This window comes from Callorhinus ursinus, unplaced genomic scaffold (assembly GCF_003265705.2).
Source record: "Callorhinus ursinus isolate GAN/ISIS: 27379988/994484 unplaced genomic scaffold, GSC_fseal_2.0 scaffold5, whole genome shotgun sequence".
In the NCBI taxonomy this organism is placed as follows: Eukaryota; Metazoa; Chordata; class Mammalia; order Carnivora; family Otariidae; genus Callorhinus; species Callorhinus ursinus.
The window spans coordinates 2,822,266-2,966,444 of NW_027397067.1; the positions used below are offsets into that span (position 1 = coordinate 2,822,266).

The following is a 144,179-nucleotide window of genomic DNA, read 5'->3' on the forward strand; positions in this document are numbered from 1 at the left end:
TATACATTTTGCTAAGTTCACTACAAATGTAGCTTCCATCTGTCCTGAAACATTGGAATTAAAATACCACTGGCAATATTCTTTGTGTTGTGCCCTTTATTCCCATGACTTAGTTATTCCATAATGGGAAGCCTGTATCTCCCACTCCCCTTCACCCATTTTGCCCAGTTCCACTAAAATTTGTATGGAACCACAAAAGATCCTGAATAGCCAAAGCAATCTTGAGAAGGAAGAAAGCTAGAGGCATCACAATTCTGGATTTCAAGATATACTACAAAGCCATAATAAAACAATATGGTACGGGCACAAAAATAAATACATAGATCAATGGAACAGAATAGAGAGCCCAGAAATAAACACACAATTATACAGGCAATTGATCTATGACAGAGTAGGTAATAATATACAATGGAGAAAAGACAATATTTTCAATAAATGATGTTGGGAAAACTGGACAGCCTCATGAGAAAAAAAAGAAACTGGACCACCTTTTATTTATTTTTATTTTATTTATTTATTTATTGGAGGGGAGGCACAGAGGGAGAGGGAAAGAGAATCTTAAGCAGTCTCCACGCCCAGCACAGAGCCCAACACCGGGCTTGATCTCACAACCCTGAGAACATGACCTGACCCGAAATGAAGAGTTGGATGCTTAAATGATTGAGCCACCCAGGCACCCCAAAACTGGTTCACATTTTAACACCATGCACAAAAATAAACTCAAAATGAATTAAAGGCTTAAATGTGAAATCTGACACCTATCTTTTTATAACAAAACTTAACCTGACTCATACGCACAAAGAACTAAAAAACAATTTATCTTTTGTTTTTATAATATGAATATTACAAATTAATTATAATTTAAAATTAATATATGAACATGCTGTATTAAAAAAAAAATACAGGGCACCTGGGTGGATCAGTCAGTTAAGCAGCCGACTCTTGATTTCAGCTCAAGTCATGATCTCAGGTCATGGGATCGAGCCCTGTGTCAGGCTCCACACTCAGTGGGGAGTCTACTTGATTTTCTTTCCCTCTCCCTCTGTCCCTCCCCTCACTTTCTCTCTTTCTCTCTCTCAAATAAATAAATAAATCTTTAAAAAATTACAGCATGACAGATAAATCTGATGTCCCTTGGATGATCAACTCCTAGTCTAGAAAACATAACTTTCTAGAGGAAGTAACTGTTATATAGAATTTATTGTATATTATATAGAGCTAATTGTATTTTACAAAATTCATTGTATGTTGGATATTCCTCTAACAAACTTATGAGATAGTTGCTCTTATTATTTCCATTTTACAGATGAGAAAACTTATGCAGAGACAGTCTTTAACAGTATAATCAATAGCTAGTATGAGTGCTGGGATTCAAATTCAAGGAAAAAAATGTACATTAGAAGTTCCACACTGCCTTCTTATATAATATCGCTCCCTAAGGGCAATCACCATCCTGTTTTCTAGGAGTATAGATTCATTTTGACTGTTTCTATCTATATTTTATATAATTCCTTAGTAAAAACTTATTTATACCTGGCATATTTTGCTCAGTAGTACACTTTGAAATTCATTCATGTTTGTTGCCTGTAGTTGTAGATCATTCTTCTTATTACTGTATGCCATTGTGTGAGCACACCTCAACTCTATTCATCATTTAACTGGTGATGGGCATTTGGATACTTTAAAGTTTGGGGCAATTATAAATAGCACCACTATGAACATTCTCACATGCATTTTGGTAAACATATGTATCAGTTTCTGTTGGGTATTTACTTAGGAATGGAATTACTATATTAAATTATAGAGTATATTCAGCTTTAGTAGATATGCTAACTCGTTTTCTAAAGCATGCTATCAATTTACACTCCCACCAGTGGTAAATGAGAGTTCAATCCAGTATACACGTTGCAGAACTGGGAAAGTTTACAGTATGCAGACTTAAGAGAAAGAAATGAACATTTTCCAGAGAATTCAGTTTCTAGTTCTATGCATTATCTGAACATGACTTTATGTTAATTCCTGAGGGAGAAGAATGTGTCTCTGATTTTTGCATGAGACAGATCCTCTGTAATACCCCTTCCATATATTTTCAAGGATTGTGCTGTCTGAAATAGCATTTGCACTTACAAAAATTGCATTTAATTTCTACACTTTCAAGAACACATTGATATGCATTATAGTAGGTGATTTTCAAAACAGGTTTTGATGTGCCAAAGCCGTACAATAAATCATGTGAAAGACTGCTGGAATAGAAACACATAAGTCACTATCTGAGACAAGTTCAGTAGATACAGACACATTGCCAGAGCAATCCCTTGACACTCCATCTAGTACATGAACGTCTTACAATAATGTGAGAAGGCAATAATTCCAATAATTAAGAAGTAGAAAATACCTTGAAAAAAAAGGCAGTGACTAAAAGAATAATCAAATAGGTTTATAAAAAATTAAAAAGCACAAAGAACAATGACATGGATTATCCTGGTAATTAAACATTACACATACTTTTGAGCAAGAAAAATAATTTTTAAAGAATTTATTTAGATTTCTGAAAAAAAGTTATTTTTTACCTGGTAGAAGTAAAAGTATAGTATAGATACTGATATATTTTTAGTTGTGAAGGCTTTTGTAAAGTGAAATCAATTTACTTTTTTTCTAATTAAAATCTGGCTCCACAAGGAAGTGTGAATTATTTAATCATTTAGCAATCATTAACTGTTGGAGTACCCTTGAGAACTGTTTCTTAAAGACTAAATTACCTTAAATACAGATATTCCTCTGCTTATCATTTATCTTAAAAGGAAAAATTTATTTATTGAGGAACAATTGACAATTGTCTATAAGAATCCCAAGTCTAATATCTAAATCAAAATGGTAGCTGAAAGGATGCTGCATGAGATCCTTTGGTGATTTGGAATATTAACACCAATGATCTAAGGTTTTAAAAATCTAAAATAAATTGGAATATTTGAGCACCAAATAGTTTATGATTGTTTAGAAGTCACAAAGTTACCGCTGGATATTTAATGACTGACAATTCAGAAAACAGAACCTATAGAAAGAAAAGTCTTAAAGAATATGTATTTTTTTTATCATTCATTAATAAAGAAGCACTGAAAAGTACTGTGCTGGTTCATCTCTTAAATTGTTTTTTAAAAGTTACTAAACTTTGGGGTGTCTGGTTGGCTCAGTCCAGTAAGCATCTGACTCTTGATTTCAGCTCAGGTCATGATCTCTGGGTTGTGTGTTTGAGCCCTACCTCAGGCGCTGTGCTGTGGAGCCTGTTTGGGATTCTCTCTCTCTCTCTCTCTTTCTCCCTTTGCCCCTTCTCCCCCTGGCCCCCACTCACTCTCTCTTTCTCTTAAATAGTTTACTGAACATCTGCCATGATGTTCAGTGAAAGGAACCCCCAGCCTGGGTTCTCTGAGGAGGGGTTCTCCACCAGGTACTGGATGTTTCTAGTCAGAACAGTGTCCTGGACCTTTAAATAATCATGAAAGCCTAGACCAGCCCAGGGGTCTTAAATGACTGTGGTCCCTTTTGTGAACCCAAAACACCAAATGATGCTAGCAATGAATCAGGACTGGCAAAGTCTGAAACAAGGTTATAGGATCTCCACATCTAACATCACAGCCTTCACCCCAGATCTGCTTCAGACCAGTTAATGCTGTTAGTGTTTCTGAAATGTTTTCTAAAGCAATTGGTCTCACAATATTCAATATTTTTCCAGACCTAAAAACAGGCATTAAATTTATTATTTTTTTATTTTGATAGAACACATATATTGATTGATGAATTTATAAACACTTCATGGAAACACACCTAAAAGATTCTTGAAAAAAGACACCCCAGGGGATGCATACAAGTGACATTTTAGATACTACTCTAAAGTTGTTAAGCACATGCCTTCAGAATCCTCTCTCTGCACTGTTTCTTCTTTAAGATAACACTTTGTATTCTCATTTGTTAGCATGTCTTTAAATAAATACACTATGGTGTTAGACCACTGATCAGCACTGAATCATGCTGAGTGTAGAATAATATCCTCACTCCGTAAATGGGAAATAGTGGGACAGAAAAGCATGGGATGGCACACAATTAGTGAGATAGAGCTTTTAGGCAATCTATAGAAATGACAATAGACTCTTAGGAACTGAGGTTTTACTAGTTTTATTAATGGTTGTTTATTTTATAAAATTCTAAATGTTTACATCTGGCAAGGACCTTCATGCTTACTTAGCCTTGTCTCTATATAGGAATGCAATGTCCTGGATATTCAAGGCCTTGTCCAAAGTCACAAGACTTTGCTATTAGGAGAGAGCAAAACCTGCTGCCTTGACTCTTGTTCAAGGGTCAGGTAAGACCAAACTTCTTTTTTTAAAATATTTTATTTATTTATTTCACAGAAAGAGATAGCAAGAGCAGGAACACAAGCAGGGGGAGTGGGAGAGGGAGAAGCAGGCTTCCCCCTGAGCAGAGAGCCTGATGTGGGGCTTGATCCCAGGACCCTGGGATCATGACCTGAGCCGCAGGCAGACGCTTAATGACTGAGCCACCCAGGCGCCCCAAGACCTAACTTCTTAACAATGTACTTATTCAACTGAACAGTGGGAAAATGACTTATTACATCTGACCTTGTATCATAGGCATCCTGCTATGAGAAATGAAAGTTGAAAGAAACCACACTGGTCATAATAATGATAAAAAATGTTTATGTCCAGATCATGTTTCATACTCTAATTATGATCTTAGTTGACCCTTATGCCCACTATTAAGAAGGTCCATTTTTATGACAGTTTTACAGATGAGGAAGTTGAGGGGCAAAGGCATTAAGCAAGGCTTAATTGCACAGCTATCAAGAGGCAGAGCTAGGAACTGAACTGAAACAGTATGACTCCAATTCCTTTGTTCTAACTCACTGCACTATATATTACTGTTTTTTGGTTATATCTGTTAAAAATAAATAAAACATTCAAAGGGCTATGTTAGGATTAAAGAACCATCAGAAATAGAACGATATAATTTTAGCATTATATGCAAAATTACTGTTTTACATTCTGAACATTTAAGACAATTTTTTGCATTAAACATATGTACAGAAATATGATTCCATTGAATTACTGTCACAAATGTTGCACTTCAAATCCTTGTAGATTTTCCCTACCTAAATATTTCTAGAAACAAACTCAAGTTAGAAATTATATTTTTTGTATAATAGATAATTTTTTAAACCAACTTTATTGAGATATAATTGAAATGTAATATCGTATAAGTTTAAGGTGTACAGTGGGATGATTAGATGAATATATATATAGTAAAATAATTATGACTATAAAGTTAGTTAATACATTCATCCCCACACATAATTAATTACTTTTGTATATTTGTGTGGTAAGAACATTTAAGATCTACTCTCTTAGCAACTTTCAAGTATATAATACAGTATTGTTAACTATAGCATTAACTATGTAATGCTGTACATTAGACCCCCAGAATTTATCCATCTTCTCACTGGAAGTTTGTACCCTTTGACCAACATTTCCCCATTTGCTCATCCCTTACCTCCTGGCAGCCATCTTTCAACATTTTGCTTCTTTGAGTGGCTGTTTTTAGATTCCATACATAAGCAAGATCATACAGTATTTGTCATTCTCTACCTGACTTATTTTACATAATGCCCTTGAGGTCCATCCATGTCACAAATGGCAATATTTCCTTCTTTTATATAGCTGAATAATATTCCAGTATATAGGTATTAATATATATCTATTGATAGACATATTGTTTCAATGTCTTGGCTATAATGTCTATACTACAATGGACATGGGAAAACAGATATCTCTTCAATATCATGATTTCATTTCTTTTGTACATATACCTAGAAATGGGAATGCTAGATCACATGATATTTCTAGTATAAATTTTTTGAGGAAATTCAATCCTGTTTTCTATAGTGGCTGCACCAATTTATATTCCCATCAACTGTCCCCTTTTCTCCCTTATTCTCACCAACACTTGTTATCTCTTGTCTTCTTCATGATAGCCATTCTAACAATGTGAGGTGATATTTCGTGAGGGTTGTGATTTGTACTCCCCGATGATTTGTGATGTTGAGAATCCTTTCACGTACCTGTAGTTCACTTGTATATTTTCTTTGGAAAAATGTCTATTCAGGTACTCTGTCCATTTTTTAATCACATTATTTGATTTTATGCTATTGAGTTGTAAGATTGCCTATATATTTTGGATATTAACTCCTGATTTCATATCTGGTTTGCAAATATTTTTCCCCACTCTGTATGTTGCCTCATTGTTTCTTTAGCTATGCAGAAACTTTTTAGTTTGATATGGTACTACTCGTTTATTTTTACTTTGGTTGCTTTTACTTTTGGTGTCATATGCAAAAAATTGTAGCCAAGACCAATATCAAGGAGCTTTTTCCCTGTTGTTTTCTAGGAATTTTGCAGTTGCAGGTCTTATGTTTAAGTCTTGTATCCATTTCAAGTTAATTTTTGTGAGTGCTGTAAGATAGTGGTCCAATTTTGGTCTCCTGGGTGGCTCAATATGTTAAGCGTTTAACTCTTGATTTTGGCTCAGGTCATGATCTCCACTTAGCATGGAGTCTGCTTGATTTCTCTCTCTCCACCTCTCTCTCTGTCCCTCCTCCTGCTCTGTCTCTCTCTCTAAAATAAAGAAATAAATAAAATATTTTTTAAAAAAGATAGAGGTCTAGTTTCATTCTTTTGCATGTGGTTGTCTAGTTTTCACAACACCATTCACTGAAGAGACTATCTTTTCCCAATTGAGTGTTCTTGGCTCCCACATCAAATACTTGTTGACTGTATATAACTGGCTTTATTTCAGGGTTATCAATTCTGTAGCATTGGTCTATATGTCAGTTTTTATGCTAGCACTATATTATCCTGATTACTATAGTTTTGTAATATAGTTTGAACAGGAAGTGTGATGCCTCCGGCTTTGTTCTTTCTCAAGATTGCTTTGGCTATTTCGGGTCTTTAATGTTTCCATACAAATTTTAGGAGAGTTTTTTTCTATTTGTATAAGAAATACCATTGCAATTTTAATAAGAATTCCACTGAATCTGTAAATTGATTAGTAACATTAATTCTTCCAGTCTATGGATATGGGCATTTTTCCATCTGTTTGTGCTTTTTTCAATTTCTTTCATTAATGTCTTATAGCTCCCAGGGTACAGATCTTTCCCCTCTTGGTTAAATTTATTCCTAAGTACTTTACTCTTTTTGATACTATTGTAAATGAAATTGTTTCCCTTATTTTTCTTTCAGATATTTCATTGTTAATGTTTAGAAATGCAACCAATTTTATATGTTGGTCTTATATCCTGTCACATTACTGAATTCATTATTTCTAACAGCTTTGTTGTAGTCTTTAAGATTTTCCTTTTATAAAATCATGTCATCTGAAAACAGACAATTTTAACTTTTCCTTTCTGACTTGTATGGTTTTTATTTCCTTTTCTTACCTAATTGCTCTGTATAGGACTTCTATTGCTATGTTGAATAGGAATAAAGAGAATAAGCACCCATGTCTTCTTCCTGAATTTAGAGGAAAAACTTTCTAATTTTGTGGAATATGATTTCAGCTGTGGATTTGTCACATATGGCCCTTATTATGTTGAGATACACTGCTACTATACTCAACATATTGAGAATTTTTATCATAAAAGGATGTTGAATTTTGTCAAAAATTCTACATCTATTGAGAGGATTATGATTTTTATAATTTATTCTATTAATGTGGTGTATCATATACATTGATTTGCATATTTGAACCATCTTTGCATCCTGGCAGAGATAAATTCCATTGATTATGGCATATGATTCTTTTAATGTGCTGTTGAATTTGGTTTGCTGAGAGTTTGTTGAGATTTTTGTACCTATATTAATCAGGGATTCTGGTCTGTAGTTTTGTTTTCTTGTATTGTCCTTATCTGGCTTGGTATTATGGTATGCTGGCCTCATAAAATGATTCCGAGGGTGTTCCCTTCTGTTTTTGGAAGAGTTTGAGAAAGATTGATTCTTCTTTAAACATTTGGTAGATTTCACTAGTGAAACCATCTGGTCCTCGGCTTTTCTGTGTTGGGAATTTTCTGATTGCTGGTTCTATCTCCATAGTCATTATTATTCTGTTCAGACTTTCTGTTCTTTCATGATTCAGTCTTTGTAGGTTGTACTAGTAATGTATCCATTTCATCTAGGTTGTCCAATTTATTTGCATATAATTATTCATAAGAATAATAAACTCTTATGGTCCTTTGTATTTCTGTGGTGTCCTTTGTAATGCCTCCTCTTCAATTTTTAGATTCTGTTTGAGTCCTCTCTGATTTTTTTCTTGGTTAATCTCTATAATGACTTGTCAATTTTGTATATCTTTTTGAAAAACTAATTCTTACTTTCATTAGTTTTTTTCTATTGTTTTTCTGGATTCTATTTCATTTATTTCTTCTCCAATCTTTATTATTTTCTTCTTTCTACTAACTTGGGCTTAGTTTGTTTTTTTTCTATTTCCTTGAGATATAAAATTGGGTTGTTTATGTAAGATCTTTCTTTTTTCTTAATGTAGGCATTTATTGCTATAAACTTCCCTCAGAACTATTTTTGTTGTATCCCATAAATTTTGGTATGTTGTGTTCTCATTTTTATTTGTCTCAAAACTCTTTGTTGTTGTTTTTGTTTTGTTTTGTTTTTTAGATTTCTTCTTTGGCCCATTGGCTATGTGTGATTTTTTTCAGTTTTATTCCTATTATTGATTTTTAGTTTCATACCACTATGATCAGAAAAGTTATTAGATAAGATTTTAATCTTTAATTTTTTAAGGCTTGCTTTGTGACTCCACATATTATCTATCCTTGAGGATGTCCCATGTGAACTTGTGGAGAACGTATATTCTGGTGCTGTCAGATGGAATGTTCTATTTATGACTCTAAGGTCCATTTGTTCTACAGTGTTATTTGGGTCTGCTGTTTTCTTACTGTTTTTTTTTTTATTTGGGTGATTTATCCAATGTTGAAAGTGGGATATTGAATCTTTGTATTATTGTATTACTATTTATTGCTTCCTTCAGTTCTCTTAATATTTGCTTTAAACATGTAGGTACCCTAAAGTTGGGTGCATATATATTTATAATTGTTGTTTCCTCAGGGTGCCTGGTGGCTCAGTTGGTTAAGCGACTGCCTTCAGCTCAGGTCATGATCCTGGAGTCCCAGGATCAAGTCCCACATCGGGCTCCCTGTTCAACAGGGAATCTGCTTCTCCCTCTGACTCTCTTCCCTCTCGTGCTCTCTCTCTCTCATTCTCTCTCTCTCAAATAAATAAATAAAATCTTAAAAAAAATAATTGCTGTATCCTCTTGATGAATTGACCCCTTTGTCACTAAATAATGATCATCTTTGTCTCTTGTCACTGATTTTTACTAAAATTCTATTTTATTGGATATAAATAAAACCACTTCTGCTTTTTTTGTTTACCATTTATGTGGGATATCTTTTTCCATCCTTCACTTCCAACATATGTGTGGTTTTAAAGCTAAAGTTAAGTCTGTTATAGACAGCATATTATTGAATATTGTTCTTTTATCTATACAAGCATTTTGTCTTTTTATGGAGAATGTTATCCATTTACTTTTAAAATGATTATTGATAGGTAAGGACTTATTATTTTCATTTTTTAATTGTTTTCTGACAGTTTTCCTTTAATCTTTCTTAGTGTGTTCCTTTCTGATTAATTGATCTCTCTTTATCTTTTGTGTAATTACTAGGTTTTTTTCTTTCTGGTTACAAGTAGACTTACACAAAATATCTTACAGAGATAATGATTTGTATTAAGCTGATATTAACTTACCTTCAATTGCATATAAAAACTACACTTTGACTTTTCCTCCCTCCGTATTTTGTACTGGTGATGTTATACTTTACATCTTTTCATATAGTGCATCTGTTAACAAATTATTGTAGCTATAATTATTCTTAATATTAGTGTTTCTTAACTTTCATGTTGATTTATACACAACCATTACAGCATTATGGTATTCTGAATTTGACTATATATTTGCCTTTACCAGTGAGTTTTATCCTTTTATATGTTTTCATGTAGTTACTTAGCATCATTTCAACTTGCAGAAATCTCTTTAGCATTTATTATAATGCTGGTTTGTGACTAATTTTTTTAGCTTTTGTTTGTATAGAAATGTCTTTGTCTCTCATTTCTGAAGGTGAGCTTGTTGGGTGTAGTACTCTTGGCTAGCAGGTTTTTTTGGGGTTTTTTGTTTGTTTTTAATTTTTCTTTCAGTATTTTGCAGATATCATCCCACTCCCTTCTGGCCCACAAGGTTTCTGCAGAGAAATTCACTGATAGCTTTATGGAAGTTCCCTTGATGAGTTGTTTTTCTATTGCTGCTTTAAATTTTTTCTCCTCCTTTGACACTTTGACAATTTGATTACATATATCTCAGAGCAATTTTCTTTGGGTTGATCTTGCTAAGGGTCATATGGTCTTCCTGTCCCTGGATGTTCATATTGCTTCATGATTTATGAAGTATTGATATCTTATTTCTTTATATAGTCTTTCTGCCCCTTTTCTCTCTTTTCATTTGGTACTCCCATGACTTGGATGTTCACTTGCATGATGTTGTCCCATAATTCACATAACTGATAATTTTTTTCCACTCTTTTTCATTTGTTTTTCTTTTGTTTTCCTAATTGGCTAATTTCAAATTACTTTTCTTGAAGTTTGCCTGTTTTTTTCTTCTGAATGATGAAGTCTTTTGTTGAAGTTCTCTTTTGAATTTTTCAGATCTGTCACTGTATTCTTTAGTTTCAGGATTTCTGTTTGGTTCTTTTTTAAAGTCTCTAATTTTTTATTAAACTTCTCATTTTGTTTATGCATTGTTTTCCTGATTTTATTTAGTTGCCTGGAATACTTTTGATGAATAAATGAAGAGTATACAGAAACAGAAACTAAAATCACTTTTTCTTCTTTTTTATTTCATCTGTTTCTGGTCTAGAAAAGGCATTAAAATGACATCTTAAAAATCTAGTCAGTTGAAAATATTGGTGGTACAGCCATCATATATTTTCATACAAGAAAATATTTTTGAAGATAAAGGGAGGCATCATTGACAATTACATCAAGATATTGGTTATAAACTGCAGCTGACCAGGATCAGATTACTAATTGTAGGCTAAATGTATGTTTCATAAGTAGATGATAAGTAAAAGCAGGCCAGGAGACAAAGCACGGTTCTTAAAGCTTGGGCTTTTTCTGCATTGGATTGATTTTTTTTTCTTTCTTTCTTTCTTTCTTTTTCTTTTTCTTTTTCTTTCTTTTTTCTTTTATTTTTCTTTTTTTTCTTTTTTTCCTGACAGGTTACATCAGGATAGAAATCTTTCAGATTGTTGATAACCATTATCCAGGAATGATTGACTTTCCTGGATCTTGGTTCTTTAGACTAGAAAAGGACATGTACTTTTGAGACCAGCTCATAGTCCTTTTTATTGTCAGTTACAGTCAGGAGCCAAAGGAACTGCATCTGAAGATGTATTACTTCAGTTTCGTTCAGCTCACCATGCACGAGGTACTGCTGCTCACAGCAGCCCCAATTTTATCATCTGTATCCGATCAGCAACATACCCACGAGTGTCCTCAAACCAAAGCAGCATAACATCATCCCTGAGCATTAGCTACAGAGCAATTGTGGAAGTAAGACCCCTTCCTTAGTTAACTCTTCCAAAGACTTATAATTGGTAAAGCCGTTATCTCTAAAACTCCTGAAAAACATAAATCTCAAGCTCCATTTCCCTTAAATGCCTCATAGTAGCAGCACCAATAGAAAATCTCATGTAAATACTAGTCACTGAAGAACACTTTTTATCTTCATTTCCTAACAAATTTTATTCTCTTTTTAACATTCTTACTGCAACTTACTGAGTGATGTTTTGTAATTTCAAAGATCTTATTTGAAGCAGTCATTGTTCAACATATTCTTTCTCTAAAATAAAAGAAACTGTTTCCTAGTTTTGTTTCTTAACTACTGTGTAGCTTAATGCATAGCATGGTCTTAAGAAATAACTTGTATTTATTTCAAATGTCAGTTTTTAGTGAGAAATATAATGTAGAAACTCATACTCTGTATATTGAATTATAGTGCATGATGATGCAGTTTGCTGGTTTTGAACTAAAGAAAAGTATTTCTCTATCTCTTTATTTCTCACACAAACAAGTATATAAACACCTATGTAAAAAAATTAATGCATTAGTGAAAGAATAGATACAATGGTTGATAAAATAGAAGACTCAGAAATAACCCAAAACATATATAGTCAACTAATTTTTGACCAAACACAAAAGTAATTCAATGAAGAAAAGATAATCTTTTCAACAATGTTGAACAATTGTACATCCATATGCACAAAAATAAAACTAGATCCAGACTTTATATCTTATGAAAAAATTAACTCAAAATGGATTTTAGATTTAAATGTAAAATGCAAAACCATGTAACTCAGAATAAAACAAACTCAAGACAATTTTGGATCTGGTGATGAGTTTCTAACTATAACACTAAAAGCACAGTCCATAAAAGAAAAAAACTGTAAAATTTTTATCAGTTAAAACTTTTGCACTGTAAAGTCACTGTTACTAGACAGAAAAGTCACTTACTGAGAGGAAATATTAGCAGATGACATATCAAGCAAAGGACATGCATCCAAAATATAATAAAAACAGTTAAAATATAACAGTAAGAATATTAAAAATTCAATTAACAAAATAAGCTAAAGATCTGAATACCTACCAATGAAGATAAATAAATTAGATGGTAGATAGCAAATAAGCATAGAGAAAAATGTTTCAAATAATTTATCATTAGGAAAATGCAGATCCCAAGGTCCTGGGCTCAGGCCCTGCATCGGGCTCCCTGCTCAGCCGGGAGCCTGCTTCTCCCTCTCCCAATCCCCCTGCTTGTGTTCCCTCTCTAGCCGTCTCTCTCTCTGTCAAATAAATAAATAAAAAATCTAAAAAAAAAAGAGTGAGAAGTCATATCAATAGCATCTGTCTTGCATTTAATGTGATGAAAATGATACTTTACTTTTGTGGCCTCCATCCAAAAGTCCATAAGCTTCATCTAAACTTGAGAAAAACATCAGACAAACCCAAACTGGGAAATAGTCTACAAGATATCTGACCTGTATTCCTCAAACCTATCAAGGTCATAAAAAACAAGAAAAGTCTGAGTAACTGTCACTGCCAAAAGGAACCTAAGAAGACCTGGTGAATAAATGTAATATGGTATCTTAGATGCGTGGCTGGAATATAAAAAAAGACTAGATAAAAACAAGGATGTTTGAATAAGGCATAGACTTTAACTGTAGTAATCTAGTTCCTTTTTTTGAGACAAATATACCATTAGTAATACAAATATTAACAATTGAAGGGTGCCTGGATGGTTCCATTGGTTAAGCATCCAACTCTTGATTTTAGCTCAGGTCATGACCTTAGGGTTGAGTCCCATGTCAGACTCCATGCTTAGCACGGAGTCTGCTTGAGATTCTCTGCCCTCTCCCTCTGCCTATCCCCCTGCTCATGTCTAAATAAATAAATAAATAAATAAATAAAATCTTTAAAAAATTATATTAACAACTAAGGAAACTGGGTGTAGGATACATGAGAGCACTCTGTACTATCCTTGCTACTTCCTGTAAGTCTAAAATTACTTTCAAATGAAAAGAATTTTTTTATGAAAGCAGTTTTTTTTTAAAGATTTTATTTATTTATTTGACAGAGAGATAGAGAGCGAGTACAAGTAGGCAGAGCAGCAGGCAGAGGGAGAGAGAGAAACAGGCTCTCCACTGAGCAGGGAGGCCAATGTGGGGCTTGATCCCAGGACCCTGGTATCATGACCTGAGCCAAAGGCAGCTGCTTAACCAACTGAGCCACCCAGGTGTACCAAGAATTATTTTTAAAATGTATGCACTTATCTTGGAAAAATGTTATGAATAAATTCAAAAGGAAACTGATGATTTGGAAAAGTAGTTGGTTTCCTGTGCAAAAAGTTAAAGAACTAAAACAGTAATAAATTGATGTGTTTTTATTGTGATAATAGGAAGATTAGGGCAAATGTTAGTACGTTCAAGTCCTTATAGAAAGTAATTGAATGATTTTAGTGAGGAGCCCAGATATACCTGAGGAACTCTATTCTTTGAGTGATTTTAATGTCTAGAAAAAAAGGCCAATTTTATTTTTGTTATCTTAAGAAAAATATTTTTAATTTTTCTAAGGCAATATCTCAAAATAATTTTCCTATCCCTATACACTTAATCTTTCCCCAATATTTTTCATGTATCTTCCTTAATAGAAGGCCTCAGAAGTTTTTTTGTTTTTTTTTGTTTTGTTTTGTTTTTTTTTTTAGAAGTTTTTTTAATGATAGATTTATTCTAGAATGTTTGGGGGGTCACTACAAAGTGATGGGGATTGGTTTAGACTTTAATATGGTTGCATGATTGCATCTCAGCAAGGAAAATTCTGTACAAAAGTACAATATTTCCTTTTCCCATAGCTTCTACACAAGTGACCTCAACCTAGAATTCTCCAGTTGACCTATAACTGAAGGTTAGTCAGAGGTTTTCTTTGTTTTCAGTATATAACCAGGCTTCTGTAATTTCTCAGACAGGACAGTAAACCTTGATGGAAGAGAAACCCAGGCTCAGGCTGAGCTGGAAATACTGAGGACTGGATAGCTTTTAAAATTATTGATGCTAAAATTCTTTCTTTTTTATAATCATTTTTTAATTAGACATTACTGACATATAACAGTACATTAGCTCTAGGCATATAACATAGTGATTTGATATATGTATACATTGCAAAATGATTACCACAACACATTTAGTTAACATCCATCACACAAAGTTACAGTTTTTATTTTGTAATGAGAACTTAAGATCTACTCTCTTAGCAACCAATTTTAAATGATTAAGAATATCCTTAATTCATTGTCCTATCTCATATGACTATTTCATGGTTAGTTCAGGTATTTGCTTACAATGTAAATTAGTTCCATGACTTCTTGTTAGTTACATTTGAAGGGACATTGAGAACCACTTTGAAATCCCAAGCCTAGAGATTATTAATCAATGGTGACAAAGCCTCCATTTAATCATTGTTTTAACATATTTATTGGGCAAATTCAGGAATCAAATTGAGGACCCAAAATAAGGACTCAAAAATAAACAGTGCAAAATTAACTAAATCCAGAAAAGGATAGACATGTGCAAACATGATAAGGTTCATAAAATAGAGTCATAAGAGGCTATGCAAATGTTTGCCTAAAAATAAATATTGCTTCGGGAATACTTCAAAAAAATAAAATGGCAATGCCTAATCTGAATTAAAAAAAAAAACAAAGGAAATTCATACATTGAAAGTGGAGAAATTTTAAAAAAAGAGAAAGAAAAATAGTGTAATAGAGCAGATAAATGTGATGAATAGCAAGGATAAGGCTGAGATACCTGACATAAAGAATGCACAAGCCATGTCCAGGAGTTTGGAATTAGCCTGCATATCCATGTGCCAGGGCTGCCACAACAATGTGCCACAGACTGGGACTGCGTGACTTAAACAACAGAAATACTATTTTTCTCAGTTCTGGAGATTAAAAGTCTGAGATCAAGGTGTCAGGGGATTTGGTTTCCTCTGAAGCCTCGCTCCTTGGCTTATACAGGCAATTTTCTCACTGTGGCTGCACATGGTCTTCCCCCTAGATATGTCTGTGTCCTAATCTCCCTATAAGGACAATTGTATTGGATTAGGGCATACCTTAATGACCTCATTTTAACTTTTTAACATCCCTACCTCCAAATACAGTCACATTCTGAAGTACTTGGGGCTGCTATTCAACATGACTTATCTTTTTTAAGATTTTATTTATTTGCTTGAGAGAGAGTGAGAGAGAGAAATAGAGGGGGAAGTAGGCTCCCCACTGAGCAGAGAGTCCAATGTGGGCTCAATTCCAGGACCCCAAGATCATGACCTGAGCTGAAGGCAGACACTTAACCAACTGAGCCACCCAAGCTCCCCTATTCAACATATGAACTTTGGGGTGGAGTCACAGTTCAGCCCCAAACAGCCTGAGAATAGAATTAGGGAGGAAATGAAAGTCCCATGAAGGGATTTGCAACTCACAACATACAGCCCCATCATGGTAGGGAGGATGAAACTGAGATTAAGAGATGTGATGTGCTAGCATGGTGATTGAGGCAAAAACAAAATAAATAACCAGGAATTAAAACAGTTAGGCAGGGATAATTTGAGACTCATTTTAACAGTTAATTATTTTGTCATGATAATTCATTAGATGTGGAGAGGGTCTTAAAGCAGTAGCCTTTAAATGAATCCCCCTAAGGCTACTGCATACAAAAAAAAAATGATCAGGATGTGGGAAGATGCAAGAATACTAGAAGAAATTGTGTTAAGAAACACTGGATCTGAATTCATTAAACATTGACCCTGCACTACCTAATTTTCAGTTTAATGAGAACTCTCAGGTATTATATACCTTTATTTGTGTGTTGAGCATTCCTCTGTGTGGTAGTCTGACACCTAACCGAAGATAAAGCTTATCATGATTTAAGACTTTTGTTTTGGCCAGGAAGATTATTGTGATAATTTGCCTGACATCTTATGAATATTTCAGTTGAATAAAAATCAATAAAACAGCAGCTATATGATCATCTCAAAGATATCTGGTTATTGTGTCTTAAGTAATTCAGTTTCCCAGAGGAATACGGAACTATCATCCAAATGCAAACTGTTACTTTTGTTATTTCCACTACTACAGGGGATATGCTTCCTCTAATTATCCACAACTGGTTACATTTTTATGAGGAAAAAAAACAGGATGACCGTGTTGTGGAAATCACTTTACACTAAGCCTTTAGCGTAGTATAATGTACAATTTATATACCGCAAACATAGTCTAGAGATGTATGCCAGAGAATGGAATTATGAATGTTTAGTTCACAATACAGTCCCTGCTTATTAATTTTCTCCTGCAGTAAGTGGTTATTGCATTTCTAGTAATTATGCTTTGAAAAGGAATTTCTCTCTTCTCCAATCTTGAAAATAAGAGTTTACACTCTCATTGTGTCATGACTGACATATTGATAAAATATCATGAAAATTTAGGTCCTGGGTCTGTTAGAATTAACTACAATGACAATGAAGCAAAATAATTTTTCCCTCCCCAAAAGATTGTAATGTACTAATCCAAGAATATATCATTTTCTATAGATAATTTTGACCCCATTTTGGTCACATTTGGACAAGATGCCTAGAGCATCCTATCAGGCTAGAAAGCAAAGAAGTGCTTGAAAAAGACGATGGGAATATGTCAAACACAGTAGGACACAGTAACCAACTGAAGGAGCTCCCAATGGCAAAAAATGGGGAAAATTTTTTTTAGCATTCTCTTCAGTGCATTGTGGGGTTTTTGTTTGTTCTCATTAAGTTTCTTATTTTAATTCCAGTATAGTTAACATACAGTGTTATATTACTTTCAGGTGTACAATACAACATTCAACAATTCTATACCTAACTCAGTGCTCATCCTGACAAGTGTACTCTTTAATCCCCATCACCTATTTCACCCATCTCCCCACCCACCTCCTCTCTGGTAGCCATCAGTTTGTTCTCTATAGACAAGAGTCTGTTTCTTGCTTGTCTCTCTGTCTCTTTTTTTCCTTTGTTCATTTGTTTTGTTTCTTAAATTCCATATATGAGTGAAATCATATAGTATTTGTCTTTCTCTGGCTGACTTATTTCACTTAGTATTATACTCTCTAGCTCAATCCATGCTATTGCAAATGGCAAGATTTATATATATATACCACATCTTCTTTAACCATTCATCTATTGATAGATACTTGGGTTGCTTCCATAATTTGGTTATTGTAAATAATGCTTCAATAAACATAGGAATGCATGTATCCCTTTGAATTAGTGTTTTTCTATTTTGGAGTTAAATACCTAGTAGTACAACTGCTGGGTCATAAGGTAGTTCTATTTTTAACTTTTTGAGGAAACCCCACACTGTTTTCCATAGTGGCTACACAAGTTTGCATTCCCAACAACAGTGAACAGGGATTCCTTTTTCTCCACATCCTCACCAATATTTGTTGTTTCTTGTGTTTTTTATTTTAGCCATATACAATGGGAAAAAAATAATCAACAAAATAATATAGTATGACCAAAGTATAAAATAAGTATCCATTTATATATATTTATATAAACAAATGACTGAATAAATAAATAAATGAAAGAGGCAAATCTCCTATGCAGAATTCCAAATAATTAGTATAGATGTTCCATTTTCAAGGAAGTAGGGTATAATGCTTTATCCCTTAAATGTTGGGGGGGTCATAATGACTTCATTCAATAAGAAATGGTGTGGAAAAGAAGGGAGTGAGGAAGGGTGACTTTACAGTGAAGAAAGCTGAAAAAAACTATCTCAGGTGAGCAAAATCAAAATCAAGAAGTCATAAGTCATGTTGATAATTGGTACCTTTTATAGAATATAATTATATTGACATTTTACCTCTGTGATCTTCCTCTGAAGAATCTCTTAACTTTAGTCTAATCATGAGGGAAAAAAATCAGACAAATCTCAACTGAAGAATAGTCTACAAAATACCTATCCCATACTCCTATAAACTGTCAATGTCATCAAAAACAAGGATAGTCTGAAAAAAGTGTCACAGTTTAGGGAAGCTGAAGGAGACATGGAGAAATATATCAGATGAGATCTTGGAGCAAAAAAATGTTTTTTTATCCTCTGTTGTTTGCTTCCTATAATTAAAGAACAAAAAAAGCAAACAACCAGATTTAAAAATAGACAAAGATCTTGAATAGACATTTCTCCAAAGAATACATACATAATGTCAACAAGCATATGAAAATGTGCTCATCATCACTAATCATCAGGGATATGAAAATCAAAATCACAATTAACTATCTCATCTGTCAAAATAACCACTAACACCACCACCACCACTAACACCACCAACAGAAAATAACAAGTGTTGGTAAGAGTATGGAGAAATTGGAACCCTGTGCACCATTGGTGGGAATGTAAAATTGTGCAACTGCTATAGAAAAGTATGGAGTTCCTCAAACAATTAAAAACAGAATTACCATATGATCAAGCAATACCACTTCTGGGTGTATATCCAAAGTAATTAAAAAGAGAATCTGGACACCTGACTGGCTCAGTCAGTAGAGCATGTGGCTCTTGATCTCAGGGTCATGAGTTCAAGCCCCACATTGCATGTAGAGATTGCTTAACTAAATAAACTTCAGAAAACAGAATCTCACAGAGATATTTGCACACTTATGTTTATTGCAGTACTATTCATAATAGCTAAGAGGTAGAAGTGACTGAAATGTCCACCGACAAACAAATGGATGAAGAAAATATGGTATATACATACAATGGAATACTATGCTGCCTTGGGCGCCTGGGTGGCTCAGTTGGTTGAGCGACTGCCTTCAGCTCAGGTCATGATCCTGGAGCCTCAGGATCGAGTCCCACATAGGGCTCCCTGCTCGGTGGGGAGTCTGCGTCTCCCTCTGACCTTCCCCCCCTCTCATGTGTTCTCTCTCTCTCTCATTCTCTCTCTCAAATAAATAAATAAAATCTTAAAAAAAAAGGAATACTATGCTGCCTTTAAAAAGAAAAAAATGCCATCATATGTTACAATATAGATGACCCTTGAGGATATTGTTAAGTGAAATAAGCCAGACACAAAAAGACAAATACTTCATAATTCCACTTATGTGACGTACCTAATCCAGCCAAATCCTTAGAAACTTTACAGAAAGTGTATAGGGAGATTAAAAAAACCTAATGAGAGGTTGTTCAATGGATAGAGAGTTTCAATTTTGCAAAATGAAAGATCAAAAGCTTTTTTTCTACAACAATGTGAATATACTTATGCACCATCTCATTAAGGGAGTGGGCTTTTTAGGGTCCCCCCAAAACCTGAGAAATCTATTTTGATGTCCTACCTTACATAGCCTAAAGACTTGTCTCTTGTCTCAATCATAGTGTTTGAATCAGGAAGCTCTACTTTGTCTGATACCAACAGCTACCATTAGAACATACCCAGATGCATTGCACATCATTCTGATCACATTTCTATTTTTAATATCTGAGCATATTCCTCCCTATCTTTACAACTCAGCTGTGATGAATATTTTATTTATACTTGATCTATAAGTTTTAGTTACTTCTGCTGTGAGAGTTCTCTACCTATCCAGAGGAACTCACATTGCTGGAAATATACCTCCTTTGAAGTCCTAGTCTTCACCAAATTATTTGCAACCACTTTTGTCACACTCTTAATTTTTTCCCCTTCTTGTAGCATTTGACTGAAACCTAGGATGTGTAACTTCTAGCATGTGTAGGGATTTTTCTTTTCTCATTGTGTTTGGATTATAAGAACTACTATATTCATTACAGCAATCACTATTTTTATTTTTAATTATATATTTATAAACAATACAAATTTGTTTTGTACATCTAAAAACACAGACAATCCTATATTTGAAAATGTCAGGGCTTCCAAAATAGAACTGTTGAAAGTTGGAGTCAGACTGAACTTCCATTGAATTATATAAAGTGAGCCAAAATTAATCTAATGATAATTCTTTAAAAAGCAAATCTAATAGAGCAAAACTATTGAACCCAGGTGAAGAAAAAATGAATAATGGGTATATATGACTTTTTGTTTACTTCATTTAACCAAAGCTAACACAATTATGCAGGAAATTTTCAATATAATTTCTAAATATTAACTGAATGATTCATTTAACAACCCAACGATAAAACTGAGTCTCGGAGAAGTTCTATAACTTGCCCAAAATCCAGGAGTTCAGGCAATATATTCAGGATTTCAGCCTGTCTAATGTAGCTCTAGAATCTATATTCTTGAGCCCTACAGGATGTGGCCTCTTACATATAAAAGTTTTATCTAATCTAATTCTTGAATTTTTATCTTTCCCTTATGAAAGCACTTTTACCATTTAAAACAAAATACATTTTGATTCCATTCATTTTATATTTAAGAAGGTTTGTCTTTAGGCTTTGTAACCATATTTTGGTTTAGTTGTAAACAGGAAATGACTAACAGTGAATTTGATATCTTACAACATTCAAACATTCAAAAAGGCTTGAAAAGAACAGCTTATAAAACAGCTGTTAGATTGCCTAAGGTAAAGCTCATGGAAGTATATGATTCTCTCCTATAAGATTACTTATAAATGAAATAGTGCTAGGGAAAACAAGTGGATGCAATAAAACATAAATTAAAAATCAAAGTGAAAAGTATAATAATTTAAACAGCTTGCTATATTTGAATTCCTATATAACAGGAAGGTTTCATTGACTACGGTGTGTGTGTTTGGTGTATTATAAACAGTACTGCTGTCTCTGCCAGTTGGGTGATAGTGGTCCACCAGTGTAGAGAGAATTGATTCTGATAAAGCATCAAACTGAAGCCTTTCTCAAGACATGTTCATTTGGTCCTTCCCTAAGGTTACAAATTAATTGGCAATCATGACACATGGGAGATGACAAACTGTTGTTAAAATGTCAAATATCCTCCTAAAGCAGAAATTTCTTTCACATAAGAATGGAAACCACATTTAAATGAGATTTCCTTTAATGAAAGATATTTTGTGGCTTAATGAATAAAAACATTTCACTTCAGTACGAGAAATCTGGAACACAATGACAGAAAATAATTATTCAGTCACTGAGAGACAAAAGAATACTTTTTTATAAAAATGTTGAGAGGTGTGAAAATAAAAACTATTCCTCTGGAAATTACACAAAAAAACATTGAGCTTTATATAAACAAAATGTATTATCACTCTTACAATTACTTTGATGTTTGACATCGTTCCTGAAAAGTCCTGCTTTGTATTTTTAAAAGTGATTGAGTTCTGTTTTCTTTAAAAATTACCCTTCTGAAATTTATACTTTCTGTGATTTCTGCAATTTTCTATGTATTTATATAGAAGGATAGTCTTATCATCAAACCCTAATAACTTAGAATGGGAAGACTTCCCTCTTACAATATAATTCTCCCCCCCCTTAGTCCAGAGATTGATATTTTATTCCTGAAATTGTTTATTATAGAATACAAATTGTTTGCCAATTGCTTATAATAAAAAAATTGTGTTTCAATTATGGTTTCTTTGTGTCTGGGTGTTTAAAGTAACCCAAATTGGCATTAACTTTCTAAAAATTTTTGACTAGATGAGACATTGTTTAATTAACTCTTAATATTCTACCATTGCTATAATTTATACAATGTCTCAGGCTTAAGGAAAAACCCAGTGTTTAGACATAAATAATATGGGAGGGCAGAGCAAGATGGCAAAAGTGTAGGAGACCTGGATTTTGTCTTGTCCCAGGAATTCAGCTGGATAGGGATCAAACCATTCTGAACACCTATGAACTCAACAGGAGATCGAAGAAAAGAATAGCAACAACTCTCTGAACAGAAAAGTGACCACTTTCTGGAAGGTAGGACATGCGGAGAAGTGAATCTGAGGTGATATTCAGGAGAATAGATGGTGGGAGAGGAGGCCTACATCAGTTGCTTCTGGCAAGTGATAGAGCAACAGAGCACAAAATTGGAGTTTTTAGAAGTCGGCTCCACTGAGGGACATCGCTCCAGTGGCTAAGCCGGGGATGGGGGAGGGTGGAACCCTCACTGGGACAGTGTGGTCTCAGGACACTCGGGGTCACAGGAAGACCGGGGGTGCCTGAGAGCGGCAGGGCTCCCAGGTATCGGAGCAAGGAAGTCAGATGCAGAGATGCAGCCGAGGAGTGGGCTTTCAGCTCAGGGTTGCCATAAACTGTGATCCGTGGCACAGTCGGGCCACTGCTCCTCCAGCAGGGACACAAAAGGCAGCAGATCTGGGGAGACTCCCCTTCCTCCCCAGAGAGGAGTGGTGTGGGAGTGCACTGCAAGAATCTGCTGGGTTTGGAGACTCCACATGAGGTTGGGTGCAAGAGATAGAAACACTCGATCCTAGGCCAGGTGAGCATGCAGTGCGGCTGGAGACCAGGGAGATGGGAGTGATTGACTGCTTTTCTCTGAGGGTGCACTGAGGAGTGGGGCCTCAAGCTCTCAGCTCCTCCAGGGTAGAGATTGGGAGGCTGCCATTTTCACTCTCTTCCTCCAAAGCTGTATGGAAAGCTTGCAGGGAACAAAAGCTCCCAAGAGCAAACCCGAGCAGATTATTTGCCCGGACTCAGCAAGGGTGGGGCAATCCTGCCTCTGGCAAAGACATTTGGGAACCATGGCAACAGGCCGCTCCCCGAGAAGATCAGCAAGAACAGCCAGCCAACAACAAGTTTACCGATCAATGAGAATGGCAGAACTCCAGTGCTAGGGGAATACTGCACATAGAATTAATAGCTTTTTTACCATGAGTCTTTAGTCTTTCAAAGTTAATTCTTTTTAAAGGTCTTTTCTTTTTCTTTGAATTTTTCTTCTTCCCTTTTTCAACGAACATCTTATCAAACCCTTTTTAAAAAAATATTTTTTATTTTTCATTTTTAGAGTCATATTCTGTCCCTTCATTGTAGTTAACCTTATTATTTGTATATATATATAAGTTGTTCTCTCTTTAAAATTTTGTGATACAGTTTCTTCTAACAGATCAAAATATACCCTAAATCTCTAGTGTATGGCTTTGTTTTAGTCTCCTGCCTGATCACATTCTCTCCCTTTTTTTTTTAAATCCTCTTCTTTCTTTTTTCAACCAACTTCTTATCAATTCCTTTTATAAAATCTTTTATAATTTTAATCTTCACAGTCATATTCCATGCCTTTGTCGTATCAACCCTTATTTCTGTACATATGTGTTTTTCTTTCTTAAAATTTTGGGAGGCACTTTCTTCCAACAGACCAAAATATGCCCCAAATCTAATGTGTGGCACTGATTTATGCACCAGCCTGATCATATTTGATCATATTCTGTTTTATTTTTGTTTTGTTTTGTTTTTATCTTTTTCTTTTCTTTTTTCTTTCTTTGCCTTTCTTTTCCCTTGGTTTCAGATCTTTTCTGATTTGTTTAGACTATATTTTCTGGGGACGTTGTTAGACTGTTAGCATTTTGTTCTCTCATTCATCTATTCTCTGGACAAAATGACAAGATGGAAAAAATTCACCTCAACAAAAAGAACAAGAGGCAGTACCAACTACCAGGGACCTAATCAATAGGGACATTAGTAGGATGTTGGAACTAGAGTTCAGAATGATGATTTTAAAGATAATAGCTGGGCTTGAAAAAAGCATGGAAGATATTAGAGAAACCCTTTCTGGAGAAATAAAAGAACTAAAATCTAACCAAGTCAAAATCAAAAAGGCTATTAATGAGGTGTAATCAAAAATGGAGGCTCTAACTGCTAGGATATGAGGCAGAAGAGAGAATTAGTGATATAGAAGACCAAATGATGGAAAATAAAGAAGCTGAGAAAGAGATAAACAACTACTGGATCATGAGGGCAGAATTCGAAAGATAAGTGAAACCATAAGATGAAACAATATTAGAATAATTGGAATCTCAGAAAAAGAAGTAAGAGAGAAACAGGGGTAGAAGGCATATCGGAGCAAATTATAGCAGAGAACTTCCCTAATTTGGGGAAGGAAACAGGCATCAAAATCCAGGAGGCACCAAAATACTAGCCAATAGGATCCAACAGTACATTGGAAGGATTATTCACCACGAGCAAGTGGGATTTATCCCCGGGCTGCAAGGTTGGTTCAACATCCACAAATCAATCAATGTGATAGAATACATTAATAAAAGAAAGAACAAGAACCATATGATCCTCTCAATAGATGCAGAAAAAACATTTGACAAAGTACAGCATTCTTTCTTGATCAAAACTCTTCAGACGATAGGCATAGAGGGTACATATCTCAATATCATAAAAGCCATCTATGAAAAACACACAGCAAATATAATTCTCAATGGGGAAAAACTGAGAGTTTTCCCTCTAAGGCCAGGAACACAGCAGGGATGTCCACTATCACCACTGCTATTCAACATAGTATTAGAAGTCCTAGCCACAGCAATCAGACAACAACAACAACAAAAAAAAAATCAAAGGCATCCAAATATTCAAAGAAGAAATCAAACTCACACTCTTTGCAGATGATATGATACTTTATGTGGAAAACCCAAAAGACTCCACCCCAAAACTGCTAGAATTCATACAGGAATTCAGTAAAGTGTCAAGCTATAAAATCAATGCACAGAAATCGGTGGCATTCCTATAGGCCAACAACAAGAGAGAAGAAAGAGAAATTAAGGAGTCAATCCCATTTACAATTGCACCCAAAACCATTAGATACCTAGGAATAAATCTAACCAAAGAGGCAAAGGATCTGTACTCAGAAAACTCTAAAATACTCATGAAAGAAATTGAAGAAGACACAAAGAAATGGAAAAACGTTTCATGCTCATGGATTGAAAGAATAAATATTATGAAGATGTCAATGCTACCTAGAGCAATCTACACATTTAATGCAATCCTCATCACAATACCATCCACTTTTTTCTAAGAAATGGAACCAAGAATCCTAAAATTTGTATGGAGCCAGAAAAGACTCCGAATAGCCAGAGGAATGTTGAAAAAGAAAAGCAAAGCTGGCGGCATCACAATTCCGGTCTTCCAGCTCTATTACAAAGCTGTCATCATCAAGACAGTATGGTACTGGCACAAAAACAGACAGATAGATCAATGGAACAGAATCGAGAGCCCAGAAATGGACCCTCAACTCTATGGTCAACTAATCTTCGACAAAGCAGAAAAGAAAGTCCAGTGGAAAAAAGACAGTCTCTTCAACAAGTGGCCTTGGGAAAATTGGACAGCCACATGCAGAAGAGTGAAACTGGACCATTTCCTTACACCACACACAAAAATAGACTCAAAATGGATGAAAGACCTAAATGTGAGACAGGAGTCCATCAAAATCCTAAAGGAGAACACAGACAGCAACCTCTTTGACCTCAGCCACAGCAACTTCTTCCTAGAAACATCGCCAAAGGCAAGGGAAGCAAGGGCAAAAATGAACTATTGGGACCTCATCAAGATAAAAAGCTTTTGCCCAGCAAAAGAAACAGTCAACAAAACCAAAAGACAACTGACAGAATGGGAGAATATATTTGAAAATGACATATCTGATAAAGGGCTAGTATCCAAAATCTATAAAGAACTTATCAAACTCAACACCCAAAGAACAAATGATCCAATCAAGAAATGGGCAGAAGACATGAACAGACATTTTTCCAAAGAAGACATCCAAATGGCCAACAGGCACATGAAACAGTGCTCAACATCGCTGGGCATCAGGGAAATCCAAATCAAAACCTCAGTGAGATACCACCTCACACCAGTCAGAATGGCTAAAATTAACAAGTCAGGAAATGACAGATGTTGACGGGAATGTGGAGAAAGGGGAAGCCTCCTACACTGTTGGTGGGAATGCAAGCTGGTGCAGCCACTCTGGAAAACAGTATGGAGGTTCTTCAAAGAGTTGAAAATAGAGGTACCATATGATCCAGCAATTGCACTACTGGGTATTTACCCCAAAGATACAAATGTAGGGATCCGAAGGTGTACGTGCACCCCGATGTTTATAGCAGCAATGTCCACAATAGCCAAACTGTGGAAAGAGCCAAGATGTCCATCAACAGATTAATGGATAAAGAAAATGTGGTGTATATACACAATGAAATATTATGCAGCCATCAAAAGGAATCATATCTTGCCATTTGCAATGATGTCGATAGTACTGGAGGGTGTTATGCTGAGTGAAATAAGTCAGAGAAAAACATGTATCATATGACCTCACTGATATGAGGAATTCTTAATCTCAGAGAACAAACTGATGGTTGCTGGAGTGGTGGGGGTTGGGAGGGATGGGGCAGCTGGGTGATAGACATTGGGGAGGGTATGTTCAATGTTGAGTGCTGTGAATTGTGCAAGACTGTTGAATCACAGATCTGTATCTCTGAAACAAAAAATACATTATATGTTAAAAAAAGAAGATGAAGAAGATAGCAGGAGGGGAAGAATGAAGGGGGAGAATCGGAGGGGGAGAAAAAGCATGAGAGACGACAGACTCTGAAAAATAAACTGAGGGTTCCGGGGGGGGGTGGGAGGATGGTTTAGCCTGGTGATGGGTATTAAAGAGGGCATGTTCTGCATGGGAGCACTGGGTGTTATATGCAAATAATGAATTATGGAACACTACATCAAAAACTAATTATGTAATGTATGGTGATTAACATAACATATTAATAAAATAAATAAATAAATAATAAATAAATAAATAAATAAATAATATATATGTACTGTCTAAAGCAAACCAAAAATTTTCATGTGTATCCACATAGGGCAATAAGTTGAACTTTATTGTACATTCCATATTGCTTTATGTGTTTTTAAAACAAGATCCATGAGAGACACCTGGGTGATCCAGTCAGTTAAGTGGTTTCGGCTCAGGTCATGATCTCAGGATGGTGAAATCAAGCCCCAAGTTGTGCTCTGCACTCAGTGTGGATTCTGCTTAAGACTCTCTCTCCCTCTCCCTCTCCCTCCGCGCCTCCCCCTGCACTCACCTCTCTAAAATAAATAAATCTTAAAAAATAATAAATAAAATAAAACAAGACCCATGAGTGCATATGGCTGGAGTGTATAATCTCCATACCCTTGGAGGTAGTCTGTGTAAGAAAACTTGTTTTGGTCATTTAGAGGACACAATATGGTAATTTAAATGATAAAGGATTTGAAGAAAGTCCACTTTCTTCAAGAGACTTTAACACTCCTTACCAATTTTCTTCTCCCCTTCTTATACATTCTTCCAGAAAATGTCATAGAACACAGCCATTTTTTCTGCTCTTCCTATATGCTTTATTTTCACCAGATCTTGTAGTAGATTCAAGTAAAAATCAATTAATTAGTTTAACAATATGTATTGTACTAAAAAATGTGCCAAGACCTCTGTTGTCTGCGGGGACTACAATATATATGCAGGGAATGATGATGAACAAAATTTGTTTAGTAAGCAGTATTTCCATTTCGAATATCACAGTCTAGTCACTTTTTCTTATAGGAACAGGGACTTTCAAGCTTCAAATCATTGCTCAGCATTATTATATGACAAAGAAATCCATTTCTTCTACATTCTGCCACTCCTTTTTGCTTGTCCAGAGAGTATTTGTCTTACAAGACAACTCTTCTGGGAGTTTCCTGATTTCTGTTCCCCATTTCCAATAAAATGGACTAGTCGTATTGTACACATGTGTAGGTATATCATTTCACATATTATATCTTACATTTGCTCAAAATGTATTTACTTACAACCACTTTTTTCCCAAAAATGCTATGTTGAAAAGTTCAAATCTAACCTGAGAAAAGTTACAAGGATTGTACAATGAAAACCCATATAGACCACCTAGGTACACCAGTTATAAACATAGCAAATATTTGTTTTATCTCTTCATATTTGTTCCTTAATATTGTTATAATTATAACTATAATAATAATATAATAATAATAACAATGATTATTATTACTATTATAACATCAGCTCCCTTAAAGCACATCTCAATTTTTCTGATTATCTCTGTGATGGTTAATTTTATATGTCATCTTGGCTAGGCTATGATGCCTAGGTGTTTGGTCAAAAACCAGTCTGGATTTTGTTTGAAGGTATATTTTTAGATGTGATTAACATTTCCATCAGTAGACTTTGAGTAAGGCAGATTACCCTCCATAATATGGATGGACCTCATCCAATCACCTGAAGAGCTTAAGAGCAAAGACTGATGTTCCCTACCAAAGAAGGACTCAAGACTGCAAGATGGAAAACCTGCTTGAGTTTCCATCGGTCATTCTGTGGAATTTAGACTTGGAACTGTGACATCAACCCTTACAAGTCCAGCTTGTCAGCTTGCTCTACAGATTTTAGACATGCCAGCCCCCACATTCATGTGAAATATATATATGTATAAAATATATAGATAGATAGTTATATAAGTATAAACATTTATGTGAATGTACATATATGATCATTTATGTATATTATGCTATATATTACTTTACATATATTGTATTATATATATATGCACATTGTACTATATATATATTGCATTAGCAAGGGTTCTAATCCACACCCACACATACATATCATATAGTCCTTTTTTTTTTCTGAAGAGTCCCAGTTAATACAATCTATAAGCCATTATTATATTCCCAGCAGACAGTCGATATCTTGGCACATATTAGGAATGCAATAAATACTGTTGAATTAATAACCTGCTTTTTACTTGAATCTTCTACAAGACTTATTAAATATAGAACAAGGAGGAAGAGTATAACTAATATCTGTGTTCTATGATACTTTCTGGAAGATGTATAGAAAAAAGGATAAGAGAAATGGTAAGAGATGTTAAAAGAAAGTGTCTTGAAGATACTAGACTTAATTTCTTCAAAGTTCCCTATAATTTATGTTTATTCTCTGCTTATATTTTTATTTGTTTCACTGTTACATTTGTTCCCCATTTTTTCAAATCTGTTTGTTTGAAGGCTAGATTTAAGGAATAACTCCTCAAGCTTTCTTTTATATGCTTCATAAAAATCATACCAGAAATCTGTATACAGAAAAACTAAAGTGCAACCATAATAAGGCACTGGGAAAGATAATACATTTTCATCATCTATGTGACAGAAAGTATTTATTTCCCTTCAGTGATTCACTATGGTGAGATAATCAGAATCAGCACCTAGACCAAAACATAGTCACCAAGCAAATGGAGCATGCAATCTAGACATGATTACTAGACTGGGGTTTGAAAACCAAAGATAAAGATGCCTCAGAAAGCAAGTATTTAAGGGTTCTGGGGAGATGGAGAAGTAGGAGGTAAAAGGATTCCGTCTCCTCACCTAGACAAAAATTGCACTAGTAAAATCCATGAGTTTTAACTATTTTGGCATACTGGAGTCTGTTAGAAGGCTTGCAACTTCCAGGAAAAGGATTGAGCAATAAATGGGAGTTAATTTCAGTCAATTTCAGACTTAGTTCAGCCGTGGCTACCCATTCCCCACTCCCCTACCCCCCTTGGCAAGCATCTATTCATGTTCTCAGAGCAACTTTCATGTAGCTTGCAGTATTCAAGGTGGGCAATGGAGACCCTCTTCCCTAAAACATTAAGGATCTGTGTTCTCATTGCTGATTGTTGCTTCTGAACACAGAGCCCTCTTACTGCTGTTGGAAATCTCCCAGTTGGACTGAAGTGACTTTCAGGGGATTTAAAAAGTCAGCTTCTCCTTCTTCTTCTCTTTTCCATTTTATTTCTTCCTTTTCCATTTATTTTTTTAAATTTTATTTTATTATGTTAATCACCATACATCACATCATTAGTTTTTGATGTAGTGTCCATGATTCATCATTTGCATATAACACTCAGTGCTCCATTCCATACATGCCCTCTTTAATACCCATCACCAGGCTAACCCATCCCCCTAACCCCTCCCCTCTAGAACCCTCAGTTTTTTTCTCAGAGTCCATAGTCTCTCATGGTTCATCTTCCCCTCTGATTCCCCCCCTTCATTTTCCCTTCCTACTATCTTCTTTTTTTTTTAAACATATAATGTATTATTTGTTTCAGAGGTACAGGTCTGTGATTCATCTTTTCCCTTTTCAGGGACAGGTATTTAAAGGGTAGGACCTTTAAAAGTAACCATATATACAGGGAAATTTAGAAAGTCACTACATATGCCCAGAGAAAGGCACAGGCTCATAAGCCCAACATCTTAAGTGTACACCTCAGACTGATTCCCAACACAGAGATACTCTGCAATAATCCAAAAACAAAAACAAACTCTAATCAACACAGGAAGGGGGATGATCTGATTTCCAGAGTTACCAAATTATTTAATTCAAATATACGGTTTTCAAAAAGAAATAAATCACAAGGCATACACAGAAACAGGAAAGTATGGTCAATGCAAGGGGAAAAAATAAGAAAGCAGAAACTATCTGTGAGAAAGACCAGATGGCAAACTTAATAGACACAGACTTTAAAACAACTCTCTTAAAGATGGTCAAAAATCTAAAGGAGGATGTGGAGAATGTCAAGAAAATTATGTATGAACAAAATGGAAATACCAATAAAGAGATAGAAAATCCTAAAAACAATTCTAGAGCTGAAAATATAATAACTGAAATGAAATTTTATGATAGGGACTCAAAGGCAGATGTGACCAGCAGGAGAATCAGTGAACTGGGACACCTGGGTGGCTGTCAGTTAAACGTCTGCCTTTGGCTCAGGTTATAATCCCAGAGTTCTCGGATCCAGCCCTGCATCAGGCTTCCTGCTCAGCAGGAAGTCTATCTCTCCTTCTCCCTCTCTGCCCCTCCCTAAGATTGTGTGCTCACTCTCTCAAATAAATAAATAAAATCTTTAAAAAAAAGAAAAGAAAGTGAACAGAATCTAAGGGAAATGGGTGGCACCATTAAGAAGACCATCATACACATTGTGGGAGTTCCAGTGGAAGAAGAGAGACAGAAAAGGGCAGAGAGGTTATTTGAAGAAATAATGGCTGAAAACTTCCCAAATTTGATGAAAGACATAAAAATAAACTTCTAAGAAGCTCAACAAACTGTAGCCTGAATGGTTATATTCAAACTGTCAAAAGACAAAGACAAAGAGAGAATCTTGAAAGCAGCAAGAAAGAATTTACTCTTCATGTATAAGGAACCCTCAATAAGATAATCAGCCAATTTCTCACCAGAAACCTCAAAGACCAGAAGATAGTGGGTCTATATATTCATAGTGATGAAAGAAAAACACTGTCAACCAAGAATCCTATATCTGGCAGAACTGTTCTTCAAAAGTGAGAGAGAAATTAAGATATTCCCAGATAAACAAAAGCTGAAAGAGTTCATCACCACTAGACTTGCCCTGAAAGAAATGCTAAAGGGTCTTCTGTATATTGAAGTGAAAAGACACTGGCAGGTTACTCAAAGCCATACATAGGAAAAAAGATCTCAGTTAAGGTAAATACATGGTCGAGACACCCAAGTGGCTCAGTCGGTTGTGTCTGCCTTCGGCTCAGGTCATGATCCCAAGGCCCTGGGATCGAGCCCCACACTGGGCTCAGCGGGAAGCCTGCTTCTCCCTCTCCCACTCCCCCTGCTTGTGTTCCCTCTCTCGCTATATATCTCTCTCTCTGATAAATAAATAAAATCTTTTAAAAAAAGGTAAATACATGGACAATTGTAAAAGCTAATATTTTAACTTCAGTTTATACCTCAACGTTTTTCTTCTTCATGATTTAAGAAACATACATCTTTTACATATGTTCTTTTTTCCTAACTTTATTGAGGTATAATCAACAATTAAATTTGTATATATTTAAGGTGTACAACTTGATGATTTGGTACACACTGTGAATTACCACAATCAAGAAAAATTAAATACTACCTCATATAGTTATTATCATTTTAATATATTTTTCAGCTCTGTTGAGATATAATTGTCATACAACATTGTGTAAGTTTAAGGTGTACGATATGAGGATTTGATACTCATATATATTGCAAAATGTTTATCAAAATATGGTTATTTAACACACCTTTCACCTCACATAATTGCCATTTCCTTGTTGTTGCTATGCTGAGACATTAAAATTTTACTATCATATCAACTTTTGAGTATATACTACACTACTGTTAACTATAGTCACCATGCTGTACCTTAGATCCCCAGAACTTATTATTTTATAACTGAAAGTTTGTATCACTTGATCAACACCTCCCCATTTCTGCCACCCCTCAATCCCTAGCAACCACCATTCTACAGTGTTCCTAATTCCAGCTTTTAAGATTCCACATATAAGTGAACTCTATCTGATTAATTTCACTTAAACTAATGCCCACAAGGTCCATCCATGTTTTTGAAAATAGCAGAATTCCCTTCATTATTGTATATAATAATACTCTATTTTATATATTTACCATATATTTCTTACCCACTCATCCCTCTATGGACACTTATCTTGTTGCCATGTCTTGACTATTGCAATTAATACTGCAATAAACATGCGAGTACAGATACCTCTTTAAAATTCATTTAAAATTTAATTTCCTTTAGATATATACCTAGAAGTGGGGTTGCTGGATCATATGGTACTTCTGTTTTTAATTTTTTTGAGGAAACTTTATATTATTTTCCTTAACAGCTATAACAGAAAAGCTTTCAACTGTTCACTATTGAGTTTGATGTTAGCTGAACATTTTTTATTCAGGTATTTCCCTCCAAATCCAATTTCTTGAAAGTTTTTACCAGAAAGCCATATTGAATTTTGCCAAATGCTTTTTTTACATCTATTGAGATGATCATATGTTTATTTTATTTTATTTCATAAATTTGTTGTATCATTTTTATTGACTTGAGCATGTTGAACCATGAATAATATGTTCTAAAAAATAATTCCTATTTTAAAAGCTGTAACTTTGGTTTACAACTCTGTATTTCATTTTGTACATAATTTAAGAGACAATGCATAAAAATTAGTTTCTCTTTTTAGACACACCACATATAAAAATGTAATTTTTGTGACATCAATAACTAAAATGGGGTGTGGATTGAGCTCTAAAAGAGCAGAGAATTTTTATGTTATTGAAGTTAAACTGGTAAAAATTCAAATTAGAATGTTATAACTTTAGAATAGTATATATAATCCCCTATGGTAACCACAAAGAAAAAAGCTACAGAATTTATCAAAAAGGAAATGAGAAGGTAACCAAAACATTTCACTACAAAATATAAACTAAATACAAAAGAAGGTAGTAATGCAGGAAATGAAAGACAAAAACATATAAGGCATAGAGAAAATAGAAAAATGACAGAAGTTCCTCTTCATTAGTAATTACTTTAAATGTAAATGGATTAAACTTTCTAATCAAAAGACAGAGAATGTCAGCTTGTATGGGTTGGGGAGAAAAACACTATCCAACTATATTACCACAGGCATGAGACCCACCTTAGATCCAAAACCACAAATAGACTTAAAATGAAGAGATGGATAAAGATATTTCATGCAAATAGTTACCAGAAGAAAGCAGAGTGGTTATACTAATATAAGACAAAATAGACTTTATTTTAAAAGGTTTACAAGAGGGGTGCCTAGGTGGCTTAGTCAGTTAAGCATCTAACTCTCATTTCAGCTCAGGTCATGGTATCAGGGTCATGAGATCGAGCCCTGCATCAGGCTCCACACTGGGCAGAGTCTGCTTAAGATTCTCTCTCTCCCTCTTCCTCTGCCTCTCCCTTCCTATTTACAATAGATAAATAAATATTGTATATTTATAAAAGTTTTAATACAAGAGTATATAAGAATTATTAACAATTAGACCCATAATATCAGGACATCAAAACATATCAGGCAAAAATTTATAGAATTAAAGGGAAATAGACATTTATACAATAATTGAAGACTTTAATACCCCACACTCAATAATAGAGAAACACACAATAAAACAACTATATATACCAGATTTATAGGATACTCTACCCAACAACAATGGTATACACATAAGTCTCAAGTGCACATGAGACATTCTCCAGTTCCACAGACTCTATGTTAGGCTAAAATTTAAGCCTCAGTAGATTTAAAAAGATAAAGTATTCTGGGGCACCTGAGTGGCTCAGTCAGTTAAACTTCTCACTCTTGATCTCAGCTCAGGACTTGATCTTGGAGTGGTGAGCTCAGGCTTCACATTGGTCTCCACACTGGGTGTGGAGCCTACCTTAAAAAAAAAAAAGTAAAGTATCTTTTATGATCACAACAGGATTGAAGTAAACATCAATAACAGAAGGAAAACTAGAAAATTCACACATTTGCAGATATTAAACCACACACTCTTAATCAATTAATAAATCAAAGAAAAAAATCACAAATGAAATTTAGAATATAATTAGAGATGAATTAAAATGAAAACACGAAAACATACCCAAATTTACACATTAAAACAGTGCTAAGGGGGAAATGTATAGCTATATACATTTCAGCATTATTCACAATATCCAAAAGGTGGAAGAAACTCAAGTGTCCATCAACAAATGAAAGAAGAAGGAAAATATGGTATATACATACAATGGAATATTATTCAGCCTTAAAAATGAAGGAAATTCTGACCTATATTGCAACATGGGTAAACAAAGACACTAAGCTAGGTGAAATAATCCAGTTACAAAAAGACAAATGCTGTATGATTCTACCATGCAGTACCTAGAATAGTCAAACTCATAGAAACAGAAAGTGGAATGGTGGTTACCAAAGGCTGGAGGGAGGGGTGAATGGGAAACTATTGTTGATGTGTATAGAGTTTCAGTTTTGCAAAATGGACAGTTCTGGAGATGGATGGTGGTGATGGTCACAACAATATGAATGTATTGAATACCACTGAACTAAACACTTAAAAATGGTTAAGGCAATTATCATATGATCTCATTGATATGTGGAATTTAAGAAACAAGGCAGAGGATCATAGGGAAAGAGAGGAAAAAAATGAAACAAGAAGAAACCAGAGAGGAAGACAAACATAAGAGACTCTTAATCTCGGGAAATAAACTAAGGGTTGCTGGAGGGGAAGGGGGCGGGGGCTGGGGGGGCTGGGTGATGGACATTGGGGAGGGTATACATTGTGGTGAGCACTGTGTGTTGTGTAAGACTGATGAATCACAGACCTGTACCCCTGAAACAAATACTATATTATATGTTAATAATAAAGAAATGGTTAAGATGATAAATTTTATACTATATATTTTACCACAATAAAAATTTTTATTTAAAAAAGAAAGAATAAAAAGTAATTGATTTTCTAAAATTAAAGTACTCAGGCAAATAATGCCTGAGATCAAAGTTAGAAAAATAAGGGAATTACCTACTGAACTGGACAAGATATTTGCAAATGACATATCCAATAAAGGGTTAATATCCAAAATATATAAAGAATTTATAAAACTCAGCACTCAAAAATCAAATAATCCAGGGCGCCTGGGTGGCTCAGTCATTAAGCGTCTGCCTTGGGCTCAGGTCATGATCCCAGGGTCCTGGGATCGAGCCCCGCATTGAGCTCCCTGCTCTGCAGGGAGCCTGCTTCTCCCTCTCGCACTCTCCCTCCTTGTGTTCCCTCTCTCTGTGTGTCTCTCTCTGTCAAATAAATAAATAAAATCTTTAAAAAAATCAAATAATCCAATTAAAAATGGGCAGAAAACATGAACAGATATTTTTTTCCAAAGAAGACATACAGATGACCAACAGACAACATGAAGAGATGCTCAGCATCACTCATCATCAAAACCACAATGAGATATCACCTCACACCTGTCAGAATGACTAAAATAAAAAAACACAAGAAACAACAAGTGTTGACAAGGAAGTGGAGAAAAAAGTAACCCTTGTGTACTGTTGATGGCAATGCAAACTGGTGCAGTCACTGTGAAAAACAATATGGAGTTTCGTCACACTACTGGGTATTTACCCAAAGGATGTGAAAACACTAATTTGAAAGGATATATGCACTCTTGTGTTTACTGCAGCACTATTTACAATAGCCAAAGTATGGAAGCAGCCCAAGTGTCCATCTACTGGTGAATGGATAAAGAAGCCTTAAAAAAGAATGGAATCTTGCCATTTGTAATAACATGGATGGAGCTAGAAAGTATAAAGCTAAGTGAGATAAATCACTCAGGGATAGACAAATGCCATATGATTTCATTCATATGTGGAATTTAAGAAACAAAACAAATGAACAAAGAAAAAAAAGAGACAAACCCAAAAACAGACTGGTAACTATAGAGAACACACAGATGGTTACCAGAGGGAAGGTGCGTGGGAGGATGGGAGAAATAGGTGGTGGGGATTAAGAGTACACTTATCTTGACGAGCACTGAATAATGTGTAGAATTGTTGAATCATTAAATTGTACACCTGAAGCTAATATAATGTTGTATGTTAATTATATTGATGGGAAGGGGAGGGAAGGGAAAGGGTGGGGTGGAGAGGGGAGGGCCAGGGAGGGAAGGGAACAGAATTATCACCTGACCCTTCAAGTGGATTTTATAAATATGTGTCAATATCATTTTTATTCCTAGTACCATTTATTAGAGCAGGTTCCTTTAGTAGGCTTTGGTAACAACACAGTGCTCAGGACCATAACTTTTTTAAGTTTCTGGGGGAAAAATCAGGTTCCAAAACACAAATTGAAAACTGCAAAAATTTAGTACATAATGAAATGTCTTTATTATATCTCATTATATCAACTAGTCACTACAACTCAATTCAACTCTTAAATAGCAGCATATACAGTATAGTTGAATGTGGGATGGCATGAATTTAAACAATTTGATATCATGGGGATGAGATTTCCAGGAATAAGTGTACCAAAGTTCTACAAAGTTCTGAGCTTGTCCCAACTCAGAGAATAATTTTCTCATGTTTGGTCCTGCTGCTTTTTCTATAGGCTCTTACAATTGTAACTCTTTGTAAATAATAAGACAAAAAAAGAGATGAAGTAGAAGAAAAAAGAGAGAAAATAATGCTTATTCTTACTTTACATAGGTCAAGTCAAAGCATTTGTGCAACACAGTGTTTCCAGATCCATCAGTGCTCCTTCCAACTATGCAAAATAACTTAAAATTAGAATTTTGCATTTCTTAACATTAACTTTTAAACTTTTAAAGTGTGCTTTGTGAGGAAAGGCCCACATTGAATTAGAAAGACAAGCCCATTTTCCTTATTTCCTGACTGACTGTCCAGATGAAAACCAAAGAAAGGAAGCACTGAAGACGTGACCACAATTGTGCATGCATAGGTGAAAATGAACTAAGGGAGGTGGTTGATGAATACGGTGCTGATTGTCCAGCAGGACAAGCAATTTTGTTTATTTGATAGTTTGTATAGATTGTGTTTGGCTTAGAAATGTTTTTAATTTTTTGGCAGCTGAAGCCTCTGTTTCTTGCCTCTAATCTCAAGCATTTCAATATGATGTCATTTAAAGATGGGAGCCAAGATAAAACAGGCATCTTTGGGATAAAAATTAGCCAGCTGCCAGGAAGTAGAAGGTTTTGCAATAAACAAATGAGAGTGCTGTCACTTGCACAGCCGGGAGACTGCTCAACGAGTCTGTTATCATTTTCCCTGCCTCGACTGAGATAATCTCCTCTATCCAGGGTGGCCATCTATGACTCCCCTGTGAAAAAGGGGAAAGCCAATATGCAGTGCCAATGTCTGACATTGTTCAGCGTCTTTGCAATGAAAATGTTAGAGTTTCTGTCAAATTATATTACTTAAAGGCATAGCACTTAGTATCACTACTACACTTTGTTGGGAAATGAACCCTTTGATATAATCAAGTGAATAAAGTGGCACTGAGTGTCAGTGAAATTATGTGATAGCTATGAAAATACTTCAAAAACTATAAACTATTCTTTAAAAGTTCCTAAACACACATTCTACATATAAAAGTATTTTTTGTCATATTAATAGGATCAAAAACTGTAAGTGGCACAAGCCTGGAATTTTGGTTTCAGTTTTATTATTTTATATTGCATCTACATCCATAATAGATTATGCTTAACACCACTTAAAGCCATAGGTAAAAAAAAAAACATTACAATAGAAGACTGTGATAATAGAATATAAAGATACTTCTATGAGAAGGAGCAATAAATATTCCTAAAATGAAATCATTAAGAGCTATTGGATATAACCATAAATTACCTTCCAAATAACCAGGAAGTTCCTTAATTTATTGACACATTTCCAACATAAAAATATTTTATCATGTAACCCAGAAATTTCACTCAGAGATATTAACTCAAAAGAATTAAAACACACAGGGCGCCTGGGTGGCTCAGTTGGTTAAGCAACTGCCTTTGGCTCAGGTCATGATCCTGGAGTCCCGGGATCGAATCCCGCATCGGGCTCCCTGCTGGGCAGGGAGTCTGCTTCTCCCTCTGACCCTCCCCCCTCTCATGTGCTTTCTCTCTCTCATTCTCTCTCTCTCTCTCTCTCTCTCAAATAAATAAATAAAATCTTTAAAAAAATTTAAAAAAAAGAATTAAAACACACAGGTGGATATGTTCATGCTTGAAGATCACAGGTGCACACACACACACACACACACAACTTGTAAATGAATACTTATAGAAGTGCTTTGCATAATAATCCAGCACTGGAAACAAGACAAATGTTCACCAATAGATGAACAAATAAAGAAATTTGGTATAGTCATAAAATAGAGTATTATTCAATTCATCACTGAATTGTGGTGTCCAAGGTCAATTTCAGGGTAATGATATTCTAGATTGCTAATTTTATCCTTTTCATAGATCTAGGTACTCTAGGTATAATTCTAGCTATAATTTCATAGAAAGCAAATCTCTTATTGCAGATATTTTAAGGCCTTAACCTTTTATTATCTAAATTTAGTGTATCACCAGTTCTCTCTAATGGTACATTTATTAGTGCTAAGTGATGTGGTTCCCTCATGTCTGTGCAACAATAAGAGTCTTACACAGAGGTGATTCCCTCTTTCTCCAGTATCAATTGGTGAATAAGGGCTGGTGTACAGCACTGAATCCACTGTAGTTTCCCTCCAAGTTTATAATAATCCCACAGAGTCTTTGGGATTTTTAGGAGCTAGGCAGAACATGCCAATTATATCAACCACAGTGGATGAAATAGAATAGGAAATAAATTTTTATTGAAGGAATGAATGAATGAACGATCAATTTCTATTGTGTTGATTAAGACTGTCCAATACACATGATAAAGATTTCCAAATATGTTTTTGATGAAATGTTCATTAAAATCTTTTTAACTAAAGAGTGGAAACTTTTCCAAGATTATCAGTTTGTACATGTACACGCACACACACACACACACACACACACACACAAAGCTATATGGTACTTATATTAAAGTTATTATTACAGAAGTTATGAAACTATGCAAACTTCTACAAGTTAGGAGGAAAATATTAAACTACCATTAGGCTTTTCTCAGGAAAATTCCTGTCCCTGATTTGAAACTGACTCCCCAGTCAACATTTAAGAATGTATAGCATTAACAATTGAAATGAACATGACTTCTCACTTTTACAATTGTATAACAATGATAAAATCCAATCTTTAAAAAACAACATTGAGTTTTAAAAGGCACATTTCCACTTAAGTAACATGTTCCCAACTTCATCATTCAACTTATCACATACAATGTATTTGCCTCCTGGTGGCTTTGACAGTTTGTCAGACAATGGAGTAATTTATATGTTTTATTAATGTGTAAATTAATCCTGATGTGCTCCAAATTAGGAAACTTGGTAGTACAATACTTAAAAAGAAAACTTGACATTTTCAGGTTGGACTCGCACTATTTTTAAATGTTACCTAAAACTCAATTACACAGATCAAAGCAAAGATAACTCCACATATACTTGAAATGTTTACCATATCAGAAATTGTATTTCTGGGCTGATAAACCCATGGTTCTTATAATTTACTTTTTTAAATATTATAATGTTTAGAAATATAAGTTAATTTAATTATTTTAATAACTCCATATTTTTATCACTAAAGGTTTACAAGGTATAATTAATCACTTAATAACTCAATCCAACAAGTTTTTAGTGAGTACCTATTTATAGCATAGTGTTATCCTAGGCCTTAAGGAGGGGGCCCAATAAATAAAAGATACAAATCCTTTCTGGAGAATCTTATGTTCCATTAGGCAAGAATTGGAGGTAGTTTTTGACCCAGGTGACTAAGGATAGCTTATGATATATTTTCACCAATATATCATGTATTTCATAAATAAGATGTATGTTCAGTTTTTCCACAGAATAATCAAAAAGAAAATCAAAGACATTGCTGGGTTTTCTTTTATTAAAAGGAGTAAATCTCTAAACAATTCTCTAGGAAATTCAAATCTTATTAGAATAGTATTTGCTGGACTTAACTGAGTTTTGGATGAGCCTATTCCTGTAGTGATAAGATCAGGAAAGAGAAGAATTCATCCATGCATCTCTTCCCTCTCCGCAAGATGTCAAACATCATCAACATTCATAACCTCAGAAAATGCCTCTTGGTTTCTCTTCACTGGCATGGGCTTGCCCTGCTACCATGACCACATGGGGAGTTGGATGAAATAAAATGTTATTCAGTAAATATTGTGCTTCTGAATATTTTAAGGATAAGTTCTGTGTGACCTGATAAGAACAAAACAACCATAAAGAATTTCATTTTTATCTTAGGTATGGTGCAAACTTAATATTGAATCTATGATCACTACTATTTCAGTAACCCAAGATTCTTACCACCCCTGGGCATGCAGTCCCTTCACATCTAGATTATATTCTTCTGCTGATGGCTGATGAAATTGAACTGTAACCATAACACAACATTTATTATTATCTAAAAGGGGATTTCGAGAGACAGATTGACCTTTGGAAATACCACTGGCTTAGTAACTTTTAAGATAATTTGATCCTGCAGGTTTGTTCACAATATATAAGGGCCAAAATATTGAAAACTGTCACCAGTCTGCCTCTGTCACCAGCATACCCAGAGTTGAGGTGTTTGAGCCATTGCCAATGAGATTGCCAGTCTAAATAACAAGATTTCAAAACTTATAATTGAGAGTAAGACTTAATTACTAAAAGCTGTTTTCCAAGTTTCTTACTGTCAGATACAGTCATTGCCTATTTATTAAATTCAGTAATATATGAAAGCTTTTTAAGAATATTCTGCCAGTAACAATGCAAAAATTCCAAAGTCTTGTCTAGACTCCATGTATGCAGTAAAAATCAGTAAAAATAAAACAATGTACACTGCAGAACCACTATCACTAAAGTTTTTTCACTGCTGTCATCGCCATTTCATTCAATAGTATATGCTAGCTTGTACTTTTAACTCTTTAAAGACAAGGTTCATGTTTCAAATCATTAACTCTGCCAAACTGAGTGTTACATGATAGAGTAGAATTTCTCAAAGTCTGTCTCTTGTCCAGGAACATCAGCATCATCCAGGACTCAGGCGAGGCACATTTTCACGTTCCACTATCGACCTACTTAATCAAAAAAAGGTCGACACAGGACGACCAAATGTGCAGGTGATTCTGATACATACTCGGGTTTGAGAATCACTAGGCTAGAGCATCATAAGAGCCTCACATCTTGGGACCCATCCAATGCTGGAGTATGTTTAGGACAATTCCTCTTTCTTTGCTATTGTTAGACATCTCCAGGAATGTGGAAGACACTGTGTCCAAAATAACTCATTGAATCCTTGAAGAACTATTAAAAACATAAAAAAGCTTCTTCTTTCCATGAGCCAAAAAATCTTTAAAACCCAAGTGAGGACCTAGTCATTACAGTTCCATTCTTAGGTGCTTAATTTTAAGCAATGTATTCTTTTTTTTAAAGATTTTGTTTATTTATTTGACAGAGAGAGACACAGCGAGAGAGGGAACACAAGCAGGGGGAGTGAGAGAGGGAGAAGCAGGCTTCCCGTGGAGCAGGGAGCCCGATGTGGGGCTTGATCCCAGGAGCCTGGGACCATGACCTGAGCCAAAGGCAGACGCTTAACGACTGAGCCACCCAGGTACCCCTAAACAATGTATTCTTAATTCTAGTTGAAAATGATTATCAAACTCACCATTTTTTGCTAATTACACTTCTCCTTTTAGAAAATATTTCTCCTGTTTTCTTTTTTAAAAATATGTCAGAAATTCACTCCATTTGCAAATGATTCTTGGTTCTCGACTTGACCCCTGGGTGACCTTAAGTAATAATAACTTTGGTGCTACCATGGGCAGGATGGAAGAGGCACAACTTTCAAGGTCATTCTGAGGGCTAAATGAGGTGCCACCAGAGGCAAGTGGTTTAATTCTTGACAATAACACAGTGCTATTTCCCAGCATGTTCACTTTCCCTGGCTTCCCTCAATTACTTTTCCCTTTAACATTCCCACCAGTTCCAAGAAAACCTGTATTTTTTTCACCTTCTTGATGTTAATTTGAATTTCAAAATCTTTCCTTGGTATTTTTGGGAAGTATAAACTCATTTTTTATTTCATTATTTCTACATTTCCTCACAGTGTTATACCACAACCTGCATTTATTATAGATTAGGTATGCTTATTTTCATAATATATATATGTCCTTTAAAAACTAATGCAAAATTCTGATAAATGCTGTAATGTAGCTGAAACTTGAAGACATTATGCTAAGTAAAACAAGGCAGTCACAAAAAAGACAAATGTATGACCACATATATGAGGTATCTACAGTAGTCAAATTTATAAAGACAGAAAGTAGAATGATGGTTACCAGAGGCTGAGGGCTAATGGGTAGTTAGTGTATTTATGGTTACAGAGCTTCAATGTATAAAGATAAAAAAAAGTTTTGCAGGTGGATGGTGGTGATAGTTACACAACAATGTGAATATACTTAATGCCGTGGAACTGAACACTTAAAAATGGTAAAGTTTTGTTATGTTTTGTTAATAAAAAATTTAAAAATTAAATTATGATTCATGTATGTCATGTAAATATATGTGAATTATGCTCACCTGTAGGAAATACCACTTAAAGGAAAATCTGTTTTTTGTGGAGAAAATAGTATTGAATATTTTGTAAAATCACCCCAAAGCAACTGAGATGAATAAAAAACAGGTCATTATAGCTTTTTCCAACTGTTTGCACACAAGGAATTTTTTAATATGCCTGTACTATCCACAAGTTTATTAACTTTGAAAGGAGAAAATATTTGCAGGTATTTATTGTAGTTCGTAGCTTTCCTTTCATAAATTTAAATATCAGTTTAAAAGAAATGTTAGGCTTAGACCAAGGGCCCTCATGTGTTCAATTAATTGGCACACCTTCTGTTAGAGGGGGAGAAGCTGTCTCACAAACAAGCTAGCTTGAATTGGCTATGCTAACTAACCAGACCAGCCAAGCTCCTGCCAAATATTCACCCTCTGTCACCAGCATTAGCCATTGTTTTGATGCATTTCAATCAGCTTTCCTTTACATTATTAAAAGATTTTTAAATTGAAATAACAAATTTTAAAGCATGTACTTGGCAAGTATACTCAGAGGCCAATACTTGGGCTATTGTCACTCCTTCTGTATGAGTTTGTTTTCTTCACCAAGAATTTATTCTCTGTTTTATGAATATAAATTTGATATATAAAAATAGAAGGAACTACAAATATAAACATATTTCTGTGAGCACAATAGATGGAAGTAACTTAAATGTTTAAATTTCAGATAAAATATTATACTATAATTAAAAAGATAACTAAGAATGCCTTTTTATTTGTATGTTTGTGTCACATTAATATAATTATTCATTGAAAAAATAGAGTAAAACTCTATTTTTGTAAATTAGCTCTGATTATAACACTTTATGTAAATGGATTCGTGTATAAAGATTTTAAAATATCAAGAATTAATTAGAAATCAATTATTGGGATAGCAAAACTGGGATTGAATTTCTTTTTGAGAAAATGAAAAAGCACCGTCCCTGAACCTATATTATTTTCTTAGAACTGTAGATGCCCTACATTCAACTTTCCAGGCTTTTGTGGGCTGTTTCACATCACTGGTAGGAGACTTCCTGTGAGTTCTGGAGCCCCTGTGCTGTGTTTCTACAGCACTTCCATAGCCAGAGGCCTCCTAATGCGGACAATGCCGCCTGCTCAAAGCAGATGTGAATGTAAAAGGTGAGCAGACACTGAGAATCTGCACTTGCTGAGGATCATTCGATGGCCCACCACAAACTAACAGAAGCCATGAGAGCTCTCCTCTGTGGACAGGAGATCCACTTTGCAGTAGTATGTCACCATTTCCATTCACACAATGGGCTTTTGTGCATTTCTGTGTTACCACACTTTACCCATTTTTCCAAATCTAAATCTTGTTAAATGTCTTTTTTTCAGAAGCAATTTATACGAAGTAGGATTTGTGTGAGTACAGTACTGCATAACCTCATAGAGTTTTCTATTTACTATTACTAATTACTATTATTTTATTCTGTTCTTCCTGTACTGCTCTTGAATACCTAAATTGTCAGTAAACTTATTGGGTAAAACAGCCATCTCTTCCTAGAACAATATTCTCTTTCCAATTCTGTGACTTTATTTTCTATTTTGGGTGACTCTCATCTGCACTGTGAAACTTGCCTGGCAGACAGCCATCCAAACATACATTCTTATCCACAGCTTCAAATTAATTTGCTAAAAATGATGTCCTTTCTGTTCTGCATACCCTCCCCTGCCCAGCCCAGTCCTCTGGCATTTTCCATCTTTGTAGGTAACCCAACTATTTACACTGCTGCCCAAAGCAAATTCCTGAGTCATCTTTGATTCCTCTCCCTTAAAACTGACACTGAATCACTAATGTAGTGCAGTAAATTGTTTCTCCTTCGCTGATTAAATGTGTTCTGTTCTTTCCACTTTTACAACACTTTCTTAGTTCAGACTATAATTACCTTTCCTGCACTGTCTAATACCCACAAAAGGGAAAATGATGGTCTTTCCTATGAAAGTTTTCCATATGAAAGAACACAAAACATAATTTATATTTCACACTATGCACAATTATTAACTAATTAATTGACAATTCAATATGGACAATAAACTTAAACATAAAAGATAAAACTATAGTGCTTCCAGAAGAACACATAAGAGAATATTACTATGATTTTCCTGGTCTTAAAACCAAAAAAAAAGACTCATTACAATGGATTCCATTAAAAATAGAAAATTCTGCTCCTAAAAAGATAACGTTAAAAGAGTAAAAAAAAGTCAAGCCTCATTCTGAGAAAACATATTTGCAATATCTACCCATGCAGTTGTGTCCAGTCTATTTATCTCCAAATCAATAAGAAAAAACAAACAACCTAATTTTACATTTTTATTGGGGAAATGTTTGAATAAGCATTTTATAAAAAGTGATATCAAATGGCAATAAGCATAAGGAAAGGTGTTCAACATAATAACTCATTGGGGAAATGCAAACAAAAACCTTAATGAGAGACAAGATATCACTACACACCAATTAGGATTCACAAGACTGTCAATAGCAAGTGTTGACAAGAATGCAGAGTTTTCATTCATGGCTGGTAGTGTATAAAGTGATTGAACCGTTTTAGACAACTCTTTATGTTTATTAAAGCTAAACAATTGCTTATTTTATAATCTGGCAATTTTATCCCTAACCCAAGAAAAATAAGCATATATGTCTATCAAAAGATATGTACAAAAATGTTTGTCACAGCTTTACTAATAGTAGGGCCCAAGTGGAAATAACCAAAATGTCTATCAGACAGAATAATGGATTTAAAACCCATGATATACAATAAAATGAATCAGGGATAATGAAATACTGCCTCATGCAACAACACAGTTGAATTCCCAGACATAATATGGAGCAAAAGAAGCCAGACATAAAGTCATGTGTCCTCTATCATTACATTTACATGACATTCAAGATCAGGTATAATGAACAGAAGTCAGAAAAGCAGTTTTCTTTTTTAGGGGGAAAGGTGTTGACTGAAAAGGCAGAACTCACAGTTCTGAATCCTGGAGACATTCTTCACTCAGTCTGGTTGATGGAAACACTGCTGTCACATGTAAAAAAAGTCAACACATTGCACATTAAGATTATGCACTCAATTTTATGATAGTAAAAATTATGTATACACACACACACACACACACACACATAATTGTCTTTTTAAAGAAAAAAAAAAAAACCCTGCTGCCTAATTACCCATCCCTCCCTTCTGTCACCACAGAAATTTTTCTAAAATTCAAATCCCACAATGCATCCCCCATGGTCGTCTTCATCTGGTACTTCTCCATTGCCTTCAAGCAGAACCTGTTCATGGATTGGCCTCTGACTCTCTCTCCACACTTCTCTCTCCCTCATTCCCCTTTGAACGCACTACAATTCCATCCCACTCCATTAAAGCAACTGCAGGTCTTCCCCTTTCTCCTGAATCCTTCTGTCCCAATAGCATTTAATAGATTACATCTAAGTGGTTACTAATGTGATTGCTGCATTATAAATAATTACATGCTTTATTTTTCATACTAGATTGCAAACTACTTAAAGATAGGGCCTCTAAACATTTTGCCTTATATGATGTTGTGTTATCTCCTGGATTTCATGCAATTCAGCACACAGACTCCAGCACATGAAGCACAAAGTGTAACATAAAGTGTAGCACCCAACAGGACTTTGGCACATGTTTTCAAGTAATACATTAGTGGCTACAGAATGACTGTTTTTTGGAGAGGATAAAAGCTGTGAGTGCTGAATCTTCACGGGTGAGCCTTGATTCAAAGAAGTGATCTATAACTGCTTATGGCTATTAGACAATAGCACCTCCATCCAATAACTACCCAATACACAAATTAGTTCATTTGGGGAGTGATAATGATGTACATATGTCTAATGCTCTTTTAAATCTTCAAAACATTTCACAAGCACTAACTAATTTTCCCAGAAACCCCACCAGATAGGTGTTAGCATTGAGTGTCACTTCATGCAGTGAACTCTGATGAGTCCATAATTAACCTAAGTTTGCAAAGCAAAGATGCAAGAAGATTGCAGTGAGTGAGGGGCACTGAGGATACTGGTAGCAAGCAGAGGAAGAATGATTTGTTTTTAAAGATTATTTTTAGCTAATGGTCTTGTAATTTTTATTATGAACTTAGAAAGCAATTTGATAAGTGTAAGCAATAGCAATTATGGTAAGATAAGTAAGTTTTCTATTAAATTGAATTATTAATAAGGATGTTTTGCACATTATTATACTTTTTATTTTATCTTATCTTTTTCCTTTGGTCCTTTGCAATAAGGCTAATTTAGACTATTATCTATCATAAGAGTATGGAAGTTTAGATGGGACTGACCCAAATGCTGATAGAATCTAGATAGTTTTTATATGGATCAAAACCTATCATTTTGGGGGCACCTAGGTGGCTTGGTCAGTTGAGTGTCCAACTCTTGATCTCAGCTCAGTCTTGAACTCATCAACGTGAGTTCAAGCCCCACATTGGGTTCCACACTGGGCATGGATCCTACTTAAAAAAAAAAAACCTATTATTTTCATTTTTCACCTAAAATATCTTGCTACTAACAGGATAGTTTATGGGCTTTTTTAAAAAATGTTTTTCTAGGGGAGAGTTAAGATGGTGGGATAGTAGAAGGACCCTATCCTTGTCTCATCCCAAAAACATGACTAAATAGCTATCAAATCATTCAGAATACCATAAAATCTATCAGAGGGCTGACAGAACAAACTGCACAACTAGAGGGAGAGAAAGGGCCACAATGAGGAAGGTAGGAAGTGTGGAACATGGTTTGGAGGAGAAACAAATCACAAGTGCTATGGAGAGGAGAAAGCCCTGGTCAAGGAGAAAGGCAAGAGAGAGTAGAGTGCACAAATATACACACAGGAGAACAATTCCCCCAAAGCCATTGGCTGGGAAAATGAGAGGGGCTGATTTTCATGAGTTTTTGCAACAAGTGGGGCTTGAAGACTGGAGTTTTAAAGGTCAGTGACTTGGCTGGCATAGAGCCCTGAGGTCACTGCCCTAATCCTGGAGAGAAACAGGTAACCTGGGGGCAAATGGTGTGATTTCATGAACCCCTAAGTCACATGGGGAGAGAATGTTCACTCTTCTTGGAGAGGCATTCATAAAGACACTTCTCAAGGGACAAAAGAGCCAGGAGGCACCATTTCCCTCCCCTCCCCCCTCAGCATTGACACAGAGACACCTGCTGAGGGCAGCTCACCCTGACAATGGCTGTTTGCTCCAAGTCCAACACCCTAATGCTCTGGCAAAATTGCCCTTCTCAGTTAAACCTGTATGGATCCCAGCACTGCTAAACCCCCAGAAGACCAGTGCAGTCCCCACCACAGCATGTCCCTAAAGTTTGGAGTTTTAAAAGTCAGCAGGTTTGATTGGGATAGAGCCCAATGTGCACTGTGCTGCTCCAGGTAGGCAAGGAACCTGGAGAGGGACAGCATGAAAATGGTGATCTGAGAAATGCCTGGGATGCAAGGGAGGAAATTATTCACTCTTCTGGGAGTGCTTCCCTGAGACCAACAAGCATGGAGATGTCTCTCTGGGGACAAAGGAGCTGGCTGGTGCCACTTCCCTCCCCCACCCATGAACATAAACATAGAGCCACCTGTGGAATGCAGCTGAGCCCCAACACTGGTTGCCTAACCTGTTTGCACAAAGTACTACCCTCCTGCACTTTGCTGGTACTGTCCTTCTTGGGCTAGTAAGCCTAAGTCCCAGTGCAGTAGGCCCCTTACCCAGAAGACCAGCAGAAACCCCTGCAAGCACCACATTTCCTGAACAGAGATCTGCAGGGCCTCAGTTCTAGTAGAAGTAACATCTGATCTCCTTTAACAGACAGACCAGAGCACACCTAAATAAAACTCACCAGAAACTGATCAAGGTCCAAACACTGCCCACTGCAGGCAAAGAGGGCCTCTACAGATGACTGATCTGAAGGATAAAGCAGCCAAAACACAGCAACAGAGTCCACACAGCATACCCCAGAAATATTCCCTGAAATGCCAGGTCCTGGAAACAATATTATCTCTTCTTCATAAAGCCATTATTCTCAGGAACAAGAAACATAAGAGGTTTTTCTAACACAGAGAAGAAGACAAAGACTTAGACAAAATGCATAAATGGAGGAATTCAATCCCAAAAAAAAAAAAAAGAACAAGATAAGGTCATGACCAGAGAACTAAACAAAACAAATATAAGTAATATGCCTGATTGAGAATTTAAAGCACAATCACAAAGATACTCACTGGGTTTGAGAAAAGAATGGAAGACTTCAGGGAGACCCTTATCACAGAGATAAAAGAGATAAGAAAATAACAAGTCAGAAATGAAAAATACAGTAACTGAGATTCAAAACAGACTGAATGCAATGACTACAAGGATGGAAGAATCAGAGGAATGAATAAGTGATATAGAAGATAAAATAATGAACTTGAACAAAAGAGAAAAAGAAGAATTAGGGATCATGAGAATAGACTTAGAGAACTCAGTGACTCCATCAAACATAATAACATTTATATTATAGGAGTCCCAGAAGAAGAGAGGGGAAAGGGAGCAGAAAATTTATTTGAGGGAATAATAGCAGAAAACGTCCCTAATCTGAGAAAGGAAATAGACATCCAAATCCAGGAGGCTCAGAGACTTCCCAACAAAATCAACAAAAGCAGGCCAACACAAAGACATATTGTAATTAAAATTTCAGAATACAGTGATCAACAAAAATTCCTAAAAGCAGCAAGACAAAAGAATTCCCTAACTTACAAGGGAAGACCCATTAGGCTAGCTGGAGATTTCTCAACAGAAACTTGGCAAGCCAGAAGAGAGTGGCATGATATATTCAAAGTGCTGAATAGGAAAAGTCTGCAGCCAAGAATGCTCTATCCAGCAAGGCTGTCATTCAGATTAGACAGAGAGATAAAGAGTTTTTCAGACAAACAAAAACTCAAGGAGTATGTGACCACTAAACCAGCCCTCCAAGAAATATTAAAGGGGACTCTTTGAGTGGGAAAGTAAGACCAAAAGTGACAAAGACTAGAAAGGAACAGAGAAAAATTCCAGAAACAACAAAAGAAATTAAAAAATGGCACTAAATACATATTATCTATCAATAATTACTCTGAATGTAAATGGACTAAACATTCTAATCAAAAGACATAGGGTGTCAGAATAGATAAAGAAACAAGACCCATGTATACGCTGCCTTCAAGGTAACTTTTAGACCTAAAGATACCTGCAGATTGAAAATGAGGGGATGAAGAAACATTTATCATGCAAATGGAAGTCAAAAGAAAGCCAGGGTAGCAATACTTATATCAGATAAACTAGATTTTAAGCATGCACCCTGATGTTTATAGCAGCATTATCTACAATAACCAAATTATGGAAACAGCCCAGGTGTCCATCAACTGACGAATGAACAAAGCAGTGGTATATAAATACATATATGCTGGGATATTACTCAGCCATAAAAAAGAATGAAATCTTGCTATTTGCAATGACATGGATGGTACAAGAAAGTATTATGCTAAGCAAAATAAGACAGTCAGAAAAAGATAAATAGCATATGATTTCATTCATATGTGGAATTTAAAAAAACAAAACAAATGAACATAAGCAGTATGGGGCAGAGGGGGGTGGAAGAGGCAAACTAAAAACAGACTATTAACTAAAAAGAATAAACTGATGGTTACTGGAGGGGAGGTGGGGGGGATGAGTTAAACAGATGAGGGGGTTAAGGAGTGCACTTGTGATGAGCACTGCATGTTGTAGTGATGAATCACTAACTTCTACACCTGAAACTAATATAGCACTGTATGTTAACTAGCTGGAATTTAAATAAAAACTTGGGAAAACATAAATAAAATATAAAAATAAAAAATAAAGTATTTTTCTTCCCAATAAACCTAACTTGGGGGCAGGGAGATTTTCTTCACCTATGAGAAACTGACTAGTTTCTGCTTACATCAAATGTCTTGCTCATTCTCTCTATCATTCACAGCATAAGACGCTCAAATTTGTTTCTAGTTGGAATAACATAGTAAGGACTAGATTGCCTGCCTTCATTGCTGTCATATCCCTCGGGCTAGGGATCATTGGGGTCTCTTGGCCTAGTAGGAGTCCTGTGCTTCACCTTGTTTAAGCAACAGGAAAGGCCTGCTCTGGCATGCCCTCATTATCCCACCACTTATCTATCTGGACATCCAGTCATGGCCCCTAGTTTTAAATCAGACCTAGACACTGTTTGTTGATAAACAAGGTCAAATTATTGATTTCACTCAACTTTTTTGAAAGCAACAGAAAGCACAGTTGAATAGCATGCTGTGGCCAAGAGAGGTTTCTTATGGAACAATTGGCTTTAGTTCAAGCCTCAATTCCAAAAAGCATTGATCAATTGACTAACATAATTTGGGGGGGAATTCAGTAGATGTGAAGAATGTAGTGAGGTTGCTTTATATTTTTGAAAAGGGGCTGTGATACTGGGAATCACACCAGTCTATCTGTCATTGCAAAGCAGGAAAAGTCATTATTTATTCTGCTTGTGGTCTTATCTCTCTAACAGGAAACAGATTGTAAGATGAAACACTTTCAAATCCGATTTTACACTGTCCCTGATTATTAAAGCGCCTGTAGCAACACAGCAAATTTCTCAAATTTAGTTTAATCTATCAAAATTAATGATTTAAGTAGCAAACATGTGATAGCTATTTACTCTCAAGCACCGAACCCATTTTCCTGAGGCTTCTGCTTCTGACCTTATTTGTATCTAAATAGACTTTATGAGTTGATTAAAGTTCTGTAGATCTGAAAATGTCATTTTGGAAATATTTCTTGGCACACAACTTTATGCTGACTCCTAAGATGAGGATACAAATTTAAGAATCACACAAAGAGATGTAGAAGAAAGAGAGAATAAGAGAATAAAATTAATTAGTGAGTAATTACGAGCAGATTTACATGCCTGTAAGGTAGAAGGAAAGTGCAAATTTGGGACAAAACCTCACATGTTTGATACAGGAAAACAGAACAAAGAATGACTTTGGTTGTCTCCTCCGGTATGTCTCTTGTGCATCTCCTGAGAGACCCTAGGCTAATTACTGAATTGCACTTTTTACCTATGTATACATTATTTGGCCTGTGCCCTTAGAGATACTCTAAATTATAAAAACTGGAAATTAGGCTTAATTCTGGAGATACATCTCTATTCCAAAGGTTAGTGTAAGGACTCCAATTCACTGTTTCTCTACCACTTTAATAAAGAGAAGGGGAAATCATCTCTTTGCCCTTTTAAGGGGGAGAAAATAATTTTCATTTATCATTAATCCTCCTTAGTAGTTTATTTTCTCTAAAATGTTGCAGTACTATTTTCCTATTATATGCCAATATTCTGCTTCTATAATTTGTTTTTTGCAAATAGAACTTAAGTTATATACAACTTAGCTCAGTTATATTTGGAAGATAACTAATACGAAGAGCTGTGTTTTCAAATATATAAAAGTGAGTTTATTTCTCAATTAAGAAAAAGTCAATATTCTATTGGAACTGACGATTAGCTCAGCGAAGAGTATAGATTTTTTTCCACATTATTTTTCTGTAAATGGATACTCAGTTTCAAGGAAATCACAATATTGAGTCCCTCATTTGCTCTCAGTCACAGTGCTTTAGATTTGGGGACACATTCTGGTGATTAGCAAAAAAAGTTCAATTCTAGGCCAGAATTAATCTCACAAACTGTAGAGAAAAGATTTATCTCTAGGTTAGCTGAAAGATTTTAATTTATTCTTTTAATCAAGCCTCTAGTTTAAAGCATTTTTTAGAACAGGTCTTATTTCTCTTGTCCTTTCATACTGAGAGACAGAACAGTAAAAACAAGAGATGAAAATTTCTCTCATTTCTTTTACTTTTTCACATAATTCACATATATCAAAGCAATAATTTAATAAATTATTGATCTTGAGGTAGAAGTATGAGATATGTAATGAAACTTTGTCCTGCTATTTTCCTCTTTATTCATGTATTCACCACAATGCAGTTTTAAGAAGAACAAATACTTTCTCTCATTCTCTCTCTCTCTCTCTCTCTCTCACACACACACACACACACACTTGCACTACTCTAATTCTATCTGCAGTAATAACCAGGATGATTCTGTTATCAGAATATTCTTAGTAAAGTGATGTCAGAAAGGGGGATCTCAAGAACTAGAAAATTAGGGAATTTCTAGAATCTGCCTGGATGGGTAAATTTATATTGAATAGTATTATATGTGAGCAAATATTAAAATATTGTGGAACACATGCTCCCAGTGGAAAGTTTTATCCAAGTGTAGGACTGAGTTATTAGGTGCCTACAGGTTTGTGTGTGTGTGCAGTTGGGTTGTGGAAGTGTTTTTTTTTTTTTTTATTTGACAGAGAGAGACACAGCGAGAGAAGGAACACAAGCAGGGGGAGTGGGGAAGGGAGAAGCAGGCTTCCCGCTGAGCAGGGAGCCTGATGTGGGGCTCTATCCCAGGACCCTGGGATCATGACCTGAGCCGAAGGCAGACGCTTAACGACTGAGCCACCCAGGCACCCTGGTTGTGGAAGTGTTTTTAAGTAGATCCATTTATGTGCTGACAGACATAAAACATCAATGTTTTAATTAAGAACATGACATGAATCTTTTCAATATGTGTCAGAAAGGAAGTTTTATTTATGTTAATTCTATCTAGATTTCAAATTAAAACTTCTTTACTTTAATTAATGATCATTATTTAATGTAAGATACCTGATGAATTATTAGCTATGGTGACTGTATTACCTTCTTTATTTTTTCTTTTCATTATGTCCATAATATGCTCAAACTTGATCTGCAAAAATTTTTTCTTGATTGTAAAATTTTATCTGCATTAAAAATGAAAGCCAAGGAGATTTCCAATTTTTACTTCACTAGTTAGGAAATTAATGACTTTTTATTTACTAACTGAAGTATCAGACATTCATATTTAACCAAATTTAGTTTGATTCATATCATATTTTATACAGCAAAATAGTCACAGCTATATTAAGGCCACAATACAAAAGAGTTAAAAAGAAAAGGACACTGTCAAAAAATAAAGAAAGATGACCAGTATTTTATTGTTTTTAACTCATGCAGAAAAATATAGACTGAATTCAAAGCAAAGATGACTATGTAGAAGAAATTTAAAAAGACTATACAGCTCTACCTAATAATACCCTATGGAATACAATGGTGGAATCAACCTTTAAGTGCAAGGATCCTTTTTTCCCCCCAGGAAAATGTTTATAAATATAAAGATAGATGATAGATTGATGATTGATTGATAGGTGATAAATAGATGATAGATAGATGATAGATGATAGATGATGAGAGAGAGAGAGAGAGAGAGAGATGATAGAGAGAGATATATATGCTCACCCTCTAGGAAAGAGAATTTATTCAATTGTTATTGCAGTAAGAAGAAACCTCAGGTCTATATGAATAGAGGACCTGAATGCCAAAACAATTGGATTGGCCCACAGTTAAAGTACACTTACTGACCAGTAGTTCTACAGCAATGAGGAGGGAGGTTTCTTTCTAGTAATGGAATGTAAGTGCCATTCTTGGCCATATCCCAGTCAATATTTCTGTGAGTGAACTATATGAAGATATATTCCTCAAATTTATGGAAATAAAATAATAAATAAGTTGTATAGCTAAATCAGAATACAAACATTTTTAAAGTTAGAGATGTAGACAAAAAGATAGCATTTAATCAATATTTTGTATATACTAAGGCACCAAAAACTAACTTTGTAAATCCAAATCCAAGTGGTAGGAGAATATCATTGGTGAAAACACTTTGAGATTTTCGTATATAGCAAGCTCAAGATAAAACAATAATGTGATTTAGCTGCCAAAAACTAACATGACTAGGGGTGCCTGGGTGGCTCAGTCAGTTAAGCGTCTGCCTTCAGCTCGGGTCATGATCCCAGGGTCCTGGGATCGAGCCCCATGTCGGGCTCCCTGCTCAGTGGGGAGTCTGCTTCTCCCTCTCCCACTCCCTCTGCTGTGTTCCCTCTCTCTCTCTCTCTCTCTCTGTTAAATAAATAAATAAAATCTTAAAAAAAAAAACCTAGTAGATGTACAGTCAGTTCCTATTATTCAAAATAGTTAAATTCTATGAAGTCACCATGAACACTGAAATAGTGAACACTGAAACCATTGTTCTCAGGAGAAATACAGAATTAGGTTCTTGTGAGACTCTAGTCCCAATATTTTTGTCAATCAATAAACATATAGCCTTGCTTTATGTATTTGTTTTCTTTAAAGACAGCTTATTTAATTTTTATATTGTTGAATCATTAACATTGAACTTATGGACAACAGCACCATAACTCATTCCTGAACAAAGCTTTCTAAAATACACATTTTCTCCGTAAGTCACATCACAGTCTTTCTGTGCTTATGAACACTAGACAGCACTTCAGCACCATGCTTAAGGGCCATTTTAAATAGAGAAATTGACAACAAAAAGTACAAAATCATGGCATTAAAAAGGACATTTGTTATAGCTGGAGTAAGAAGGCAGAGCATTGTCTTGTTCTCTACCTTAAGTGGAAACATACATAAGGGGTAACTCAAATTGTTTGCCACTCTGCACACATCAACAAATGACCATGAAAGTGCTATGAGTATTGATTTGGGGATTACAAATAAGTTTTGGCTACTAGGAGAATTCATAAATACAGAATCTTTGAATAATGAAGAATGACTATATGCAAAATACACCTACTTTTACTTTCTCTTGATACCACTTTAAAAAAGATGCAAATAAAATACAGAGAAGTATGGTGAAGATGGGCAAAATTCTGTAAAACATGCTCAATGTACAAAACCCAAAGGAAATAAGAATGTTCAATCTAGAGAAAAGATCCAATAGGAGAAAAAAGGAATGAAACATAGATCTTTCTCCACATGTTAAAATCATGTTGAGTGCTTCCTTATTGTTCTCTTGTGCCCAAACTCAGCCATAGTCTCCTGGCAACTGTCCCACCCCACTCCCATCTACTAAAAAGTGTCTTCACATCAGGCTGCCAATCTTTCCACCTGGCCTTTCCACTCTGTCCCCAGAGGTGAGCAGGACCTGTGACCCAGCAGGTGACTCGGACATATCCCTTCTCTAACAATTCATTACAAAGTTTATGGGACTAATCCTACATGGAAAACCTGCTTCTTGATGATATTACAGTAATCACTTGCATCCTATTGAATAAATGCCTTCTGAATACATTAAAAATTACATACTACAAATTATAATAATAAAATTATTTAATTTTTCTTTTCTTTTTTTAATTTTTATTTTCTAACCATAAAAACTAATATATTCATTATAGAAAACTTGGGAAAGAGAAAATCTAAAGAACAAAAATATTTCCTCCTGATCTCACCACCTACAGGTAACATTTTTCTAAATTGTGGCAAAAAACACAACAAAATTTACTATCTTAACCGTTGTTGTGGCATTTAATACATTCACTTTGTTGTGCAACCATTGCCTCCATCCATCTCCCGCATTCTTTCCATCTGCAAAACTGAAAGTTTTTACCTTTTCTCCCCTCCCCCCAGGCCCTGGCAACCATGATTCTGAAAAGTAGCAAATTTTAACATGTAGCCCCTTACCATGTGATGATTGCCATTTGATGATTTTTTTTAAAAAAAGATTTTATTTATCTATTTGTCAAGAAGAGAGAGAGAGTGCACAGCAGGGGGAGTGGCAGGCAGAGGGAGAAGCAGACTCCCTGCTTAGCAAGGAGCTCGATGTGGGACTCAATCCCAGGACTCTGGGATTATGACCTGAGCCTAAGGCAGATGTTTAACCACCTGAGCCACCCAAGCATCTGATGCTTCCTAAGAGCTGAAAAAAGACTCCTCGGAGTACAGAAAGATCTAAAGGAATAGATTACATTGTTGACTGTGATTACTAGATCATGATGCCCATGGTTAAATTCTGTCAATTATGCAAAAGTTATTTTTGACACTCAGCTTGTGAATTTTCATAATACCTGATGTCACTTAGTTGTTTTTGAAAACTAATAGGAAAATGTTACATATTTATATGTTTTAAAAATATGCTCAAATTTTCTGAAACTCTTCATTTAGGAGAATTTTAAATAAGTTAAGTTTCCATTTCCAAATTTTGACATTTTGGAAATATAAAATATTGGTGTGTCTGTGTGTGCATGTGTGTGTGTAACACATTGTTTAAGGCAACAAAATCACATAATGATAGAAATATTTCTAAAGGGGCGCCTGGGTGGCTCAGTCTGTTAAGGGTCCAACCTTTGGTTTTGGCTCAGATCATGATCTCAGGGTCCTAAGATCAAGCCCTGAGTCATGTTCCCTGTTCATCAGGGAGTCTGCTTCCCCCCCCCTCCCTCTGCCCCTCGCCTTTCTCATGCACATGTGCACAATCTCTCTCTCTTTCTAAAAATAAATGAATAAATCTTTTTTTAAACATTTCTAAACCTCTATAATTAAAAGATTTCTCCATATCCTGACTTTTTTTCAAAAGCAGCGATTTTCTCAGTGTTAACATGTCACGCTTGCCTTGAAGTAAGGTGATAGATGGTATACTTTTAAATTCCGTTTTTTTAATCACAGAAAAGTTCAGCTAATTTAGATCACTTATTTTCTCTTTGTTTAAAATAATCATAAAATTTTTATGTTTAGTGACATGTTTTATAAAAAGTCAGTGAAAAGTTGTTTGGTCTAAATGATTTCCATAACCAATCCTAAAAATATTGAAAACTAAGACAAAAAATGATATAATCCAAACTCTAACTTAATTGGTGGGAAGTAAACTTCAATAGACCATATACTAATGAAAGACTGAGCCAACCATTATGGGATCTCCACTTTTCCTTGCATTACTCTTATAAATTATGAGATACGAGAACTTCTGACATGTAGACCATTATTCGTAAAATTTGTTTTTAATTTAAAAATAAATCCATAGGTTTTAATAATTTCTTTAACTCCAACTGATTCTCTTTAGTACTCAAGGAGCTTCTGAACAACTGATTTTCAAATCAAAGTGCTATAATTTCTATCTCTTTTTTATTATGCATTAGGTTTATATTCTATTATTCTTTTAAAGTGGTGTCAATTCTGCTGTCTTTACTCTTTCCTTCAAATTAGCTAAAACATTATTAATTTGAGTTATTAGCATGAGGATTTGAATATGTTATAGTTTCACCATCAATAAATATTAGAAAAATGATAGAAATGATAAATATAAAAAATTATCTAGCTGTGCTCCACTTAAAAGTGACAAAGTAAACTTTAGGAGAATGAAGACTATAAGGATTACTTTCAAAATGAAAGCAAGGGTTTTGTATTTAAGAAGCAAACCAGCTCAGGAAACCCACAGGGGCAGATGACTAAGAAGGAAAGAAGCTATACTAAGTACCCGAGCTAGAGCCAGTGAGAAACAAGACAGGTAAGGCCCAGTGAAACCTACTATGTCTTATTCTTCAACATGTATCATCAAAAATAGACTTACTCCTGGAGAGAAAAAAATCATTGTGAAGAATACTGTATAACTGAAAAGAGAAAAATGTGTATGAAAAAGGAAACAATTTCATCTTAGAATTTATATATATTGATAAAACCAAAACCTCAGTATTGGAGTACAAACAGCTGAATAGCAAATTAGTAAATTGAAATATCTAAACAAAGAATTTTTCTATTATGTAAGAGGAATTAAAACACGGAAATGATACCTAACTTTTAAGGAACATTGAACATAAGCTTTAAGGTTCAAAATCTACAACACAATTTCCAGAATAAAAGAAAAACAGCATGGAATAAAATGCAATATTAAAAATCAAAAGACCAAATATAATTTATCAGAACTGAAGAACAACAAAAGACCTAAGAAACACACATTCAAAAATTTAAAATTTTAAAATGTTTTAAAAATCCAAGGAAAAATACTATAATGAAGGTTTATTTTCCTTTTTATATAATAAATTTTACAAGTTTATAGAACTTAATTTTTATTACTACTTTATTGAGACACAACTTATATACCATGCAATTAATTTAAAGTATATTTTTCATTGTTCTTTAATATATTCACAGAGCTGTGCAACCACTACCACCATCTATTTTAGAAATTTCATCACCCTAAAAAATAACCCCTAACCCACTAGCAGTCAGTCTCTATTTGATGCCAATCTCTTCAGCCCTAGATGAGCATCAATCTACTTTCTGTTGGTATTGATTTACTGGAGATTTTATATAAATATAATCACACAGTATTTCTGTCCTTTCTGACTGGGTCCTTGTACTTAGCATAATGTTCATCCATACTGTAGCATATATCAGTACTACATTCCTTTTTTTTTCTGCCTGAATAATATTCCATATTATGGATGTATGACTTTATAACTGACAGAATAACCACACTATTCTACATTCCCACCAGTAGTGTATGAGGGCTTAAATTTTACTACATTCTTTTCAATATTTGTTATTATCTGACTTTTTTTTTTAATCATAGTCATTCTACTGAATGTGTAGTGATAGCTCACTGTGGTTTTGATTTGCATTTTCCCAACAATTAAACATTTTGAACACCTATTCATGTGCTTATTGGCCATTTATATATCTTCTTTGGAGCAACCTCTATTCAGAACCTTTGTCTATTTTGAATTGGGTTGTCTTTGTGTTATTGAGTTATAAATATCATAATGAGGTTTGATTACATATAAGGAAATAGAAGGAATACTGACTGCAAGAAGACACTACAGAGTATCTTCAAAGTTAGAAGCAAAATAAAAAACAAAACTAAGGAATTTAATCTTAGACTTGTCACATATGGCAATGCTGAGCTTCACCTGAGCTCTCTATTCCTGAACAACAGCAATGGTTAAGAAATTCACCCAGAAATTTTTGTTCCAAGAAATGGCTAACCACAAAGGACCATCTTACCTACACTTATTCCTAGGTAAGACTTTTCTCCATACTTCCTCATGACTGATTTCCTTGTGCATCTGCCTCTATAAAACGTGAGGACTCCCCTTCCTTTTCTTCGAGATTTTCCTCACTAGTGAATGATAGTCTGATTTTGTTAAGCTTGAATAGGTATTGATTTAACAATGAATAATGATCTACAACTAATAAATATCTACAAAATAATAACATTGAATGCCAAGGTCATTAGAGCAGATGGAAATAAACGTGTAGATTCTGCTCAAGTTTAATCTAGATATTAGAAAAAAATCAAGTTATAGTATTTATGTAAAATTTAAAAGGTAATCCCTAGGGGAGGAAGCATAATGTATAACTTTCAGATTAGTAGGATTAAAACAATTAAAACAAACATTAGACCAACATCAAATTCAAAATGAAATATTGATCATAAATTGACTTTAAGATTTCCCAGAGGGTCCCTGGAAAATGCCAAGGGTTTGTTTTTTCACCTTGTAAAATAGGAATGTTAAAATAATTAAGCTTATTTGATATGTTGAATTGCATGAAAATCATTGTCAAGTAAAAGATGATTATCTGTCCCTAAATTTCATATGAACAAATGTTATTAATATAAATATTTCAGGAATTATATGAAACTCCTAGAAACTTGTAAGTGTCCTCTATGTCCATATGTCTTGATACTTGCTTGTCTAATATGAGACAACAGTAATGTTATTAGTCATAATTGCAGTGATTATATAAAATATTGTACATTACAAAAGCTACCTAATTTCATTGTCAAATTTCATTATTTTAAAAGTGAACTCTCATCAGATCTTTAACCATAGCAAAAAAAGATTAAACCTGACTGCCCAGATCCTTACTGACACTCTATAATGCAGCCACCCTTTTCCTGAAGACCTGTGAGCTGAAACTGGATGAGTTGATACACTACAAAGGACTCATCACCACCATGTACTGGCCTCTCAAGAAGTTCTCCAGAACATCTGTATCTTCTATTCCCTGAGAAATAACCATGATTGTAACATTGATGCCTATCTCATTACCAAATACACTCAAACTGCAAACCAGGAAATCCTGTAAACTGCAAACCACTGCCATCTTCACTCCAATAATCTAAAAACACCTTGAATCCAACCTTTAAAAATCATTTTGACTAAGCTGAATTCTGGATCCCAAAACTGGATTTGTAGTCTGCTCTGACTATTCTTTCTTTTTCTTTCTTTTTCCATCAAAATGTCCCTCATTAAATTCCTCATTACTCTTACCATCCAATAAACACCCTCTACTCACAGGACTTGAAGACTGATTCAACAGAATATGGGATAATGCATAGCTCTGGTCTTTTCTGCTTACTCACCTTTGTTCTAATTTATCTTCTTATTTCCCTTTGCAGGTGTCTTACTTCTGAACTGAATCTTCACAAAAATCAACCCGGACCCTTCCTTGTAAAACTTTTTGGGAAGTCTTAAATGGGGGAAATGAAGGGATTAACAGCCCACAAGAGTGGTATGAAAATTACTTTAAACTGAAAGTGTTTCAACAATCAGCAGCCAAAAAGAATCATTACTTAATCTTGAGCAGAGCCTCTCAAAAATATAGCTGCCATTGATCCCTCTCTGAGGAAGTCTCCTGTTTAGAAGATTGACCCTTGGGACCAGGAAGTGTAAATTCAACTACTTATCAGTATCAAAAAACCAAATAGAACCTTTCATACTTTCCCACTGAAGCCATAAACCTCTCTTCTACTTTTCTTTTTGTTAAGTTTATATATAGATCTTTACTTCTGGCTATTCAGGGAGTTAGTCATTACTGAATACTCTCACATGCATTTGTAAATAAACCTTGGCTTTTCTCCTATTAATCTATTTTCAGCTAACTCACAGGTCCCCAGCCCCCTAGCCAATCAGACCTAAGTTGCTAGGCTTTTCTTCCAACTCATAGCTCAGGACCAGGTGGAACAGATGGGGTATGGGAAAGAGGCGGGAGTTCTGAGTCAGGACTTGGCTCTAAAGTCACGTCAGACACAATCTCTTTCAGCCTTGTCCCATAACAACTGTGTTTTCAAATCCTCCTCCATATCCCTTACCCTTTATCTAAGAACTTTCTGATAAGGTATTTAATCTGCTGCCTTCAGTCATTGGTCTTCCCCAGTTCATCTATCTGTCTTTGCTGTGTGCTCTCCCACAACTAAAATCAATTAATTCTGAAGGGAAATGTTAAATCCCATGTCTGCATGGGGCGGGCTTTATTCATAACAGATTGACAGTCTAAAGGAAATCCTCAGACTCCCTCGTTGTTGGTCTTCTTGAAGTACTTAGTATCTGCATCATATATTTTTACCCTTAATTATTTTTTTTTCCTTTATTCTTCTCCATTTCTTTAAGACAGTCCAATTTCCTTTTTAGTTTGTTTTTCTTAAAAACATCATCCTCAATCACAGTGATTTCTTTCTCCTACTCTTTTGCTACCTCTTCCTTCCCCTTCCCCTCCCCCCTTTCTCAGGTTTCCGTCCATCACAACATAACAAATGAATTCCTGAAACCATACAGGTAAACTCACAACACCTCTTAAAGGGAAGTATTATTATGGCATATGAAGAAATGTACCCTCAAAGTTGAAGTCACTTACAACACAAGTCATGAAACATAGAGTCAAGCTGACCTGATACAAATCTTTCTCAAAGGCCACTCTTCTTGACTAATACCTATTAATGGATTGAAAATGTTCAAATGTCAAATAAATTAAAACTTTCCATGGTAAACTGCTGACTTTACATTCATATTTCAATATGCACAAAATTCCCGCAGTCAACCTTCTCATTTTAGACAAGAAGGATATGTTCAGTTTAAAGTTTGTTTATATAATCATGTAGAGAAAAATTGTGCTTCATTGTTTAGAGCATACTCTATGGGGTTATTTGATTTTGAATCTGATTCTAGGGGGCCTCTGTGTCTTTCATTGCCTTGGAGCTATTTTGCAACTCTGTAAATTATAGACAAGTGAAGGAAATGCAAATGAGGCTTGTCTATTCACATGCAAATAATTTCTGTCTGGATGAGGTTCATTGACTATCCTCCCCCACCCCACCTCTGGAAAAGCCAATTGTGTATCCATTTACAAATCCATTCAGAATTTGTGATCTATAAATATGCTTCTTTTTGGGTTTCTCCTTTGAACTAGTTGTCACATATAATAGATTCTCTCATTAATAGCAAATTAAAAGAAATCTTAAACATGTGTTAGTTTCATATCTATATAAGAATCATATTTTATCCTTTAAAAATTATGCCTTAACAATAAAATTATAGAGTAATAATCCTACTTTAAAACACTCTTGTAATGATAAAATCAGAAGAAATTTGAAAGATTTATTTAATCCCCCTTCAGATTACTAAACTAAAACATACTGAAATTGATTTGTCCATCTTCCCTTAACCAGTTAATACCATAAATGCAACTAAATATAGATCTTCTGACTGGACACCCAATTCCAATGTTTTTCCCACAATTATAACAAACTGTTTTATTATGAAATAATTTCTGGGGTGCCTGAATGGCTCAGTCATTTAGCATCTGCCTTTGGCTCAGGTCATGATCCCAGAGTCCTGGGATCAAGTCCTGCACTGAGCTCCCTGCTCAGCAGGAAGCCTGCTTCTCCCTCTCCCACTACCCCTGCTTGAGTTCCTGCTCTCGTTATCTCTCTCTGTCAAAAAAGTTAAAAAATCTTTAAAAAAAAGAAAAAAGTTTAAAAAAATAAAGAATTCCTGTAATGAGCCTATTTTGAGAAAAAAAGATAGTAGTAATAATAAACTGTCAAATCATGAAATAAAGACATTAATAGAAAGTAGAAAGTAATCTATTTTTGAGTAATTATTCTTCAGTTAACTTTTAATACACATTCCATAAAAAAGAGCAAGAGTTGCAAAATTAATTCCAATTCTGATTGCAGCTACATAAATAATATAGTTATATATAAGAAAATAGACTTTATAAATTCTATCAAAAAACAATATTGTCACAAGAGCAAACTAACAAAAACTGATGTGATAACATTTTTGTATTACTTGAAGCATCCACTTATAATTTTTGTAATCATGGTGATGAATAATTGGGGTAAGAGGGAAGCTCATCTGGGTTTATCCCTTTTTATCCCTTTCCTCTAGGTACTAGCTGTGTAATCAGAATTAGTTATGTAGGGATGCCTGGATGGCTCAGTTGGTTAGGCGACTGCCTTCAGCTTGGGTCATGATCCCAGGGTCCTGGGATCGAGTCCTGCATTGGGCTCCTTGTTCAGTGGGAAGCCTGCTTCTCCCTCTCCCACTCTCCCTGATTGTGCTTTCTCTCTCTCTCTCTCTCTCTCTCTCTCTCTGATAAATAAACACTTTAAAAAAATAAAACAAAAAATAAACAAACACTTCTTTTTAAAAAAAGAAATTAGTTATGTAGAAAAAAACCTTGCTTTTTAAAAACCATCTACTGTCTATAGTATACCATTCAAAGTTATTAGATTCTGCAGGCTCTGTCCTGTCTTGTAATGATTTTAATTGACTCCCCACTTGAGAAAACCAATTTTGTCCCATTTGTAATTTGTCTCAACATTACTTTACTCCATATATATTTGTGTTAATTTTTAGTTTTCCTTTGAACAAGCTATATCAACTGACTGGCTCCCTCAAATCATAAGAATAAATAATTTTTTTAATTTGCTCATTTTTATTTCTCTATGAGAATCATGATTTTATCTTTTCCTGAAATTTTTCTCTAACAATTTCATACTCTACATCTGAAACTAATGATGTACTCTATGTTGGCTAATTGAATTTAAATAAAAAAAAAACAGATTAGTATAGAAGATGGCAGAGGAGTAGGGGACACTATTTCAACTGGTCCCTGGAATTGAGCGGGATATCTACCAGACCACTCTGAGCACCCACGAAATCAGCCTGAGATGTAAGAAGATCTGGATCTCTACAAACAGAATATCGCAGGTGGTTGGTTTTGAGGTATGAAGTGTGCAGCTGTGATTCTACAGGCAGGTATTGGAGGATAAAGGGCAGCAGGAGGGAGCCTGGCTGTGGGGATCCTACACCACCAGTGAGAGACAGCCTCACGCACTGGGGACGGGGCACAGACTCACAGACCAGTAGCGGCAGGGAAAGGACTTTAAGGCAGCCTCCAGAGCAGAAACCCAGAGCGGCAGGTCACGCTTGTGAACTGGGAGCGGCTGGCTGTTTTAGAAGCGCAAAGGGCAGAGATGTGCCCTGACCTGGAGGCAGGACTGGGAGCACTGCAGAGGGGCGCACAACCCAGGACGCTGCAGTTTATAGCAGCACGGACAGAAATGGAGACAGTGTGTCCTGGAGAGCTCACTGAAGAACAGACTGTGATCTCTCTGCTCTGAGGCAGAGGGTTGGAAACAGTCTCTTCTGCTTTGACTCGTGGAAGAGATGCGGAAAGCCACCAGGGAAAGCCGCCAGAGAACAAAAGCCCCCAAAACTGATTCCCACTGAGCCCATACCCCACCACAGGGGCAGGGCAACTCTGCCCAAACAGGGTTGCCTGAGTAACAGTGCAGCAGACCCTTCCCCCAGAAGACAGGTTGGGAAAACAAGAGGCCAGCAACCCTAAGGTCCCTAGAAAACAGGTGCATCTTGCTTGGGTTCTGGTCAATAATTTGGACTGTATACATTCCCTCAACCACCCATCAACAGAATGACTAGGAGGAGGAACCCCCAAAATAGAAAAGACTCAGAGGTTATGACTTATGCTGTAGATTTACAAATGTATGCAGATATAACCAAGATGTCAGAGATGGAATTTAGGCTAGCAATTATGAAGACAATAGCTAGAATGGAGAAATCAATTAACAGCAACATAGAGTCTCTAAGGGCAGAAATGAAAGTTGAATTGGCAGAACTTAAAAATGCTATCAATGAGATCCAATCCAATCTAGATAATCTAACACCTAGGGTAAGTGAGGCAGAAGAACGAATAAGCGACCTGGAAGACAATATAATAGATAAAAAGGGAAAAGAGGAGGCCAGGAAAAAACAACTCAGAATCCATGAAAATAGATTCAGAGAAATAAGTGATACCATGAAGTGTTCCAATGTCAGAATAATTGGAATCCCAGAGGGAGTGGAGAGAGAGAGAGGACTAGAATATGTATTTGAGCAAAACGTAGCTGAGAACTTCCCTAATTTGGGGAATGAAACAGACATTCACAACCTGGAGGCAGAGAGGACCCCTCCCAAGATCAAGGAAAACAGTCCAACACCCCGGCATGTTATAGTAAAACTTGCAAATCTTAGAACCAAGGAAACCATCTTAAGGGCAGTTAGAGGGAAGAGATTCCTTACGTACAGAGGGAAGAACATCAGAATAACACCAGACCTACTCACAGAGACCTGGCAAGCCAGAAAGGCCTGGCAAGACATATTCAGGGTACTAAAGGAAAAGAACATGCAGCCAAGAATACTTTATCTGGCAAAGCTGTCATTTAGAATGGATGGAGAGGTGCAGAGCTTCCATGGTCGGCAGAAACTGAAAGAATATGTGACCACTAAGCCAGCCCTGCAAGAAATATTAAGGGGGGTTCTATAAAAGGAGAAAGACCCCAAGGGTCATATACAACAAAAATTTACAGGGACAATCTATAAAAACAACGTCTTCACAGGCAACATGATGACAATAAATTCATATCTTTCAATAATCACTCTCAACGTGAATGGCATAAATGTTCCCATAAAATGGTACAGGGTTACAGATTGGATAAAAAGACAGCACCCATCCATATGCTGCCTACAAGAGACTCATTTTGAACCTAAAGATACATCCAAACTGAAAGTGAAGGGATGGAGATCCATTTTCCATGCCAGTGGACCTCAAAAGAAAGCTGGGGTAGCAATTCTTCTATCAGACAAATTAGATTTTAAACTAAAGTCTGTAATTAGAGACACAGAAGGACACTATCATTCTTAAAGGGTCTATCCAACAAGAAGATCTAACAATTGTAGGTATCTATGCCCCCAACATGGGAGCGGCCATCTACATAAGCCAACTGTTAACCAAAATAGAGTCATATTGATAACAATACATTAATTGTGGGAGACATCAATACTCCACTCTCAGCAATAGACAGATCATCTAAGCAGAAAATCAACAAGGAAACAAGGGCTTTTAATGATACACTGGATCAGATGGACCTCATAGATATATACAGAACATTCCACCCTAACACAACAGAATACTGATTCTTCTCGAGCGCACATAGAACTTTCTGCAGAATAGGCCACATACTGGGTCACAAATCAGGTCTCAACCGATACCAAAAGATTGAGATTATTTCCTGCATATTCTCAGACCACAATGCTTTAAAACTGGAACTCAATCACAAGAAAAAATTTGGCAGAAATTCAACACTTGGAAGCTAAAGACCACTCTGCTCAAAAATGTTTGGGTCAACCAGGAAATCAAAGAAGAACTTAAACAATTCATGGAACTCAGAATGAAAACACATTGGTCCAAAACCTATAGGATACTGGAAAGGCAGTCCTAAGGGGGAAATACAGAGCCATCCAAGCCTCACTCAAAAAAAAAAAAAAAACAGAAAAGTCCTGGCATTACTTGAATATTTTTTCTTATTTAAATTTTTTATTGTTTTGTTAATCACCATATATTACATCATTATTTTGTGATGTAAAAACAAAAACAAAAACAAAACAAAAAACAAAAATATAGAAAAATCCTGAATTCACTAACTAACTCTACACCTTAAAGAACTAGAGAAAAAGCAACAAACGATGCCTAAGCCACACATTAGAAGAGAAATAATTAAAATTAGTGCAGAGACCAATGAATTAGAAACCAGAAGCACAGTAGATCAGATCAACGAAACTAGAAGTTGATTCTTTGAAAGAATTAATAAGATCGATAAACCACTGGCCAGACTTATCCAAAAGAAAAGAGAAAGGACCCAAATTAATAAAATTATGAAGGAAAGGGGAGAGATCACGACTAACACCAAGGAAATAGAAATAATTGTTAGAAATTATTATCAACAACTATATGCCAATGAACTGAGCAATCTGGATGAAATGGAGGCCTTCCTGGAAACCTATTAGCTGCCAAGACTGAAACAGGAAGAAATTGACAACCTGAATAGGCCAACAACCAGTAACGAGATTGAAGCAGTAATCAAAAACCTCCCAAAAAACAAGAGTCTAGGGCCTGATGGATTCTCTGGGGAATTCTACCAAACATTCAAAGAAGAAATAATACCTATTCTACTGAGCTGTTTCAAAAAATAGAAACAGAAGGAAAACTTCCAAACTCATTCTATGAGGTCAGCATTACCTTAATCCCCAAACCAGGCAAAAACCCATCAAAAAGGAGAATTTTGGATCGATATCCCTGATGATTATGGATTCCAAAATCCTCAACAAAATCCTAGCTAGTAGGATCCAACAATACATTAAAAGGATCATCCACCACAACCAAGTAGGATTTATCCCTGAGATGCAAGCGTGGTTCAACATTCGCAAATCAATCACTGTGATAGAACACATTAATAAGAAGAGGGAGAAAAACCATACGGTCCTCTCAATTGATGCAGAAAAAGCATTTGACAAAATACAACATCCTTTCCTGATTAAAACTCTTCAGAGTACAGGGATAGAGGAAACATTCCTCAAGTTCATAAAATCCATCTATGAAAAACCCACAGTGAATATCATTCTCAATGGGGAAAAGCTGAAAGTCTTTCCCTTAAGATCAGGAGCATCTCAAGGATGCCCACTCTCACCACTATTGTTCAACATAATACTAGAAGTCCTAGCAACAGTATTCAGACAACAAAAAGAAATAAAAGGTATTCAAATTGGCAAAGAAGAAATCAAACTCTCTCTTTTCACAGAGGACATGATACTTTATGTGGAAAACCCAAAGACTCCACGCCCAAATTATTAGAACTCATACAGCAATTCAGTAATATGTCAGGATACAAAATCAATGCACAGAAATCAGTTGCTTTCTTATACACTAACAACGCAACTGTAGGAAGTGAAATTAGGGAAATGATTCCATTTACATAGCACCAAAAACCATAAGATACCTCGGAATAAACTTAACAAAAGAAGTAAAGGATCTATACTCTAGGAACTACAGACACTCATGAAAGAAATTGGAGAAGACACAAAAAGGTGGAAAAACATTCCATGCTCATGGATCGGAAGAATGAACATTGTTAAAATGTCTATGCTACCCAGAGCAATCTATACGTTCAATGCCATCCCGATCAAAATTCCAATGACATTGTTCAAAGTGTTGGAACAAACAATCCTAAAATTTGTATGGAATCAGAAAAAACCCTGAATCGCCAAGGAAATGTTGAAAAAGAAAAACAAAGCTGGAGGCATCACATTGCCCAATTTCAAGCTATATTACAAAGCCGTGATCACCAAGACAGCATGGTACTGGCACAAAAACAGACATATAGACCAATGGAACAGAACAGAGAGCCCAGATATGGACCCTCAATTCTATGGTCAAATAATCTTTGACAAAGCAGGAAAAAACATGCAATGGAAAAAAGATAGTCTCTTCAATAAATGGTGCTGGAATATTGGACAGCCACATGCAGAAGAATGAAACTCAACCATTCTCTAACACCATACACAAAGATAAACTCAAAATGGATGAAAGAACTCAGTGTGAGACAGGAATCCATCAAAATCCTAGAGAACATAGGCTAACCTCTTCGACTTCAGCCACAGCAACTTCTTTCAAGATACATCTCCAAAACTTAGTGAAACAAAAGCAAAAATGAACTTTTGGGACTTCCTCAAGATAAAAAGCTTCTGCACAGTGAAGGAAACAGTCAACAAAACAAAGAGGCAACCCACAGAACGGGAGAAGATATTTGCAAATGACACTAAAGATAAAGGGCTGGTATCCAAGATCTATAAAGAACTTCTCAAACTCAACACACAAAAAACAAATAATCAAGTGAAAAAATGGACAGAAGATGTGAAAAGACACTTCTCTGAAGAAAACATACAAATGGCTAACAGACACATGAAAAAATGTTCATCATCTTTAGCCATCAGGGAAATTCAAATCAAAACCACATTGAGATACCACCTTACACCAGTTAGAATGGCAAAAATGGACAGGGAAAGAAACAACAAATGTTGGAGAGGTTGTGGAAAGAGGGGAGCCCTCTTACACTGTTGGTTGGGATGCAAGTTGGTACAGCCACTTTGGAAAACAGTGTGGAGGTTCCTCAAAAAATTAAAAATAGAGCTACCCTATGACCCAGCAATTGCACTCCTGGGTATTTACCCCAAAGACACAGATGTAGTGAAAAGAAAGGCCATATGCACCCCAATGTTCATAGCAGCAATGTCTGCAAAAACCAAACTGTGGAAAGGGTCGAGATGCCCTTCAACAGAGGAATGGATAAAGACGATGTGGTCCATATATACAATGGAATATTATTCAGCCATCAGAAAGGATGAATACTCAACTTTTACATCAACATGGATGGGACTGGAAGAGATTATTCTAAGTGAAATAAGTCAAGCAGAGAACTTCAATTATCATATGGTTTCACTTATTTGTGGAACATAAGGAATAGCATGGAGGACATTAGGAGAAGGAAGGGAAAAATGAAGGGAGGGAAATCGGAGGGAGAGATGAACCATGAGAGACTATGGACTCTGAGAAACAAACAGGGTTTTAGAAGGGCGGGGGTGGGGGGGATGGGTTAGCCTGGTGTTGGGTATTAAGGAGGGCACGTATTTCATGGAGCACTGGGTGTTATACGAAAACAATGGATGGTGGATCACTACATCAAAAACTAATGATGTAATGTATAGTGATTAACATAACAATAAAAATTTAAAAAACTAATGATGTATTGTATGGTGACTAACATAATAAAATTTAAAAATAAATAAATAAATAAATAAAACAATTCCTTACTCTAAGTCTCTAAAAGATTTTGCAACTGTTAAATTAGATAATGTATTATATGTTCCTGGCATAATATATGTTTCTGAAATGTGTTTATATGCTCTGTTAAATAACAAAAATTCAATTGAGTAAATTTTAAAGTTCTAATTGGTTTCATTGGATAATTCAAATCAGGTAGTATCCCATCTAGGTAGTAGAAAAAAGCTCCAAGGGGCTCTAGAAAGGAAAAGGTTTTTAAAAACAGGACAAGGAAGTCAAAACAAACAAACAAAAATCATATAGAATTATTTCAGGCAAGATCATCTCCTTTTGGAGATAAAAGGGTCTTATTAGTAGATAACCTGTGCTGACCACAAAATTCCAGGTTGACTGGTTAAGATCACATTTCTGGGGAAAGTTAAAACTGCAATTAGTAGGTATTAAGCCCTGATTTGTTGATGTGGACCTAGCACAAGTGATTCCATTTTGGATCTGTGGCTGTCTTTGTAACAAATTTTAGTTTCTTTTATAATAAATGGAAGATGTCTCATTTTTACCTGTTAATATTACTCAGTACAAATACCATTCATGAATGAACATTAGGTAATATGATATTTAATTGAAATGAATCATATCCTTTCTTAGTAGATGTTTATCAAATTTGATTTTATGTTTTTCCCTTCTACTAGCTTTGAGCTATGTGTTGTCAATTTTAACAGGAAGCTCCCTAGTTTGATTATCAGAGCAGGCAGTAAAATATAATGTCAGTAATGTCCACATTCTTTTTGTCTTTAAATTTTTTATTGTTATGTTAATTACCATACATTACCTCATTAGTTTTTTGTTTTTTATTTTTTAACCTCATTAGTTTTTGATGTAGTGTTCCATGATTCATTGTTTGTGCATAACACCAAGTGGTCCACGCAGAACATGCCCTCTTTAATACCCATCACCAGGCTAACCCATCCCCTCCTCCCCTCTAGAACCCTCAGTTTGTTTTTCAGAGTCCATCGTCTTTCATGGTTTGTCTCCCTATTCGATTTCCCCCCCTTCATTCTTCCCCTCCTGCTATCTTCTTCTTCTTTTTTTTTCTTAACACATATTGCATTATTTGTTTCAGAGGTACAGATCTGTGATTCAACAGTCTTGCACAATTCACAGTGCTCACCATAGCACATACCCTCCCCAATGTCTATCACTCAGCCACCCCATCCCTCCCACCCCACCCCCTAGGAATTCTAAGAAAAAGGCTTTGCATAGTCATGACTCAAGCTTGCAGGCATTGGACCTCTGGGCAACATAAGCTAACAGGCTAAAAGGCTTTAAGCCAATTCCAAAGCATCAAGTAGTTCTAGGAAGTGATGATTATTTTCCAAAGTCGCTTAGTATGCTTTTTTTATCACTCATTTGGCTCAACCAGTTGGGGAAAAACAGCAATACAAATTCACAACAACAATAAGAAAACCAATAAAATTATTTTCAATACCCCTTCATGACTATAGAACATTAGAACATGTCTTGAATTCTTAACTCTGGGAAACTCTTCTTGCTTCATTTTCTTCCCAAAATGTTAATTATCCAAACCCATTCTGTGTCATGAATATTTCCCTTGATGCCTAGAAAATATTTAATTTTTTAATTATATTATGTTAATCACCATACATTACATCGTTAGTTTTTGATGTAGTGTTCCATGATTCATTGTTTGCATATAACACCCAGTGCTCCATGCTGAGCGAAATAAGTCAATCAGAGAAAGACATGTATCATATGACCACACTGATATGAGGAATTCTTAATCTCAGGAAACAAACTGAGGGTTGCTGGAGTGGTGGGGGGTGGGAGGGATGGTGTGGCTGAGTGATAGACATTGGGAAAATATTTTATCTTAAACCTAGTTGTTATTTCTACATTCTTAAATCATGCTCAGCAATTAAAAAATAAACATTTATTCTCAAATTGAAAATCAGTAAAAAGCAAAGTATTTATTCAGAATTTTTAGGAACTCTTCCAGATAACATTCTCAGTCTTAGGTAATAAAAAGGGAAATAAAATTGAATTTCTGCCAACATTAAAAACACACAAAACCCATAATTACAATAAGTCATGAAAGGAAGGGCTGTGACAGTAGTTCAAAGATGTGCTATTAGAAGAAGGATGAGGTAGGAAACACAAAGAGGAAGCCATCTGGAAAGCTTCTGAGGTCTCCTGTGCAAATAAGGGCATAGTGGGAACTAGGGGTTTGTCCATATTGAGAAACTTGTTTCAAGGGTGAAGGGTGAATTCAACAGAATTTGGTAGGGGAGTGAAGTTTAGCATTGGCATAAATGCTTCTAACAATGTGTACCAATGATGCAGAAAAAAAATTTAAGCAGCAATTATTTCAGATTATCAAACACTTTTATGCTGCTAGAGAGTAGAAACTGAAGCCCAGACAGGTGATCAAACTAGAAGAGTCATTGAGTAACATGTCCCAGAAACCCTCATCCACTTATCCTCAAAGAATGGAAATGAGTGACAGAACCTTGAGTGGTCTTGTTGACAGAGAGTGGTGTGGTCATATGAAAGTTACAAATTGTTTACTCCTCAGTAATCAAAAGAAGGGTATTAAGTCAAGTCAGGGAGATGAGTGAAATTCTGTTGCAAATAATCTAACCAAGAGGGATCTGGAGGGACCAAACCTAAGAAGTAAGTGTAAAGTTTCAGTATTTAGGAGATAGAACCATCAAGTTTGAGAGTGTTTTGTTCAGATATTGGTGGTGAAGTGTGTGTGTGTGTGTGTGTGTGTGTGTGTGTAAGAAGGTCCTCCAGTTTCTTGAGATTGGAGATAAGAACAGAAGACGTTTGAGGAGGCCGTGGAACATCCAAGTGTGGATGATAGCCAAAAATCCTGGGATCTGAAGTCTGAAGACCATACCTGGCAGCATGGATCTGGGAGTCACCATGTTGTCATTTGTTAAAACTTAAGGATTCAGTGAGATTATCTAGAAAGGGCTGAGTCTATAACCGTAAAAGAGGAATACAGTTTCCGAAACCTAATGCCTAAAAGTTAGACTGTCCCTCAAGTAACATACCATTCAGCCTAAGCATTTAAAAACAAACTTGAATAGCTTTATATAGCTAACATCTATTTAGTGAAAAACTTTGTCACTATTGTACAAAAATTTCAAGATTATTCTTCACATTTTAATACAAGGTCAATAATAGGATTTGCACTCAGCACCCTTGCCAATTACATGGGTCTTAAACATTTGCAAATTTAGCTATTGTAGCTCCTTGGTAAACAAAAGACAGAGAGAAAAACTTGCCCTGTAGGGAACTGTTAAACTTTTTCAAGTGCTTCAAGAAGCCCGCTGTGGAGATAGTTATTGGAATACAGTAAAGATGTTCTATGTGAAAGACTATTTCTCTCAGTGGTTAGAAAAAAAATGGTGTGTGTGACAAATATTTCTTCTGCCATGGGACATAGAATGATTTTATTTTACTCCTGACAGTAACCTAAGTAATAATATCAGAATGACAGAGTATTAATTCTGACATTTGGGTCTCAAACAAATATATGTTAAGATGAACATCAATAATTTATATCTTTTCCTGAATTGAATATGTGTCAAGGAAATTCATTTTCACAGAAAACACCTGTATTTAATGATGTGGGTGATTATGGTAAAGTATTTGTGAAATTGTTTTTTCTTTTTGTCTTGTATAATATTTCTGTAATTAATTCCTTGGTCTGTTGATGGTTTGGGCAATGATTTCTATCATGTTTAAGTAATTAAATTGCTACACAACTTTGAAGAAAGATAACTGATTTTCCCTTCAGGTTTGCAGCAGTGTTTCACATAATAACTTGGGATTTTATTATATTTTGTAAACATCAGTTAGGTATTTAGTGTCTCCTCAATGGTATGTTTCCATTGTTATTCCCATTTCAAAAATGAGAGAACTGAAGTGCACCAAGAACAAGGCACAAAGTCCTGTTGAAGTCTACTTTTCCTTTACTCACTTAGGACTCTCTTATGCACACAAAATTTATTTACATCTGATACCTGGGGACCCTGAGATATGCTACAGATTTTGTCCCCTTATATGAAACCAAAAGCACAAGCATTATTCCCTCTCTATAAGAAAGACATTTGGTGGGGCACCTCTGTGGCTCAGTCAGTTGAATGTCCAACACTTAATCTCAGCTCAGGTCTTGATCTCAGGGTTGTGGGTTCAAGCCCCTTGTTGGGCTCCATGCTGGGCATAGAGCCCACTAAAAAAATGAAGAAGAAGAAGAAAAAAAAAAAAAGAAAGAGGAGGAGGAGGAGAAAGAGAAAGAAAGACATTTGGATTGATAAGTTTTGAATAAGATAGTGGAATAGGAAACCCCAGATCTGTTTTCCCTTAAAGACACTGACGACAATAGGCAGTACAAAAAGCCTTTATAAGAACTTCAGAAACAACTTAAATTAAAAAGTCCCAGTACTCCAGGAAAGTGCATAATTGCACTGAAAGGTGTTGTATTATGTTTCACACCAATAACCCCACCCACAAGCTGGCACAGCCTAGTACAATTAGGAGAGAATACACAGATCATGGTTTCTCCCTTAGGAGGGAAAAAAAGTAGAACATACACCCATTGTTTTGACTTTTCAGGGAGCTGACCAAAACTGGTTTCTGCCTCACCTGATTCAGAGTGCTGACTGAAAATCAGTATATCTTGAAAGCCTGGGGGCTACTAAAAACAGGAAAGCTCAGTGACTTGTTGTAGGACCAAAGAACCTATAGTACTATGGACAGAAACCAGAAAGAGCAAGAGATTAAGAGCTTCTAGAAAAGAGAGGAAAAAAAAAACTAGCAAATCTCTCTACTTGGGGAGTTGTTTGCATAAGCCCAGACAAGACACATCCTCAGAAAGTGTTTGAAAAGTCCCCAGAATCTCTAGCCAGGCAGATTGGTGAAGGTCTTCCTCTGTACAAAGACAATCTTAAAGACTAGGATAGGTGATGTTTTTCAAATGTCCAAATCCTAACAAAAAATAGAAAGGAATATGAAGATTCAGAGAAACATGAGCCAATAAAAGGAACAAAATAAATCTCCAGAAAATGACCCTAAGGAAACGAAGATTTATTAATTACTTGACATTCAAAATATCTTTAAGTTATCTTAAGGAATCTCAATGAGCTACAAATTAATACAGCCAACAAAAATGAAATCAGGAAAATGAAAATGTCAACAAAGAAATAGAAAATCTGGGGCACCTGGGTGACTCAGTTGGTTAAGTGTCTGCCTTCAGTTCAGGTCATGATCCCAGGGTCCTTGGATCTAGCCCTGAATCAGGCTCCCTGTTCAGAGAAGAGTCTGCTTCTCCCTCTGCCTCTTCCCCTGCTCATGCTCTCTCTCTCTCTCATCAATCTCAAATAAATAAATAAAATATTTTTTAAAAAGAAATAGAAAATTAAAAAAAAAGAACCAAATATAAATCCTAGAACTAAAGAGTACAATAACTAAATTGAAACTTCACTAGAAAAATTCAACATTAGACTTGATCAAACAGAAGAATCAGTTTATTTCAGATAAGCCATTTGAAATTATTTAGTCAGAAGAAAAGAAAAGAAAACAGAATGAAGAAAAGTAAACAAAATCAAAGGGACTTATGGGACATTGAAAAAAGATCAAGTTACATATTATGGGAGTCTCAAAAGGAAAAGAGACAGAGACACAGAGAACTTACTTTAAGTACTAATGGCTGAAAATTTCTCAAATATAAGAGGGAAATGGATATCCAAATTCAAGAAGCCTAAAAATCTCCAGTAGAATGAATCAAAGAGACCCATACTAAAGCACATATTATAATCAAACTGTCTGTTATGGACTGAATACTCGTGTCACCCCAAAAGTCACATGTAGAAAAACCTATCCCCAATGAAATGATGTAAGGAAGTGGGAACTTTGAGCACTAATTAGGATTATATGAGTGGGATTATAAAAGTTATTAGAAATCTTGCTTCTCCTTTTCACTCTTTGCCATGTGAGGATACAACAAGAAGTTGGCAGTCTACAACCTGGAAAAAATTTCTTACAAATTTCGACCATGATGGTACTTTCAACACTGATGTAGAGTCTCCGGAATTGTGAGAAATGAAGTTTTGTTTTTTATCCCCCCGTTCTGTGGTCCTGTGCTATAGCAGCCCAAACTGACTAAGGCCAAAGTCAGAGAAATTCTTGAAAGCAGCAAGAGAAAATTGGCTTATCACACACAAAAGAGCATTCATAAGATTATCAGCAGAACCATTACAGGGCATAAGAGAGTTCTGAAATTAAAAAATAATAATAATAATAACCCTGTCAACCAGGAATACTATATCCAAGAAAACTTTCAATAATGAAAGAAAAATAAAGACCTTTCCAGATAAGCAAAAGCTGAGGGAGTTCATCATCATTATATCTGCTTAACACACACTGTTAAAGGGAATCCTTCAAGTTCAAATGAAAGGGCACTAGACAGTATCATGAAAGCATACAAAAATATAAAACTCTCCACTAGAGATAAATACATGGACAAATTCAGAATTTTCTAATACAGGAATGAGGATGCATGAATTACTTTCACTATTGGTATAGGATTTAAAAGATAAAAGCATGTAAAAAGTTTAACTAAAAAACCATGTGAATGCATAAAAATATTTTATTTTATTTTTTAAAGATTTTATTTATTTATTTGAGAGAGAGAGAGAGAGAATGAGTGTTGGGGAGGGGCAGAGGGAGAAGAAGAGAAAGAAGCAGACTCCCTGCTGAGCAGGAAGACCAATGCAGTGCTGGATCTTAGGACCCTGAGATCATGACCTGAGCCGAAGATAGACGCTTAAGTGACTGAACCACCCAGGTGCCCCCAAAATATTTTTAAAAGATAACACTGATAACATAAGTGGAGTGGGGGAAGATGTAAATTGTAGTGGATTTGGTATGCAATTGAAGTTAAGCTGTTATCAAGTTAAAATTATAATGTAATAACTACAAGATGTTTTCTCTAACCCCCTTGGTAAGAAACAAAAATAAATGTAGAAGACACTCAAAGAAAACGAGAAAAGAATCAAAGCACACCATTAAAAAGATTCATAAAAGCCAGAGGAAGATGGCAAAAGAGGTAGAGGTTCAAAATAACTACAAAACATTCAGAAAACAATTAACAAAATGGCAATAAAATGTCCTTCCCTTCCAGTAATTACTTTAAATGTAAATGAATTAAGCTCATCAATCAAAAGATAGAGAGTGGCTGAATGGATGAAAAAAAATCCAACTAGGAGCTGGCTACCAAAGAGTCTCTTTAGATATAAAGACACACGTAGGCTAAAAGTGAAAGAGTAGAAAATGTATTCCATGCAAATGATAACCTAAAGAGAGCAGGGTTGTACACACTTATATAGGACAAAATAGACTTTAAGTCAAAAACTGTCACAAAAGACAAAGAAGACATTATAAAATGATAAAAGTGTCAATTCACCAGAAAGATATCACAATTATAAATATAGTGGACATCATAGCAGAGGACCCAAATATATAAAGCAAACACTGAAAGAATTAGAGGAAGAAATAGATAATAATATAATAAGAGTAGGGGATTTCCATATCACACCTCCAATAACAGAGACAACAGTCAGACAAGATCAATAAGGAAAGAGAGAACCTGAACAGTACTATAGACCAATAGGACCTAAGAGACATATAAAGACCACTTTACCCATAACAGCAACCTACTCATTCTTTTCAAGGAACATGGAACATTCTTCACATATTAAGCCACACATATGTCTTAACACATTTAAGAAGATTGAAATTAAAACAAATATCTTTTCTAACCACAATAGAATGAAACTAGAAATCAATAGCAGGATGAAAATTGGAAAACATGTGAAAATTAAACAATATACCCTTGAACAACAGATGGGTCAAAGAAGAAATCACAAGGGAAATTAAAAAATATCTTGAGACAAATGAAAGTAAAAGCACATTATGCCAAAATTTATGGCATAAGCAAAAGCAGTGCTAAGAAGGAAGTTTACAGCAGAAAACATGTACATTAAAAGACACATCTCAAATCAACAACTTAACCTTAATACCTCAGAGAACTAGAAAAGAACAAACTAAGCCCAAAGTTAGTAGGAAGTTATCTGATCTAATAAAGATTGGAGCAGAAATAAGTGAAATGGCAAATGGAAAAAGAGTAGGAAAAAAATCAATGAAACAAAGAATTGGTTTTTGAAAAGATGAATACATTTGGCAAAACTTAAGTAGACTAAGAAAAATGACAAAAAGAGACAAAAAAATTCAGAAATGAAATCAGAGACATTCCAACTGCCACAAAAATAAAAAGGATCACAAGAGACTACTATGAAAAATTACCTACCAAGAAACTGGTTAATTTAGAAAAAAAATGGATAAATTTCCAGAAACATAAAATCTCCCAAGACTGAACCACAAAAAATTAGAAAACCTGAACAGACTGAAAATTAATCAGGCGATCAAATCAATTATCAAAACCTCCCAACAAAGAAAAGGCCAGGACCAGATGGCTTCACTGTAGAATTCTACCAAACATTTTTAAGAATTAACAATAATCCTTCTCAAACTATTCCAAAACACTGAAAAGGAAGGAATACTTCCAAATTCATTGCATGAGGCCAGGGTTATACTGATAACAAAACTGGCCAAAGATACTAGAAGAAAACTACCCACCAGTGTCTCTGATAAATATTGATATAAAATCTAGTAAACTGAAATCGACAGCACATTAAAAGGATTACACACCATCACCAAGTATGATTTATTCCTAGAAGGTAAAGATGATCCAACATATGAAAATTGATCAGTATAATACACAGAATAGAGGGTAAAGAGTACACAGTCATCCCACTGATGCAGAAAATGCATTTGACAAAACCCAATGTGTTTCATAGTAAAAATACTCAACAAACTAAGAATAAAAGGAAATTACCTCAACATAATAAAGATCATATATCAAACCCCACAGGTAATATCATATTTAATTGTGGAAAATGGAAAGCTTTCTCTCAGGACTACAAGGATGCCCAATCTCTACTTCTATTCAACATAGTACTAGAAATCCCAGCCCTAACAGTATGGTAAGAAAAAGAAATAAAGGCATCCAAGTAGAAAATGAAGTAATAAAATCACCTGTTTGCAGAAAACATGATCTTATATGAAAATTCTAAAAATTCTACAAAATAAAAATTGTTAGATCTAATAAACAAATTCATCAAATTTGCAGGATACAAATCAACACACAAAAGTCAATTGTTTCTATACATTAACAATGAACACTCTGTAAAGGACTAAAACTAAAAAGCATTGCTGGAAGAAATAAACACAAGTACATGGAATGACGGTCTCTGCTCATGGATTAGAAGACTTAATATTGTTAAAATGTAAATATTACTCAAAGCAATCTATAGATTCAATGCATCCCTATCATTATCCCAGTGGAATTTCTTAACAGAAATTTTTTAAAAATTCTAAAATTTATATGGAATTTCAAAAGACCTCAAAAAACTGAATGAATCTTGAGAAAGCAAAACAAAGTTGCTGGCCTCACACTTTCTGGTTTCAAAACATATTACAGCAAATATTTGAAATATTGAAAAGGGAGTCAGGGATACTGAGTGGACAAAAGACAGTCTCTTCAAAAGATGGTGCTGGGAAAATTGGATATTCAAATTTAAAAGATTGAAAGTAGACCCTTCCTCTTATAACACTCATAAAAATTAACCAAAAATGGCTTCAACATTTAAATGTAAGATCTGAGATCATAACACTGAAAACAGGTGGTAAACTCCTCAAACAATTAATAATAGAATTACCATATAATCTATAATCAGGCAATTCCACTTCTGGATAAATATTCAAAAGGATTGAAAACAAGATTTCAAAGAGATATTTTCACATCCATGTACATTACAATATTAATAACAATAGCAGGAAAGGGAAACAACCTAGAGGTCTATTGATGGGTGAATGGATAGAGAAAACATAGTATATACCTACAATGGAATATTATGCAACTTTATAAAAGGAAGGAAATCTTGTCATGTGTTACAACATGGATGGAACTTGAGGATATTATGCTAAGTGAAATAAATCAGATCCAAAGAGAAAATACTGCATAATGGTACATGTATGAGGTATCTAAATTAGTCAAACGTTAGAAAGTAGGATGGAGGTGGCCTGGGGCTCAGGGAGGGTGCAGCTTCAGTTTCACAAGATGAAAATTTCTAGAGATCTGTTGCACAATATTCATGTATACTACTGTACTATACACTTAAAATGGTTAAGATGGTAAATTTGTTGTGTTTTTTACCACAATAGAAAAAAATAAAAGTCAGTTATTGCAGCTTCACTTATATGCTCTTTTGGATTATTAAAAATGATTCTTGACAGGTACATAACTTCATGCTTATAAAATTATGTTTATTAAGTTATGCTTTGATGCTTATAAATTATGTGGATTCTCTTCTAAACTCATACCAAGACATGTTCTTAATACCTGCTTATTAACAGCTGTGGGACCAAATATATCTTTGAATACCCAATACTTATAATAATAATATAAAGGCAAGTGGTAAAACATTTTTTAACATTTACTTAGTGCCACATACAAAGTACTTTATGTATATTTCCCATTTAGTCCTCGGAGCTTCATTTATCCCTCCAACAAGCAGAACCATTCTAACTTCACATCAACAAATAGCATATTCATACTCAGAGTAAAATATGTGGCAGATGCTTACGATCCACATCACTTGAAATTCTTTGTTTACAATATCTTTCCAATCACATCGCACCTAGAAGACCTGTCCTTACTTAAAAACAAACCTTTTTAATTAAAATATATCTTATTCCTTTAAGCATAATTAACATGACATTTTCTGTATATCCATCTATTGTGTTTATATATTTGTTAGGACAAAGCTCATGGTGTGAGCCTGAGAACAGCTTATGGACAGGGGTAAGGTTCTGTTTATTTCCAAATCCCTAACACATGTGGTAAGACAGCAGAACATATTTTTACCATTATTAATGTTTTCATTATGGATGGTTATATTACATGAAGAATGGTTTATATTTTTAATGGGTTTAGAGAAAGCAGTGCATAACCATAAATGATGAAATGATAAAACACACAATACTAATGGCACAGACACACTTAACTAATACAGCATCCATTGACACTACCACCAGAACAGAAACCAGCTTCTAATTTCACAAAAGCAGTGGTTGTGGCAATAAAATTTTTGGAAAAAAAAACAAAAAAGCAAAAAACATATGAATTGGCTCTTAAACCAGGAGAGATGATGGACTCTGAAAAACAAACTGAGGGTTCTAGAGGGGAGGAGGGTAGGGGGATGGGTTAGCCTGGTGATGGGTATTAAAGAGGGCACATTCTGCATGGAGCACTGGGTGTTATGAACAAACAATGAATCATGGAACACTACATCAAAACAAATGATGTAATATATGGTGATTAACATAACAATAAAAAATTAAAAAAATTAAAAGGATGGTAAGTGATCTGGAAATGAGAATGAAAGGACTTCAATTAGGGGAAACCAGTGTGAGTAAAGGTACTGGAAAGGTATACAATTGTTATAGCTTGGGGACAGCAGTGTCAGTATAGAGGAATAATATGGTGTAAGGTTGGAGAGGTAGACCCCATTTATACCCAGATTTCTAACTTCAAATTGCCCATCCAAAACACACCACTGCCCAGCTATTTTCTTTTTTATACCTAAGATAAGGGCATTTCATTTTGTGCTTTTGACAGGGTGTAACCAGCCCAGATTGGGGGCCAGAGACAGTCCTTAGTTCAAATCAGGGTTACACAGCTAATTGGCCATTTGTTTTTTAAGAATTACTTATAATTGCTGAACTTTAATTTCTTCAGCTACAAAAGAGTGAAAAAATACTCTCTTATAATGATTGTGGTGAAAATCACTTAAAATAGGGGCGCCTGAGTGGCTCAGTCAGGTAAGTGTCTGCCTTCGGCTCAGGTCATGATCCCAGAGTCCTGGGATCGAGCCCCACGTCGAGCTCCCTGCTAAGTGGGGAGCCTGCTTCTCACTCTCCCTCTGCCTGCTGCTCTCTCTCCCTGTCAAATAAATAAATAAAATCCTAGAAAAAAAAGAAAATTACTTAAAATATAGTGTGAAAATTACTTCAAAGTGTGTAAAACTTCTAGTACTGTAGCATATATTAGATACACAATAAATGTTATTTGCTTATGTTTCTTACTTACTTACATAACTCCTAAATCTAGCAGTAATTATGAGTAAGCCTTTATTTAATTCCCTGAATTTACTTAGATCTACATCTATAGTATGATTCAGAAAAGGGGTACAGATAATATTAACACTTTGAGAAATCATTTATAAAATGGCTGGTGATTTGTGTCTAGTAGTATCGTCACTCCTGAAAATCTCTAGCAACCATGGAAAGAGTGATCCATTTGTGTGGATAACTGAACAAAATAAGGATGGATCCCAAGAGTGTGGCTAATGACAATCAAGCCACATAAAGAATGAGACATTTTGTTTTCTCTCTTCTAAACTCTGAGCAGAAGTCTAAGATATATTGCATTAGTTACATTGTTCTGTGACCCTTATGATTTTAAGAGTAGTAATGTGAACCTAAAAATAGAATGGCTAAAAATAGAACAGGATATAATTGTTGAGCACTACTAATATTCAGGAATACTAATATTCAGGAATAAAGACTCTTTCATGATTCATTTTTTAAAACTATTTATTCCAAAATATTTTACTTCAACTATATACTTGCCCTTCCTTTTTTCTTTTTTATCAGATACTGTTCTGGTGCTATTCTGTTTGCCAGACATTTTATTGCACTATTATAAACATTTTATATGCATTTGTTAAATACTTAAATCAGGTTGATTCTGGGCAAAGAAAATATAATTAGCAAAGAAATTAACTAAATTCCATTTGTTATGTCTGTTACAAGGGATAGCTATGTGTTAAAGAAAGCATTAATTGTGGCTGTTTTCAATGTCTGTCTGGGTCCACACTCTCCACACAAACAGGTGTGCATTATAGAATGCAAGATATTTGGAAATGCAAATATAGTTTTGGATGTTTTTATAAGATTAAAGCTTTGACCAAGATTGAACAAATTAAAATCAACACATGCTAAGCCTTGTAAATTAAAGCAGAAACAAAGTTTTACTTATCTAATGTTAGTTATTGTATCCTCTTCAGATATTAGCCAAGATTTAATTTTTGAAACCAGGAAATTAAACAGGTTGACACCGTCTGCAGATATACAGCAACAGCATGAATCTGAAATAAAATAAGTGCTCAACAGAGGAATCCTTACAAGCTTTTTTTGGTGGGATATTTAGCAGGCCCTGATTGTTTTCCAAGGAGTAGGTTTCTAGACACATTATCTCTGTTTCAGTATCTTCAAGAGATACTACACGGGTTTCTCAGAATTTGCTTCTTAGGATCTTAAAGTGCAGAAGATTATATCTCCTGCACTTCTAAAAGGACATATTTCCTTTTATTAAAAAGGGATAGCTTCCTATCTTATAAAATATTTTATATAAAATTTAAAATGAATACTCATCATCTCATATGCAGGATTTATTATGTGTGGGCTATTTATTTGACAGATAGGGCCAGAACTTATGGAAAAGTATCTGTATGAGTGGTGGAATAATCTGGCACAATTTTTGCTATTCTATAGGAAGTGTTTTTTACTACGTGGGATTGAATGAGAAGACATTTAGTGATTCATTTTTTAATTTGCAATTGATCGTTGGGTAGTTCATCCAATTAGCTATCAAATTTAGTATCACACAGATATCTTACCTAACAATTATGTTTGGTATTTCTGACAAATACTATGAGCAACACAGGTAGCAAAAATATATTGACTTTGAGAGTTCACACACAAGTTTGAGACTGTGAGGCAAGAGACCTGAGCTCCTACTCAGCTTGTCTACTTGCTTTCCATGTTATAGGTTGAATATTGTATCCCAAAAAGGTTAGAAGTCCTAACTCCTAGTACCTTAGAATGTGGTACTAGTACCAACTCCTAGTACCTCCAAATAAATACAGGGTCTTTACAGAGTTAATCATGTTAAAATGAGGTCATTAGTGTGGACCTTAATCCAGTATGACTGTTGTCCTTATTTAAAAAAGGAAATTTGGACACAGACAAACACAAAGGGAAGAAGGCCATATGAAATGAAGACAGAGGATAGAGCAATACATGTGTAAACCAAAGTATACCAACAGCCAAACCAGTTGAAACCAGGAAAACACAAAGAAGGATCCTTCCCCTCCAGGTTTCCGAGGGAGCATGGCCCTGCTGACATCCTGATTCCAGATTTCTTTCCCCAGACTGAGACAATAAATTCTGTTGTTTGAAGCCACGCAGGTTTTGGTACTTTGCTATGGCTGCCTTAGCAAACTCAGAAACCAAGTGAACCTTTTTTAAAAAAGATTTTATGTATTTATTTGACACACAGAGAGAGTGAGCATAAGCAGGGGGAGTGGGAGAGGGAGAAGCAGGTTCCCTGCTGAGTGGGAAACCTGATGTGGGGCTCCATCCCAGGACCCTCCCATCTGACCTGAGCCAAAGGCAGATGCTTAACGGATTAAGCCACCCAGGCACCCCTGACACCATGTGAACATAAATAACATTTCGCCTTTGAGGTTTTTTAATCTATAAAATGGAAATAAGACGATAAAAGCTATATCCATTTTTTAAAAAAGAGTTGTTTCGAGAATCAAATGAGACAAGTGTCAAAGAGAGCGTATGGGTCTGTGTATGCACATTCTAAGCATAAAAATTTGACAATATGTGTCAAAGTGTATGAGTAAGATAGATACATGTTTCAGGTTTAACTGTGTGCATATATGTGTACACATAATGTATTTTAATATACAACACTTGAATAAATTTTTCTTGAGTTCCTAAAAGGCAGAGGTAGGATCTTTTTCCTTTTTATATCCTCATTGCACCCCATTTAGGTCTTTTACCCAAGTAGAACTTGGTGGAAATTCAATACATTGTGGTTGAATTATATCTGCAATATTAGGCACCTACAAACAAGTAAATATTACAAAAATTATTTTTTCCCAGAATTAATGCTAAAGGTATAAGAGATTTAGAGCTATCATTACGGAAGAATATATATGAAATTAAAATAAGTATGCCAATCCTTAAATAAAAATATTTTATTTATCTCAGGGTTGGGATTAGATTTTCACACTTTGGATCTGAATTTGGAAATGCTTTACCTTTTTTTGTCATGTCACACCATGTGCCTGTTCATGGTACACTGCTATTCTAATAGTCCTGAAGCACATAGAAACTTTAGGTAAGTTTTCTAGGACTGATGTAGTAAAAATGAACTAATTTGCAGATAAAATTGTCGATGACTTCAACAAAATAAATTTCCTATCTTTAGTTGTAGGATTACCAAAAGAAAAAAACCAACAAATAATTAGAATTGCAATTTAAATGATCATATATTTTATAATATTAGCTGCACTGTTAGTTATTGAACATTTGGAGTTTTTAAAATATGTGAGAATTAACTATTATGATTGTATTTGTTATATTTTATTTTGGCTTTAGGTGCATTCTTCATCAAATTGGAATTTAAAGAGACTATAATTTATAAAAACATGATACTAGCAATATAAAATCTACTTCATGGCAAGAAGATATAATAGAATGGGATGTAATTTTATTATTATTCTTTTAGGTTTTTGTGTAGAATTTAGTGAGAACAAAAACAGTGTGGTCTTTAGCTCATAAACAAATATTACTTTTAAACATAGTCTCAAAAAAGAAATTATTTTCAGGCTATCATATTAAAGTTGTCCTTAACTGTAGTAAAAGTATAATCAAGTAACATATGTATGTAATATAATATAAAGTATCTTATTTTCTTTGATTCTTTAGTTTTAATTCCTCTATGAATGAAAATAAGGTTTAAAAAATCAGATAAAGGGGCACCTGGGTGGCTCATTCAGTTAAGTGTGTGCCTTTGGCTCAGGTCATGATCCCAGGGTCCTGGGATCGAGCCCTGCATCAGGCTCCACGCTCAGCAGGAAGCCTGCTTCTCCCTCTCCCACGCCCCCTGCTTGTACACACACTCTGTGTGTGTGTCAAATAAACAAATAAAATCTTTTTTAAAAATCAGATAAATATGGGGCACCTGGATGGTTCAGTTGGTTAAGCGGCTGCCTTCGGCCCAGGTCATAATTCCAGGGTCCTGGGATCGAGCCCCACATTGGGCTCCCTGCTGAGTGGGGAGCCTGCTCCTCCCTCTCCCTCTACCTGCCGCTCCCCCTGCGTGTACTCTCTCTCTCTCTAATCAAAAGTCTTTTAAAAAAATCAGATAAATACAAGTTCAAGGAAAACAGATTTAGTGATGTTCATCTGTATCATATGGTTCCATATCAGTATACAAAACAGCAACTAAAGCCATAAATTATAAATAATATAATGTATATTTGACATCCATAGTACATTCCTCTATTCTTAAAAGAAATATCTTTACTGTTCTGTAATATTGAAGGCATCCTTTTTTTGTAAAAATAAAAAAACATGAAAATAAATTATTGATTACTATTCAAGTAATACCAATTTGAGAAAACTTACAGAAAAATGACAAAACAACTATGGAAATGTAGCTGCACTGTCAGAATGAGTATTTTATACTTTGTTTTCATGTATGGTAGTGAATTACTTCTTTGGCTTTCTAAAAGTGAATCCAATAAATTATTACATTTAAAAATGCCTAAAACAATTATAGACTGCACAGTGACCTTCCTCATTAATTTCTCTCTTTTTTTGCATTTTATTTTACTGAGGTATAATTGGCATATAACATTTTATTAGCTTTAGGTGTACCACAAAATGATTTGGTGTTTTATATATTACAAAATGATCACCACAGAAAGTCCAGTTACCATTTGGCACCCTACATAGTTATAAATTTTGTGTGTGTGATGAGTACACACACACAAATCTTTTAAGATTTACTTTCTTAGCAACTTTCAAATATGCAATACAATATTATTAACTATAGTAACTATGTTGTACATTACATCCCCAGGATTTATTTACTTTGTAACTGGAAGCTTGTACCTTTTGAACTCCTTCACCCATTTCACCCACCTTCCACTCCCTATCCCCTCTAGCAATCACCAATCCATTCTTTGTATCTATGAGCTTGAGTTTTGTTTTGTTTTGTTTTGCTTTCATTTGATTTGTTCATCTGTTTTGTTTCTTTTTTTAGATTCCACATATAAGTGAAATCATACAGTGTTTGTTGTTTTATAACTTGAATGAAAGACCTAAAACCATAAAACTCTTAGAAAATAACACAGGCGGTAAACTCCATGACATCAGTCTTGGCAATGACTTTTTGGATCTGACTCCAAAAACAAGGGCAACAAAAGCAAAATAAACAAGTGGAATAACATCAAACTAAAAACTTCTGCACAGCAAAGGAAATAATCAACAAAATGAAAAGTCAATCTACTGAACTTAATATCCAAAGTATATCTAGAACTCATACAAACTCAATAACAACAACAAAATCAATCTAATTAAACAATGAGCAGAGGACCTGAATAGTCATTTTTCCATAAGAAGACATACAAATGGCTAACAAGCACAAGAAAAGATGTTCAGCATCACTAATGATCAGGGAAATGCAGATCAAAACCACAATGAGGTATCACCTCACACTAGTGAGAATGGCTAAAATAAAAAACACAAGAAATAACAAGTGTTGGCAAAGACAGAGAAAAAGGAACCCTTCTGCCCTATTGGGGGGAATGTAAATTGGTGTAGCCACTGTGGAAAACAGTACAGAAGTTCCTCAAAAAATTAAAAATAGAAATATCATATGACCCAATAATACCACTACTGGATATTTACCCAAAGAAAATGAAAACTCTAATTGAAAAAGATATATGCATCCCTATGTTTATTGCATTATTTACAATAGCCAAGATATGGAAGCTACCTAAGTGTCCACCAATAGATGAATGGTTAAAGAAAGTGTGATATATATAAAATGGAATACTGTTCAACCATAAAATATAAGGTAATCTTGCCATTTGTGACAACATAAATGAACCTTGAGGGATTATGCTAAGTGAAATAAGCCAGACATAGAAAGGCAAATACCTCACTCATTTCTTTGTTGGGGAAGACTTTACATTCTTGCTCTATAAATCTTGGAACCAGATATTTTCCTTTAAAAGCAGAAATCAAAATGTTAGGAAAGTCATTATGTGGATAAACATAGGTGGTTAAAATAATAAATGACTTGCATATTGAATATCTTTGGCAGTGACCAAGCTTTCTTTTAAATCATGCTAAATACAGTTAAATCACTTTTAACATCTTGACTTATTTTTGATTCATAAAAAATTATTTGAAAACTTCTAGTGGATTTTAATATCTCAAGCCAAATATATATAAGACTACCTAAAACTCTAAGTGTTAGTTTTAATTTAAATGGGCTCATATAATTTGGGTCTGATGTATTCCTCTTAGCAAACTGTATCTATCTATCTATATATATATACATATACATATACATATATATATCAACTTAATATGTGTTAAATGCCCATGTCATGATTTATCAATGAAACATCAAGTAATTTTTTCCCTTTAGATTCATTTTTTGCCACCCTCCTTCACCCTTCAGATTCATTTAAAGAATTTTTTTCCTTTAAATTAGTATTTTTGTATTCTTTGGGTAAATACCCAGTAATGCAACTGTTGGATCATAGGGCAGTTCTATTTTTAACTTTTTGAGGAACCTCCATACTGTTTTCCAGAGTGGCTACACCATTTGGATTCCCACCAACAATGCAAGAAAATTCCCTTTTCTCCACATCCTCACCAACACCTGTTGTCTCTTGTGTTGTTGATTTTAGCCACTGTCTGACAGATGTGAGGTGATATCTCATTGTAGTTTTGATTTGTATTTCCCTGATGATGAATGATGTTGAACATCTTTCCATGTGTCTGTTGGTCATCTGTATGTCTTCTTTGGAAAAATGTATATTCATGTCTTCTGCCCATTTTTTAATTGGATTATTTGTTTTTGGAGGGTTGAGTTTTATAAGTTCTTTATAATTTTTTGGGTACTAACCGTTTATAAGATATGCCATTTGCAAATATCTTCTCCCACTCCATAGGTTGCCTTTGAAGTTTGTTGACTGTTTCCCTCACTATTCAGGAGATTTTTATTTTGATGATGTCCCAATAGTTTATTTTTGCTTCTGTTTCCTTTGCCTCAGAAGACATATCTAGAAAGAAGTTGTTATTATCACTGTCAAAGAGGTTACTGTCTGTGTTCTCCTCCAGGATTTTTATGATTCCCTGTCTCACATTCAGGTCTTTAATCCATATTGAATTTATTTTTGTTTGGTGAAAGAAAGTGATCCAGTTTCATTCTTTTGCATGTTGCTGTCCAGTTTTCCCAAGACAATTTGCTGCATCATCTACAATAGCCAAATTATGCATCAACTGATGAATGGATAAAGAAGATGTGGTATATATACAATGGAATATTACTCAGCCATAAAAAAATGAAATATTGCCATTTGCAACAACATGGATGGAGCTAGAGATTGTAATACTAAGCAAAGTAAGCCAGTCAGAGAAAGACAAGTACCAAATGATCTCCCTCATATATGGAACTTAAGAAACAAAACAAATGAGCAAAGGGAAAAAAGAGGGGTGGGGGCAAACCAAGAAACAGACTCTTGAGTATAGAGAACAAACTGATGGTTACCAGAGGGGAGGTGGATGAGGGGATGAGGTAAATAGGTGATGGGGATTAAGGCATGCACTTGTTGGGGCACCTGGGTGGCTCAGTCATTAAGCGTCTGCATTGGCTCAGGTCATGATCTCAGGGTCATGAGATCGAGCCCTGCATGGGCTCTCTGCTCAGCAGGAAGCCTGCTTCTCCCTCTCCCCCACCCTCTGCTTGCGTTCCCTCTCTTGCCGTGTCTCTCTCTGTCAAATAAATAAATAAAATCTTTAAAAAAAATTTTTTTAAAGGCATGTACTTGTTATGATGAGCACCAGGTGCTGTATGAAAGTGTTGAATCACTATATTGTATACCTGAAATTAATATTACACTGTATGTTAACTAACTGGAATTAAAATAAAAACTTTAAAATTTTAAAAAATAAAATTTTTTTTCAAATAAATTTTTTTTTCATATGAGTATTGAGATTCAAAGTAAAGAGAAGTTGGTCAACACCAAACAAGTGAAAGGAGATTGTACACAATATTATAGAATGTGCCAAGATATTCTGTTTCTCATAATAAAGCTGTTGCCTCTAAAAATATAATACACACATTAATGTAATGAATCAATAGCATTCTCATTTTAATGCTGCTCATCCTATGCACATATTCTTAGTATTTCTTCGTTCTTTGTGTGCTGTTTGAATTGCATGTCACCAGTCCTTTATAACATTTTCTCAGTAATGGTAGGTTTCCTCTCTGCAGGTTTCAGTGGCCGTGGTAGCAAACTAACTTCATAAGTCCACAATGCCGCTTCTTCTCCGAGGGAACATCAAATGGCGGATGACGCTGGTGCTGCTGCAGAGCCCAGAGGGCAGGGCAGGGGGACCTCGGGGGGCGGGGCCCTGGAATGGGAGGCTGCGGAGGTATCCTCGGAGGCTTAGGCAGCGGCATTGGGGCAGGCTCGCGGCAGGGTCGGTGCAGGGTTTGAGGCCACGGAGCTTGGGGAGGCAAGGCCGAGGACAAGGAGTGCCATCACCAAGCTAGGCCGCCTGGTCAAGGACATGAAGATCAAGTCCCTGGAGGAGAGCTATCTTTTCTCTCTGCATATCAAGGAATCTGAGATCATTGATTTCTTCCTGGGAGCATCCCTCAAGGACGAGGTTCTGAAGATCATGCCTGTGCAAAAGCAGACCCGTGCTGGCCAGCGGACCAGGTTCAAGGCGTTTGTTGCCATCGGAGATTACAACAGACACGTAGGCCTGGGTTTCAAGCACTCCAAGGAGGTCGCCACTGCCATCCATGGGGCCATCACCCTGGTCAAGCTTTCCATCGTCCCCGTGAGGCGAGGCTACTAGGGCAACAAGATCAGCAAGTCTCACACTGTCCCATGCAAGGTGACTGGTCTCTGTGGCTCTGTGCTTGTGCGTGTCATCCCCGCCCCCAAGGCACTGACATTGTTTCAGCCCCTGTGCCGAAGAAGCTACTGATGATGGCCACTATCGACAACTAACACACCTGGGCCAGAGGCTGCACTGCCACCCTGGGGAACTTTGCTGAGGCTACTTTTGATGCCATCTCCAAGACCTACAGATATCTCACCCCTGACCTCTGGAAGGAGATGGTGTTCACCAAGTCTCAATACCAGGAATTCACTGACCATCTTATGAAGATCCACACCAGAGTCTCCGTGCAGAGGACCCAGGCTCCAGCTGTGGCCACCACCTAGTTTTATACAAGAAAAATAAAGTGAACTAAAGCTTGTTAAAAAATAAATAAATAGGGGCGCCTGGGTGGCTCAGTCGTTAAGTGTCTGCCTTTGACTTAGGTCATGATCCCAGGCTCCTGGGATGGAAACCCCGCATCAGGCTTTCTGCTCCGTGGGAAGCCTGTTTCTCCCTCTCCCACTCTCCCTGCTTGTGTTCCCTCTCTTGCTGTGTCTCTCTCTGTCAAATAAATAAATAAAATCTTTAAAATAAAAATAAATAAATAAATAAATAAATAAGTCCACAATGCCAACTCTAATTGCATTGAAATTACAAAATAAAAATGGCTGTTTTTACATATTCATTAAAACAATTTAGGTCTGAGTTATTTAATATAAATTATAATCATAGTCATAGGGTATAAGATTGCAAAAAAAATAGTTTGATCTTTTTGACACAGTTGCTCTATCCACTGGATTCTTTCTCTGGATGTATTAGCTTCTCTCATTTTTTATGAATCGTTGAATCCTTCTTTTGCATTTATGATAATACATGCAACTTGTATAGTAGCAAGCCAACTGATTAGCATTTGTATTGCAAATTTTGTTCATTTATATGGAAAATTTGAACTTTCTCGAACAACAATGCCTTAATATTTCTTGCTTCTTAATTCATAGACAGTTGCCTCTGTCAGCATTTCTAACCTTGTGTGGGTGAGGTTATAAATATACATACATAAACACATACATGACAAATTTTCCTAGGCCTCACTCATTTGCGGGCATAATTGCTTTTATACTAAGTAACTTGAATTCCACTGAATTTTGCCCCAACATGTGTTCAAGACTCCCAAAAAGCTTTTCTAACTTCCCAGAAACACTGGAGCATAGAGATGGGACTTCTCCAGGAGGACCTGAAGCCAGCTGCAATTGCATTCTAATCCCCTGAAGCCCACGGTGCAGAATAGCCACTGCCACCTGGTCACCCTCATTCCCTGACAGCAATGATGTCCCCCGGCAGCCCTGCACCTCTGATCATTTCCCCGTTTCCAAGTCCATTCCCTTTGTCAGAAATCCCTGACAAACCCTGCTGAGCGATGAGGCCTCCACTCTTCTTTTCAATAAATAGTCATGGCAGTAGGCCCAGGGAGGTGGGGGACAAAATTTCTTCCTTTCCTGCTGTCAGTGTATCTAAACAGTGCTATTTGTATCTTAATAAAATAGCCCTGTGTTATTTCCTTCTAGTGCCTCTCATCACAACACCCACAGATCACAACCTGACCAGTTACACCAGTTGTGATGCGGAGGCCCTTTCTCTCCAGCCTTAGTCTCTCTTTGGATATGGGTTTTTGTGGGTCTTCCCAGTTTCCCCGTCTGTCCATACATATATAAGCCTAACTTCAAATATGTTAGGACCTACCGCACACCTATTTGTATGTATTTAAAAACAGTCTCACTTGGGGGCACCTGGGTGGCTCAGTGGGTTAAGCACCTGACTCTTGATTTTGGCTAAGGTCATGAACTCAGGGTCCTGAGATCAAGAACCCCACCTCCAGCTCCTCGCTCAGCAGGGAGTCTCTCAAGATTCTTTCTCCCTCTCCCTCCCCCTCTGCTTCTCTCTCTGCATGCATGTGGGTGCTCTTTCCCTCTCTCTCTCTCTAATAAATAAATTAATTAAAAAAAGGCAGCCTTACTGAGTTTTCTCCCTCTCTCTTCACCATGATACTTAGTCCCTTCTCTTCTCTGCTTAGAAAAAAAGAAAAGAAGAAAAGGAGGGAGGGAAGAAGGGAGGAAGGAGATGTCAGTGATACATAACCAATCCCCAAAATCCATCTGTATTTTGGCATCCCTCATGTCCCTTAACTTCTTAATTTTTTTTCAGTTTACTTTTATTTAGCCCTTTAGCAGCTGAAACTTACAAAGTAATTTGTTCAGCTACTGATCCTTTCTTGTTTTCTACACAGTAACAGATGAAAAGAAATTGGCTTTTCCTGCAAAACAAAAACAAAAACAAACAAACAAAAATCTTTAGAGTTTTGAGGTTTCTTGCACCAGAGTGTGCCCCAGAATTAGTATCTGCTCCTTTCTAAATCCTTCCTGAATGTAGCCTCCTTGGAGTATTCGGTGGGGCAAGTCTAAGATTTCATATCAATCTGGTGGATGGCCATAAAGCCAAATTTAACTAAATTAAAAATACAATGGTCCTTGTCCTTGGATAGCAAAGAGAAAATCCATATTCAATAGCCTGTATGACCAGTTAGCTTTTTAGATCTTCTTGCCTCTAACAACCACATTACATAACTAACAAAACAACCAGCTACTTGGCTTTTCCAAGGCAAGAAGGCAACATGATGTCACAGAGGCTACTCTGGACAGGAATCTGTATCTCATGGGGAGAGTGGCACTGAGAAGATCTGGGAAGCCCACAGACTGGGGCCCACACACCTTACCCCTTCAGTTTCATCATTCCTAAAATGGGAATAAATGTCACTTATTTCCTATGATGATTATGATAATGTAATTAGTATATGAGAAGCTTTTATAAAGTGTTTATTAAATGTTATTTAACTCAATTTAGAATTCTTGATTTTCCATATCTGACTCTAGTCTTGTTTATTTTAAACTTTCCTTAATTACACAACATTGATCTCTTTCATTTTGTTATTATTCATTATACTACATCATTTTCCACTTTAAATAGTAATCATTATTATGGTTATAATAATGGTAATGTGCTAATTATATTAATAATGAGTCATTGTTTTCTATGAGTTCCCTAAAGTCTTTTTATTAAACAAGTCAAAATGTCAATTATGTTTGTTGATTACAACTTGCATTTATTATTAATTTTATCCTTGATAAGTGTTTGCACTAAACTAAGGAGTCTTTTAAAACTCTAGCTAAGAATGCTATCCTATCCATTGGATTCATTGTCACCATGTCTCACCAGTGTTATCTTATGAGTTTGTACTTCCAAATTAGGGTGACCATTTATCAATAAATTAAAAATTAACCAAAGGATAAATAAGGGATAAGATCTTCCAGATGAATAGCACTCAAATGAATATTAATTTGCAGAGATAAATATGGCATACAAAATAGTATTAAAATTATTTTGGCTATATAGGTAGGTATTTTAAACTATTTTGCATGTGTGTAAATTGTGCAATATTTCTCTTTTTTTAAGGTTTTATTTATTTATTTGAGAGAGCGAGAGGGAGAGACAGAGCTCATGCAAGTGGGAGAGCAGAGGGAAGAGTGGAGAGGGAGGGACATGGAGAGGGAGAGAGAATCTCCGGCAGACTTCCTGCTCAGCTCAGAGCCTGCCAGGGGCTCAATCTCACCAGGACCCTGAGATCATGACCTGAGCCAAAACCAACAGTCAGATGCTTAACCAGCTGAGCCACCCAGGCACCCCAATTGTGCAATATTTCTATAAAATCTATTTTCTTTTCGGTGTCATTAAGTACCTACACATAGTCACTTACAGGAACTTTATTTTTTTTTAAGATTTTATTTATTTATTTGTCAGAGAGAGAGAGCACAAAGCAGGGGGAGTGGCAGGCAGAGAGAGAGGAAGAAGCAGACTCCCCACTGAGCGGGGAGCCCAATGTGGGACTCGGTCCCAGGACCCTAGGATCATGATCTGAGCCAAAAGCAGATGCCCAACCGATTGAGCCACCAAGACGTCCCTTACAGGAACTTTAGAAAGAAACTTCTGACAGATTCAGAATAGTATTTATGCCCTTCAATGCTTGTCCTTCAACCTTATTGAGTATCTATGGGCCCAGATGAGCTAACACTATTTTTTTCAGGCAAAATCACTTTCAAACCCATTTACACACAGTTTGAAATTGTTGTAATTTTTCTAACAGACACATCTTTTAAAGTATGACCTTATTTACTAATCTTAATCATAATATACACAACTACAATTTATAACATCTTTACCTGGTTTTCATTTTCCTAACCTATTTTAGAATGTTTCTTTCTTTCCTTTTTTTTTTTAAGATTTTTTTTATTTGACACAGCAAGAGAGGGAACACAAGCAGGAAGAGTGGGAGAGGGAGAAGCAGGCTTCCCAGGGAGCAGGGAGCCCGATGTGGGGCTCAATCCCAGGACCCTGGGATCATGACCTGAGCTGAAGGCAGACACTTAATGACTAAGCCACCCAGGCACCCCTAGAATGTTTCTTTTTTTAAATTTAAAATCGTGTTCCAGAGTTGGCTTACTTTTATTTCTTTCCTTTCCTTTCTTTCTTTTTTTTTCCAAGTTAGTGAAGTGGAAAGAATAGGGACAGTGTCATCAGAATTCCAATATCAATACACTCAATGTGTAAAATTAGGTAATCTACCAGGTTTCTTGTTGCTCATTTTCTTCACTATAAATGGAGATAATTATCTCTACCTTCCAAAAGCATTACAGCTGGGCTCTAAAAAAATTATATGGCATGAAACTCTCATTATTCTTATTTTTACTGTCAAATGTTAGTATTTAGAGGGATGGCAATAAATGTCTATAATCATGCAGTCACTACTGCTTGAATAATATTGGATATTACTGAAATATGTCTAATGATTCCTTGAAATTTTGTTATTTAGTCCATCCTTTTTAGGGTCCCTGGCTGGCTCAGTCAGTAAGGCATGCAACTCTTGATCTCGGGTTTGTAAGTCAAATCCACCTTGGGTATAGAGATTACTTAAAAATAAAATCTTAAAAAATATACTTTATAGAGCATTCTTTTTATGTTAGTAAATTGTTCTAAGTTAATGTTGTTGTCATATATATTATATTCAGAACATCTCTGACTTCTATTTGTGTTTTCAGTTCATTCAAGTTTTATTCACTGAGCAGCATCTATGTTCTCACACTCGTCTAGTTACACAGGTTAGCCAGGCAGGTCCTTGCTCTTTAGGATGCTAAATAAACTCTTTGAGGATAAAAGAAAAGTAAGCAAAGGGAATTTCCCTTTGATTCCATATGACAAATACAACGATGGGGTAAATAAAGGATAATAAGGTGCTATAGAGAAACATTAGGCTAAGCCAGGTTGGGGAGGAGCAAAGGAAGCCTGAAGGGTGGATGTGGATGATGAGGATTTTCCAGAGATTTACATCAGTACACTTTACTTAGGGACAGTTGGACAAGGACGATTTATTGCATGGGAGGTCATGCAATAGAACTGAAGACTCTAAAAATCTACTCTCGTACAACAGGAGTCCATCAAAATCTTAAAGGAGAACACAGGCAGCAACCTCTTCAACCTCAGCCGCAGCAACTTCTTCCTGGAAACATCACCAAAGGCAAGGGAAGCAAGGGCAAAAATGAACTATTGGGATTTCATCAAGATAAAAAGCTTTTGCACAGCAAAAGAAACAGTCCACAAAACCAAAAGACAACTGACAGAATGGGAGAAGATATTTGCAAATGACATATCAGATAAAGGGCTAGTATCCAAAATCTATAAAGAATTTCTCAAACTCAACACCAAAAGAACAAATGATCCAATCAAGAAATAGGCAGAAGACATGAACAGACATTTTTCCAAAGAAGACATCCAAATGGCCAACAGACACATGAAAAAGTGCTCAACATCGCTCGGCATCAGGGAAATCCAAATCAAAACCTCAATGAGATACCACCTCACACCACTCAGAATGGCTAAAATTAACAAGTCAGGAAACGACAGATGTTGGCGGGGATGCAGAGAAAGGGGAATCCTCCTACACTGTTGGTGGGAATGCAAGCTGGTGCAACCCCTCTGGAAAACAGTATGGAGGTTCCTCCAAAAGTTGAAAATAGAGCTACCATATGACCCAGCAATTGCACTACTGAGTATTTACCCCAAAGATACAAATGTAGGGATCCAAAGGGGTATGTGCAGCCCGATGTTTATAGCAGCAATGTCCACAATAGCCAAACTATGGAAAAAGCCAAGATGTCCATTGACAGATGAATGGATAAAGAAGAGGTGGTATATATATATATATATATATATATATATATATATACAATGGAATATTATGCAGCCATCAAAAGGAATGAAATCTTGCCATTTGCAATGACATGAATGGAATTGGAAGGAGAAGAAGAAGAAGAAGAAGAAGAAGAAGAAGAAGAAGAAGAGAAGAAGAAGAAGAAGAAGAAGAAGATAGTAGGAAGGGAAAAATGAAGGGGGGTAAATCGGAGGGGAAGACAAACCATGAGACTCTAAGAAACAAACTGAGGGTTCTCGAGGGGAGGGGGATGGGGGGATGGGTTAGCCTGGCGACGGATATTAAATAGGGCATGTATTGCATGGAGCACTGGGTGTTATACACAAACAATGAATCATGGAACACTACATCAAAAACTAATGATGTAATGTATGGTGATTAACATAACATAATAAAAAAATAAAAATTAAAAAATTAAAAATAAAAATCTACTCTCTTACAAACAAAATAATGATCTTAATGTTACACTGCACAATAGCTTAACTTCCTTATTAAACAATTACCATATAGACAAGCATTGCTTCCAGGGGGCCACTGTCAATTAGGAAAAAATCACATGGAAAGTGAGAATCATCTCTGGTTGATGGTAGGCCCTTTCTTCTTAGTTACTATTATGTTCAATTTTTAGATCAGCTCCATGGAATGCAAAGAACATGCAGAAAAGTTAAACTCATGGCACATCAATATCCATGAATCAAGGAACAGATCTGCAAAAGAAGCCTGGGGTAATTGGTGCATCACTTGACAATCTAAGCACAGTACTGATGCTTGAAGAATCTAGAGAGAAGTGGGAGAGAGGAGAGGATGCATAAGAGACAAACCCTTCAAATATACAATACTATTGGTGCAAGCTATATGAAAATTACACCATCCGTCCTTGAAATCCATTTGATTATTATCATGCTACCCATTTCTCACACCTATTATAACAACCAGAATTCAAATGTTCATGGATAGGAAAATCCTGTGTGGTGGTGAAATTGCTAATAAACTATATTCACTAATTTCTATGATCATTTCTGCTGTTCTTGTAGAGAAGTCCCATGAGCTTACAATGTGGGATATTAATACCTATTGAAAAGAATGACAATTGCATTGATTGCTAACCTAAAAAAAATGTGATCATGTATCTCTTTTCTCTGCAATACACAACACTAGACAATATAATCACCTTGAAATTGGGTGAAAGCTAGCAAAAAAAAACTCGTGAATGTTAGTATGAAATGAGAACAATGGAATACCTCAGTTAATCTTAGTTCAGACTGCAGAGTTCCACAGTACCAAAAAGAATGACCAAATTGGGATGAAGCAAATGGAGAGGTACATTTTTTAAATAGCCTTTAAACAAGGTTTATGTTCTGCTCTCTATTTTTTCAAATGGAAGCCTTTTACTAAAAAGTGAGGGGGAGAAAAAAATGATACATAATGGTCAATGCCTTTAATTTTCAAGGGAAGTCTAAAGATGAGATTGACACTTATTTTTTTCTCAATAATGGCATGCTAGATTCCCCAAAACGTATGCAATTCTAAGAATGATTTGTGTTCTGTCAAAGTAAAATAAATATATTAACTTTAAAGAAAAGAATCTTTACCAAGGTCATAATGAGCTTCCAAAACACTGAATCTAACAGACTGCCTATAAAGGGAGTCTGTGGGGGAGATCATGGAGAGGAGTTCAGTTTTCAATTTTTTTAAATCTTCTTTGTGTTAAGTGTCCCTTCTTTTCTTTACTGGCTGGTATCTACCTCAGACATTACCACTTCAATGACAGTCCATACAAGGAAGGCTTCACTGCACACCTTTCATGTCCAAAGGCTTGAGTGACCACTCTTCACAAAGCTGGTGCATATATCCTTGTCATGGAAGTCACTGTGTATATGACAATCATCTGGCATATGTGACCCATCCCATTGGTGTGAGGACAAACACGAGGTTTTTGAATCCACATTGAATCCATTGGCTAGTATGTAACCAGCACTCAATATCACATACATTAAAAGAATTAATAGATGTATTCCTCTAACTTGGGTTTTCTCCAGTGGAAATGAGGCACACTCCTATTTGAGGAAAAAAAAACAGGATTTTAGTAAGATAGAAGCAGAAAGGGTAATATATAAGTTTTTTAAAAGAAGAATTGATATTTTGAGTTGATTATTGAGTTAATTTTTCTGCATGGAGGGCAATGAAAGCAAAGCAAAGGAATAGGCTTCATATTCAAAGTGTGTTTTGCTGTTATTCAGTTTTCCATATTATTTAAAAGACAATGTTGTTCATAAGAGAAGCAGACTCAAAGTCCAAAATAATGATCAGAACAAAAGCATTTGATGTTCTATCTCAACTTACTTCTCCTCTATTTTCTATATTCTGTGTATTTGCTTTATTTTTATTATTTATTATTATTTATAAATAAATATTTATTATTATTTTAGAATCTCATGTACCATTAAAGGAAAGTATATGGGTTTTGTTGGAAAGAATGGGTTTTAAAAGTTAAAAGTTTTCGAATAACTCACTTGAATACTTTTCCTTCTGACTGTCCAAGCAGCATGTTAAAGAGCTTTCTACTCTCAGGGGCTGGGGGAAGAACGAGTGTCACTCATGGTATTTCCCAAAACATTAAGTGTTGCCATGTACCCAGTATCATAAAGAAAATCCCAAATCCTTCCATTATTATTTTTTTTAAAGATTTTATTTTTATTTTACTTATTTGAGAGAGAGAGAATGAGAGATAGAGAGCACGAGAGGGAAGAGGGTCAGAGGGAGAAGCAGACTCCCCACTGAGCAGGGAGCCCGATGTGGGACTCGATCCCGGGACTCCAGGATCATGACCCGAGCCGAGGGCAGCCGCCCAACCAACTGAGCCACCCAGGCGCCCCCATTATTATTTTTAAATCATCTATTTTGCATTATAATTTTCATATAATTAAGTGGACCCACTTTAAGTGTACACTAAAACTTAACAAATCCATTCTGTGTCACCACTCACACAGATCATGATATAAAATACTTCTATTGCTCAGAGAGTACTCTGATGTCCCTTAACAGTTAATATCTCACCCCTGGCTCCAGGTAACGACTGAACTATGGTTTTGCCATTCTAGAACTTCAGAAAATACAATCATCTTTTATGCTTGGTTTTTTCCTCTCGGCATGTTTTATGATCCATCCAAATCATTGCAAGGATCAGCAATCATTACTTTTACTACTCACGAATATTTTGTTGTTGCTACTGTATAAGTATTCCATGGTTTGTTTATCCATTCACCTGTTGAAACATTTGCATCATTTCCAGCTTTTGGCTTTTTTTTTTTAAGTAATCTCTACACCCAACATGGGGCTCAAACTCACAACCCCAAGATCAAGAGTGGCATGTTCTTCTTACTGAGCCAGCCAGGCGTCCCATTACTTTTAGCTTTTTTGAATAAAGCTGCTACAAACTCTTTTGTACAAGTATTTGTATGAGTTATGTTTTCACTTCCCTTCGGTATATATTTAAGAGCAAATTTGCTAGATTATAAGATAAATGTATGTCTTTTATATAACACTCATATGTTTAAGCTATAAGAAATGGTTCAGCTGTTTTCCAAAGTTGTATCATTTTACAGTCCCACCAGCAATGTATTAGAATATCAGTTGCTACACATTATATCCATTTTTTTCTCTTTCTTTTCTTTTTTAAAAAAGATTTTTATTTATTTATTTATTTGAGAGAGAGCACAAACAGGGAGAAACAGAGAGAGAAGGACAAGCAGACCCCACGCTGAGCATGAGCTTGACATAAAACTTGATCCTTATGATCCCAAGATCATGACCTGACCCAAAACCAAGAGTCAGATGTCCAACTGACTGAGCCAACCAGGCACCCCTATTTCTTTTCTAATATCTTTGGTGAGTTTTTAATTTTTATGAAGTTCATTTTATCATACATGTGGTTTTTGTTTGTTATGTCCTAAGAAATCTTTGCCTACTTTCATGTCATGAAATTTTTCTTCTATGTTTCCTTCTAGAATGTTACAATTTCAGAGTTAGTTTTGACTTAAAGTGTGAAATAAGCAGGGTTGTAGTTTGTATTTTCTTATTAATATGATGTTATTTCAGTACCATTTGTTGAAAAGACTATTCATCCACTTCTCCATTATTTTTACATTTGTCTATTAACTTTGTAAACACTTTATTCCCTATTGACACTTTCAATATAAGTCTTTTGGAATTTGGAAAGAAGATAGTGTTATGTTCAAGAAGTTTTGGCTATTCTACATTTCTTCCATATAAATTTAAGAATCTATTTCTCAATTCCTACAAAAATAGCATCTAATAGGATTTTATTTGAGATGCCTTTAATTCTGTTAATGAATCTGAGGAAATTTGCCATTTTAAAATATTGAGAGATACATTAAGATCTCATGAACATGGTGTCACTCTCATTTTATTTCATTCTTCTTTAATTAATATTTTGCAGTGTTCAGTATAAAGGTCTTGCACAACTTTATTAATTTTTTCCTAAAAATGTTATTTTGCTTCTGACTTATATGTATTTTTAAGTTCTCATTTCTAACATTTCTACTGCTAGTTTATAAAATATGATTATTTTTATATTAGCCATTCATTCTGTGATATCACTAGATTTCCTTAGTATTTCTAATAGTTCCTTGGCATATTTATTAGGATTTCTATAAAAATGACCATAACATCTGAAAAATCAAAGCAGTTTTATTTCTGTTTTTCCTATTTTTGTGAATTTTATTTGTTTTTCTTGACTTCACATAATGAGCGAATTGAAATTTTTAATAAAACTGGTAAGAATGGATATCATTTCCCTGGTCCTAATCTTAGTAGAAAGGTATTCAATCTCTTAATTATTATTATTATTAGTTATTAGCTTTATTTTGCTCTTTTAAAAAGTCTGTATGGGGTGCCTTGGTGGATCAGTTGGTTAAGCATCTACCTTTGGCTCAGGTCATGATCCTGGAGTACCAGGATAAAGCCCCACATCCCCACATGGGCTCCCTGCTCAGAGGGGAGTCTGCTTCTTCCTCTGCCCCTCACCCTGCATGCTCGCTCTCTCTCACTCTCTCTAGAGCTCTCGCTCTCAAATAAATAAATAGAATCTTTAAAAAAAATTTAAAAATGTGGTGCCTTAGTGGCTCGGTTAGTTAAGCATCTGACTTCGGCTCAGGTCATGATCCTCGGGTCCTGGGATTGAGCTCTGCCTCAGGCTTCCTGCTCAGTGGGGGGCCTGCTTCTCTCTCCCTCTGCTCCTCACCCTGCTCATGCTCTCTCTTGCTCACGCTCTCTCTCTCTCTCTCTCAAATAAATAAAATTTTTAATTTAAAGTAAAATAAAAGTCCTTAAATCTGTCACTGTGAAAAATAATATTGATTGATTTTCAAATATTAAACTAATCTTAAATTTCTTGAATAAAGGCTACTTGGTCATATTGCATTTTAAGAAAAATGCATCATAATATATTAGCAAATATATACATATAAATACAAATAAAATATATATGCATTATCAACAATAGCCAAATTATGGAAAAAGCCCAACCATCCATCAACTGATGAATGGATAAAGAAATGGTGTGTGTGTATGTGTGTGTGTGTGTGTGTATAATGGATATTCCTTAGCCATCAAAAGAATGAAATCTTCCTGTTTGCAATGACATGGATGAAGCTAGAGTATATTATGCTAAATGAAATAAGTCTGTTAGAGAAAGACAAATACCATATGATTTCACTCATGTGGAATATAAGAAATAAAACAGATGAGCATAGGGGAAGATTTACTACTGCCATTTTATTTTTTCCTTCTGGTTATTTTGTTTTTCCATTTTCCCCCCTTCTGTTTCTGTTTACCTTTGTATGTTGGTGGTTTTCCATGGTGATTTGCTCAGTCTCTTCTTTTTATACGTTTTATGTCACTGCTCTAGATTTTGCTTTTTAATTACCATGAAGTTTACATAACATTACACCAATAAAATAATCCTTTTTCTGCTGATAAGAATTTGTCTTAATTTACCTATAAACCTTCCATCCTTTTACTCTCACTCTTTTATATTTTTGATGTCACAAATTATCTCTTTGTATGTTGTGATTTTATTACCAAGTTGTAGTAGCTATAGTTATTTTTACTCTTTTTTTCTTTAACCTTTATGTAATATTTGAGTTTAATATACTATTCTGAAATAGAGTTACAGTTCTCAAATTCTGACTATTTATTACCTTAATCAGCGTTTTGTATAATTTTGTCTTTTCCTCTCAGTTTGAAGAGCTCCTTCCAACATTTCCTGTAAGGCAAGTTTAGTGGTGGGGAACTCCCTCAGCTTTTGTTTGCCTGGGAATCTTTTATTTCTTCTTCATATCTGAAAAAATAACTTTGCCAGATAGTATATTCTTGGCTGGTAATTTTTATTTTTCAAAATTTGAATGTCATTCCACCATCTCTTGGCATGTCTCGGTTTCTGCTGAGAAATCTACTAATAGCCTTGTGGGACATCCTTTGTAGGTTACTGTCTTTTTTTTTTTTTCCTGGCTGCCTTTAATATTGACTTTGACAGTCTTAATATAATATGTCTTGGAGAAGGTCTTTTGGCATTGAGATAATGAAGTATTCTATTAGCTTTGTGGACTTGTATATACAGTGCTTTCCCCATGTTTGGGAAGTTCTCTACTATTATTTTCCTAAATAACCTCTCTGCCTCCTTCTCCTTATCTTCTCCTTCTGGTATACCCATTATTCTTATGTTGGTTTTTCTATGGAGACTGATAGCTCTCATAGTTTCTTCACTTTTTAAAAAATCTTTATTCTCTCTCCACTTCCACCTGAATCATTTCTAGATTATTATTTCCTAGCTCACTAACTCTCTCTTTCATCTGATCTGCTCTATTACCAGTGCATTCTAATGAGTTCCTCATCTCATTTATTGAGTTCTTCAGCTCCAAAATTTTTAACTCTTTTATAGAATTTCACTCTTTTTGGTAATGTAGTCTTTTTCTTCATTGATTTTATTCCTGAGATCACTGTATTGCCTGAATTCTCTTGTAACATGTTGAATTTCTTCATAGCAGCTATTTTAAATTCTTTATTGCAATATTCCATATCTTTGAGTTCAGTGGCTAAAAAATTGTCATTTTCTTTTTGTGACACCATATTACTGTGATTTTTTTCATAGTGCTTGATGAAAAGTGTTTCTGCTACTTCATTTGAAGTAACAAACACTTTTCTTCCTTAGCCAAGGTTTTACTTTGATACAAAAGTTGAATAGGTTGGTAATTAGGAGACTTCCTCTTTTGTCCAGAAGGTGGCGCTATAGCACAAGTTTTTGGTTTCTCTTACCAGCGCAGACTCCCCATTAAGGCGAGGAGTGCACATTTAAAAAAAAAAAAAAATGGCGGAGGAAAAAAGTGGTAGCAGAGTGGGGAACGTGTGTACTTACCCTTGGGGTTTTGAGTGTGCGCACCTCCAACTACAGGGATCCTGCAGTGGGGGATCCCAGAGGTCTGTGGGCTGTTCTTTTGCCAGAACCCAAGTAAGAAAGACAGGAGACACTTTCCTTAAGTGCCCTTTGCCTACTTTCCTTTCATTTCCCTCCTCCCGTCACTGTGCTTTCTCTTCAGAAACAGAAACAGGTCTCTCCAGCTGCAAAACATATGCCCAGACAGAACTCACTGCTTTCACTCTCTACCTCCTCTACCTCACACCTGTACCACCATCAGCTGGCCACCACTCCCCTCTCTCCATGGATTCCTCTGCAGGCCAATCCACCCACTTTGTGGGGCACAGACGACTGATCTCCAGTGTCCTGGCAAGCCGTGCACAGGCACTTTTTTCCAGTTATGAATGTTCCATTAGTTGTAAATGGAAGGGGAGAGAGAAAAAGGAATGACAGGCTAACTCAGCAGCCATGATGCTGATGTCGCTCTCCAAATTTACTTTTATACATGAACCTAGCCAGAGTTATATCAAGTTCATATATCTTTTCAAAAGATCCAAATTTTATTTTATTGATTTCTTCTACCTTCTGTCATTTTAAATTTCATTGATTTGTCCTTTATTTGAATCATGTACTTTGTCATACTTACTCTGGATTACTTCACTTTTCTTTATTTAATTTCTTTAGATGGTACAATAGATCATTGAATTGATTTTAGATCCCTTTAGTTTCTATTATAAATGTTTCAAGATCTAAAATTTTGTCTAAGCACACTGAGCTACATTCCTCCCTAATGTCATTTCATTCCATTCAAAATATTTTCTGGTTTTCCTTGTGATCACTTCTATGAGTCATGATATAAGTGTGCATGTGTGTGTTTGTTTAGTAGTACGTGTAATTTATGAATTTGTGGAGATTCTTAGATATCTTACTTTCAATTTATAACTTATCTCAATTTTGGTGAGATAATACTCTGTATGATCCTAACTCTATTAAATATTGAGTCTGCTCTGTGACCCAATATGTAGTCTATGTTGGTGAGTATTCCATGACACCAGAGTATATGAACTCCATTCTTGTGTAGAGGGTTATAATACTATGAATTAGCTCAAGATTATTTAATGCTCTTCTAGTTTCCTATTTTCTTCCTAATTTTATGTCCACTTTTTAATCAATAACTGAAAGAGTAGTTTTGAAATCTCAAATTAAAATTGTAAATTAGTCTATTCTTTTGGTTTTGTTAGTTTTTGCTTTATTTATGTTTAATTTCTGTTATAAGTAAATTAAGTATGATGTGATGTTATATATTCTTAATAAACTTTTCTTTCATCATTACAAAATATTTCTCTGTTTATTTTTCTATTTCTTGTTTTGAAGTGTGCTTTTATGGATATTAATGTAACCACTTGAGCTTACGATTATTGCTTTTGTGGTATATCTTTTCTCCATTTTGTTTTGGCATTTTGTGACATTTTATTGAAAAAGCATCTTTTTTAGACAGGATCTATTTGAGTCTTGACTTTTTATATCGAGTCTAATAATCTTTGCCTTCTAATTGCCTTTAATTGGAGCATTTAGATGGTGTACATACAATGTCATTAGTGTTGGGTTTAAGCTTACCATTTGTAATTTGTTTTCTATTTGCCCCATCCAGTCTTCGTTTCTTCTTTTTTCTTTTATAAGTGTTTTTGGTTCATTATATTTTTATTTTTTTAAGATTTTACTCATTTATTTGAGAGAGAGAGAGAGAGAGAGTGAGCACAAGCAGTGGGGGAGAGAAGAGGGAGAAGCAGACTTCCCACAGAGCAGGGAGTCTGACGTGGGGCTCTATCCTAGGACCCTGGGATCATGACCTGAGCCGAAGGCAGATGTTTAACTGACTGAGCCACCCAGGCACCCCACAATTATATTTTTACTATAACATTTAATTTCCACTTTATTTTTTTTTTGAAGATTTTATTTATTTATTCGACAGAGAGAGAGCACAAGCAGGGGGAGCAGCAGAGGGAGAGGGAGAAGTGGCTCTCTGTTGAGCAGAGAGCCCGACCCTGGAATCATGACCTAAGCTGATGGCAGATGCTTAACCAATTTAGCTACCCAGGTGCCCCATGATCTCTACTTTAAATTGCCACATAGATATTTCTGTTTTATTGCTGTTTCTTCCAGGGTTTATAGAATGAGTCTATAACATCATAGTAACATTCAAATTATATTATGCCATTTCACATAAGAACTTAACCACAGTATATTGTCATCTCTCCTCCATCCTTTATTTTCATATATTTTACTTTAATATATTTTATTAACCTGATGATGTAGTTACTAATTTTTGCTTTAATCATTTGTTTTTTATTTTTTTTAATTTTTTTTTTAAAGATCTTATTTATTTTTTGACAGAGAGAGACAGCGAGAGAGAGAACACAAGCAGGGGGAGTGGGAGAGGGAGAAGCAGGCTCCCCGCGGAGCAGGGAGCCCGATGCAGGGCTCGATCCCAGGACCCTGGGACCATGACCTGAGCTGAAGGCTGACGCTTAACGACTGAGCCACGCAGGTGCCCCATAATCGCTTGTCTTTTAAATAAAACTTTGAAAATGAGAAAGTGGTATTTACTCATATATTTCCATTTCCAGCACTTCTCATTCTTCTTGTAAATCAAAGTATCCGTCTGGTATCATTTCATTCAGCCTGATGAACTTCCTTTACATTTTTTTTAACTCATGTCTGCTGACAAAGAGTTTTCTTAGCTTTTATTCAGCTGAAAAGTCTTTATTTTGACTATATCCCTTCTCAATCAGAAGTCTAACTCTCAATCGAGAACTGAAATAAGCAACAAATTTCCACTCAAAACTGAAAAAAATGACATTTGTACCTAAAATTACAGCTCTCCAACTTTGCAGTTGGGGGTTTTCATTTTCTCCTTTGAAATATAGGTCCTTAAGAAATTCTCTGTTAATTGAAACAATTTTATCAAAACTGAAATGTTGGGCCTTCTCCATTCATCATTTTTATTAATATGTAGTGCAGTGTGTTTGCAGCTTCTTTGCATTTCAAACTTCAACATATAATTTAACAGTGAAAGATGTACAAATTTATGAGGACACTAAATCAGACACTTCTCACCCAAAGGGATACATTTCCTGGACTTTTCAGGTTCTGTTTGAAAGGTCTCCATATATTGCTAAGATTTTTTGTTAATTGTGTGAGAATTTGGCCTTTTTCACTTCAAAGCTTTAGCACATTCTGAAAAAACTATATGAACAAACATTATTTTCCTTCATATTCATACCACTTCTGCACTTACCCGTCCCTAATTAGGCAATTCCCATTGTAACAGGACAAATTATACTACACAAAGTACAGAGTATAAAGAAAATTTCAAGAAAAATGAAAGCTATAAAGACCATAGAACATATCTTATTTGCATATTCTTTATCCTTTAAAGGGAAAGAGTCAGTTAAACCAGATGTGCCATGCTCTCCCGGTCACTGGGTACCGAATTCCTATATTCACAGTGAAGAGACCATTATCAGATAGCAAATGGCCACCAAGTGTGCCAAAGGGTCCTCTTATCACTATCCTGGTTTTCAGTACTTCCAGACATCTTTCCCACTTTTCCTCCTTCACTCAGTATTCCCTCTCATCTATCCATCCTCTTCCTTGCTTTTTGTTTTTCTTTTATACTTAATGCCTTTCTATTAAAACTGGAACTGAAACAAGAAAATAAACAAATAACTAAAACAGAAGATTTAAAGCAAAGGTGCAGAGCTTTGGTTCAATGACATCCAAAATTTTTGCAAATATACAAGTTTTTTATATTAGGCTAAGTCCCTTAAATTAAAATGTCTATCCTAGTAGGACCCCTGGTGTAAACACACACACACACACACACACACACACACACACACACACACACACCCCATTTCTAAGGATTAGGATGTCATTGTCATGGTAGTGTATACTGTCTGTACTTTTTGTCCCTCTTTTAACAACTAAAATTCGCAACGGTGCATAAACAAAAACACCTCTTTGGGAGTTGGGGAATCAAGCACTATATGTCAAGGGACCTGGTATGAGTCTTGTCCACCTATGCATTGGATAGTGGGTAGATGGACCTTGGTATGTGTTGTGGAATCAACTAAAACTGGCAAACTGGCTCCATCCCTCTTAGCTACAATTGAGAAAAGATGGAGAGTGCTGGCTTGGGCAGACACCCATAGATGAGAGAGACTTTATAGAAGTGTGGCTTTGCCAAAACTGCTTTACCTCCAAAGGGGACACAAAATGGGACTGAACTAGCCAGTAATAGACTCTATCATAAGGGAAAGGGAGATCAGTGAGTATTTGGCTTCAGCTATTTGGGATGCTGCTAGTAACATATTGAGGTGGGAACTCCATGACTGGAGGGAGAGAGGAGGGCATGAAAGAGGCAAATATGAATATCAAAGTGCATTAAAGGGACATGGTTCCTGCTGAATGTATTCAGGAATCCATCAGGAACCATGCCAATGAGCCACTGGTAGAACCTCACCTGAAGATTCCCACCACCTGACCCACAGGTACCCCAACACCCCAAGTGCTAAACCCATATTAACCCAAATTCTGAGGCAAGGTCCTTGTGCATACTCATGAGTGTGGCAACAAGAGTGAGGTCCAATAGACAGGGGATGCACTCAAAAATCAGGCCAGGGTCTGTGGGCAAGGGAGAAACCATCGTTTTCTAGAAAAAAGATGTTTCTAGCTGTTAAGGCTAAGAGGGAACAAACAAGCTTAATAATTTGTCCACAAGAGGGAGCAAGAAAAGTAGAGCAGGTGAAATAATAAAAGGTTGGAGAAAATGCCAAAATTAAGCAGGATCACCAAAAAATATCCACAACTTAAAGATAACTAGTTAAGATCTGCAGAAGTGTCTGCTACTTCATATGTGAAACAGCAATGCAAAACTCAAAGGAACATGAAGACTCAAGGAAACATGTGGTCACCAAAAGATAATCATCCCTTAGTGACAGAACTCAAAGACACAGAAGCTTATGATTTAGCTGATAAAGAATCCACGATTGTTCTGAGGAAACTTGACAAGCTACAAGAAAACAAAGAAATATATTTCAATGAAATCAGGAAAACCAAAGATGAACAAAATGAGAAAATCAATAAAAAGGAAAGAAATAATCAGAAACCAAACAGAAATTCTAAAGGTGAAGAATTTAATGAATGAAATTTCAAATGTAATAAAGATCATCTACAGCATAATAGAAAAAATGGAAGATAAAATGAGTGAGCCAGAGGATAGGACTGGAAATAATCCAGTCAGAGGAGGACAAAGAAAGTGAATGAAAAAGAGTAAGAAAGCCTATGTGATCTATGGGACATTGTCAAACATTCAAACATTAAAATAATTGGAGTTCCTGAAGGGGGGGCGGGGGAAAGGGGTGAAATTCTCTTTAAAGAAATAATAGCTGAGAACATCTCTAACCAGGGGTGGGGGGGGTCAGGTGGATTTGGATATTCATGTTCAAGAAGGTAATAGGTCACCCCATCATCTCAATGCAAAACAATATTCTTCAAGACATGTAAATGAAACTGTCAAAACTCACAGAAAAAAAGAAAATTCTAAAAGCAGAATGAGAATGACAGATTATAATTTACATTGGAGCTCTATTAATCTAAGAGAAGATTTCTCAGCAGAAACTTCACAGGCCAGGAAAGAGTGGAATGATATAATCAAAATGCTGAAAGAAAAAAATTGCCAATATTGTATCTGGCAAAGTGACCCTTCATATATAAAGGAAAAATAAAGACTCTCAATCAAACACAAACTGAGGGAATTAATCACCACTAGACCTGCCTTGCAAGAAATGCTGAAAGGAGTTCTTCAAGCTAAAATGAAAAGATATTACTTAGTAAAATGAAAAAAATACAACACACTAGTAAAGGTAAATATACAGTCAGATTTAGAGAATTCTGATTCTGTAATAGGGTGTTAATCACTTAACTATAGTGTAAACTTAATACTTAACTATAGTACAAAGGTTAAAGGAAAAGAGTATTAAAAATAACTATAGCTGGGTGCCTGGGTGGCTCAGCTGGTTGAGCGACTGCCTTCGGCTCAGGTCATGATCCTGGGGTCCAGGGATCAAGTCCCGCATCAGGCTCCCTGCTTAGCGAGGAGTCTGCTTCTCCCTCTGACCCTCCCCCCTCTCATGTGCTCTCTCTCTCTCTCATTCTCTCTCTCTCAGATGAATAAATAAATAAAATCTTTAAAAGAATAACTATAGCTAGCATAATTTGTTTAAAAATGCACAAAACAAAAAGAGATAAATTGTGACAGCAAAAATATAAAAGAAAAGTAAAAGAGTAAAATTTTTGTATGCAATCAAAAGATACTTTCAGCTAAAAATGAGTTATTTTATTTATAAGATGTTTTATGAAAGCCTCTTGGTAACCACAAAGAAAAATTGTAAAGTAGATGTACAAAAAAAAAAAAAAAGTACAAAAGGAAAAGAAAAGAAACTAATCAGAGTTACCACCTTGGAAAATCACCAATTCATAAAGGTAAGAAGTAAAGAAAAAAAGGAACAATAGAACTGCAAAACAGCCAGAAAGCAATTAATAACATGGCATTAGTTTTTCCTTACATGTTAATAATTATTCCAACCACAAGGATGAAATTCACTAATTAAAAAGCACAGAGTGTCAGGAGAGATGAAAACACAAGACCCACTGTCATACAATAGTCTCACTTCAGCTTTAAGAACACACATATGACCAAAGCAAAGGGATGGAATAACATTTTCCATGCAAGTGGAAACCAAAAGAAAGTGGGAGTAGCTAAACCTATGTCAGACAAAATAGGCATTTAGCCAAAATTGGTAAAAAAGGAGACACAGAAAATCATTGCAGAATGGTAAAGTGATTAATTTATTAAGAGGATATAACAATCATAAATATATATGCAGCCAACATCAAAACACTTCCATGTATTAAGCAAATGTCAGTAGATCTGAAGGGAAAAACAGACAATACAATGATAAAAAGGACTTCAGTAACCCCCTTTCAGCAATGGACAGATCATCCAAATGGAAAATCGGCTCAGAAACATTGGACTTGAACTATAATTTAGACCTAATAGAACAGATATTGATAGAATGCTGCATCCAACAGAAATAGAATACAAATTCTTTCTAAATGCACATGGAATATTTTCCAGGATATGATTGGCCAGAAAACAAGTCTTAGCAAATTTAAGATTGAAATCATACCAAATATATTTTCTGATCACAATAGTATGAAACTAGAAATCAATAACAGGAGGAAATTTGAAATTCACAAATATGTGTAGATTAAACAACATTCCCCAGAGCAACCAATGGGTCAAAGAAGAAATCAAAAGGAAGACTAAGAAATATCTGGAAGAATAGATTAGCCAAAATACAATAGCAGAGTGCACACAGCACACACTGGGGACACTCCCTGAAGCACCAAACCCTGGTCACTACATGACTTTTTTTTCATACGGCCATTACTTTTCAGGAGCAGTAGACATAACTGGCTTTTCTAATACAAAGAAGAAGGCAGACACTTATACAAAATGCCAAGACAGAGGAATTTATCCCAAATGAAAGAACAAGATAAGGCCACAAGTAGAGAAACAGATATAAGTGACACGCCTGATGGAGAATTTGAAGCAACAATCATAAGGATACTCTGGGCTTGAGAAAGGAATAGAAGACATCAGTGAGACCCTCACCACAGAGACAAAAGAGTTAAAAAAGAATCAGAGATGAAAAATACAATAAATGAGATAAGAAAGAGGCTTCATCCAATGAACAGAAGTCTGGAAGAAGCAGAGGAACAAATTAGTGACCTACAAGACAAAATAGTGGAAAATAATGAAGCTGAACAAAAGAAAGAAAGAATTATGGAACACAAGAAAAGACTTTGGGAACTCAGAGACTCCATCAAACATAATAACATTTGTATTATAGGAGTCCCAGAAGAATAGAGAGAAAAGGGGGCAAAAAATTTATTTCAAGAATAGCAGAAAATATCCCTAATGTGGGTAAAGAAACAGACATCCAGATCCCTTAGGTACAGAAGACTTCCATTAAAATCAAGAAAAGCAGGCAAACACCAAAACGTATTATAATTAAATTTGCAAAATATAGCAACAAAGAAAAAATTTTAAAAGCATCAAGACAAAAGAAGTCTCTAACATACAAGGAAAGATCCATTAGGCTACCTGGAGATTTGTCAACAGAAACTTGACAAGCCAGAAGAGAGTGGCATGATATATTCAAAGTGCTCAATGGGAAAAACCTGCAGCCAAGAATACTCTATCCAGCAACACTAACATTCAGAATAGAAGGAGATAAATTTTCCCAGACAAACAAAAACTAAAGGAGTTCATGACCACTAACCCAGCCCTGCAAGAAACATTAAAGGGGACTCTTTGAATGGGAAAGTAAGACCAAAAGTGACAAAGACTAGAAAGTAACAGAGAAAAACCCTAGAAACAACCAAACAAGTAATAAAATGGCACTAAATATATATCTATCAATAATTATTCTGAGAAACACCTGGGTTGTGTAGTTGGTTAAGCATCTGACTCTTGGTTTCAGCTCAAGTCATGATCTCAGGATCATGAGAATGAGCCCCACATCAGGCTCCATGCTCAGAGCAGAGTCTGCTTAAGACTCTGTCTCCCTCTCTGTCTATCACTGTTCCCCCCTCCCTTTCTCTCTCTAAGATGAATGAATAAATAAATCTTATAAAAAATAATAATTACTCTGAATGTAAATGAATAACACTCCAATCAAAAGATAAAAAGTGTTAGAATGGATAAAAAACAAGACCCAACTATATGCTGCCTACAAGAGACTCATTTTAGACCTAAGAACACCTGCAGATTGAAAGTGTAGGAGTGGAGAAACATTTATCATGCAAATGTGTGTAAGAAAGTTGGAAAAGTAATACTTGTATCAGACAAGTACACATTTTTTTCCTTGTATTATTTCTATCCTGCTTTGGTATCAGGGTAGTCCTCGTCTCAGGAAATGATTTTGAATGTGTTCACTCTATTCTAATATTTGTAAGATTTTGATAAAGGTTGTCATTAATCATTTTTTTAAATATTTGGTAGAATTCACCAATGAAACCATGTGGTCTTGGCCTTTCTGTTCTGGGAGACTTTTTTTTTTTTTTTTAGACTTTTGATTCCTAATTCAATGTTCACTCTTGTTATTTGTCTAAAGAGGGTTCTTATTTCATGGATTCAAGATTTATGATTCAATCTTGGTAAGTTGTACGTTTTTAGGAATTATGTTTGATTTTTTTTCCCAAGTATCTAATTTATGTAGTTCTGTGGTTATCTGCTGTATTATTTTCTCTTTCATTTTTCATTTTAATTTTTGAGTGTTTTCTCTCTCTCTCTCTTTTTGTTACTTAAAATAGTTAAAGCATTACCAATTTTGTTTATTTTTTGGAAAAACTGGTCATTACTTTCAATGGTATGTTATTATTTATTCTGGTCTCTATTTTATTTATTGCTCATTTTTCTTTGTTATTTTTCTTGCTCTACTAAATTTCAGCTAAGGTTCTTCTTTCTCTAGTTCCTTGTAGTATAATATTAAGTTGCTTAAACTTTTTTCTTAATACAAGCACTTATACCATAAATTTCACTCTAACATCTGCTTGTGCTGCATCCCATAAGTTTTAGAGTATTGTGTTTCTTCTTCTTTTGCATTGAGACATATTTTGATTTGCCATTTGATTTCTTGTTTGACCCATTGCTTGTGCAACAGTATGTTCTTTATTATTTACATATTAAATATTTCACATTTACATTTTAGATTTTCCAGCTTTATTTTATTGCTGATCTTTAGTTTTTTACCTTTGTAGTTGGAAAATATACTTGGTATGATTTCAGTCTTCTTAAATTTGTAATTTTTGTTATGTCTCTTTTTATGTGATTTAAACAGGATTCTTCTGTACCTGAAAAAAAAGGTGTATTCTATTTTTCTTGGAAGGAATGTTTTCTATATATTTTTAGAACTACATATTCTGAAGTACCCTTCTAAAAAATATTCTTGTTGAAAAGAATAATAACTTTAACTGAGGGTACTTGTTTAATGTAAAGAATATCAGAGAAGAGGTAGGTGGAGTAATGGGTGAAATAGGTGAAGGGGATTAAAAGTACACTTGTGACGAGCACCGAAGATGATTATATTATATACCTGAAACTAATATAACACTATATGTTAACTATATTGGAATTAAAAGTAAAAACTTAATTTAAAAAAACGATTTAAAAAAGAAATATCTTGGGGCGCCTGGGTGGCTCAGTTGGTTAAGTGGTTGCCTTCGGCTCAGGTCATGATGCCAGGGTCCTGGGATCGAGCCCCACATCAGGCTCCCTGCTCAGCGGAGAGCCTGATTCTCCCTCTCCCTCTGCCACTCTGCCTACTTGTGCTCTCTCTCTATCTCTGTCAAATAAATAAAAATCTTAAAAAAAAAAGAAAGAAATATCTTGAAACAAATGAAAATAGAGCACAACATACCAAACCTGATAGGATGCTGCAAAAACAACCCCATGAGGGAATTTTATAGTAATAAATGCATACGTTAAAAACAGATACATACTCTAATAAATAATCCCCCCTTTATACTTCAAGGAACGACAAAAAGGAGAACAAATTAAGGGCAAAGTTAGCAAAGGGAAGGAAATAACAGGATCAGAGTGGAAATAAATAATATAGAGATAAGGAAAACAATAGAAAATATCAGTAAAACTAAAAGCAGGCTTTTTGAAAAGATAAAATTGACAAACATTAGCTAGACTAAGAAAAAAGTAGAAGCCCCAAATAAAATAAGAAAGAAGAGGCATTACAACTTATGCCATAGAAATACATAGAATTATGACAGACTACTATGAACAACAATTATATGCCAATAAACTGGATAATCTAAAATAAATGGATAAATTATTAGAAACATATGACTTCTAGTACAATGTTGAACAACAGTGGTGAGAGTGGGCATCCTTGTCATGTTCCTGACCTTAAGGGAAAAGCTTTCATGTTTTTCCCCTTGAGAATGATATTCACTGTGGGCTTTTTGTAGATATCTGGCTTTTATGATTTTGAGGTATGTTCCCTCTATCCCTACACTGTGAAGAGTTTTAATCAAGAAAAGATGCTGTATTTTGTCAAATGCTTTTTCTGTTTCAATTGAGAGGATCATATAATTCTTGTCCTTTCTTTTTTTAATGGGATGAATCACGTTGATTGATTTGCAAATGTTGAACAACCCTTGCATCAAAGGAATAAATCCCACTTGGTCATGGTGAATAATCCTTATAATGTATTGTTGGAGTACACTGGCTATTATCTTGGTGGGTATTTTGATATCCATGTACATCAAGGATACTGGTCCATAATTATCCTTTTTGATGGGGTCTTTGTCTGGTTTTGGGATCAAGGTAATGCTGACCTCATAGAATGAGTTTGGAAGTTTTCCTTCCATTTCTATTTTTTGAAATAGCTTCAGTAGAATAAGTATTATTTCTTCTTTAAATGTTTGGAAGAATTCACATGGGAAGTCATCTGGCCCTGGATTCTTGTTTTTTTGGGAGGTTTTTGATTACTGCTTCAAATTCCTTGCTGGTTATGGGTCAGTTCAGATCTTCTAGTTCTTCTTGTTTCAGTTTTGGTAGTTAATAAGTTTCCAGGAATGCATCCATTTCTTGCAAATTGCCTAATTTGTTGGCATATAGTTGCTGATAATATATTCTTAAAATTTATTGTATTTCCTTGGTGTTGGTTGTGATCTCTCCTCTTTCATTCATGATTTTATTAGTTTGGGTCCTTTCTCTTTTCTTTTAGATAAATCTGGCCATGGGTTTATTAATCTTATTAATTCTTTCAAAGAACCAGCTTCTAGTTGTGTTGATCTGTTCTACTGTTCTTCTGGTTTCTATTTCATTGATTTCTTCTCTAATCTTTATTATTCCTCTTCTCCTGCTGTGTTTAAGCTTTATTTGCTGTTCTTTCTCCAGCTCCTTTAGGTGTAAGGTAAGTGTGTGTATTTGAGATTTTTCTAATTTTTTGAGAGAGGTTTGTATTGCAATGTACTTCCCTCTTAGGACTGCCTTTGCTGTATCCCAAAGGTTTTGAACTGTTGTGTTTTCATTTTCATTAGTTTCTATGAATTTTTTAAATTCTTCTCTAATTTCCTGGATGACCCATTCATTCATTAGTAAGATGCTCTTTAACCTCCAAATGCTGGAAGGTTTGAAGTATTTGAGGCTGAAAGACCTAGTCTCAGCAATCAGACAACAAAAAGAAATAAAAGGCATTCAAATTGGCAAAGAAGAAATTCAAACTATCACTCTTTGCGATGACATGACACTTTATGTGGAAAACCCAAAACACTTCATCCCAAAATTGCTAGAACTCATACAGCAATTCAGCAGTGTGTGAGGATACAAAATCAATGCACAGAAATTAGTTGCATTTCTATACACTAACAATGAAACTGAAGAAAGAGAAATTAAGGAATCAATCCCATTTATAATTGCACCAAAAAACAGAAAATACCTAGGAATAAACCTAACCAAAGAGGTAAAGGATCTGTACTCTAAAAACTGCAGGACACTTATGAAAAAAATTGAGGAAGACACAAAGAGATGGAAAAACATTCCATGCTCATGAATTGGAAGAATAAATATTGTTAAAATGTCTGTGCTACCTAGAGCGATCTACACATTCAATGCAATCCTTATCAAAATATCATCAACTTTTTTCACAGAGCTGGAACAAATAATCCTAAAATTTGTACGGAACCAGTCAAGATCCTGAATAGCCAAAGTAATTGTTGAAAAAGAAAACCAAAGCTGGAGGCATTACAATTCCAGACTTCAAGCTCTATTATAAAGCTGTAATCATCAAGACAGTATGGTACTGTCACAAAAAAAGACACATAGATCAATGGAACAGAACAGAGAACCCAGAAATAGACCCTCAATTTTATAGTCAACTAATCTTTGACAAAGCAGGAAAGAATATCCAATAGAAAAAAGACAGTCTCTTCAACAAATGGTGCCCGGAAAATTGGACAGCCCCATGCAGAAGTATGAAACCAGACCATTCTCTTACACCATACACAAAGATAAACTCAAAATGGATGAAAGACCTAAATGTGAGACAGGAATCCATCAAAATCCTAGAGAAGAACACAGGCAGTAAACTCTTCAACATCAGCCTCAGCAACTTCTTGCTAGACACATGTCCAAAGGCAAAGGAAACAGAAGCAAAAAATGAACTATTGGAACTTCATCAAGATAAAAACTTCTGCACAGAAAAGGAAATAGTCAACAAAACTAAAAGGTAACCTATGGAATGGGAAAAGATAGTTGCAAATGACATATCAGATAAAGGGCTAGTATCCAAGATATATAAAGAACTTACCAAATTCAACATCCAAAAACAAATAATCCAGTCAAAAATGGGCAGAAGACCTGAACAGACACTTCTCCAAAGAAGACATGCAAATGGCCAACAGACACATGAAAACATACTCCACATCACTCATCATCAGGGAAATACAAATCAAAGCCACAATGAGATACCACCTTACACCTGTCAGAATGGCTAAAATTAACAAAACAGGAAACAATAAATGTTGGTGAGGATGATGAGAAAGGAGAACCCTCTTACACTGTTGGTGGAATGCAAGCTGGTACAGCCACTCTGGAAAACAGTATGGAGGTTCCTCAAGAAGCTAAAAATAGAGTTACCCTATGACCCAGCAATTGCACTACTAGGTATTTACCCCAAAGATACAGATGTAGTGAAACGAAGGGACCCCTACACCCAATGTTCATAGCAACAACGTCCACAATAGCTAAATTGAGGAAGGAGCTGAGATGTCCCTCAACTGAGGAATGGATAAAGAAGATGTGGTATAAATATAAAATGGAATATTACTCAGCCATCAGAAAGGATGAATACTTACCATTTGCACTGACATGGAACTGGAGGGTTTTATGCTAAGTTAAATAAGTCAGTCGGAGAAAGACAATTATCATATGATTTCACTCATATGTTAAATATAAGAAACAGTGCAGAGGACCATAACGGAAGGGAAGGGAAACTGGATGGGAAGAAATCAGAGAGGGAGCAAACCATTAGAGACTCTTACCTATGGGAAACAAACTGAGGGTTGCTAAAGGGGAAGGGGGGTGGAATCAGGTAACTGGGTGATGAGCATTAATGAGGGCATGTGATGTGATGAACACTGGGTGTTATACACAACTGATTAATTATTGAACACTACAACTGAAACTAAAGATGTAGTATGTGTTGGCTAATTGAATTTAAAAAAAAAAAAAACATTTGAGACATGTTATAATTAAATGGTGAAAGGGCGCCTGGATGGCTCAGTCGTTGGGTGGCTGCCTTCGGCTCGGGTCATGATCCCAGAGTCCTGGGATCGAGTCCCACATCGGGCTCCCTGCTCAGCGGGGGGCCTGCTTCTCCCTCTCCCACTCCCCCTGCTTATATTCCTGCTCTTGCTGTCTCTGTCTCTGTCAGGTGAATAAATAAAATCTTTAAAAAAATGGTGAAAGTTAAAGAAATTAGAAAATTGGAAAAAAGATAAAATTGTCATTATTTGCAGATGATATGCTCTTATATACAGAAAATCCTAAAGACTCAAAATATGAATTAATCAACAAATTCAATAAAGATTCAGGATATAAAATTAGCATACAGAAATCAGTTGTGACTCTACACACTAACAACTTATATCTTCACATTTAACAACAACAATAAACAAACAACTAACAAAATATCTGAAAAAGAAAGAAAACTATCTTATTCAAAATGTCATAAAAACTATAAAATACTTGGGAATAAATTTAACCAAGGAAGTGAAAAATCTGTTCAATGAAGACTATATGACTTTGATGAAAGAAATTGCAAGAGACACAAACAAATGAAAAGATATTTTGTGTTAATAGATTGGAAGAATTAATATTGTTTGAAATATCCATACTACCCAAAGCCATATATAGTTTCAATGCAACCCCTAACAAAATTCCAATGATGTTTTTCACAAGAATGAAAAAAAACAATCCTAAAGTTTGTATGGATCCATAGAAAACTTCAAATAGCCAAACAACATTGAGAAAGAAGACCAAAGCTAGAGGTATCACCCTTCCTGATTTCAAACTATACTACAAAGCTATAATAATCAAAGTAATATAGTACTGGAATAAAAACAGACATAAAGACTAATAAAGCAAAACTGAGCCCCAGAAATAAACATCCACATACACATTCAACAAATATTTGTCAATGAGCTATGAATATTTAATGGGAAAAGGACAGTCTCTTCAATAAATTGTATTAGGAAAACTGGATAACCAAATACAGAAAAATGAAATTGGACCCCTATCTTACACTACTCACAAAAATTAATTGGAAATGTATTAAAGATTTGAACATAAGACTTGTTAATATAAAACTCCTAGAGGAAAAGATAGGGAAGAAGGTCCCTTTTCAGCAACAATTTTCTTGTATATGACACCAAAAGCATAAGCAACAAAAGTAAAAGTCAACAAGTGGGACAATATCAAACTAAAAAAGTTCTGCACTGCAAATGAAACAATCAACAATATGAAAAGCCAACCTATGAAATGGGAGAAAATATTTTCAAACCATGTATCAGGTAAAGCATTAATATCCAAAATACATAAAGAATTCATACAACTCAATAATAAAAAAAATAAGATTTAAAAATGGGCAGAGGAACTAAATCAACATTTTTCAAAGAAGACATCCAGGGGCACCAGGGTGGCGCAGTCGGTTAAGTGTCTGCCTTCAGCTCAGGTCATGATCCCAGAGTCCTGGGATCAAGCCCTGCATCAGGCTCCCTGCTCTCAGGAAGCCTGCTTCTCTCTCTCCCTCTGCCTCTCTCCCAGCTTGTGTGCATTCTCTCTTTCTTATTCACTCTCTCTCTCAAATAAATAAATTAAATCTTTTCCAAAAATTTAAAAAGAATCTTTTAAAAAAATAAAGAAGACATCCAATTGCCCAACAGGTACATGAAAAGATGCTCAGCATCATTAATTATCAGGGAAATGTCAAATCAAAACTTCCATGAGCTATCGCCTCACATCTATTAAAATGGCTATCATAAAGAGAAAAGAGTTAACAAGTGTTGACAAGCATGTGGCAAAAAGGGAACCCTCATGCACTGTTGCAAATTGTTGCAGTCATGATGGAAAACAGTATGGAGGTTTTTCCAAAATTTAAAAATATAACTACTATATGATCCAACAATCTCCATTCTTGGTATATATCCAAAGAAAATGAAAACTGGATATTGAAAAGATATCTGCTCTCTCATGTTCACTGCAGAATTATTTTCAATAGCTAAGATATGGAAACAGTCTAAGTGTCCATCAATGTGTTAATGGATAAGGAAAATCTGATATACATATACAAGGGAATATTATGCAGCCATGAGAAAGAAGAAAATCCTGTCATTTACAGAAGCATGGATGGACCTTGAGAGCATTGCTAAGTGAGATAAGCCAGACAGAGAAGGATAAATATCATATAATATCACTGAATTGTGGAGTCTAAAAAAGCCAAATTTGTAGAAATGAAGAATAGAATGATGGTTAAAGTGTGGGAAAGTTGGGGATATATTGTTAAAGGATACAAACTTGGAACCTGCAGATGAGTAAGTCCTGGAGATCTAGCGCACAACATAGTGATTATAGTCAACAATGCTCTATTACATACTTCAAAGCTGCTGAGGGTCTAGATATCACATGTTCTCACCACAAAAGAGAAATTATAATTATGTGAGTTGTTAGCTAATGCTACAGTGGTAATCATATTGTAACATATAAATGTATCAAATCAACACTTTATACACCTTGAACTTATACAATGGTATATGTGAATTATATCTAAATTGTTTAAAAAATTTTTAATTATAAATAGTTCTGAGTTTCCTCTAATTCAAAACTACTCACTTTCCTAGGATAATACTATTAGTAACTTATTAATTTGCTACTAATAACTTAGTTTTATTTTTCAGTGTTGATCTTTTATTTTTCATGTATTAAAATATTTCATAGATTGGGTACTTATCTTAAATAAGTACATTTTTAAGCTACCCAGAGAAAATGTAATAATTTTATTTAGCAACAGAACTGATCCAAGTGTGTATGTGTAACCATAGGAAAGAATAGGTATTTATTATTTGAGATATAGCATAAATATAACATGTGGTATACACACACACACACACATACACACACACATTTTTTTTCAAGTCCCTTTGAATATTTTAGAAAAAAAAATTAAGCACTAATAAAAACCCCAATTTTCTCATCTTTTACATTTCTGAAATTTAATCAGGACAGTTTAGATTTGTTATCTCCGTTTTTATCTACCAAAACATATTTCTAAAAGCAGAGTACTTATACTATTCTATGAACCCTGCTATTATACCAGAAGTTCCCCCTTTCCCTTCATGTTAAAACTACTTAGCACCAAAGAGAACTTCTTCAGTATTCTGGATTTTCTTTCCTTATTTCTTTGTTTCCATAGTGTTCTGACATAGAGTGTTTTCTTAGTTCCCTTGATATCAGCTTTCAAAAGCAATAGAATATGAAACTATTTTAAACGTCATGCTCTTTACTTTTAATGTGTTCTACAAGTGAACTGCGTTGGTTAGAGAAATAAAACAATCTGTCTCCATATCCTCTCTCATCTTTTCCAGATCCAAATTCATCAAAACCAGGACTTTCTTATACATAAGTCAATATAGTGTGAGATGTTATTCACTGTCAATAATAAAGTGGAGTGTGTGGAGTGGATTAGAATGTGGCCAGAAGATACATTTGACATATAAATATAAACAGTGCTACTCTGTGATGTGAGTAGGTGAAGGTGTCCTACAAGGGGACTCTACAAAATGGTAGTGACAGCACTTTGAATTTACAGAAGTTACAGAAGAAATGGCATGTCCTGGACTATTTTTAATAAGAATGGTATTGTCAAATCAGTTTGTAATAGAATATAGAATTTTGTTTTCAAACATATGATTCCCTACTTTTTCGTCCAAAATTAAATTAAATCAGCTGGAGAGCTAATTCATTTATTCAGATGTATTCTTGTTCCTTCTTTTGACCAAGAATTACATTTCAAAGATGCCATAGTTGCCATTTATGAAAAACAGGGCAGGGCATAGATAGATGGAGAACTGTTGTAGGCATTATAATGTTTTCTGTACTGTTTGATTTCCAACTCTATACAAGTATCAATTTGATTAAAATTAATTTTACATAACATATTCCTATTACTAATACGTGATAAAAGTACAATATCTAGTCCTATATTTATTAACTAGAGAAAAGAAATTATTCAGTATGTGGTTAATGTGTAACTAAGTATTTGGAAAAATAAAGTTAGGTTCTTACCTCATGTCACCAAAATGGATTCCAACTGGAATAAAAATTTACATATAGAAATTAAACTATAAAATACAGGGGAACAAATTTAAGGAAGAAGGCATTTTTCCCATATAATACTTAAGGTTAAAATGGGAAATCAGGATCAACAGAATTAAATACATAACAATTTAGAAATCTATATGTTACAAATACATCACAAGTAAAACAAAAACTAAACAAAAATTATTAAAGCATTTAAATATTATAAGACAAAGAATTACCAGTATTCTGAAGAGTGAACATTTTTTAAAAAATCAATAGGAAATGTTGAGCATCTTTGTAGACACTTGGGCAAATTTTAGAAGAGCTATTTATTTCATTTAGATGAAAATAAATTCAATTATATATAAATGGAAAAAATTAATTTCTCTGGAAAAACTTGAAATCAAAAAAATTTAGTAAGATAATTAGACACTATTTATTGCTTCTGAAAGTCTAAATAATGCCTAGTTTTGATATGGATTGTGAGTTTTTGGTTATTTTACATGAAATATACATACAAAAGTACAGATAAAATGAACACTGATGATTTAAAGAACAAGATTAACGACAGCATACCCATTACCCAGTTTAAAGAAACAGAACAAATTGGTACCTCACATGCCCTGTGGTAACAATTACACTTTCCTCTGCTTATCCTGAATTTTGTGTTATGATAACTTTTTTTAAAAAAATATAGTTATATTTCCAAATATTGTACATCTTTACAATATATATATATCATTTATTGCATTACATTAAATAATATGTCATTTCTTTTATTAACAATTTTGCATACTCTAAGCTTTTTTCTTTGACTTGCTGCTGTCTTTTAATGTAAGTGTTTTGAACTTTATCCACATTGCTGCATGTAGTTGAGGTTCATTCATTTGTGAAGCTGTATAGATGCACTCAGATATATGTATATATTTTACTCCCAGTAGAGACTTATATTTAAGACTTAAATTTAAATATAAAGGAAAAACTTTTCTTTTTCCTTTAATGTTTCTATGATAAATCCTGCAATTCACCTTAAAATGTCACATATGCAAAGGTTTCTCTAAGGCAGATATATTTAAGAGCCAGATAGCTAGGCCATAAGTTTTGTGCATTCTCATTTTTATAAGTAATGTCCATTTATTTCCAAAGTGGTTGTTGTGATTTGTATTTTTATTAGCCATGGTTGAGCTGCTGTTCCCTCACAACCTAATGACTTTTAACTTTTGTTTTTTAAAACTATCTGACAATGTTTTCCCAATTAGGTGTACATATAATGTTATCTCATTTTGATCTTGATTTGCATTTTTGTGATTACTAATAATGTGTATATCTTCCTAGAATTTGGAGTGTTTGCTCTTCTGTGAAATTTCTTCTTGTTTTCTTTGGTCATTTTTCTAATAGGTTATTATTACTATTATTTATTAATGTTCTCAATATAAAATGGATCCTAATCTTGTGTCTGTTATATAATTTCCAAATATCTCCAAATTTTGTGACTTATCTTTTCTTTTCACTTTCTTCATAATCTGTTTCTAAGGACAGTAATTATTAATGCTGTCTAATCTTTCAAATATTTCCTTTATTATTTGAAAAGTCTGTGCATCATTGATAATCCATTACCTAACCTGAAGTCATAAATGTAGAATCAGGCCAAGTTGGATAACATAATTATTTACTATGTCACTGACCTATATCTGTAGCTTATTTTTTACATATTTGTTCTTTGTTTGCTTTTTTTTTTTTTTTGTAGGATCATGAGCATTGTAAATAGTCAAATTAGGTAATTGGGACCAATGCTTCTGCTGAGTATAACTGGTAGAATTGGAAAACATTTTTAAAAAAATAACATGAATTGGAAAACACTACAGAACTACAAGGAAATGAAATATTGCAGAGTCAAGATCCAAGGAAGAAATCACAGAGATGATATTTGGCATCACTTTTCCCCAGCACATTACCAGTTCCATAGGAAACATCTGAGAACAAAGCAGAGCTTTCCATGAGGCCAGAGCCTACCAGGAAGGGGACTGGGGGGCTGCTGACAAACTCACTTTTGGGGATTCCATGTCAAATCCACCTGCAAGTCCTCTAAGTACAACCTCCAAAACCAAATACGTCATTTTTAAATATAATTAAGATTGAGTCATCGCCTTATTTAAAGTCTCTAAAGACCTCTCCTTGCGTGTGAAATAAGATCAACTCCCATCCTCTCTGTCTTCCCAGGCTCCAAGTAGAAAGTTTGTAATGCTTTGCCCCCAGATTTTCACAGGATTATTTCCATTTTTACCTTCTCTGAGAATTTCCCCAACCACCCAACTGAAATCATCCATCAGACATCATTGACATTATGCACATCATTTCACCACATTACCCTTTCTTATTTCTTTGAAGCATGGATCACTCTCTGAAACTGCCCTGTTCAGTATCTCACTCCAACTCCAGAATACTCCCCATGAGAGCCGGGATGTTGGCTGCCCTTATTCACTGTTGTACATGTGCTAACACAATCGCTGGGATATAACATGCACTGACTAAACACATGTGGAACAGCATATTGATGTTTGTTGCACAAGTGTTGACTCGCCAAGCCCCTCTAATCAGTACAAACAACAGACAGTTGAAGGGTTTTGTTTTCCCACACAGCTCTTCTTCCTTCATTTATGTTGACTGCTCTGCTTTACATTTACTAGAGTTTTGTGAGCTCAGTGGAAATAGATTATTCTGAGATCATCTAAGAGAATAGCCACAGAAATCTCACCCATCCAAATGAGATAAAGTTTTCTTTTTTTTTTAAGATTTTATTTATTTATTTGACAGAGAGACAGAGAGATCACAAGTAGGCAGACAGGCAAGCAGAGGGAGGGGGAGAAACAGGCTCCCTGCTGAGCACGGAGCCCAATGTGGGGCTTCATGTGGGGCTTGATCCCAGGATGCTGGGATCATGACCTGAGACAAAGGCAGACGCTTAACTGACTGAGCCACCCAGGCGCCCCAAGAAAGTTTTATTTTTTTATAATTTGAGAGCCTAAGTATCCCCTTACAACTGGCAATAGCAGTGCTTCCAGAGTGCAATGAGAGGCAGGACATCTATTTCCCCTCATCAACCCTCCCTCTACCTGTCTGACTGGCTTCTTTTCTTCTCACGATATTAGAATAATTATAATAATCTTCAATTACTCCTTTCTCTTTACTTCTTTCGTATGCTTGTTTTGTTAATTTCACCTCCCGCCCATTCTGTGGCAACCTCTGAAAATGGCTATGAAGCATGTCATGCTTCATCTATTGTGGTAACTGGGTGCACAGCATTAGTTTATATATTAATATATTTATATATAATTATATATATATAATTATATATAAATAAATAATATAAATAAATATATATATATATAATTAATATATTTATATATTTGTTTATGTTTTTATAGAGTGATAATTTTAATGGTTGGATTTTAATCTGTTATTTCCTAAGCAATTGATTTTTCTGAATTAATCTATTTATTTCATGTTCGGTGCAAGTGTATATTTGTGTGTGCATGTGACAAAGAAGGTTGGGATCAGTTCTTCCCTTCTCCATAGCTTGATGTCCATAATAATTCACTGATAATAGGGGACGATTACAACTGGGGTCAATCACATCTTCAAGCTTGCTCATAAGCACATACTTAAAATGACAATTTTAGCTGAAAGCAAATATAAATGGAAGTAAGAAAAGGTTAACTACATGTACTTAAAACCTTGGTAAGACACAAACTAATTATTAGACTGTTATAAATATTTGCTTTACTAAAGAGTATCTGAAGCTATTAGATTGTATCCACCTTTCTTATCTTGTGTGACACCAAATATTCCCAAGTGATTCAAAACCTCCCAAATGGGGCATCTGTGTGGCTCAGTCGGTTAAGCTTCTACCCTCAGCTCATGTTATGATCCTAGGGTCCTGGGATGGAGTCCCATGGCAGATTCCTTGCTAAGCTGGGAGTCTGCTTCCCCAGCTCCCTCTGCCCCTTCTGCCTGCTCATGCTTTCTCTCTCTCTCTTGCTCTTTCTCAAATAAATAAATAAAATCTTAAAAAAAACCCTCCCAAATGTACTTATCCTAATCTACTCTAGTTTTTAAAATTAAATTTTTTGCCTAAATTCTGGCTTATAATGTCCCCATGAAGCAGATGACTTTTACTCTAGCTGCAACATGAAAAGTTCCAATCAGCAACGCCCGGGTGGCTCAGTAAATTAAGCATCTGCCTTCAGTGGAGGTCATGATCCCAGAGTCCTAGGTTCGAGTCCCGAGTCAGGCTCCCTGCTCAGTGGAGAGCCTCTTTCTCTCTCTACCCCCCCCACCTCCCCCGCCCCGGCTCATGATTGCGCTCTCTCTCTCTCTCTGAAATAAATAAATAAAATCTTAAAAAAGAAAGTTCCAGGCAGTACATTTGATGCTATTGGAATCTAAAGATTTTTATTATCAAAGCAATGTGAACAAAAAACAATATTAAAGTTCACATGGCCCTTGTTCTGAGGCCTTCCAGTGAAACCTCAGGGAGCCTCCTGCTTTCCTAGTGAGATTTTTCATTAACATTCTCTCACCACATTGGCTTTGAACTCAACTTTCCCCATTATGATATGATCTCCATCCTGATGCCCCTTGCAGACCCACATTCTCACCTAAGTTCCTTGTAGCCCTCTCATTAACATGACATCCTTCCTTCCATCAAGGTCTTCTCAGCCACACTGAAACTGAGCAACCCTTAGGCTCAGGTGTTATCTTGGCAATTGCCATCCCTCCTGGAACTGCTTTTTTGGAGGTAATAGATGTGCACTTTCCACGCTTTCTAAAAAAAATGTTTCTGAAATTTACATTCTTATTTAAAAAAATCTAAGTATACACTGCTGCAGAGGTCAGGAAGACGAATCACATGGAAGCACAGAGCCCCCAGGTCACCAACAATCACACCACTAGTCCACATATTCTGATCACTGAGATGTTGGTTGTGAGGGCTTTAATCACGACCAGAGGTGACGGTGGCTACTTTTCTATCTAGAATCATCTTGGTGCTACATGCCCGGTTACTGTCCTAATCTTTATCCCAAATTAAAATTAAATACCATCTGTTATTGAATGAATTGTGTTTCTGCAAAATTCACATGTTGAAGCCTTAGCCTCCAGTACCTCAGACTGTGACTGTATTTGGAAGAGGTCTTAGGAGGTAATGAGGTTAAAATGAGGCCCTTAGAGTGGGCCGTAATCTGCTACGACTGGTGTCCAGAGAAGAGAAAATGAGGATGCAGATATGTACAGAGGGAAGATCATCTGAGGATACAGGGAGATGACCATCCACAAGCCAAGGAGAGGGGCCCCGGAAAAAAACAAACCCTACTGACACCTCAGTCTTGGACTTGTGACCTCCAGGACCGTGAGAAAATAAATGTCTGTTATTTAAGCCACCCAGTCTGTAGTACTTTGTTATGGCAGCTCTAGCAAACTAATATAGACTCTCGGCAGCTAAACAGGACCCATCCTTACAGCTCAGATTTGCAGAGGTCTCCTGGTATGATTCTGCTTTACTTTCTCCTTAAGTTTCTTGGGGCCATCTGACTGCAAAGTGGCTATGTTTGGCTTATTGGTGGCCCCACCTGAGATCTGTTGATGACCAGACAACAACACAAATGTTGCACAGAATCTCATGTAAATATGAATGTTCATATTTTCACATCTGGTTTTTGTCTTCAAAATTTGTTTTCCCAATTAAATGATTCAATCAATATTGCTAAACATTCACATTGTAAACTTTAAAGTACAATTTATGGACATAAACCTTCCCAGGCCAGGGCAAAATATCCCAAACAAATTTCTTTGCCCATAACATTTTTACTTCTATATTATACTTTACTTTTTCTAAAATCATATCAGGGCTTCTTTTTTTTTTTTCCTCCTTTTACAGCCAGACGTCATTTCTTGTTTGTGCTTGCAAGTCAGTATCACATGCTCTGCTTTCTGCTGAGCTGGCCATAGGTTTGTATTGATTCCCTTCAGGGTTTCCTTGGAATTTAATCTTTCAACTTTGGAATTTTATTACCACACTTTCCCTCATTATTATGAATAATGTTCCTGTCTACCTATGATCTTTCTTCAGTGACTTCAATTCAGGAGAAATTGGTATAAGTTAATGCTCTCCATTACTTTCTCAGAATATCTCTGCCTGCTCCCATCTTTCTACTCTAGAATTCAGACTAAAATATTTTTAATTTTCTTCTAATAAAATACCTAAGCATTTATCTGGCATTAACCATGATTTAAGCACTGTGATAAATACTATGATAGGTATGATTATTCCTTATTTTCCTGATGAGGAAACCAAGACTTAGAAATTGAATAATTCTTCAAAGCTCATACAAGTATTAAGGATTGGAAATGTTATGTAAATATAGGTCTGTCTGATTTTTTAACTAAGCTTAAAGCACTTAAAGAGATTCCTTTTAAAGATTCTTAATCTTGGATTCAATATACTCTAAAAATATGATATATATATAATAAAAATATAATTCTTTCTTTTTTTTTAAGATTTATTTATTTGAGAGAGAGAGTGTTTGCATAAGAGCTGGGGGGAGGGGGCAGAGGGAGATGTAGAAAGAGAATCCCAAGCAGACTCTGCTGAGCAGGAACAGGGAGGCCAACAGAGGGCTCAGTCTTGTATCCTGAGATCATGACCTGAGCTGAAATCAAGAGTCAGATGCTTAACCAATTGAACCACTTAGGCGCCCCAATATATAGTTCTTTCTTAAAGAATTTTTTTCTTATAAGATCAATCCATAGTAATTTGTACAAAATATGAGTAAAAATATCAAAAAATTGACATAAAAAGGCACCTTTATGCTCACTGCCTAAAAATATTCAATTGAATATTTTATGTACATCCCACTAGGCATCACTCTCTGTCCCTCTCTCTCTTTTGTTTAAGGAGGGTTTGAGCTTCTGGTGGATATTTTAGGGAGGATCTGAGCTTCTGGCAAATATTTTATATAAATGTATTATATTTCATATAGAAACAACTCTTTCCATTTAACAATTTAATATCTCTATTTCCCCTTTTTATATGAACATTTTAAAATATTCACAATGGCTGCATAATATTCAACTAAGTGGATAAACTCCAATATAATTTAAAAATTCCCGTATCTTATGTTGGATATGATTCTTGTTTTTATGTTAGAAGATTCCTGTTCCTATCCTTATAAATAATGAATTCAGTAAGTATCTTTGAGGTAAACTTCAAATTTTATAATAGGTTTTGATTTACAGAAAAGTTGAGAAGATACTACAGTTTTCATATATTCCACACCCAGTTTCCCTTATTATTCAAATCTTACATTAATAAGTTACATTTGTCACAATCAGTGAACCAATATTGATACATTATTACTCAGTAAAATCCATACTTTATTCAGATTTCCTTAGTTTGCACACGATTTCTTTCTTTTTTTTCTTTTTCTTTTTTTCCCCCAGGATCTCATCTGACATCCTACATTACATTTAGTCATCATATCATCTCATGTTCCTTTTGATAGTAACAGTTCATCACACTTTACTTGTTTCTGACAATTTTGAGAAGTGTTGGCCAGGTTTTTGTAGAATGTTCCTCAATTGAGATTTATCTGCTTTCCTATTATTAGACTGAGGTTATAAATTTTTGGGTTGAAGACCATTTTTATCACATCTTTCCAGAGAACATACTATCAAGATGACTTATCCCTATTGATGTTGACTTATTCAGCTGCCTGAGGTAGTGTTTGCCAGGTTTCTCCACTGTGAAGTTATTCTTTTTCTCCTTTCCATATTGGACACTTGGGAAGGAAGTCACTGTATGCAGCCCACACTTAAGGATGGGGAGTTGTACACAATAACTATGTACCTATGTAAATTTTTTGAAATTATTCTGCACTAGAGATTTGTCTTTTGTCCCCCATTTATTTATTTATGCAATTATTATATAAATATGGATTCATACATATTTATTTCATACTTTTAGTTATAATCTAAGCTATTTTATGTATGCTATTCACTCAGATTGTCCCAGGTTTGTCCACTGGGAGATCTTTCAGTTGACTCCTTTGTCCCTTTCACACATTCCTTCATCGTGTGTGTGTGTGTGTGTGTGTGTGTGTGTGTGTGTGTGTATGTGAGCACTTAATTTGTGGCACTAGGAGATGCTTCAGGCTCATTATATATATACCCTTCAACAAAGGGTAATGTCACAAACTGACTGTGAAGAACCCTTTTCAGTTCAGTGCAATTTTCTTGAAAGTGAAAATATCCCAGATAGCCCCAGTTTTAGAAACTTCCTGCAATGTGGCCTCTCCCCTCTCCTCTGATAGGTCAGAAAAGCATAAAAGATATTCACTACCATTCTTGCATTTCCTTATTATAATGATTCCAGATCACTGATGATGCCTTGAAAGTCAAAGTCTTGTGGTGTGAAAATTAATAAAGGGAAAGCATACTAAAGTGGACTTAGGAGGCTAGAAGGGGTGGCTGGAGGGGGAACAGCACCATTCAGCGTCAGTTACAGGAGGAAGTATCAGTTACAGACCCCAACAGAAGAATCATCAACAGGAAAGAATCATCAATTACAGTTCCACATGGAAGAGATGTACACTGAATGTCCTACAAGAAACTCACTAACCCTGCAACTCAGCCATTGAGAAACAGTCATCATTCTGAACACTTGCTTTTCTCCAACAGACATTCATTCAAAACAACCCCATCCATCTTCCTCTTTTCCATAAAATAACATTCCTCTCCTTTACTTGTTGGACTTGCCTTTGGTTTTGCCATAACTTGTGCATCCTGAATTGCAATTCTCCTTTATTCCTGAATAAATCCATTTTTCTGGGAAAATAACTGACAGTTTTATTTTTTAAGCTTATCACTGGTGACAGAAGTGTATTCAGGAGTGCTCTACTTTGGGTGAATCAATACCCTCCTGTATTAATATGCTGCAGCAGCATTTGCAAGTTTCACACAGTTTAGAAGCTGCTGGGTGAGAAAGCCTCACCTAAAAATAGGCTTTTACAGCATGTCTGTAGGCCAGGCAAGCACTGCCCTTCCTGCTTCCTTTACTGACCAACTCTTGGGCTTGTGGGTATTTAATAGCAGGAAATCTACACTCAGTTTAGTATAAAATGAGTGACAGATGTTACCTTTCAGTGCCTGTTTCCTAAGAGAAAAATGAGACTTTTGCAAAAACAGACAAGCAGACAATTTTCCAAGGGGCCTGATAACCATGTGATGTGTCTTCATCCAGAGTGATTTTGGGCTACCACTTTGGGTTTCTCCAACCCATGAAAGGAGTTTGAAAAATGGACTAATGGATATTAAGTTAAATTAAAGATTGCTAAAACATAAAAAGGAGAATAACATAATGCTTGAAGACAGAAATTTCTTATATTGACACCGTAAGGTCGAAATTTGTTTTTCTCAACTCTCCACCTCTCCCTAATAGTTTGGAAAAGACAAGTTTTTGGAGAAGTTCCCTCCAATCAATTGTGTCTTTCTGAGAAATGATACATAAGGAAAGCTGTTTCACAAATGCTTTGACTTCTTTAAAATCATATTTTTTATCTGTGGGAAAAGGTCTTTCAACTGAAGAGTTGTTAGTATCATTTCAAACTCTAAAACTGGAAGTGTCCTCAAAAATGTTTTAAAGTTTAAATGTAAAATAACTATAGTAAAATATTATTTCAACTTTAAAAATACAAAATAATCCATTGGCTAAGGAGTTAAAATTGTGGTATTTCTCCTTCTTTAATGATCCGTTTCTTTCCTTTCCTTTCTGGTCTTTACTGGAGAGAGATCTGGTGTGGGGAGACTGGGAGAGGGTGCGGAGGGTGCAGCCAGGCCAGCTGTCAACTTAACCTAGCTGAGGAGCAGGAAGAAACAGAAAACACAGTGTGTCCCTCTCAAACATCCAGGATTCCCTTCCTTGTCATAGAGGATCTGAACATCTGGTGTGCCTTCTTCAGCTCAAAAGTGGCACTGGGCGTTGTGTCTGCTTGCATCCTCAACTGCAAGCATATTTTTGATATTTCCAATGTATCCAGAAACTTCATTCTTGAATTCTTTACAAAAAGAATTTTAAGCTACCTGTCCCCCAAACGCTATTTAATCTGAACTAATTATCTTAACTTTGAAGATTACATATAAAATTTATATTTTATTCTCAGGCTGACCATAGAAAATGCACATCTCATAAGCCATTTATGGAGGAACAATAATAGGTTAAATCAAATTATCAGATGTTTAAAGATTGCATTTTTCACCTGATATAACAGTTTTATTTTTACTTTACCTTAACTGTGAAATATGTTGACTGTCTTACTGCAGTACTTGACAACCACTAAGGCCACTTAGTGCAAGCTGTCACCCTGTGACACCCCAGAGCTGAGGCTGCTAATTCTCTGGCATGTTTTACTGACAGCACACACATCATTTATCAGTCAGTACAACTGACACACACTCAAAGTACTGGGGAAAGTTGATTGTGCCTTCATTGACAAGATAGATTACCCATGTTAAGCTTGAACTTTTTAATTATGTGTGATTAAATGCAGTTCCCTTCTTTGTAATTTGCATGTTTATACCCTTCCAGAGTTAAAAGAATATGTAGGTGTATATATAGCAACAGGAGAGAGAATTACTAATGCAAGTAGGGAACCCAATGGAATACATATGAGTTACACATTTAATAGCAAACAGACTCCTCCTTTAGAAAAAAATAATATACAAAGTATTTTATATTAAAAATGATACCTTCTGTTCAAAACGTGTCTGCTGCAGTGACTGCAGTTTTCAAACATTACAGTGGAAAACCAGCTTATATCTACTGTCTACTTTATAGTTTAGAATGTGGTTAGGTAGATGCTTGCTTTTGTTATGATGACCTTTCATAATGGTTCATTCAGTTTTCTCAGTTACAGAATTTTTCTGCAAAAATTCAACCTCTTTACTGATTCTGAAATTCTGAAATTAGACCAGAATCAAAACTTAAGTATATATATTAAATGGTAACATGGTATATATAACAGAATGAAAGGTAACCAAATGTTCAGAAAAACAAAATATAATATTCTGGTTCTCCTTTAAACTAGGGTTTTAAATCAAGCAAATTTGCTCGCATCTAATGCAATTCAGGGTATGTCTCTGTTTAGAGATATATGTAGACAGAGAAGGCAGAATACCAAAGAGAAATGAATATTAGTCTCATACTGAGCAGAAAAAATATATATTCCCTAAGTTTGGTTTCTGCTTTAAAAACGTGTGCTATGTAGCATTTCTAGTAACTTATTGAGGAAATCATATTGTGAAAATTACCATCTGGCTTTGACCTCTCCAATTTTGGGACTTTCCATAACTCAGTCTCACTGCACTTTGTCTCTTACCCACTATCCAGGGGGAGTACTCAATACCCAGTTTCCACTCAGCTCACAAGGATATAATGAGGGTCGAAGTGATTTGGACCTCATTATATTCATACATGTTTATTGTTTTTGAGGCTTTGAAAATTGGATCAGCATGGAGGAGATAGCTCACATTCTTGTGTATAAGGTGAACCTGTCCTTAGGAACATTCCCACCAACAAATGAGAAGAAATGGTGAGTTTGCCATGACTGGTGGTGGAGACTAATTTTGCTAGCTGGGTAGTAAGGAAAGTCGGGCTCTGTGGCAGCATGCATTGGACAGGAAGACACACCTGGAAATGGTAGTTCTGCTCTAGTTTTGCAAAAACAGTGTCTTCAAACACCAGTCAGGACTTTTTTACTGAGATAATCTATTTACCACACTGCAGATGTTATGATTAGCATATAGTAAATTAGGGGGCGCCTGGGTGGCTCAGTTGGTTAAGCATATAGTAAATTAGGTCCTTAATCAGAGTTTGCGAACATAGATAAGAAAAAAATATGTATCTTCAGTTTCACTGACTTCTAATTGATATTTAGCAGTTTCTTCAATTATGAATGTAGATAAAAAACAAAGTAGTTTTGGACATACCAATAGAACCCATAGCCCATAGGGTGCCTGGGTGGCTCAGTCAGTTAAGCCAACCACTCTTGATTTCAGCTCAGGTCATGATCTCAGAGTCCTGGGATTGCGCCCTATGTTGGGCTCCACACTCTCCACACTCAGCACAAAGTCTGCTTGTCCCGCTCCCTCTGCTCCTCCTCCTGCTCATGCTTTCTCTCTCTCCAATAAATAAATAAATAAAATCTTTAAAAAATAGCTATTTTAAATATTCTAATATTTATATACAACTGTTATAGATAACTCAAAAACATTGTTTTGCTTATCATTATAATCATGGTATTTACTAAATTAAGTGGCCTTTATTAAGTCGTGGTACTTATTAGTCCCACTGCTAGGTCTTAATGTGATTAATATAATTTATAATCATATTTCAATATAAATTATTTTCTTTATGCTTGTATATATTTTACTTTATGTATTTACACGATTCTTCCGAGAAAAGTTAATAGGCTCATTTTGCCAAAGGAAAACAGGGCAAAGTAAAAGAACTTTTATTGTGGCATGATTTTCAGTGGCAAGGCAGAAAGTAAAGGCTGTTGAAGGCATTCTCCTTCCCATTTCAGTTTCCTGAACCTGGCACCCCTCAAGAGATAAGCCTAAAAGATAGTCAAGATGGAGATAGGATGGGAAAGAGAGAGGCTTTATTATAGCAAGGACCATGCTTTGCTAGACGATGTCCTGCAGGAAGTTGGCAGGTCCTCTGAATTAAGATGAGGTTTATCCAGAAAAGTTGTACCCAGGCTCCCAGAATATATAAAGATGACTAATCCAGCTTGACATGAGATAGTGGAGCCCTTAACTTCAAAGGAATATATGGACTTGGCCAGAAGCACAATCAGTGCTGACCATGATGGATTAGAGCCCATACCCTTGTTTTCTGTACAACTGAAAAAATCCCTAATACCTGCTCAGGTAATTGTGCAACCTTGAAGAAAGACACGTAGCTCAAAAATGATCATAATTGGATTTACTGACATTTCAGCAAAATGCTGGCATGGACTCAGGTTTATCTTGATCTTAAGAAAAATGAATTGGTATTTTACCTACATTCAAGTTTGGAAAGAATCAGCTATGTTGATTACATTATCATTATACTTATTTTATAACATTAACATTTTTATTATTATCATTTTGTGAGTATTAGAATATTATTTCAAGTCCTGACATTTGGAAAGAATGATGAGGTTTAATTTTTTATAGTTTTTAAAATCTATACTCTGATTTGGAAGATAAGTTTGGAGGCACTATCTCATGACAGAAGGAGGCATAATATATAAGTAATCATAATGACCTCTGAACATGATTTTATGAATATCAACTTTAATCTTTCATTGACAAATAATTGTAATATGTGTACTGTAGAACAGACTGGACATTGAAGCAGCAAAACTACAGCCATGAACAAGAGGTAGTTCTAAATTTGTAGTGTAACCGGATGGAAGATACCTGAATGATCACATTAACTTCAGCTAATGATAAATGCTGGGAAGGGGGAGGACAGGGGCATATAACAGACAATGGTGAGTAGTTGGTGGGGCTATTTTTGTTGGGTGGTGAGGAAGGGCTGTCTAAGGAATTGGCATTTATTCCAGGACATGAACACTGAGAAGGAACTAATCACAAGGAAGAGCTCCAGGCTCAAGGAACTGGAGGATGCAGAGGCTTCCGGGAATTAGTGCAGGAGTGCAAGGATGGAGGTTGTTTCTTAATGTGCTGGACAAGAAGAAAGAGAATAAAGGTGCAAGCAACCATAGCAAGGATTTTGGCTTTTCCATGTGACACTACCTGCTTCAAAGAATGTGGTTAACATTTGATAAAGATCACTTTGGATGCTGTTTTGAGACTGAATGTAGAGTGAACAGTAGCTGTTCAAGATGACAGAGGCTTGGTCCATGTTAAAACCAAAAAGAGGGAAAGGGTGAACAATTAGAGATATGTTTTGTAGGTTGCTCCAACAGGGCTTGTTGGAGAAAGGAATGTAGGAGATAAGACAGAGTAAGTGTATAATATACTATCCAAACCAGAATGCTTTGTGAGAGAAAAAAGGAGTGAATAGTAATAAGCCAGGAAAAGAGATGTTAGCCAGGACTGTCCTGAATTAATCAGGACATATATTTACCCCAGATTTAAGACTGGAACTGAGGTTTTGACTTTGATGACAATGTAGAAAATGGTGTGCTTATTAGGGGGAACAACAAAACCCAAGCAGAACAAATTTGGGAGAAGAAATCAACTGGTTCCTTTTAGTTGTTAAATCTTAGAAACCTAATTTTTTTAATCATTAGAATCTAAGTAAGGGGTTAGGAGTTAAAATACCCCTTAAAATACCATGTGAAGTTTTGCTAAATTTTGTTCATTAATTTTCTAAAACAAGTAGGCTGCACTTCATAATGTTATATTCAAAATTTGCTGGGGAAAAAAATCAGTGAACCAATTTATTTCATAAGAGGTTTTGTTAAGAAACTGATGTTAGCATCAAATGTTATCATCAAATATGTCAAATTGTTTCCTTTAGGCTATTCTCTTCCTTTATAATTTGTTTACATAGGCCTGGGCTCATCATTTCAAAATCAGAATAATGAGAGCATAGTATAATGACTCTTAAGATTGAATTTTTTTTGAGACTCCTATGATACTTGTAAACCCTTTCAATAGTAGCACTTATCTTTTGAAGATAATTAGTCACATCTACTCTTCAAGAGAAGGGCATGGATTTGAGAAAAATATATCCAATCAAGAAAAAGGAATATATTTTTTGCTTAATACACTCTACTACAAATTAGGCACATAAATTCTAAATTAAGACTACATTATGTCCTGTGAAAATGGTTTCCAAATCTGGGCTGCACATCCCAGGGATACACAAAATGATTATTTGTTATAGAAAATATATGTATATTCCTTCTACCTATCTGTAAACATTTTATTATTAGCAAAATATACTGGCAGAGTGGTACATTTATGAGATAGAAACATATAAAATCAGTGCTCAGGAAATATTTTATTGATACAACTATCAGAAATGTATGGGGGAAAGGCACTGTCATATGGCACCAATGATAATAGAACATATTTTCACCCATTTGAACTTTTTGCCTGTTGGAGTGGGCTCCGAGTTTGGACAGTCACTTGACATTTGTCTGGGCTCACACCCACCCTAAAAACTTCTAGCTTGCTGCGTGTTTCCTGTTCTCACCTAAGGAAAAGTCCCAAATCTGACTGGCCAAGAATTTGTCACAGGACCTTAAGCAAATCACTTTTTCTATCTTAATCTCCCTATCTGTGAAACCAGAAATTTGGAATTAGTACCTTGTTGAATTAAAGCATGAGTGAATAAATGGTGACTGTAAGAATGAAAGTTGTACTTAGGTTCTGTCTAGGAAGGAAAATTCTTCCACTATCCTGAAGGTCTTTTAGCTGGACTAAGAATTAAATCAACATGAGACAGATTAACAGGAGAAAAACACCAGTTTTATTACATGCAGACAGAGGGCCAATTGAGAAAATGAGACCTAAAGAAATGACCAAGGAAGGCAGTTTTTATTCATTTTAGATAAGAAGACAAATTTCTGAGGAACTGACGGGACAAAGAAAAGAGATATTTGGGAGCTTTAATTTGTAAAGAATTTGTAATTTAATTTGTAAAGAATTCTTTTTTTTAAGATTTCATTTATCTATTTGAGAGAGCATGAGAGCAAGATTGAAAGAACGAGTGGGGAGAGAGGCAGAGTAAGAAGCAGACTCCCCACTGAGCAGGGAGTCTGATGCAGGGCTCTATCCCAGGACCCCAGGATCATGACCTGAGCCAAAGGCAGCCGCTTAACCAACTGAGCCACCCAGGTGCCCCTAATCTGTAAAGAATTCTAAGTAGAATTTAGGCTGGGGTAGTAGCTTAGAAAAAAAGTAATGAGGTGTATATGTATAGCTTTCTCGGCTTTTAGTCCCTATCTCTGGTGATACAAGGATGTCTCACTTAGGACAGTGAGGGCATTTCTCATATGGGAAGTTTGTTTCCTGCTTTCAGGGAGACAGAAGAGGGTCTTTGTACCAGCTGTTTCTTAAGTAACTTTAATTTATAATAATCAGTATGCTCCCAATATTTATAGCTGCAATGTCCACAATAGCCAAACTATGGAAAGAGCCCAGATGTCCATTGACAGATGAATGGTTAAAGGAGATATGGGATATATATACAATGGAATATTACATAGCCATCAAAAAAGGAAATCTTGCCATTTGCAACGATGTGGATGGAACTAGAGGGTATTATGCTAAGTGAAATAAGTCAATCAGAGAAAGACAGTTACCGTATAATCTCACTGATATGTGGAATTTAAGAAACAAAACAGGATCATAGGGGAAGAGAGGGAAAAAATAAAACAAGACAAAAGCAGAGAGGGAGACAAACCATAAGAGACTCTTAATCATAGGAAACAAACTGAGGGTTGCTGGAGGGGAAGGAGGTGGGGAGGTGGGGCAACTGGGTGATGGACATTACGGAAGGCATGTGATGTAATGAGCACTGGGTATTATATAAGACTGATGAATCACTGACCTCTACCTCTGAAACTAATAATACATTATATGTTAAATAATTGAATTAAAATTTTAAAAATGTTAAAAAATAAAATAATCAGTATGCCAAAGCTGCACATTTTGGGGCAGCCTGCCTTTGACCCCTGCAGTGCCATGGCATTCACCTTCTCTCAGATGCTCATCTTCAATGCTCTGAAGTAGGAGGAAGAAATCTTAATCTCATCTTTGAAGTTAACCGCAACATAACATTGGATGTTTCGTACTTTGCAAATATGTCACACATTGCACATATTTTAACAGGAAATCATAAGTGATACCATTTAAATTGGGTAATAGGTACACATAGAGAAAAAGTAAATCATTATAGGCCACAACGTGGTAAAGTTATTTTCTCTTTCCAAGACTTATGGGAGAGGGGATGGCAAAGATAAATGAACTAATTCATTAGTTCATTCTCATGGACAGAATAATTTTTTTTAAACACTAAAATTTTACTCAGTAGATTTTCAGTTTAATGTTGGAGAAATGTCAGAAACTATATATTTGCATATCTTCTGGGATTCCCCCTAAATTAAAGGATTTTGGAAAATAATTATAAATGTAATATATGCAACCTTATCTTGTCTTATGGCATCAAAAATAAATCAAGTAGATGAATAAAGCTCTGGAACCATAAATTTTAATGGAGTAAGCCTTCACAAAAACAATAATGTCTACCAAAAATGTATTTACAAGACATGGTTGCAACTATATTTCCATAATATAATTTATGAAATCATAATGAAGTACATACTTCATAATATGATTACAAAAGTAACTAAGGAGGCATTACTCTATTTTATGGAAAATAAAGTAATTTAAATGAACTTCAATTTTCATTTCAAGTGTCATAACTCTTTCTATGATTTATCAAAAGTGCCACATTCCTGTCTCTGTGATTTGTTAAAAATGCCATCTTCCTGTCTTCAGTAAATTTGCACATCTATATTTCATTGCCAAGTATCATCAGTTAAAAAATATCTCTAAGGACTACTTTCCATTGAAAAAAATCTTCCTGACATTTATTATACTTGTATACATTGGTTGTAATATGTAATTAATACTTGATACATCAGTGTGTTTCCATATAGCATCTCCAGAACAACTAATCCAGGTAAAACTTACAAAATGTGTTCAGTCACTATGCTTTCCACTACATGACCATAAACACTAGCAGCGGCAGCCCCCAAATTTCCCTAGTATGCCAGGAGGGAGGACACTGGACTCTGTAATGACATCGTTAGAATGGGAAAAGCCAGAAACGTGGGTTACAGCATATAACTGTTAATTTACAGATTATCTAGGAGGAAATGTTGAGAAAGCTTAAAACAAGTTCTTCCTGATAAGAAATAGTTTTCATGTGAGGATCAGATAAGAAATCATTATATGTAGAAAGTAGATAAGATGTTGATGGGCACAGTGTGCTGAGAAGGAGCCTACCATCCCAAGTTCTGATCAGAGCTTGTAACCCATGCTCTGCCAGTCAGTCTGAGGGCACCTGAAGACCTTCTGAATGTAGTCCCACTTATGTGATTAGTCTGGTGAAAGAGCAATGATCCCAGGCTGTGAAGAACACAAGCAATAGGTATGTCATGGATCCGAGCTCAGTTGTCAGTTTCTGGACGTTTCTCGTTCTTTGCAAAGTGCCTGCAGGCCAGTGGAACCAATTGGATAACTTCTACAGTGTGGTTTGGGGCTTCTTTAATAACAGTGTATCTCCTAAATTAGATTCTCGCTTTTTCGAAGGTTGTCTGAGCTGCCTAATATCCTTTAATAAGTTCCTTTTCTGTTTAAATTACTTAAAGTTTTACTCCTATTTGTGGAATAGCTGTGGCTGATAGGAGGCCTATGGAGACAGTGGTGTAAAGAGGCTGAAAGCTTTTCTAAAGACAGCTGGAGCCATGGTCACCAAATGTGTTTGCTGGGGAGTCACAGGTGAGTTAATGGAGCCCTTATTGTCAGAAGGCTGGGCAGGAGGTAATGGAGTTTATACACCCAGTGTCAAAGGAGCAGAGAGAGGCATGGAAGCCCAACTAGGCTAAGATGTAGGTCTTAGTCAACCAGCACAGAAGCTACAGAGGTTCTACCCTGCTGTGGCCACTACTCTGGGCCTCTCTCCAGGGCAAAGCCAACCTCACATATTGAGATGTAATAAAAAATAAATGTTTGGTCTTTGTGCCTGATTCCTGTCACACAGCTTCTAAAACCCTTGGAATCTCTAGAGTAGAGTGGAAAGAATGTCTTTTTTATGCTAATGAGATGACTGGTGGTTGGGGGCCCTACAACACTCCAGGATAGGGGCTAGTCACCAGAAAGACTCAGGCTTGATTAGAAGGGTGGGATGGAGTCC

The 144,179-nt window shown here is 35.4% G+C and overlaps 1 pseudogene; it reads left to right on the top strand.

Moving 5' to 3' along the window:
- The first annotated feature begins 92,377 nt into the window (after positions 1 to 92,377).
- On the top strand, positions 92,378 to 93,294 carry LOC112823576 (small ribosomal subunit protein uS5 pseudogene; annotated as a pseudogene).
- The last annotated feature ends 50,885 nt before the right edge of the window (positions 93,295 to 144,179 follow it).